The sequence below is a fragment of the Amborella trichopoda genome, chromosome 12 (genome assembly GCF_054954075.1).
Source record: "Amborella trichopoda isolate Santa Cruz 75 chromosome 12, AtrichopodaSantaCruz75HAP2 v2.0, whole genome shotgun sequence".
Lineage (NCBI taxonomy): Eukaryota > Viridiplantae > Streptophyta > Magnoliopsida > Amborellales > Amborellaceae > Amborella > Amborella trichopoda.
Window position 1 is genome coordinate 49,890,160 of NC_142347.1, and position 139,599 is coordinate 50,029,758.

The window sequence follows — 139,599 nt, forward strand, 5'->3', positions numbered from 1 at the left end:
CTTAAAGTACCGTAATATTATTTGAAGTTACTATGGTTTTTTAAATATCGTATAAAATGATATGTATTACAGTAGTAAGACTACCGTGAAAGTCATTTTGGTCCAAAAAAAAGTCTAAAATGAGGAAAAAATGTGTAGATGAGATAAACGGAAGTTTGAGTTTTTTTTTTCAATTAAGCTTAAATTAAGGTACATTTGCAATAATTTTCTTTTTTTTTTTTTTTTTTGGAAAATTATCAACCTTAGCTCCTTTTTAGGGAATAAAACTAAAACTCTAGCATATATGCATGTGTGTTATTTGCTATAACTCTACTTGGTGCATATATGCATATGTGTTATTTCTTTGTCCTGGAGAGAAAAACAGAGACAGAGAGCTTTGTACAATTTCCTCTTTCAACTTAGTTTCTATTTAAATATGGGAAAAGTTTATAGCGAGCCGAGATTCTAAACAATCACATTCGAGCCTACCTCAAAAATTTCACTAGAAGAGATTGTTTTGATGCTAAAAAATCTTCAAATTGATCATCTCAACATCAAGATTCATGGACATGAGAAAAAAATTGATTTCAAGTTTTGGAAATAATGACTTTATAATGCATTTTTTGACCGTTAATTTTCAAGATTTTCAAGTTTTTATGGATATGTCGATCTACACCATTTTTAAAACTTTAAATATATTTTAAATCAATGCTGAAACTACATTTCTCGATACTACTTAAAGGTAGGCCCTAATTTGATTGTTTAGAGCCTAGGCTCTATACAAACCGCACCCTTTAAATATATCACGGCAGCAGGGTGGAATGGAAGTGGCTCGTCTGGTGGTGGTACTGTGGGCATCTTTTTTACACTGAAGATGCTGTAATATAAAGTCAAACTAACACTCCCGCCCTCTCCTGCTTCACGATGAACTATGTGATATGTTTCCACTATTTTTTTTAAAGAAAAATGGCTTGATCGGGCTGCAGCGTTATCAAAATAAGTAAGTCGTCACCTCATAACTCATCAAAAATTACAAGTCGATCATTGGAAAATCTTTATGTTAATCATCTCGATTTGAACCTTATTGTTGTGGAAAAAAAAAAAAAGATTTAAAACCCTAAAAATCATATATATTGTAACACATTACTTTAAAAATAAGTGTTCAAAGATCAGCAAGATCTGTGCTATTTTTTGGGTCCTGAATATTGAGTTTTATAGCCTTTAAAGACTTAGAGAGCTTGTAAAAATAAGTAGGTGTGTATGTGTTGACTGACCAAGGGTTAGACAATTTATGACCCCTATCATGTCTAAAACCCTTGGCCCTAGGGTTTGAAGTGTGTCTTCCCTTGTTGAGGTCAAAGAGATGCCTAGGGACTATGTTTATCGGCCGGAAGAACTATGTGGTCTTCTGTGTATGATTGTATGCCTGTGAGAGCAAATGTCAAATCCTCAACAAACTTTCGTATGGTATGTACTCATAACAACCCCATGAGAAACATCCCTTTTAGAGGGACACGTGTACATAACAACCTAATGAGAAGCAACCCTTTTAGAGGGACACATGTACATTGCATTGAGAGAGTCCCTTTTGCACTATTAAGGGGGGTAACTAGGGGTGACAATGAGTTGGGTCCGGCTAGACCTGAACCCAGACCCGAATTTATTCAATCCAAAGCTTGGACCCAGACCCGACTTGTAGGGTTCAAAAGTTGGATCCATACCCGTACCCGTTGAGTCTCAGGTCTAGTCAGGTCCATTGCCCCCTTCAAATGAGCTTCATTTTTTGTAGCCTTCAATGGTGAACAACAAAGAACTTATTTTTGAGGGGTGGGTGATTAGAGAGACAGAGACATTCAAGATCTAGAGAGAGAGCTATGAATCCAAGAAACTGATAGTTGGAAAATTGCAGAGAGGTAGGATGGTAATGGGGTTTGGTCTTTTGAGAAACCAGAGGACAACAACTAGTATTGAAACGATTTTAGGGTTGGGGCTTTGGCATTTAGGTAAACTAAAAATTCGGGTCCGGGTACCCACTGGGTTGGGTATAGCAGGACCCATACATGGACTCGGGACTTCTCGAGTATCCTTTATTGGACTTGGACACTACCCATGGGTCCAAAACTTGGACCCATACTTGGACCCGTGTCGGACATACTCGACGGGTATGAGTCGGGTCCGGGGGCCATTGCCACGCCTAGGGTAACTGTAATCCACATTTTAGGATCATGATCCCATTGTTTTATTATCCAATTTTGACAAGACAATCACAAGCCCCTGTAAAGAGACTGTTGATCATGGGATTTTATGGGGTCGGATAAGGGAACAATTATGGATCTTGGTTTCTAGGGTGAGTGGAGTACCCTTAGTGTCGTTTATTTTGATCCATTGATACTAATCCACTCTTAGTATATTTTATGTGTCTTTAATTTTTAAATATATATTTATAAATTTTTATAATTAACTTTGAATCTCTTTAGAAAGTAGATCTTTTGTCTCATAGTAGCATGCTCTCATCCACTTTTGTTAATGGGTTAGCCATATACTTCACATGTTTCTAACAATTCACGTGGCATCATCAAATGATAGAAGGTCTTGGATAAAATTCTACAATGCACTAGAATGCCTTTGTTGACGATCCTTTATTTCGACAATATCTAGAGTTCCTTGAACAATGTGATATCTCACATTGGGTAACTCTTTATTTCTGGTGTAATCCTTATAAAAGGGTATTTTCAAAAATTTTAAAATTTTAAAATAACATATGCGGGACCAATGATCAAAACCCCATATGTAAGACCACGTGCACCTTAGGGACGACTCCCTACATTTTTTTCTAAACAAGAAATTAGGGGTACGCCACTTTTTTTATGTAAAAGATGGTACACACCTTTTGGGGAAGGAAAAAATTATCGTAAAAGTTTAGGGCATCACTGTTTATAAAATGCCATGACGCCTGAAAACATGAAACCGAAAATGCTCATCACGGTATTAAGTATATCGTATTTTTATTGGGAAAGCTATTTTGATTAAAAAAATAAAAAGTGAAAAAAATGAGTATGGTTGAGGTTTTGAAAATTATAGGGTCTATTTTCAATAATAAAAAAATTTAAGTATTTTATGAGTGAAAGGCATGGGATGTCCAATAAAATATTTCCCTTAGACAAAAAACGCGAGTGTTTGCTTCCGATATCCAAATTTTGATTTAGTAAAAACTTGATTAGAACTTTGGACGCCACGACGTGTCGTTAACTAAAGCCGAGAAATATTATACTCCGGGAGGAGTATGATGTTTATTACTCCCTTGGGCAAAATCTCGCTTAGAATTAATTTTAGGACCTTAAATTTAGGATCTGCAATTTATAGATTAACTTCAATATATATATATATATATATATATTCATTATAACCTCTATACATTTGAAAAAATAAAAATAAAAAATCTCAAGATTGCCTTTTAATTTTGAGATAGTGAGATTTTAAGTGTTAGAGAACACAAATTTCAATTTTTAAGATGGTAGGATCTAAGTGTTTGAAAATTTACTTTGTGCAAGATATTTGCTAAAAATAAATTAGTAAAATATCTAAAATTTAAATATTTAAAACACAAATTAGCATGATATCTAAAGTTATTGTAACCTCATAGGAAAAATAAATGATCAAAGGAAAAAATTTATATATGATTTACAATCTTAAAATATAGAATTAAAGGTGCACTTTAAAAATCCATAATAAAAGGTTGGTTGGATGTTGAATGAGCCTCTAATTGATCATCTCGAAATCTATAAGAATATGAAAAGAAAAAAAAAGATTCCGAATTCAAGAAATAATGTATCTTGTAATACATTAACTGGACTGATCATTTTCAAGATTTTCATATGTTTATAGATGTATTTGATTTAAATTATTTTTAAACTTTAAAATTTTATAATTAGATATGAAAATAGATTCCCAAAACATCCCGAAAATATTTTATATCAAAATTACGTGTACGAGATGTGGGTTAAGGCATGCAAACCACAGCATGATCAAATGCAGTCGGTAAAGTTTGAAGTAAAAGACGGAAGATATGCGTTCTTTCGCATGCGCAATTTAACAGCGGGTTTTTGAAAGGGGGGAGGGGGGAAGAGAAGCATATGGCGATGGCGATGATGGGAATGCCCCTCTTCAACCTCGCCCCTGCTGTGAAAGTCTCCCGACTTTGCTTAGGTATCTTTCAATTGCTTACTTCTTATTTCTCTGTTTTTGCTTTACTACTAAGTTCTTAGTGATGGGGAGAGATATCATGGATGATGCATCCACGAATACAGGAACCATGACATTTGGGGAACAAAACTCATTTCAAGAATCGTTTCGAATTCTGGACGAGGCTTTTGCCGGGGGCATCAATTTCTTTGATTCTGCGGAAATGTGAGCGCTCAGCCTTTGCATATTGTTGATTCTTCAATAAGCCCTGTACGTTGCTCTGAATCTGAGACCCAATTCCATACCTCTCTGTGTGCTTTAGGTTTTACGGCTGATGATGCAGGTACCCTGTGCCTCAAAGGCCTTCTTCTCAGGGGAAGAGTGAAGAGCACATCGGGCGATGGATTAGAAATCACAAGATTCCGCGGGATCAAATTGTCTTGGCTACAAAGGTAGGACTGCTATTCTACAACGGCCAGTGCTACTTAAGAAGTTCTATTTAAGGGACCGCCCGCCCCCGCCCGATTACATCCTTAACCCAGCGAACCAGCCAAAGCAAAGGGAAAATACCACTTTTTTTGAGACACCCGTCAAAACAAAAGATGCCTGCTTCCTCTTCAATCCTTCGTCTTCAATCCTTTTGGCTGTTATGTGTACTGGTTGTGGTTCCTTGAAGCAATCATGTTTTTGTGCTTCAACTGTGCAGGTGAGTGGACCATCGGGTCAGATGACTTGGATTCGTGGTGGACCTAACTTCTTGGATGCGCAAAACATTACAGAAGCCATTGATGATAGGTATTTTTCATGCTCTTTTCACATGATGTCTTGTCGTAATCAACCATCCAGGGAGGGGAGACGGAATTTCCAATTTCTTTTTATTGTATGTCAATCAGAGGTACTTCTCTCCCTTTTTTATGCTTATGGATTGACAATTAATTAGAAAACCACGACTCTTGTCCAATCTCAATTGCAAAGATGGTGGTCACCTTCTCAAGGTTGTTTGATCAACCAATGAGTCCAAGTCAGCAAGATTATTTGCTACCTGATAGTTCATCACTATGTCATTGAGAAATCATAATCACTTCCTCCACATAAAATACAGTAGTGCCTTCGAGGATTTCTGCTTTCCCTTGAAGATGCCAAGTCTGATTATCAAGAGTACTTAATCAATATAACATTATTAGAAAAAAGGGAGCCTTTGAGCAGCGGAGGTTGTTGAAACAACTAATATATAATAGAGGTTGATCCTTGCATAGTGCAGGGCCATTCTCATTCTCCAACTATTTACTCTTTCTAGTTTGGGCCTGGATTTGGGAACTAAACTTGTATGTATTGATTAAAAGGATGTCAGTATCAACTCGTGATTGTACCTTTATATTGATTTTATCACAGAGTTTGTTACTTGCTCGTATAAATCGCTGGGGATGTGATGTAGTTTGCATTGTCAAATTCTAAGAAAAAAAAAAGGAAAAGAAAAAGTATGTATATCTCTTTGTTTCCGTCGATTGATTACGGGTGTTAGGCATCTTTGTTTTCTATATCATTATGGCTAGAATGGATGCCAATTTAACGATTTGCTGCATCTTTACGCATATTCCATTTAGTGTCTTGAAAGTTGGTTAGTTTGAGTTTCAAATGATATCTGGCAGTGAATGCAAAACTATCCTTCTACTTTTTAGAAATTATTGGATATCCAACATATTTGGGATTTCTCGGAATGTCACTTTTCCAGGGTATTGGAAAAATGATGGATCAGCTGTCCTTTTACAGTTGAGGTCTGTTTATCAGGGCATAATGTGCACTGTAAATTTGGGATAGTTTTTAATTTATATTTGACTTAAGCATTTGGATTTTAAACAGGTAGAGCATTTGGATTCTGAACAGATAGTTTAATAATTTTTTAATAATTTGTAAATACTTGACAGAGAACCCGATCCAGTTGTCTCCAACACCCCATTGGACTTGAACAAGGTTTGTGTCAAATTGATTGTCCAACTCATGGTCGAACTAAATGAAATTTGAGTGCCGGATAAGGACAGTCATGAAAATTAGTTTGATATTTAGATGGGCTAAGTAGGCTATCATGTGCCAACATAAGGGAGCCACATATCCATGTGAGTCATCTATGTTGAACCACACATGAATGTAGTGCAGAAAAGTTGTTGACTTGTGACTATCAAAGTGTTCTTTCTATTAATTAGGATAACCGACATCTAGTTTTCTGCTCATGACGGTCCAGATTCTCTACATCTAATGATTCCTCTTCTGATTATCAAAGTGATAAACAACTGAAATATGTTTAGATATTTCCCTGTAATGCTTAGTGATGTCAGAAGTGTTCATGATCTGTTGAACTTTTGAATTGTATGTCTGTGGCGTAGATATATTTGATGTGCTTCTGACCGGATTCTTTTTATATGTATACAGTTTGCTGCGTATTGGTACTGATTATATCGATCTTTATCAAATTCATTGGCCTGATCGGTTGGTATTGTGCTCGTAGTTTTCATTTTTATTTGGTGCATTTCATATCTGGGGATATTTGATTTGGTGCAGTTCAAGACCTTTATGACAGTCTCATTGGACTACTTCTGCCGACTAGATCTCTTCTCATTCGCGGGTTTCTTGTTGTTGTTTCCTTCTCTTTCTTTTTTCCTTTCAAATGTTATGTGCATATAATTGCAGCTATGTTCCCATGTTTGGGGAGACGGATTATGATCCAAATAGAGCATTAACAACAGTGCCCATGGAGGAACAACTTAATGCACTTGGAAATGCCGTGTCTGCTGGAAAGGTATGCTGATGAACTTTAAACTTGGGAGTTCTACTCTTCAACTTCTGGTATTTGCTCATATACAACCAACTCTGATAGCATTGCCATACTACTTGTAGATCAGATTTGTTGGGCTCAGCAATGAAACTCCGTATGGCTTGATGAAGTTTCTTCAGATTGCTAAATGTGTTGGTTATCCAAAGATTGTCTCTATTCAGGTATCTTCATATTTGGCGTTCAGAATCGTAGCCATCTGCTGTGTTGATTCTTGTGTTTCCTTATTAGAATTAGGTTAACTTGTTATTCGTAATCATATCCATCCAATTGTGCTTGCTATTTTTTTTCCTGGTTTGTCATCTTCATTTGTCTCTAATATTCTTTGTTGTCGTGTTGTTCAACTGAAAGCGTATTGATAACAGAATTCTTACAATCTGCTTTGCCGCCATTTCGATTCGGGCTTAGCTGAATGTTGTCACCATGAGAGGTATGTGGAGGCACTCTTCTCATGATGCACGCTTTTCAGAATTGCAACAAACTCAATGTGTTATTACGTCTTCTTCCATTTTGTTTTATCTAGCTCAGAAATGTGTCGTGTTACTTTGCATGATTAGCTTTTGGAACTTCATGCAAGCAGACAGTTAGACCTCAACCAGAAGATCGGAAAATCTTTTCTCTAGATTAAAATGTATCTGTTACTTTTAAATAGCCAGCCATTACCCCTTGAATGTGTAATGGAATCTCATCTCTGTATTCATACATATGAGGCAATCTAAGTGCCTATATTTTATAGGGATTTTGTTTTGCTTTCCAAAATTTCTCTCTTGTGATATTTTGTGATTGATACCGGACCCCAAATAGTTGGGAAAAGGTTCTGATGATGATGATGATGATATATTGTGTCTGATATTTCCAAGGATACATTGAAACAAATCCATTTATGGATTATACTCTGACAGCAATAATAAATTAATAATCTCCCATATCTGCTTATATGAAAAAAAATTAAAATCCTCCTATGTTTGCATTCTAAACTTGTGAAATTTCATTTTAGTGTTTGGGAAATAATGAAAATATTCCCTGCTGGTCTAACTCTCTATTGTAGGCTTACGGACACCCTGACTTCCTTAATAAATTAAGTAATTTGGTTTCTTGTTTATTCAAAAAACTTTCAGGAATTAAGTAATTTGGTTTTTTGTTTATTCAAAAAACTTTCAGGGTTAGCTTACTGGCTTACAGCCCTATGGCAATGGGTCTGCTTTCAGGGAAGTACTTATCTCCTGGCGGTGGTCCTTTTGATGCTCGAATGAATTTCTTCAGAGGTTCATGCTGTTAAATTAGTTGAGTTTTTTAAAAAGTATATCGGTTGCCGGAGCATGCATTTTGACATCCATGCATCTCATGATTGTTTTTATTTCTTTAAGAGTCTTTCCATTCTGCAGGGAAGTATCCAGAAGGGGAATCTAGATACAACCTTTCGAAGGCTAACATAATTGCTGCCACCACAGTAAGCAAAATACAATGATCCCTTTCTTTTGGGCAATTTGAGTAAGGTTTATGTGAGACAACTTCTTGTCATTCAATTATGAAATGCAAAACATAAACCTGATGGAGTTTGTTAGAAGAATTAGCAATTGGCAGAATAAGTTTCCGTTTTCCTTGTACCTCACCGGTTATACCCTCATTTGTGACTTTTTTCTTGATACAAAAGAAAAACTTGATGCCAGTTTTGTGTTATTCTTGATTGATCAGAAGACAAACTTGTGCAGCGTTAGTTTCATTGGTTATCATTGTGGTGCATTGGAGTAGAAATCTAGAAAATCATATTGAATATTTAGGGCTGTTGTTTCATGATGGACTACTTATGAGGGTCATTACCTGTTCTCTATGATGGCGTGGACTTCTCTAATCCATTTGTAAATGCTATGTTTTAGGCTGCTGTCTGGTGGTAAAGTGGACAAATGGGAATATGAAATTGTCTATTCTATTTATCATGATTGAAATCAGAAATTAATGGTGTATTTGTCAAATTAATGCTAACAACGAACCAAGCAAACTGATTTTGAAACAAGATAGATAAGGCAGATGGGACTGTGCCTTAGCCTTACCATAGCGCTAAGAAGGGGATCTCGAGCCGCCTATTCGAGAGAGACGTGATGTCCAAGAGACCGAGCCACACTCGCCAAGTCTCTAATCAGGGATATCTAAGATAAGTAATTTTGGGACCCACGAACACTCACTGCCAAAGTGAGGTCGGGAATCAGCCGATTAATGGGCCACCAGGGAGAACAGGGCAGGTCTATTGACTGACGTGGCATGATGAAGGTTGTGGTGGTGATATACATGAATTGAAGGTGGACAACATTATGGTCCAGTGACTTTGGGAAACTTAAATACCCCCAAAATAGGGTTTCCATGATATCAGCCTCTTTAAACTTTCTGATCAATGTTATCAAATGCTAGATTCAGATTCAATGCACTAGGGGGAAGGGGGTTGGGGAGGGGAGGGGTTGGTCTGATGTGCCTCTATGGGTGCATCACTTCCAATGTGGTCAATAAATTTTTAAAAAATTACAAAAACATAATAATACAAAGAATGATAGGAAAAGTTGATTTATATGATCGTAGGCATTGTAATTTGGTATTTGTCTCATCCGAGCGACATGTGTTTATTATTTAGGTTCTAATTGACACTAGTTTGGTTACTAATTGGTAGAAAAGGTTGAGTTTTTATCAGAAGATAAAGGTCACCATTGAATCAAATAAGCATCATAGTTTGGTCATGAAATATCATGTATGGGTAAATTTCTTTAGTGGCAAAATATTTAAGCCATGGCTATTGATACCTTGTGGTACGTGATTGAATTTTGTTCAAGTCTCTCTGGTTTTTTATTTGACACGTGGCTTTCTGCAGGCATACAAAAAGATTGCTGAAAATCATGGCCTTTCTCCTGCATGTCTAGCAATAGGTGAGACACTAACACCTGTTTATTTTTTGGAATATCAAACAGTTGTACTGCTTCTAAGCTTTCCTTCTTCTTGTGATTTTTGTCCAATAAATGGTTTTCATGAGATTCATGTGTATATTCTGAAATAGCAACCAAATTTTGTTTCGGACCTTTGGGTCGCCCAGGTCTGGGCTAGAAATCATTCATCTATTGAAATCAGAGCTTTTTCTATTTCGATTAATTGTTCTCTCTTGTTTTGGTATGTGACATCCCAGCAACCTTGGGTTCTCAACTTCAGGACCTACAGTGATGGGTGGTGTATTTTATTGTTTTTCAAGTTCTGGTGTGTCCCTTTTTTTTTCTCTTATGATTATTGCCTCTAACCCCTATTAGTCACCTGCATTTGCTTTCTCCAATTTTCAGCTGTGATTATGTAGGCATGGTGATATCCATTAGTTCCTATTTACTTCTATAATTACTCTTTATTATTCCAAGTATCTGAAAAGGAAAAGAAGGATTGCATGCATTGATTTACATTGTCCCTATCACGGTTTATATTTAATTTAATATACCATGCCTGTTTGGCATAGTTTTATGCAATTTCCCTGGGATTTGTGAAATATTGCATGCTATTCTCATGTTCTGGGCAACATGAATTTAGCTTCAGAATGTGGCTGCTCCTTTGGGTGTTTAGCCAAGTGGAGGTTTTGGAACATTAACTAGGAATTCCATTGTTTATTATCTTTCATCTGATCTTTCTGTTTTCATGTTTCATGGACAAGTGCCTAAGTGCATGCATCATCCTTGTGATGCAAAACCCCTTGCTTATTCTTTGAGATTCGGATTAAGGTGTGCATAATTTTATTGTTTTCATGCTCCGGCCCTTGTTTGTCTCTTTTATAGTTCATGATGTTGTAATCTATGTATTGGATGAAAAGAGGCAAGGAATGGAAATACTTTGGAGTTCCGTATGTTTGTCTAGATGTTACGCTAGTTGATAATTTCATTCATCATGCCCACACTGTTTCATTTCATACCTGAAATTCTTAAGAGCTAAATGAGGAAACTGAAAAGTAGGTTGAAAGCATGCTACCTAATATAGATATTGTGATGAATTTATTCAGAAAAAAGTAGCATGGGATGAAATACATCAGAAATCCTGACATGGTGAATGAGTTTTTTCAGTATAGTAGATCCCTTATTTGAATGCCTACCATTGCAAGATTCTATAACAGGAAATACTGCATTATGTTCATCGTGTGACAGAAATTGAACTTAGCAGGCATGGTTTGAGCAGGTTGTGGGACAGTAGAACCATGTTCTGAAGGTATTCTTTTGCTTTAATCTGTTTTGAAAGGGCAGTCGGTGGTGTAACCTCACAGAACCGATGCTGTGAGGTGCTGGCCTTCTGGATCTTTTGCTTTCATATTTTACATGTTTAAATGAGTACGCCAAAGTTAAAGCACAAAATGCTATTGTTTCCTTTCAAATTGTTGGATATAAGCTTTCTTGCTGAACTTCCTTGCTATGTGGTGCAAATGTAAAGGCCATTATTACTTCCTGAGGTTTCCAACCAGCACCATACTCTACTATGCTCAATTCACCATCCATGCCTGTTCTTATTTTGGCTTTAATATGGTCTACGATGACTGCTGTGCTTCTAGAATTCATGGTATTCCAAAGCAATCTGTGACATACTTCACTATACACAATTGTATGCTTGGCCATTTGAGAGTTCCGATTTGGAATCGTATTTTATTTGTCCCATAATTTTGTCCTTTCTCAATTTGCAGCTTTCGTTCTGAGGCATCCACTTGTCGGTAGCATTGTTTTTGGAGCGACCAAATTATGGCAGTTAAGGGAGGTGATGGCAACATGCAAAGTCAGTCTTACAGTGGACATACTCCAGGAGATTGACAAGGTTCATGAACAGTACCCAAATCCTTGCCCCTGATCACCCATGTCATTCTGCCTATTTTGTGTGATGTGTCACATGTTAATTACTTGGACCTTTTGGGTTGCTGTTCAAATTTTGTAGAGTATTTTTTGTTGGTCAATCTCTTAAGAAAGTGGCAAATTTCTTGTGCTCCTTTTGGGTATGGGAGGCATTATTGTGATGTTTGGGGCTTTTTCTACGCATGCTCCACATGAGTATTTGGCTAAATCAGGCTTTTGCTAGTTTCTGTGTAGCTTCCCAGGAATGTTATCATGATTAGATGCGTCATTCTTCGCTGGAGAGACCGGTCATTTTTGTTGTTTGTACATTCTAGAACAAACTGAGTTACACTCGACCATGATTCCTTTTCATGATGTCCAGTGTCCTTGCACTTTTATCCTCCCTGATTTTTATGACAAGCTCATAAAGGGGCTTTGCTTATTTATATGTTAGTATAATTTGTATTGGATTGCACAGTGAGCAAACTTTAGGATTCAAACAGTTGTATTTAACATGTTGAAATTGTTGAAGGAATATTTTGAGTGTGGCAAATTGTCAGATACAACGAATCTTGTTTACTTCCGTGGGGATTTTGTTGGAGGAGCTTGCCATAGCCAATCACTCACTTTGAGATGACACACATAGCCTCTCCCTGTAAGAAAAAAGTTGCTTCGCTAGTACGAGGATAATTTTTTTGTTTGGCTGAGCATGTCTGTGATTTACTTGTTTTATGAGTTAAAGGTGAAAATAGGAAACAGAAATTGAAACGCGCTTGTAGGAGGATAATTTTTTGGTTTGGCTGAGCATGTCTGTTATTTACTTATTTACTTTATGCCTTAAAGGTGAAAATAGGAAACAGAAATTGAAACGAGTGCTGGATTTGATTTGTGTTTGAGTTGTACTTTAACAGTACACAAGGACCAAAATTGAAAATTACTTAATTATTGTCGGAGGGTGGTAGTTTGGGAGGATTATATTGATGATGATGATGCATGCCTGTGGAATTTTTTTTTCCTCAAACTCTCTTTCTGGATGAGTTTGACAACATCCATGAGTGATGCATGGGGCGCAAGGACCAAAATAACAAAGGATGATAACCATAAGAAGTTCTCTTTTCATTGCTATAATTTTTTTTGGTTCTCAGTTACCTTTTATTTTTAATTGAATAAGAAAAAAATTTGTAGCAATGAAAAGAGAACTTCTGTTGGCTACCATCATTTGTTAAGATGTTCGATGATGGTTGTTGTTTAATTACTCTGCCCTTTTCTTTCATAGCACAAAGTTAGTTGGATTTTCATTTTGCAATGGTTATTTTCCTACTTTGAAAGTCTCATTACACACACGGTCCATCTGTATAGAATACCATGATATAATTATAAATAAACAATGATATAATCTCGCAACTTGTTACAAATAAACAGTGCAAGTGGTTCAACCACAAGTGACGAACCTTTTGGAGTAAGATTGGATAAACTTGTTTGTAGGTGGGGTTAGATGTCCTTTCCCTACCTTGTAACAAAGTAAAGGAATATAATATGCTTATCATGGGATTGGATGTATAAGGTTTCTCTTTGGGGCTTTGACTACAGAGGGAGAGTCGGAGAGCTTTGTGGGGAGATAGATGAGTGGCGGTCTCCGCCCTAAAAAGGTTTTGTCTATTTATCTATATCTCTATCCTTGGAGAGAGAGAGAGAGTTTGTTTCTGTCCCAAGTATCATTGGGACAGGGTGGTGATGGTAGTGGCTTTGTGCCTGGTGGTGGTAGTGTGTATGTGCTTTCTACACCGCTGGAAGATGCTGTCGTATATTAAGTCGAACTGCATTCCTGCCCTCTCCCTGTTCACAATGAACAAAATGTGATCTGCTTCCACTATTTTGTAATACCTGCAAATCATTGAAGTTGTGCAAATGGATGTGAGTGTCTCATTGAATGAACTGCTACTTCCTTTCTTGCTTTCCATCGATAATTACCAAATCTTAAAAATAAATTCCAGGAAGAGAGAAAGAGACCAGTTGCCTGGTTGAAGAGGGTGGCATTTTGAGTCATCCTCAACGAATGTGCTGGGGTGTTCTAAAGGGATGCGAGGGTGAGTCATGGAGAATGTGTTGAGAGCCCCATCATTGTCATGCCAGTCCTCATCCCTTTGTTGGGTTTGTTTGCGAAGCAGAAAAAGGATGAGCAGTTAGTTTCATTTTAACGAGAGTGGGAGAAGCATAGGGGGGAGAGAGAGCAACTGGGTAGCCAGCCTACCTGTATCCTTTGTAGGGAGGAGGGAAGTGGGGAGGGTGGCGCCACTGGGTCATTTGGAGGACTCTGATGAAAAGGAGAGGATGGATGCCGAGGATGGAGGAGGGGAGGGTGAGGCCCATGAGGTTGGTCGTTTTCTTGGTGGCGTAGCTGAAGTAGAAGGTGTTCGGAAAGGTGTTGAGGGAGGCATTGAGTTGGAGGGTTCCCTGAATGGTGAGGTCAGGCAGAATCCAGTCTCCTGAAGCGAATGGGCCACTGTTTCCAGCTAAGCGGTCCAGCAGCCCCGTGACACCACAAGTCCTCCATCCCAAGTTGAAGTGGTCGAAGCCAAAGGAGTAATAGGACTTGAGCCACCCCATCTCCAACCATTCATACAATATTACCCCAACCCGACACAACTGTAACAAGCAAATTGGCCTCATCCATTTCCCATTATCGGCTCTGTGAATTATTATTGTTGTTGTTATTATTACTATTATCATAAGTTGTTATTATCATTTGAAGGAAAGACAGGCATTCAAAAGAAGAATGGATGTAGTTTAAAGCTGAGGCAATTACTGCATGCCGTCTAAGTAGGTGCGGGTGGTTCCATTGAGAGCACCGGACAAGGAGGTGACGCTCAAAACCCAATCAGCCGATGTGTTGGGGTATCCTTCAAAGGCCTGTCCAACCAATTCCATTTCTTATCACGGTTTATGGCAATCCACAATCATCATCTCATCGTTGTGCTAGAGAAAAAATACGTAAAGAGAAATATCAAATTACCTTGTCTGCAAGCATCTGCTGCAACACACGGGCCACTTGGGCTCCAGCTGAATGACCAACAAGGTGCACCGGATGGTTCTCATCCCACTTGGGGTAGTGCCCTGCAAACCGAATTTGCCCTCTTTCCCATTAGAGAGAGAGAGAGAGAGGGAGTGCCCAACTGTCAAAGTGATTCTTCTTTTTCTTTAGCTTACCTCCATCGTAAACCTTGCCAAACCGGGAGTGTCCAAAGCACTTGCTGTGATCTTCTCCATAATCTACCTTCCCTCCTTTCAGATAGTAGAACAGCTCCCGTGCCCTGAAACCAATTTCTTTGTCCACCAGTCAACGCAGAAATTGTAATACCGATCCTAGTACAAACAGGGAGGGCGAGAGAGAGAGAATTTAGCAACCGATCATATATGCTGGTCAGTGAGCCGAGATCTGGAACGAGAACGCATTGATCCTTTTTCTCAGCCCCTGCAAAATAGGAAAGGCCTCCAAGCCGCTGCAAATGCAACACACATCAAATTGAAGAATCTCGTATTGTTGGTGAGAGAGGGAGAATTGAGGGGTGTACCATACCCCCTGACCGAAGCCGAAAATGCCATGTATGAGGACGATTGGTGAGAGTTCCCCACCAGTATCAGCAGGCAAAACCACGGCATTGTTGTTGTTACCTAGGTTTTCTGCTGAGCTTCCCCATGATCCGGTGATCATCAAAGAGAGAGGGCGGGTTTTGTGGTTGAGAGATTGAGAGAGGTCACGGGCGAGGGCAGTGCTGAAGACATACATGGCATAGGTCATGTGAACGACGGAGGTCACCGCTAGCTCAGCCGCTCCCAGCGTTAGCCTCCACATTCCCATCGCTATCCGCATGTCTCTCTCTTTCCTTCCCTCCCTCCCTCTTTCAATAAATAATAAAGGATGATCTCTCCCTCTCAATAGAATAGGAAATGGCGGAGGAGGTAGAGCTCATCCACCTTCCTCCTCACTCACTCGCTCGCTCCGCCCCCGCCCCCGCCCAAGACCAAACAGAAGAGTTTTGTTGCCTCCCCCCAACCACAATAAAAACGGGGCCGGGCCCACCTCCATCTTGGAGCGCACGACGTCTGTTCCCATTCCCAACCACACCACACCACCCCTGGCCCCACCACCTCTCTCTCTCTCTCTCCTTCCTTTCTTTAGCACCCACCACCTCTCTCTCTCTCTCCTTCCTTTCTTTAGCACGCGATACTTACCGTCTATCGCACATTCCAGCACGTGATACTTACCGTCCATCGTTTCGTTTCTATGCGGCCATGTAATCTCTAACGGGCAAGCTTTCTTCCGCAACATTAAATTTATATATTTCGCCTTGTCCAACCCTAGAGGCCTCCACATTATTTTATTTTTAATTTATTCTATAAACTATTTTGATATCAAATTTTATACGTCCAATCATAAAATAAAATGATCAAAATAATTCTAAAAGTTTCAACAAGAATTTTGGTTGAAAAATTATTTTTAATATTTTTATAGATGCGCTCCAATGAAAAGCTAAATTTCATATTCATACGATTTGTATAAAAAAAAAATACTTTGAGACGTCAGATCTAAGATCAAACGGTGAGTGTCTCTCTTGACCAAATTGAACGGTTGGATGGTAGGAGAAGTATAGATCTATGCCGTAAAAGAAGTATAGAAATCTTTCCCATCTATAATATAGAGATAATGAATATTAAAAAATAAATAAAATTTAAAAACTAAATAATTCTAGTTTATATTGTTTTTTTTTTTTTTTGCAAATGGACGGGACCGAATATGCAAAAACAAAACACGGTCCAAGCGCCCACATGAAGCAATTTTCCATAAAATAAGGACGGAGGAAAGGATAGCGCATTCATCATCGTCCATCCCGCCCATGTGCCAATCAATCACTCACCCACTATGCTTTTGCTCGTTAATAACTAAACCCCAAGCCGACGACGACAAAATGCTAATCTGCACGCCACACCCCCTCCCACTATTTTACCACTTAATTATATCATCCATAACATTCGTACAAGTTCATCCACCCATAGATTTTCAAAAAGGTTCGCTCAATGAATTCTTTCTATGGGTTGGATACCGAGAAAACCAAAAAAACACGTTTTAATATGGAAATGGAACTTTGGAAAACTACTGCCAATTTCCAAGCTTTCAATTTTCTTGGATTTTCAATACCTAGGGCACAAAAACTGCCAACCGTTGGAAATCACGAATATTTTGGATATTAAATATTCAGGCCTTAAAGTCCCCCAAAAAAAAATAATGAAAGAATAATAGAAATAATTTTTTTTTAATCCTTATAAATTAAAAACGTGGTATCCAAACGACCCCCAAAACTTTTTAAGACCAAAATGCCCTTGCACACTAATTCTTTCTACCTCTAAAATCGTTAATCACTTCTCTTTTGAGTCAATGGCAGCTTTTTACAAGCACGAGATTTTAGTGAGATAAATGGCATTTTAGGAAAGAAGGGGGAAATAAATTTGGGGAGAAAACCAGGATTTGTTCGAGACACAAAGCGACCTTCTAAGATGAAATAGGAGAGCGAAAAATGAAGAAGCAGATAACAAGGATATTTTTTTTTTAAAGAGCATACTTCGTTGATATATCCACACTATTACAACAGTACAGAATAAAAAGAAAAAGGAAAAAAAGAAACGGAAAGGATCTTTTGAAATCAGCAATTCATCCATCAAAACTCCTAATTAAGCAAGACCATCCGCCATCATATTTGCTTCAATGTAGACATGCTGAAAAGATACTGACATTTGACTCGTAATATCCTTTACTTCCATCCATATACATCTTAAATTCCATGGTGTACGAGCACTACCACCATTTTGCTAGCAATGCCTGATTAACTAACGTCACTTTCCTAATCCCCAAACCCCCATCTTTTTTAGGAGTACACACTCTATCCCAATTTACCAAATAATAAACTTTCGCCCCTACACTCCATCACCTCAGCCAAACCCTCTACCAACTCCTATGAACAACCAATACCAACTAATGAAGTCTTTTGGAAACTAACTTTTAAACCCCGAGATATCTCACAACATTGAACTTTTCAAGGGAGAGTGAAAGAGAGAGAGGGCGATGAGGAATTATTAAGGACACAAAGTGAACTTTTCAAGGGAGTGCGAAAGAGAGAGAGAACCAAGGCTTTCTAGAGCGAGTTTTAGAGAACGAAAGAGAGGTCAAAGAGGTGCATTGCGTTTTTTTTTTCTGGCTTTAGTAATATATAAAAAAAAAGGATTACAAGAAATAGGATGTGTGGGGGTATAAAGATACATGAATCTTTATAGCCCATTTGATACTAAAGCAAAGCAAGCAAACAAACTTATATCTAAGAGTCAGATGAAAGACCAGGCTGGAACAAACGAGCAGAAATACATGCCAATCCATGCACCCATGCAATGAAACCTTCATCCTCATTCTTCTCTAAAAACATATATAACAAGATGCAATAACCAGCAAAAGAGGCAAGCACAAAGCCACTGGCTTGCTTCGAATGTCGAGAGAACGTGAAAATGCCTACTTATTTCTTTCAGTTTCAAATGAGAACCTCGGCAAATGGAACAAAACATGCACATAGGAGCAAGCTTTCCATGTTGCAGCAAGATATCCTTCCATAGCCTCACCGATAAATGTATCGATGCCTTCAATTATTGAATGCTTGAAAATAGGTGTAGGTGGGGCTGGCAAATCCCTTTATTCTGCATCTTCTATGCAAATGAACCATTTCGTTAATGGCATAAAAAATGGACATATCCTCAACTTCTTCCCATACATGCCAATCAACAATCAGGTCAGCCCAGATCACTAAGAGCTCATGAACTTTTAACTCTACAACTGCGTTTACATTTGTATCATACTTCAGGATGGACACGTAAAAGCGATATGTCCTCCATGCATGATGATGGGGGTGAAATACTAAAGCATGCTTGTTCTTGATGCAAAAAATTCAAGATTTGTTATTTTTCCAGGGGTACATGGAAAAAAAAGTCAAAATTAGGTAATATAATCATATCAACTATTCACAAAATCCGAGAATTTTTTTTTTAACTTGGACTTTATTGAAGGGAAAAGTTTATATGGATCTTAAACTCTAAACAATCAAGTTAGAGCCTACCTCAAAAATTTCACTAGAAGAGGTGGTTTTGATGCCCAAATATCCTCAAATTGTTCATCTCGACATCAAGATGCATGGACTTAAGAAAAAAGTGGATTTCAAGTTTTGGAAATAATGCATATTGTAACGTATTTTTGGACCGTCAATTTTTAAGTCATTCAAGTTTTCATAGATCTGCTTGATCTACACTATTTTTTAAGCTTTAAATTTTATAATTAAAGATGAAAATATATTTTAAGGCCAGTAAAATATTTTCAGTAATGAAACCACAATTCTCGACACTATTTGAATGTGGGCTCTAATTTGATTGTTTAGAGCCTGGACTCTATACAAACCGCACCTTTTATTTAATGACACTCCTACAACCACCCAATTTGAGATCTAAAGGACATGAGTGATTGTAACCTCCTTGTACAAAAAGTAAATAACCTTTTTGTATACTTTTGCAATGTTCTACATATACTTAAAAAAAAAAAAGGAGCAAATGTTCTACATGTAAATGTGCTTAACACTTCTTTCATGGGATAGAAACATTTATTTTTCATTTTGTTTGTGCACATGTGCACATGCATGTGTGTGTCAGTCGGTGTGTGCGTGTGTGAGAGAAAGAGGCTTGCACAATTACAAAGTAATATTAAGAATATGGATATGGTTTGCTCTAGCTACTGGGGATAAGGAGATGGAAATAATTTTCAGCGGTCTATGGACCCAAGCCTGATGCTGACAGACCACTTATGTGGGAAGAACTAAACCAGGTTGCTCATCTTCCCACCGTCTGGTGCATAGGTGGGGACTTCAATGTAACGAGGTGGTCACCTCCTCCACAATTACTCCAGGAATGTTTGCTTTCTCTGACTCCATTGCCCTGAACAACCTGGTAGACCTACCCAGAGTTCTTGTCACTGGAGCGGCACATAACTCTATTCCAAGGAAAACCACAGCCAAAAAATATTTGGGAGTTAAACTAAACACATTTATACTTTTATAGAGTTCCTGTCATTGAAGCGGCACATAACTCTATGCAAAGGAAAACCACAGCCAAATCTTAATAATTCACCATAATTTGGGGCACGAAAAACCTCAAGAAGATTCTTCTTCATCAATAATTAATAATATCTTGACTCTTGAATACTTGGATTTGGATGGTGGAACATGGCTGAATTGACAATGATCACTGGCCCTTTTGCTATTTTTAGGCATGGATGGTTTAGGCACTATCTCAAGATAGCAGTCACTCCAATACGGTAAATTACAATCCATACCATCAATTGGGTTGAACATTCTTTAAGGACACATGGGTTGAAACAAACCTATCATTCAGGTACAAATGGATTGAAACAAACCTATCATTAAGGTACATTGGGTTGAAACAACTGGGTTGAAACATTCTTTAAGGACAATTGGGTTGAACATTCTTTAAGGACAATTGGGTTGAAACAAACCTATCATTAAGGACAAATGGGTTGAAACAAACCTAGCATTCAGGTACAACATAGTTTCAGTGGGTTTAAATGGATGAAACTAGGAATTTCCAGCAAGTTTATGTGACTGAATCACGCATATCACAAGTACTCCATCAACATACAATAACCCTTTCCTCGAGTTGTTCTCATAACAGTACCTGCTTGTTGGCTAATTGCCAAGCCCCAATTTTGGTGCACTATCGTGCAAAACCAAAACCAAGAAAGGAGAGATCTGAGACCGATTCAGTAACAACCACCTGTCGATCATAGCAGTCAATCAACAAAAGGAAAACTCCATAGATCACCTAAAGAAAGGGAAAGGAAAAAGGGTCTTTCAAGTCTTAACCACGTCACTACTCCAAGTAGGGCTGCACCTCTATACAAAGTAGGGGTCCTCTTTACTACACCAAAGTAGGAGGGAATGTTTTTCAATTCTATAAATCAAAATAACAACAACTACTACTTCTGTACAACACATATAAATCCACTCGTGGACCCTAGACATTGACCAAAATAGCTCTAAGTCCTATAGAAATTGCTTTCAACTTAAGTCTCGCCTACTCTCTTCTATACTGTCTCTTAGACATTGATTCTGTCTCCCTTTTCCAAAAACTCACTCTAAAAGAAGAACCTCTCATCTCACAAATTTATCTATGCTATCACCAAGATTCTCTCTCTAAAGATAGCATTTTTTTTGTTTTTGTCCTATGAAAACAAAGTTCTAGATAAATTGTCTCCCATTTTCCTCCATAGAGCACCTCTCTCTCTCTCTTCCCTTTTCTCAACAACTGCCCTTACCAAGAACCTCTCTCTCTACACACACACTCCTGCATTGTCTTTACATCTTACTTGCCATCCAAATCACACCTAATCTCTCTCAATCTCTCCCTCTCTCTTGGACACTCTCTCATTCAATCCTTTCACAAATATTTCCTGAAGATATTTTTGATATCTTGAATCTTACACATCTCTCTACTAATCATTTCTTCTTAACGCTGCTAAATTTTCATATCATCCTGATCTATGGAGAACAAACAATTCCTTTGTTCGTTTTCTTCTCCTCCTCCTCCTCCTCTCTCTCTCTCCCTCCCTCTCTCTCTCTCTCTCTCTCTCTCTCTCTCTCTCTCTTTTGAATGAGGGAAGCAATTTTTTCACTTGCTGCATTGGTTTGGCCCAATGTTCAAAAAGGCATATGCACCCGCCTAGGCATTTTGGGGGCCTGGCCACCCGCACAGGAACAGGGACGGGTGGACTCTTAATTACGATGAAATTTATATTATTAATTGATATTAATTAATATCCATAAGATTTGGTTTTGGATATCAAATATTCACAAAATATTAATTTCATCCAAAGTTTTTTTGTTAAGATTACAAACTTTTTGTCTATTCATAAAAGCCCAATTTCATCATCCCAATGAGGAAAAATTCAATAAATCACAAAAAAATTCAATCTTTCAACTACAAACATGTAAATACATCGTGAAAGAAAAAAAAAGTAAAAAGAAAAACAAATGATTCATCACATAATATGTTATAGCAAAATCAAATCAAAACCCTTATTCAAATATGATAATATTTAAAAATATCATGTCAGTGCAAACCTCGTCTATTGGGTTGCCAAAAATTCTCAAAATCGAGTACTAGAAGCTCCAAAATCACCCATGAACTATTGCCTTTGTTTTGGGAAGAAATCAAAATAATAAAAAAATTTATCGATCCTTTGATAAATCACAAAAGAGAGGCTTTTGGGGAGTTTTTTTATCTCTAAAAGGAATGGTTTTGGATTTGGGGGTTTAGAAAATCCCCTAAAACCCTTTTCCCCCCATTTTTACGTGGGAAAATTACAAATTTTGACCCTAGCCGAGGGTTTTTTTGGCCATTTGACAAACTGTCATGAAGCGGTGCCTAGGCAGCCGCCTAGATGGTAGCGCCTAGGTAGCGTCTTGCCTGCCTAGGTGCTTTTAAAATTTTTCTGCCTAGGCGGCTGAGTGGGCGAATTTTCGAACATTGGTTGGGCCTATGAAATGCACAGGTAGTGCGCACTAGTATGATGATTAAACCTTATGAAACTACTTCTATATCTACACAAAAAGTAATTTTCAACCACATTCTCATTTGGGAGAGACCTCATCTCTTATTCTGAGTGAGGTTATTCACTCCATCCGACTAGTTCTGAAAGGTGTGGCTATGTGAAACTAAAGGTATTAAATTCAAAATTTTCTTTTTACTTTTATTCCAAATACTGAATTCTACTTACTTGTACCACAATACATTGTTGGAAAATAAAAACAATACCCTAAGTACAACCTAGGATCTTTATTTACTACCAAGAGAAATAGAAACTATCCAGGAATTTTAAACTAGCTTTTATAACAATTTTTAACACAATATAAGTTCTTGAAAAATTACAGAAAATTTGAAAATAAAACTGAAAATAAATAAATAAACTAATGGGAAGACTTACTGAAAGATGCCTAGGAGTTATCCAACCGGGACTAGGTACAACCCACACCTGATCCTCCGACCAATGGTGCACTTTTCCTCTTTAAGGTGTTGCTGGAAATTCTTAGATAGGGAAGCTTTATAGACTATTCTTCTTTCTCTAGGGTTTAAGACAGCTTAAAAATAACCTAGGGTTGGTACAAACCCTATGGGAACGAAATAGGGCTGATCTCGGGGTTGATATCTCTCTAAGTTGAGCTTCTCTCTTCTTCTTTTGAAAAATACAGCAAACCCTAATTTAGGGTTTTTCCAAGAAAATAGGCCACCTCTATTTTTCTTTCAAGACAAAAAAAATAGAGAGAGAGAGATGTGGCGTGCCTCTCTTTTGGTTGAAAGAGAGAGAGATAGAAGGTGGCGTGAGAGAGAGAAAGAGAGGTCCCCCCAATTTGGTTTAGAATTGTTTGTAACTTTCTTTGAAGCAATAAAATTATAGAACATTGTCCAAAAAAAAAAACACACAACTGGCTCATATGTTAATACGCAACTGAATGATCTAAAGAGGGATGAGCCATTAAATCAGATTTTGGAAGGACACAATAGATGTCTTAAAAAAATCCATGAATATAGTACAAGTTATGGATGATATTTCCTAGTCTTGGAATGACATGTAGTCATGCCATTCCTCTAGGATTATATGGAATGCGCATATGCACAACATTTACTCATGCGACTTTTTCTTTCTAAAAACTAGACTAAAAATGGATCAAGTAACATGGGAGAAAAGACGAATCAAATCACTCTCGATTTGGTGGGTAGTATGAGCATTGAGATTAGGGCATAGCTTCCCTCTCAAAACCTCACTAAATTAATCAATAAGAGAGTGAATTAATTGGTTAATTTGGATCAAAAAATTGCAGAGAAAATCAACCAATTAAATCTCAACAAAACACTATGAAAATATCTCCAAACTTAGATCAATCAATTAGGAATTAAATCATCAACCTCAAGAAGCAATCTAAACTCAAGATCACATGAATCAAGATAAAAATAGATCATCATACAGTTATCAAAAGGCTTCATGAAAGGGCCTGATGATGATATCTTCAAAGAATCATATATCCATGGAGCTAGGGTTTCATCTAAGCTTGAGATCAAGCTCCACAACTAAAAACCCCATTAAATAATAAATAATTATGATATAGTTCCCATAGAGGGGATAATGTAATCCCCATGTCACCTCCACGTGGGGCTAACGTGCATTGCCCAAGGGCTCACGTGGACACCCATTGGCCATTTGGGTTTCATGTGTGGGTTGCTCAGGTCTTTCCTTATTTGTCATTTCTTAAAAATAATTATTTAAAATTCATTTTTATGTTAAAAAAATTTCTAAAAAATCTACAAAACTCCTAAAAATTAACCAAAGCATTCTCCATCACAATAACACATTTTGTGAAAAATAATTAAAAGGAAAATTAGGATTCTATGGGGTTGAATTAGGTATCAGAGCACTCCACTCAGCTAGATCTGGAATTCAAGGTCACCTTATCAAAGTTAAACCAATGAGTGGCTTAGGACTCTCAAGTTGTTTGTGTGCAAAAAAGCATTCTTGAGGCTTTATGACTGCACCCACATACACTCGAGACAAGTAGAGAGCGTTCAAAGAGGATAGGGTTTCGATTGCTATTACGATAACCAAACAAAAATCAGAGAGAAAGAGAGAAGACGATCAAGTCAGTAGTTTTTTTGCGGTAGTTAGATGGAGTTTGCATTGCTCTTTTGAAGTGGAAAGAGAAACGTTTCTCTGATACTGCACAAGAAAAATCATAAAATGCTTGTTCAAACCCTTGAAAGTTTAAATCAATACGAAGTTAACCCCATAGAGTGGAGCAATTTACATGTTCCGATTATCAGACTAGAGAAGCAGTCTCAGCCTACACAAGGACATGGACAAATGGCGTCTAACATGGCCCCCACAAAATAGGGTATCAAACACGACATGTCTGTACACTACTAACCTTCAACATCTTCTATTTGTTGGGTACTAAGTTCGCTATACATAATTAAAGTAAAAATAAATAAGAAAAATTAACATAAAAAAGCAAATACATGCATCCCATATATGAATATGGTTGTATAATTAAAGTAAAAATAAATAAGAAAAATTAACATAAAAAAGCAAATACATGCATCCCATATATGAATATGGTTGTTCAACTTCTAGACACACGTTAAAACTTATGGGGGCAAACATGTCAAACCATAAGTGTCCATGTCTGAAATTTCTAGATGTGAACAGGAAAATGCCTCCATGTTTGACACCAAAAAATGACACATGCTTGGTGAGGCTCATCAGATTGTCTACTAGTATGTCAGAAGCAACAACACATTAATCGGATACAGTGGTAGAGCCACACACCACGAAATGTCTAAAAACTGTATCTTTGATTCATCTATCCATTTAGCTACTCACATGTTCTATGAGGTAATTAAATACTGCAAAACTCATGAGGTGCATAATTTCATCATGCATATGACAAATCAAAATAAAATGCCTCCAGATCCAATGATCGTATGGGCCGAATGAGAAATTCAATATTTATCAAGATAGATTTGGGAAGAGGAAATAAGAATTCCGACTAAAATAAAAGCTATTATGCATCTTACCAATTGCTCACCAGTTTATGAATAAATCTAACAAGCAGGTCATAAATGACCAAAACAAAATTCATGTCTACAAACAGCGTCATATGATGTTGGTTATTTCTTAATGTGCACCTAAAATGAAATAGAATGCACATAGCTACATACCATCTTAAACATACTTATGTACTCATTATTCACAACGTTCCCTCTGGAAATACAAGAGTAGATCGTTATCAAGGCCCTCAATATGTTCTTTCATTCCATGATAATAAAACTCACTAATCCAAGGTTGCCACCACACAATAAAGATACCATAAGAAGCTCCATCAAATAACAATATCCTTACTTCGTTACTACGATTTCATGACCCCTGGCTAGGGTTGATTGAGAAATCAATTTTTTTATGACTTGGATACAGACCAAGATTGGCTCTATAAAACTACTTGGCCTAGCTCAGAACTGAAGCTTGTCAAAGTGGTTTGTGGATTTAACATACAATTTGTGGGATGCCCATCAGATTGGGTATACATGGCCCTTGTTCAGCCACGCTATGCGGACTCCAAAAGAAAATGGTTGGACTTTGTTGTGATTGAACCATGAAATAAAATTTCACTAGGCTTTAGGCCAAATGCAATGCTCTTTAGTAATGCAAAAATCGATCCATCCTCCTGTGCTATAGACTTGCTAGCCTTTAGTAACCTGACATTGTGACTGCTAATAAGCAACATTATTTCTCTTGCTAATGCTCATTCTTTTGCTCCAATTTTCTATGTTTGGAGTGACTAAATATTATCATCTTCTCATTTTGAATGTTTTTGGTATGTAGTCCAAGCATTACAGCGCAGCAGGGAGGAATTGGAGGAATCCCTTTAAATGGGCACTGGTGGACAGGTTCGGCAGGCACATTGTGTAGTAGGAACAAGCAGTTTGTCTCGTTCAAGTGCATATTATAAGAGAGCCCTGGATAACTGACTAACAAATGACCAATACAAATAATTTTTTTCTTTGTTCATTAAAAAATTCCATTCTTTGTGAAACTTAAACAAGATTTGAAATAAACCATGCATAAGAAAGCACAAATCAATAAATAATGCAAAAAGAAATAAACATCAAATCAGTAAAACCCATAGCAAGAAAAATACCTCATCCTTCAACTTATGTAGAAGAGTTGTCTTTCTAGTGTTGCCAAGTACTAGACAACGGAACTTGACCACTTATCTGCGCAGGGAAGCAAGAACAACATAAAACCAGTCACGTAGAAACACAAATCAAGCCTAAGTAAAACCCTCAAAGGAAAAAAGAGGAAGAAGAATAAAATATGAGAAACAACTTGAAATATGAGAAAATGGACTACAACGACAAAAAACAAAAACCAAAATTAAGAAAAATAAAAGGACAAATCAAAACAAAAGTTGAGAAATAAAAGTGAAACATGGAGAAAACAACTGAATGTACATTTCAAGTCAAACCCTCATATATGTAGATTAGTGTAGAAGAAAGCCCAATACTAGTTTGAAGAGCAAGAGTGCAACAAGAGAATCGCAGTAAAGAGTTTCTCTCTCTAAAAAAAAAGCAAACGAGTATGTAAGAAAAATGAGGGTGGATGAGCTTTTCTAGTAATACAGCTTTTTATTTTACCAAGTGTCTAAAATGCTAACGCCAAAAAATCAAAATCACTCCCATCATTACCTTGTGTGTGATGGATGGCTTGAGAGAACAAGGGCCTAAATCCTCATCATTACCATCATACGGCATGTACACTAGATCGCCGTCAAGGAAGTGGTCTTTTTGGATAAGGGTATGTGACATATACATGTGTAGAAGAGATGATTCCCTGCAACACTAGACTGTGTTGGAAGGACCCATAGACGATATTGCTGAAATTGGGTATGGACTTGTCCTCACGGACGGACCTGTAATCTATAGGCTGGAATCGTATCTCATTCACTTTATTGGCTAAATTTGATAGTCCAATCATGAATCCTAGTGAGAGGTTGTGGGTCATGGCAACTATTGGGTCAGTTTGATAAGGTGTAGTGAGATACGGTCTCTAGAGAGGATGAGTCTTCAATACATTTGCCGTAATCCTAACTCTATGGATCGTTCACATCAAATCTTCTTAGATATGTTTAAATATGTTAATTATTTTTTAGATAATTAAAATAAATTTTTAAACCTCTTTAGGTATTTTATTTTATTGAGAAATGATTTTTACCTAAGAAAAAATCAAATTTCTGGATTTATTTTAATCAGAGAGAAAAATAAAAAATTTTGAGATTTTGTAAAATTATTTTATTATTTAAAATATGTTTAAAGTATTTGGGGCCTATTGGGGTACATTGGGCCTACCATATTATGGAACGTAGGGCCCACATGGCTACCCTATGGGTGGTGCGCCCCACCTCCTCCAAACTTTCCTAAATTGAAAGATGACAATTATGCCATATGTTGACTTGATGACATTTTAGGAAACCATTTGTGCAGAGATTTTGATTGATTTCAAAATAGGGAGGTGTAAGAAATTAATTGTGATTGATTTCAAAATAAGAATATATAAAAAATTAATTGTGATTGATTTATTACTTTCTCTACACAATATTTGATGGGAATGAAGTTATGGAAACTGAGGGATAATGGTTCTACGTCATTCTTTTAATCATAATGGCTAATCTAAGGGATGAATGGATGATATCTCTTCACCCCGCATATCTTCAAGATCAAAGGTCAAGATTAAGTCTCACAAAGATGGGAAAACCCTAACCCCAGGAACCCTAGCCTTTATTCTATATAAACTAGCTATGGGTGGGGCTCATTCTCTACACTTGATCTCTCTCTCTCTCTCTCTCTGTGCCTGAAGGAGTGACACGCCACTCTTTAAATATCTCTCTCTTCTTCTCTCTCCAAACTTTAGGGTTTAGGAAGGAAAACTAAGCCAAGGGGTGGTACGCCCAAGCCACATAGCCTAGCCTTAGGTCTTGGCCTTATGTTCATGTGTTGAGCCTTGGTCAAGCATATATTATATTATGCTCTCTACTGGCTTTTGCCTAGGGTTCCCAAATTTGTGAAAGTTCTTGGACTTAGATCCCGTGTGCTGTTGGTGGAGGAGACCCGGTGTGGGGTGTGCTAAGTCCTTGGGGGTAACCTGAGGCAAGGTATAAGATATTCTCTTAGTTTATGTTCATTTGATTGTATTGCATCTTTATTTCCATATCTGTATTTAAAATGTATTTTAATTTTAACGGCAAGCAAGTGAGAGTTCTTGGCAATTTTATTTGGCTCATAATGTATACGGACACTTGTGAGTGATTCGGGTGGCAATACAACATTTTAATTGGTAGTGACTTGCCCGGTAACATTGTCCACCTTTCAAGAGGGGTATACCAAAGTACCACTGCTCCATAAGGGCCTGGGCTGGTGACCCAGCTAAGTCCAAATAACTAATTAATGTGGTACACATTATTGAGAAGCATCCATGATTTGTTTGATCTGGAGAAAGAAGCATGTTTCTCATGTTTTAAGTATGTTTGTATACAAATTTCTTGACTTTGGTAAGCAAGAACCATATGGATGGATCATGTCCAACCTAAGGGTTTAGTCTTGGTAAACAAATGTAATATCGTAGAGGAAGAAGAGGTGGGAGTCTCATGTTGTAGTTAGCATGTACAGCTGCACAATATGATAAAAAAAAGTCAGTCTAGTTTTTTTTTTTTTTGAATTACAACTTGTACATGCATTTCCATTACGTCACATGGATGGAAATGAATGTGATAGAACAATTGAGGGCAAAAACAATTGTGCTGCACTTTCTTAGTGACAATATGGAGTTCTTTGGAAGAATCGAAATGGTGAAAAATCCAAGTTGGATCAAGACCTCGTGAAGAACTAGTCAAACCCTTGACCCAAAAAAAAAAAAAAGAGAAAGAATTAAAAATTAAAGGACCAAAGCTCGTGAAGAACTAATTAAACCCTTGAACTGAAAACAGTGGCAGATCTTCAAGGTTTGAGATCCAAGCCTCAAGAGAGATTGGATTCACCACTAACCACGGTGAAAATAATGAAATGATCAAGCTGAATTTTTGTTGGAACTGCAAAGAGAAGTACTAGACTTGCATGTTTTTGGGATATCAAATGAAACAAACAAGGAGACAATTAAAAGATCCATGCAATACTTTTGGTATTGAGGGCTCTTTGGCAGAAATAACAGTCTCGTATGGATTGAGAAGCCTAAATAGAACTTTGAGGAATGATATTATCTAAAGTGATTAACTAAATGTGATTTGTTGGCTTAGAAGGCAATCTCAAGATCATATGGAATACATGGGTTTATTTTGTAGAAGTAGAGACTCATTGTTCAATATGTATTTATTGAATACTTAGCACCATTCTGGAAAGGAAATATAATAACAAATCGCCTCGACACTTGGCTTCTCACAGCCACCTTCCTCCCACTCCTCACCTACCACCGTCCCGTCTGCGCCTGGTTCTCCGCCACCTGTCCCCTCTCTCCCTCCCTTGGGTGAGGCCTCCCTACCCCCCTTTCAAACCAACCCCTCTTTTCTCTCCTTTCCCCCACCTGGTTCCCCGGGGGTCTCTTCTTCCTCCTCCTCTTTTCCCGCCACTCCCCCCATCCTTCTGCCACTTCCCCCTAGCTGGTCCCCTCCCTTGCATTCTCATCTTGCTTCCCCTTCTCATTCTGTTAATCGAGAAGTTGGCCCATCTCTCACCCCTTGGCCCCTTCCGCTGCTTTTCTTATCCTTCCTGCCACTAGAACTTCTTTCCGAGGGTGGCTTTTCCCCGTCTTCCACAGTGCGAAACTCTTCTCTATTGTCAATGGAATTGGACACCTCCCTGCTCCCCTTTGGCATCCTATAGTGCAGTCACTTGACCCCTCTCCCCTTGACCCGGCCTACCTCTCCTCTCTCCTCGCCCCCTACTTTCCCTAATCCTCGCAACTTGTCCATATCGACAGGGTCACTATGGTGCACTTCCCCTACCCAGCCTCTTCTCCTTGCCCATACACAGCTGTCCCCCACCCCTACCCCCACCACTATCTGTCACTTTACAACCCACCCCGTAACCTTGGACCTCTTAGCGCTTACGGCGGAACAGCTCATTCTCCCTATTTTTCTACCCCTTTCTTTCATGCCTTCCCTCCCCCTTCCTACTTGGGTTACCAGCTGGCCCCCTCCCCTGAGGTTTCCGCTGGGTCCCTCCTCGCCTTTGACACGTCAGAGGTCCCAGTCCCACTTCTGTGGACTCACCACCTCTGCTCCCTGACCTTTACCCATCTCTCCCCCCTTGGCAACCGCAGAAGCCGAGAGGGTCGACAGGGATGGGGGCAACAGAGTCAAAAAAAAATGAATGAGATTTTCCGAGTTATGGGCTTCGAACACGACGGACCTGAAGGCCCGACGCACCGCTTCTGGCTTGTTGATGCCCACAGTTGAGCCAAGGTGAGCCTAAAAGGTCAAAGGGAGCTGCTTAATCTCTTTCCTCAATCAGCTATGACAAACACGCTGACAGTGCCCAAACTCCTTCCACCACCCTGCTGTTTCCCTCTTCAAGGCGGTCGGCTAGGATTGCCTCCCCCTTCGTTCCTCCCTCAATCAATGCAGATCCTTTCATGGAACATTAGAGGGTTGGCCAGAGGTCCAAAAGGGACTCTGTTAGCGACTTTTCTGTCAAATTTGGCCCCGCCATCTTAACCTTAACTAAGACCAACAGCCGGAGCCTAATCTCCGATTAATCCGCAGTGTGTGGGGTAGAAGACCTTGCCAATGGGTTACCCTACCGGCGGAAGGAGCTTCTGGCGAAATTTGGGTGCTCTGGAACCCAACTCAGCACCACGTCCAATCCTCTCACATAGGAACTTTGTGATTGATTTAAAAATAAGATGATATAAAGAAATTAATTGTGATTGATTTATCACTTTCTCTACACAATATTTGATGGGAATGGAGTTATAGAAATCGAGGGATAATTGTTCTACCTCATCCTTTTAATCATAATGGCTGATCTAAGGGATGAATGGATGAGTTCTCTTCACCCCACATATCTCCAAGATCAAAGGTCAAGATTAAGTCTCACAAAAATTGCAAAACCCTAACTTAAGGAACCCTAACCTTTATTCTATATAAATTGGCTATGGGTGGGACTCATTCTCTACACTTGATCTCTCTCTCTCTGTGCCTGAAGGAGTGACACGCCACTCTCTAAATATCTCTCTTCTTCTCTCTACAAACTTTAGGGTTTAGGAAAGAAAATTAAGCCAAGGGGTGGCAGGCCCAAACCACATAGCCTAGCCCTAGGTCTTGGCCTTATGTTCATGTCTTGAGCCTTAGTCAAGCATATATTATGCCATGCTCTCTACTGATTTTTGCCTAGGCTTCCCAGATTTGTGAGACAAGTTCTTGAACTTAGATCCCATGTGCCATTGGTGGAAGAGACCCGGTGTGGGGTATGCTAAGTCATTGGGGGTAACGTGAGGCAAGGTATAATGTATTATCTTAATTTATGTTCTTTTGATTCTATTACATCTTTATTTCCAGATCTGTATTTGAAATGTATTTTAATTTTAATGGCAAGCGAGCAAGAGTTCTTGGCAATTTTATTTGGTTCATATTATATACGGACACTTGTGAGTGATTCGAGTGGTAATACAACAAGAAAAAATAGAAAAAATTTAATTGGTAGCGACTTGCCTGGTCACATTGTCCACCTTTCAAGAGGGGTATGCCAAAGTGCCACTGCTCCATACGGGCTTGGGCTGGTGACCCAGCTAAGTCCCAATAACTAATCAATATGCTACACATTATTCAGAGACATCCATGATTTGTTTGATCTGGAGGAAGAAGCATGTTTTATGTTTCCAAACCAACCCAATTCTGAATGACAATTACATCTGATTTGGATAACAAATGAGGAAGAATAAAGGTTCCATCTCCCATCTTAGAAAACAACTTATCCTCTTAATACCAGTGAGCCCTATATTTGCACAAGTTCACATGTTGATGCACCATTTCTCATTGCATGCCCGAAAGAATTATAAAAAGAGAATATATTATAAGGTACATATGCATTACTGAGAAAAGCTTCTTGTTCTTCCAAAAGACTTGACTTTTCACTTTAGACTCCCTTGTTTAATATGATAAGCCTTCTAACACATATTGACGTCCAGCAGCAAGCCACACTCATCAGCATGCATATTATCCTACACATCTCATGGCAACAAATGTTCATAACTTCACATGGTTTGGTCCAGCAATACCATGGTTAGTGCATTAGAATATTGAAGCATACAAAGTATCCACTCAGTCTAAAAACTAAATATTAACGGCAGCTCATCTTCATTTCACAGGGAAAGCAAGGACACGAGAACTTACCCCAATCCTCCATATTCACCGTAAAACTTGATACATTATTTCATGAACAAAAAGTTTCAAAATCAATTGAGTTGCTGCGCAACAAGGTGAGGTCCTGTAGGCCCAGCGGGATATGAAAAGCCATTTGTTAACATTAATGAAAAAGTTCAAGTTATACTTGTGCCTATTTGAAGCAGTCATTCCAGGAGCATTAACAAGATATTTGGTCTTGATTTATAGTTCCGCCTTTTTTTTCTCCTTTCTGATCTGTTTTTTAAATGAGTAAAGTGGGTGTTTTCTTCATCTTTGCAGTATCAAAGAACCATGCACAAAAACTAACTGCACCAATTCTACGACATAACGCCCAAAACATGGACCAACATTCAGATACTAAAAGTGACCAATTGAAGGCTCCTTCCCCATTAGAAGCTCGCTTCAGTATTCCACTAATTGCATTTTCAACAGAAAGAAGGCATTTAGCAGTTTCCATTAAAATATAGGAAACGAACAGAAATCGAATATTCCAAATAGAAGAAGCACAAAAGAAACGAGATACAAAATATAAAGTATTACAGAAGCTCTATCAGGGAAAAGGTCAAACATGTACATGTAATATGAAGAACAGTGTAATTCGTATGGCATGAGTGCATCGGAAGCCGAATAAATCGCCTTTAAAAGCCTTGCCGCTTGGTTTTTTGATTTCTGCTATCATATATTCATATGCGTTTAGGTACTCATATATTTGCACTCCTAGGAGTGTGGCTCTAATTGAGTGAAAGCAACCAGTAGAGTAATGGGTGCCACATCCATGGGTGAAAGATGTTGTGTGAGGAAGGCTCTATGGATAAAACAGGCCATGTGATATGTGCTACTTTGGAAGAAAAAGATCATCACAGAAGGTGTACTCTAATTGGATAAAAAAGGCCATTAGAGTAGGGCTTTACTTGGATGAAACAAGCTACTAGAGCTGGTTGGAGCTGATTCTATCTAGGACATAGGGGCCTCCATCACTCTCGCCTTGGCATGCGAAAAGGCATTGACTTGGAGGATCCAGGGTGGTGGATGTGTATAGTCCTTGTAATACGCATAGCTGGTGGATGCTGAGCCAAGAGAAAACCAAGACTCTATTGAGCAAAGCGGGACAAGAGGAAACCAAGACCCTATTGTGCAATGAGATGGTGGCTTGTAAAGGCGAGTGCCTAAAAGCCTCTGCATGGCATCCTACGCAGCATGCAAGCATGACAATGACATTGGACCAAAATGGGTAAGAGAGGCGTACTTGGTTCTTCGTTTGCATGTAGTTGGACTCTCCTTGCACTGAAGAAAGAGATCAGGACACTCTTATGCAGTTCTTGATCTTTGTGACCACAAACTTGTCCTTGGAATAGTCATGTGGGATCTATGGCTATCCATGGTCCCTCTATGCCTTGGTTATCTTTGATAGGCTAACCACGAGCCCATTGCATGGGAGACATGTCGATCATGGATTTGTTGGTTTGGTTTGAAGTCCAAAGTGTGGTCATAGGGTGGTCATGGAGCTTTTAGTTGATGATCTGGTACTATTGCTAGAAAAAATTAATAGAACAATTTTTTGTGTGTTAAAAAAAATAAAACATAAAAAATAAAAAATAAAACATAAAAAATAAAAAATAAAAGATATGTATGCTTCCAAGATAGGGTGGTGATGTACTTGAATCTGATCATCCAATTATAAAACCTAATGCCAATGGCTATGCTAGAAGAATATTAGAAAATGGCTAGAAGATGACAAAGTAGATAGGACAATAATGTCAAGCTTCATGGAGGGCAATTTGATTTGAGTTGTAGCGGACTACATCGCTGAAAATATGATGGGTGCCTTGCCTTTAAAATATGAGATTAACTATAAGACCCAAGTTCAACTCCAACTAGGAAAGTACAATTCTTGAAGGCTGAAAGAAATAGACTTGGTCAACAAGCATGTTAATAAAAATGAATGTCCTCATAAAAGACACATTCGTAAAGGGCTGCAAGTTTGGCACAATTTTTATGCTCAATTAAAGGCTAGATAGCGCGAATTTCAAGGTTGAAGACAGCAAGATTTCCCGGTCGCCGAGATCCCATTTTCCGGAGACTTCCCGAATTCAGAAATTGTTCAAGCGGAAACCAAATTGGACGAAACTTGGTACAAAACGATTGTCACATTGTCCTCTTCAATTCAAGGGCAAAAAGAGGACTAGGAACATCATGGATTGTACGACATTGGTCGATGAGCTTGTCTCTCTCTAAAAAAAAAAGCATACGAGTATGTAAGAAAAATGAGGGTGGATGAGCTTTTCTAGTAATACAGCTTTTTATTTTACCAAGGGTCTAAAATGCTGACACCATAAAATCAAAATCACTCCCATCATTACCCTTGTGTGTCATGGATGGCTTGAGAGAACAATGGCCTAAATCCTCATCATTACCATCACAAGGCATGTACACTAGATAGACGTCCGGGAAGTGGCCCATTTGGATAAGGGTGTGTGACATGTACATGTGAAGAAGAGATGACTCCCCGCAACACTGGACTGTATTGAGAGGACCCATAGAACATATTGCTGACATGGGGCATGTACTTCTCCTCAAGGACGGACCTGTAATCTATGGTCTAGAATCATATCTCCTTCACTTTGTTGGCTGAATTTGATAGTCCAATCAAGAACCCATATGAGAGGTTGAGGGTCATGGCAACTATTGAGTTAGTTTGAGAAGGTGCAATAAGATACGGTCTCTGAAGAGGATGACTCCTCAATATATTTGTCGTAATCCTAACTCTAAGGATCCTTCACATCAAATCTTCTTAGATATGTTAATTATTTTTTAGATAATTAAAATAAATTTTTAGACCTATCTAGGTATTTTATTTTATTGAGAAATGATTTTTTACTAAGAAAAAATCAATTTTATGGATTTATTTTAATCAGAGAGAGAAATAAAATATTTTGAGATTTTATAAAATTATTTTATTATTTAAAATTATGCTTAAATTATTTGGGGCCTATTGGGGTACATTGGGCCCACCATATTATGGGACATAGGACCCACATGGCCACCCTATGAGTGGTGCGTCCTACCTCCTCCAAACTTTCCTAAATTGAAAGACAACAATTATGTCATATGTTGACTTGATATTTTAGGAAACCTTTTGTGCAGAGAGTTTGATTGATTTCAAAATAGAGAGGTGTAAGAAATTAATTGTGATTGATTTCAAAATAAGAAGATATAAATAAATTAATTGTGATTGATTTATTACTTTCTCTACACAATATTTGATGGGAATGGAGTTATGGAAACAGAGGGATAGGATGAGATCTCTTCACCCCACATATCTCCAAGATCAAAGGTCAAGATTAAGTCTCACAAAGATGGTAAAACCCTAACCCCAGGAACCCTAGCCTTTAATATCATAGAGGAAGAAGAGGTGAAAGTCTCCATTAAGTCGCATCGATGGAGATGAATGTGATAGAACAAGCGAGGGCAAAAATAGTTGTGCTGCACTTTCTTAGTGACAATATGGAGTCTTTGGAAGAATCGAAATGGTGAAAAAATCCAAGCTCGATCAAGACCTCGTGAAGAACTAGTCAAACCTTGACCCAAAAAAAAAAAAGAATGAATGAAAATCAAAGGACCAAAGCTCGTGAAGAACTAGTTAAACCCTTGAACCAAAAACAGACGCAGATCTTCAAGGTTTGAGACCCAAGCCTCAAGAGAGATTGAATTCAACACCAACCACGGTGAAAATAATGAAATGATCAAGCTGAATTTTTGTTGGAGTTGCAAAGAGAAGCACTAGAGTTGCATGTTTTTGGGATATCACATGAAACAAACAAGGAGACAATTAAAAGATCCATGCAATATTTTTGGTATTGAGGGCTCTTTGGTAGAACATAGTCTCGTATGGATTGAGACACCTAACTAGAACTTTGAGAATTGATATTATCTAAAGTGATTAACTAAATGTGATTTGTTGGCTTAGAAGGCAATCTCTAGATCATATGGAATACATGGGTTAATTTGTTTAAGTACAGACTCATTGTTCAATATGTATTTATTGAATATTTAGCACCATCTTGGAACAAAAATACAATAACAAATTGGCTAAATTGTGGGCATGTAGGGCTCTGGCAAAGGAATTATAGGTCACAACAGTTACCCATCCCTTTTAATGATGTGTCTATTAAAAAAAAAAAACACAAAAGAGAACATTTTTTAAGTAACCAAGAAAACAGTGGTAAGATAGGAGTAACTGCAGATGAGCCATCAGTTTTAAAAAGTTCGGTATCTAGAAATTTGGAAAGCCATCAATAGTTTTAAAAGAACTAAAAAGAACTAATAGAACCAAGACCAGTTCTCAATAACTTGTTAAATACATCTTTCAGACGGTAAATATAGTGGTAGATGAGTTAGCTAACTGGGAATCGGATGCATCTAGGAATTAGTCACAGCTATATGAAACCATAGTTCGTAGTCCTTTTTTCTCCATGAAGAAACATTCCTTATAGTCAAGTATCTTTATTAACAAAAAATAATAAAATAATAAAAAAAATAAAAAACCACTAAATGGCAGAGGCTTGTCAATTATAAAAGGTACAATCCCTAAAAGTTCACAAATATGTTGTCAGTCTAAAAACATAACAAATACTACTCTGAAATTGATAGACACCACCCTTACGTTTCCAAACCAACCCAATTCTGAATGACAATTACATCTGATTTGGATAGAAAACAAGGAAGAATAAAGGTTCCATTTCCCATCTCAAAAAATAACATATCCTCTTAATACCAGTGAGCCCTATATTTGCACAAGTTCACATGTTGATGCTCCATTTCTCATTGCAAGCCAGAAAAGAATTATAAAAAGAGAATATATCCTAAGGTAAATATGCATTACTGAAAAAAGCTTCACGCATCTCCTAGTTTTATGTTTCATCTTCTTCCAAAAGACTTCACTATTTTCACTTTAGACTCCCTTGTTTAAGATGATAAGCCTTCTAACACATATTGACGTCCAGCAACGAGCCACACTCATGAGCATGCATATAACCCTACACATCCCATGGCAACAAATGTTCATAACTTCACATGGTTTGGTTCAGCAATACCATGGTTAGTGCCAGCATATCAAAAAACGCTAGGCAGGTCCTAGGAGGCTTGGGGGTCCAGGCTGCCCAACGCCTAGGCGGCCACCCAAGGCGGGCGCTCAGAACCTAGGCGACTGCCCAGTTGAAAAAAAAAAAGATAGTTGTCGAGAAGAGAATTTTGATAATCCTTATTGTTAAAACAACAAAATGTAAAACCATACAAGTGTAGGATATAAAAGTCAACACTCAATACAACATAAATATACAGAAATTTAAAAAATATACAGTCTAACAAAAAAGTCAACACTCATGACTCAACACAACAGTCAACAGTCAACACTGAGAACCAAGAGGCAAGAGTCTTCAGTCGTCATCATCATCATCAGAAGGAATATTAATAGGGCGAGCCTCATCATATGCATTAGAGTCGAGGCCATCATCATCAGAGTCATCTCTCTCTTCAACGCTTGTCTTCCTCTGTTTCTTCTGAATCAGCCTTTTCCTCTTCATCTTCTTCTACCTTCCTCTTACTAGTGAGTCTTTAGTCGTCGTCATCATCATCATTAGAAGGAATATTAATAGGGCAAGCCTCATCATATGCATTAGAGTCGAGGCCATCATCATCAGAGTCATCGCCCTTTTCAACGCTCGTCTTCCTCTGTTTCTTCTGAATCTGCCTTTTCCTCCTCATCTTCTTCTACCTTCCTCTTACTAGTATATGCAGTCTGTGCAGATGAGGTCTTAGGAGTCTTGGCTGCTCTACCATTTTCTTTGTACTTCTCTGAACTCAAGTATTGTATACTTTCCTCCTTGGTAGCCTCAGGAACATTTTTACATGGGGTAACATCCCCCTTAATAACGGCAAGGTGTTTTTTAAACCGGTAAATTCCCCCATTAGTATCCTTTCCACAATAATTATATTTAACCATACTTCCAACCCGGATCACCAGTCCGACTAGAACCTAGAGAAGATACTTCAATAGAACAAGGCTTATTTTCAACCTTTTCTGGTCTTCTAAATTCAGAAGATGTCTAATCTCATCCCGAACTGCTTCAGAAACCTTTGTACAACAAGCAACATTACCTCTAACACCAACAAGGTGTTTTTTGAATAAGCTAATACCCCTATAGGTATCTTTTTCACAAAAATTACACCTTATATAATTTTTATCATTTGGTTTTGGGTTGTACCCATATTTCCAACCCGGATCACTTCTTCTAGAAGTAGCAGAAATAAATCGATGACAAGGATTTTGTTCCTGTTTTTGTTTTCCAGAACTCATATATTGCTTAATCTCCTCTCTGATAGCTTCAGAAATATTTTTACAAGGGCTAGCAACCCCCTTAATACTGGTAAAATGTTCCTTAAACCGATTTATGCCTCCTTTTGTATCTTTTTCACAACAATTGCATCTAACGCAATTTCTGTCATTTGGATTCGGATTGTATCCATATTTCCAACCCGGATCTTCACTTCGACTAACTCTTGAAGAAGACATCTCAAAATAAAACAATTAATCTAAAAAATAAAATTTTGCACTTACTTTGATTGCTCGAACTCTAAACTTTGAGACACTTCGATTCAATGAAATGTAGTTTTCTGGAGGTTGTTTTCTCTCTAAAAGGGGTTCTTGTGGGTTTAGGTTTCAAATGAACCTAAATCCCGTCCTTCTAACCTTTTATATCTTTTAAAAAAATCAAAACAAAAAACAAAAAAAAACATTTCCACCTCTAGGAGGGGCGCAGCCCCTGGGCGGCCACCCAAGGCTGGGCGGCTGCCTAGGTGGGTTCCGTACCACCTAGGCGGCCACCCAGGGACCACTGCCCAGTTTGGCCATCTAGGCCTGGGCGATGCGCACAGGCCTTCTAGCGATGAGCTCGGTGGTCCGTTTTTTTGAACAATGGTTAGTCTATTAGAATATTGAAGCATACAAAGTTTCCATTCAGTTTAAACACTTAACATTAACCGCAGCTCATCTTCATTTCATAGGGAAAGCAAGGAAACAAAAACTTATCTTCATCGTAAAATTTGATACATTATTTCATGAACCAAAAGTTTCAAAATCAATTGAGCTGCTGCGCTACAAGGTGAGGTCCTGCAAGCCCAGCGGGATATGAAAAGCCATTAGTTAACATTAATGAAAAAGTTCAAGTTATACTTGTGTCTATTTGAAGCAGTCATTCCAGGAGCCTTAATAAGATATTTGGTATTGATTTATAGTTCTACCTTTTTTTTTCCCCTTTCTGATCTATTTTTTAAATGAGTAATGTGGGTCTTTTCTTCATGTTTGAAGAATCAAAGAACCATGCACAAAAAATAACGCACCAAATCTATGACATAATGCCCAAAACACAGACCAACATTCTGATACTAAGGTGACCAGTTGAAGGCTCCCTCCCCATTAGAATCTCGCTTCAGTATTCCACTAATTGCATTTTCAACATAAAGAAGGCATTTAGCAGTTTCCATTAAAATATAGGAAATGAACATAAATCCAATATTCCAAGTGTATAAGAAGCACAAAAGAAAACGAGATACAAAATATAAAGTATTACAGAAGCTCTATCAGGGCAAAGGTCAAACATGTACATGTAATATGAAGAACAATGTAATTCGTATGGCATGAGTTCATCGGAAGCCGAATAAATCGCCTTTAAAAGCCTTGCCGCTTGGTTTATTGATTTCCGCTCTGATATATTCATATGTGTTTAGGTACTCAATTTTTGCACTCCTAGGAGTGTGGCTCTAATTGAGTGAAAGCAACCATTAGAGTGATGGGTGCTACATCCATGAGTGAAAGATGTTGTGTGAGAAAGGCTAAAACAAGCCATGTGATATGCACTATTTGGAAGAAAAAGATCATCACGGACGGTGTACTCATAAGGCATTGAGGCCCTAAGATTGTGCATTGTTCCATCGCTCTCAAATTGTGAAGGATTTAGCTTTAAGCTTTCCCATACTTAGTAGATCCAAGAAAGACCATTGATCCCATGCACGATTAGAGGAGGAGACATGGTGTGGGGTGTACTAAGCTTGGTTGAGGCAATCTCCGATATCTTTTACTTTGTGCTTTATAGTATTTCTTTCTTGTGCTATTCTTATTCCTATAAGAATTGTGTTGATTTTATTTATTGAATAAAGAAGTTGTAATTAATGGTAGCAAGTGAGTGAGAACCACTTTAATTTGTTTATTTCAAGAGACTTTTATTGTACTTGGACCCATTGTAAATGTTCTAGTCAGTGTAAAAAAAGAAAATTAAAAACTATATACACTGTGCTAGATCACCTTGTCCAACTTTCAACTTGAAGGGCAAGTTTAGCAGCTGGCACAGTAGTTCGTGAACCTCAATAATGGGCAAGACGATGATCTTTTAGCCCAAGAGGATTTCGAGTACAAGCCTTTTCACTTTTGCGCTCTGCATGGGGAGTCAAGTGATGAGGATAGTGACAGAAGACCTAGATGTGGAGAACATACTCTAGGGTTTTCGATTTGGAAAATGAAATTTTTTGTTTTGACACAGATTGCATGGAAAGTCAACAAATTGTAGATTGGGATTCACCACCAATCTTCGATATATACTCGGATGAACAATAAGATTTCCTAGGAGATCCGATCTATAATAAGGTTCAAGATGAAGATGAAGAGATTTTGGAAGAGGGTAAAGAATATGGAGAAAAGGCAATAGGAGGAATATTCAAAATCATGGACATTGAAGATCTCATTAATATCAAAGAGGTCGTGCATTCAAGAAATTTAGGGTATTGGAATCAAAGTAGTGCAGTGAAGGCATAGTCGACTTAGAATTTGCAAATTGTGTTCCCCAACATACATAATACGATCCGTTTCTTGAGGAATCATTTTTACCACGAATAATCTTTGATCCAACAAAGACGAACAAGTTTGAAGAAGGTAGTTTTGACACTGAATTCATCTTAGCATACTTCAAATCTCGAGGACGAGTTCTCTCCAATCAGGGGAGAATGATGGAGGGAAAAATTATACTTATTTTTAATTTTTATTCAATTTTAACTTTTAGGGTTTATTTATAGGATTTTTAGTTTTTAGGAATTCTAGGATTTTTATTGTTTTTTTATTGTTTCATGAGTATTATTCACAAGTACTATTCATGGGTACAAATGTTATTATGAAATTTAAGTTTAAATTAAGATATATAGGTTATTTTAATCACTGTATGGACATAAAATATCTTTAAACATTGAATTATAATATAAAAGAGGTGTGTGAGGCCTTCAAAGAATTAATTCCTCGTGATTTTTAGAAATTAAAAGAGAGAAAAGCTTAGGATTTTGAATCCCTAGCTTGGAGTATAGGGAAGAAACCCTGAGTTTCTTTTCGACTTGTGCTTGGAATTGGCATTGTTTCTTGCTGATTTTACTGTTCCATCAAATTTCTCTACATCACAGAGCCTTAGGCATCTGGAGGCCCCTCCTCTCTGTCCTCAAATTCTTGTGACGTAGTATTAGGTTCCACTCAAGGAGGGGATCAATAATTAGATTTTTGCTAGACCCCAGGCTCAATCAAATGCCCTTGAAAGACCTTTACCCAGGCCTTTATCTCCTCGCTTTCCATCAACAAGCCTCTAATGAAGACCATTTTCCCATGCAAAACGCTGCAAGAACTTGGAGTCCAAGCATTCGTAGACCACCCTCAGATATTGAGTTTCAGGAATTCCTAGACCTATCCACACTCCTTAGTTCAATTTTTCTCTCTTGCTCTGGAGAAGACAGTTTAATATGGTGCCCTGCCCTCTGGAAAATTTTCAGTTGCTTCCTTTTGTACCGAACTTACAGAACCGCCAACATTCCCCCTTGCCCCTCCCTCCATTGAGGCCAAAGCATGAATCTCCATTGCTACCCCCAAGATCGAAGTCTTCAACTAGATTGCTCTCTTTAAAAGAGCATTAACTGTTGACCAACTGCAAAAGAGACGCTTGGCTTTACCGAATTGATGTATCATGTGTCACGAAGCCGACGAAACTAACCCATACCTCTTTATACATTGTCAAGTGGCCCATTCCTTGTGGGGAGCTTTTCTTCAGCTCTTCAATGGCAATGGGTGTCCCCAAAAAATATTCCCAATCTCTTTTCCTCTCTCCGCCCCTACCCCTGGGCCTCTTCAAGTATCATATTGTGGAAGGCTTCAATGGCAGTCCTCATTTGGGAAATTCAGATAGAACGTAACAATCGTATCTTCCGAGGAATTTTCTCTATCACTGAAGCCTTGTTCGATAGAATCAAGGCAACAATTATCTTCTGGGCCACCAATCACAAGCGGTTCAAAGGCTTCCCCCCTTCAACCTTCTACTTACACTGGTACAGTCTCCTCTTCTTACCACAACAGAGTAACTCACGAGTCTCCTCTTCTTACCTGCTACTTCCTACAGAGCTGGGCCGCGTAAAGCTAAACTTTGATGGCTTTTCCTTAGGTCAGGTATAGGAGGTCTTATTAGAGACTAAAAAAGGGCCCTCGTGCCCCATTGCCGCGAGAGAAACACATAAGCAAACTGTCTCGCTAAAGAGGGCGATTCACAAGCCATAGGCTAAGCATTTTTTGCATTCTCAGTCAGTGTCTTTTCTAGGGTTTCCCCCTTCCTTCCCCTTTTCCTCCTTCCTTTCATTACCCTCTCTAGGGATTTTGTATAGAGTTCCCTCCCCAATGGCAGCCGTTTTTGTTGTACATAACCCCCTCACAAGTGGTCCTATTTTGTACTATCTTTTCATCTTTTCAATACAACAGTTAACTTACTTCAAAATTTTAAAAAATAAAAATACCAATGCACAATAAAATATTATTCTGTTTGCAGAATTTGTATCTCCTATAGGACCCACATATCCAAGTCCAGCTCCACTATAGTTTATTGGTTACACAAAACAATAAAGAAGTAAGTTATCCTAGAAGCCAAAGGCAAAACTAGAATCATAAAACACAAAAAACATTATTGAAAAACAAGCTCAGTTTGGAAAAGAGAACTAAATGACCTTAAGTTTTGCCAAAGCCGACAATCTCCAAGTATACATTCATACAAATTGGTGAATATTTGTTATCAATTTTATAACATATATGAATGTTGACAGCAGCTAGAAATAAAGATTGACCAACACTTTTGGTTCTGCAAAAATATGTATATGAGAGTTTTGATGAATAACACACAAATTAATAATTGGGTTTGTTTTTGTCATTCATTTTTTATCAGATGATTAATAAGGCCATTGCAAGCGCTTCAAAATCTCCCCAACCACAATCTAGCCTTTCGTCCCACCTAACCTGTAGCATTCCCCAACCTTACCATCCACAACCTAGCCTTTTGGTTTGCTACCATTGTGATGCAGATAAAAAACGGGTTGATTCAAAATCTAATTTTATTTTTTATATTTTTATTTTTTTGAGATGAGGGTAGACTTTTATTTTTTATTAGGGTTATTTTTTAAAAAAAAAGGATTAGTAGGGATTTTTTCAGTTTAGATTAATAAAGTCTATATTTTAGGAAGTATCTTTTTTTAGAAAAGATAAGACTTTAGTTGTATTTTAGTGTCCGTATTTTCTAGGTGGGCTTTTGTATAGAAAAGTTAGAGTATTTATTTTTATTTTTTATAGGGTTAATTTTTAAAAAATAGGATTAGTAGGGATTGTTTTAGTTTAGATTAATAAAGTTTTTATTTTAGGAAGTATCTTTTTTTTAGAAAAGATAAGACTTTAATCGTATTTTAGTGTTCGTATTTTCTAGGTGGGCTTTTATATAGGAAAGTTAGATTATTTCTTTTGAGTCTTCTTTTGAAATAAAAAGGTAAGTACGATGGAGCTAGCTTGGGAGGAAGGTTATCTTTTAGTTCGTTTAGGAAAGTTTATCTCTTGTATTAGTTGGGAGTACAAGGTGTTTATCTTTAGTTTTCAAAAAATATATTTTGGTTCCTATTTTAAAGGGAGTGTTATCTTTTTGCGTTGGGTTGAAACTAAAACAAATAATGAGTCACATAGGTGGAAAGGATGAAATAGGGCGTTGTAGTATCTTTTAGGAAGTTGGATGGAAGAATATGGCAAGAATCTAGAGATAGATTTATTTTTGTTAGTTATCATTTTCAGTTTTTAGTAAGGAGATATATTAAGGATTATCTTTTGAGAGTCACGTGCGAAGGTGATTTCAATGTATAAAAGGAGGCACGCATCATGTAAAGGGAGATTGAATTTTGATTAATAAAGAAAGTGCTTTCTTGGAGAGAGAGAGAGAGGTCCTTTTGTGTGTGTATTTTCTTCTCTTGTGCTTATGGGCCCATGTCGAAATACTTGTATCCATGCGTTTTGTTCTTTCTTCTTGTGATTTCCATCACGATTTTTACTTCTCTCTCTTAAGCGCGGTTAATTTTCGAGTGGTATTCGCCGTTAAATTTTATATTGCATCACGTGGTATCAAAGGGTAGTCGATTCTTGTAGATCATGGTGTTTGTCGATTGGTATTGTGGCTCGTGGATAAAGTCTATGGCCGGGCATTGGGACTCAACCCATCCAACGAGAACGAAACCTTCGAGCTCCCCGAGAGATGGAGAACAAAAGTTTGAGAAGGCAAGTAGAAGAGTTGACCTTGAGCTTGGCGTAAAAACTAACCTCAACACACTATGATGACGATAGTGAGTTGGAAGCTATTTGCGAGAACCCGTTCCATGCCAACGCTTTGTATCGAGAGCCTCATGGTCGGGAGAGTGATGTAGTTCCTCATGATCAAGAGTGTGATCTAGTGAAGTTTGATGAAGAACCAATTGGCTTGGATCATTAATTAGATTTATCATTCCAAAGGGATAACATCTTTGATGAAGGGCCTATATTTGCTGAAGTGCAAGATGAAAGTGATCTCATCTTTGATGAAGATCCTATATTTCATGAAGAAAAGATCAAAGGAGAGAAGTTATCCTTGAGGGAGCAAGGATATCTAATTTTCTTATTGATGGAGAAGTGGAAACTCAGGATGTTGACTTGATCTCAGAGGAAATCGAGCCATTGGAGATGTGTAACGAAGAAACATAAGCATACATGATGTGCCTAATGTGAAGTTTGAGCCATTTCAGGAAGTTGACGTGGCTGAAAAATCGACATACAACGACCATTTCCTCGAGGGTTTCACAATTTCAGTGCACCATCATTGTGTCTTGATCAATGCAGTAACCCACATGTCACAGGATCGTTTTTTCAATATTCAGGTTGCAGAAGGCGTGGGACTAATACAATTTTATCTTAGTGCACTTTAAAACTTGAGGACGAGTTTTCTCCAACCAGGGGAGAATGATGCTGATAAAAAACAGGTTGATTCAAAATCTAATTTTTTTTTTATATTTTTATTTTTTAGAGATGAGAGTAGATTTTTATTTTTTGTTAGGGTTCATTTTTTAAAAATAGGATTAGTAGGGATTTGTTTAGTTATAAATTAATAAAGTCAATATTTTCGGAAGCATCTTTTTTTAGAAAAGATAAGAGTAAGACTTTAGTTTGTTTTAGTGTCCGTATTTTCCAGGTGGGCTCTTATTTAGGAAAGTTAGAGTATTTCTTTTGAAACAAAAAGGTAAGTACAATGGAGTTAGCTTGGGAGGAAGGTTATCTTTTAGTTCGTTTAGGAAAGTTTATCTCTTGTATTAGTTGGGGGGTACAAGGTGTTTATCATTAGTTTTTAGAAAAGATATATTGTTTCCTAATTTAAAGGGAGTGTTATCTTTTACTGTTTGGTTGAAACTAGGGAAAATAATGAGTCCCGTAGGTGGAAAGGATGAAGTCGGAAGCTGTAGTAATCTTTTAGGAAGGTGGATGGAAGAATATGGAAAGAATCTAGAGATAGATTTATTTTGGTTAGTTATCATTTTCAGTTTTGTACGGAGATATATTAGGGGTTATCTTTTGAGAGTCACGTGAGAAGGTGATTTAAATGTATAAAAGGAAGCACGCATCATGTAAAAGGAGATTGAATTTTGATTACTAAAGAAAGAGTTTTCTTGGAGAGAGAGAGGGGCCCCTTTGTGGGTGTGTTTTCTTCTCTTGTGCTTATGGGCCCATGTTGGGATACTCGTATCCGCGTTTTGTTCTTTTTTCTTGTAATTTCCTTCACGGTTTTTATCTCTCTTAAACACTAGTGTGCAATAGTAATATGGAATGTTTTTTATCAAAAAACAAACCTTCCTCCAAAACAAACACGTCCTAAGGGTAACATATAGGTGGAAAGAGAGAGAGAGAGAGAGAGAGATAGAGAAAGTGAGAGAGAGAGAGAGAGAGAGATTTATCACTCTATTTGATTAATGGTGGATAGGGAAAAGGGAGTAGATGTACAACGTACTCTAGTGAGAATAAGAATCTTTTTGGCTTCGAGAATGGTGTTGGGGTCGTGGTGGTAGCACGACTTGTGCCCCAATTAAGGTCTAAGCTTACATTCTCACCTAACGCATTAAAAAACGGGTAAGGGCACGTCATCCCCACTGAATTACCCAAAAAAAGAAAAAAAAAAGAAGAATCCTTTTCACTTTAATATTTTACTTTTTAGATATTTAAATAGGTTTTTATTTGTGACAATTTTATATTAATAAATTTTGTCCTAATTTTTCTTGTGTTTTCTCTTTTCACTTTCTGACTCAGCTCAGCTTATATCGGCCAATTTCGTCTAAATTTGGCTCGGATTGGCTCGTCTAAGTTAAAATACTCTTTAACTGAACTAGTATTAGCCGAGCTGAACAGAGTTGAGCCATTAAAAGCCGAGCCGAGCCGAGCAGAAATCAGCCGAGCTAAGGAATAATTTCTAAAATATCAAAATTAAAAAAAGGGTCCATAAAAAAATCACAAACGCATTAAATTCAAAAATATATTTCGGACTTTTCTAATTGGGTTATAAAAAGGGAGAGAAGCTTGAATTTTACTGCAATTGCATGGGAAGAGCTAAGTTGCAGACATGCCTAAAGTAGTTCCATGGCTTTGTTCTGGTTTGCTGGGTTTTCAAGTTCAGCGGTCAACATATTGAAGCCTTGCCTCTCTCTAGAAATGCATGCCTCTAACTACAACAATAACAATGATAAGCAAGCCTTGAGAGAGAGAGAGGAGCATACCTCTCAAAGTAATGTATGACAGAGAGAGAGACGAGCGTACCTCTCAAAGTAATACATGTGATGAGATGAGATAGAAAGAGGAGCGAACCTCTTGAACCACGTAATGATAAGAGGACCTTCACCCTCTCCTTAACAAAACCCTAAAAAGGGTAGGGTTTAGGATTTACGGTATTACGGTTTAGGGTTTAGTATTTAAGGTATTAGAGTTTAGGATTTAAGGTATTAGGGTTTAGGGTTTAGGGTTTAGGGTTTAGGATTTAAGGTATTAGGGTTTAGGGACTAATGTGATCCCCACTAGAGGTAGAGTAAAAATCTTTGGCGGAATTATGTCCACTACTTCTTCAACATGAAGCTATGAACCCCTATAAAAGGACAGGAAAACAATCAGGTGTGAATTCTTATGATGTTTTGCTTGCCAACAAAATTATTCAGCTCCTTGAAATTGTTTTTGCGGAGGTAGAGGCAGAAGAAGAAATCAGAGAGGATGTTTTGGATGTGGTAGAGGTGGACTTTATGGAAATACTACTAGGTGCAGCATCCTACATCCACCTAACAATAATAGCATTAGGAGTTCCAATCAGGGGATTTTTGATATAGTGTGTCAGATCTGTGGAAGGTGTAATAATAGAAATCATGTAGTTACCCAAGACCATAATATGGGAGCAACCAGCATGTTGCTCTAAATATTTTTGTGGAGAATCTCGCCATTACATCTCCTTCTGAAGCTGCATCGATTGTTGATAGTGGTACAGCCAACCATTTGACAAGAAATCCAAGTATATTCTCCTCCCTTGTCCCTTACTCCGGTAGTGGGTCTATTTTAACTGGATATGGGTCCTCTCACCATATCACACATGTTGGGAATGTTTACTATTCAGTCATTTAAAGGGCCTATCAATTTCGAGAATGTTTTCCTCGTCCATAATTTCAAAGGCAATCTTATTTCGATGTCACAACTCACTAGAGAAAATCATGTCTTCTTTGTATTTACTCATGATTGTGTTTTATTGAACGACCAACTATCGTGGATCACATTTGCTAGCGGTGCACAATGTGGGGGGTTCAACATAGTTGATGATGAGTCAAAGAAATTCAAAACTCTGGTCGTGTCTTGTCAAGCAATAAAGATGCCAATGAATGGCATCATAGATTAGGTCATTGTAGTATGGAATCTCATAATAAGTCGTGTAAACAAGGGCTCATATCCTCTGATATTGATCTGTATGAGTTTATTTGTCATGGTTGTCTAGTGGTATTGTTTTTAATACTAAAAGAGCTTCTTTGCTGTTTGAGTTAGTGGATTCTGATATATGGGATCAAGCACAAACTGCATCTCCTTCTAAATTCCTATAATATGTGATAGTTTTTTATGACTTCTTCAGATTTACAAGGTTCTTTCATTTCAAGTTGTTTGTTGCAAAAGCACTTTTGTAGGCAACTTTTGTACTTTCATAGTGACAATGATAGAGCAACAAGTTTCCTATCCTTGGACAATGGGTAGAGCTACAAGTTTCCTATCCTCATACTGTATAACCAAATGAAATGGAGGAAAGGGAACATAGACATAAAAATGAACTTGGATTATCCCTTATGTTTTCCACTCAAGTTCTAAAGTTGTTATGGACTGAAGCTGTCCATACAGCCATATTCTTCATAAATAGACTTCTAATTGATGTACCGAACAGAAAAACTCCATATCACACACTGCTTGGAAGAACTCCTGACTATTCTATCTTGAGAGGTTTTGAATGTTGATGTTACGTCCATTGATAGTAGCCTAAGGTATAACTTGATCCTAAAGCAGTGTCATAGTCTTAACAATTTCATTAATGAAAGATACCTAAATTTAAGAATATACAATATGTCAGAGAGAGAGAGAGAGAGCAATAAGTTTGAGAGAGAGAGACGTTCAATGTATTTTCATATGTGAGAGAGAGACTAGCCCGTTATCTTTATACGTGAGAGAGCGACTAGCCCGTTATCTTTGTATGTGATATAGCGAGTGGCCCGTTATCTTTGTATGTGATATAGCGAGTGGCCCGTTATCTTTGTATATTGGCATGAGTGTGTACATTCGTGAGAGAGAGAGATGTCTAATGTTCTATTTGTGTGTAGAAGTGAGAGAGAGAGAGGCGCCTAATGTGTCTATGAGAAAAAAAATACATAAAAATGACAATTGGTATTACAAAATTAGTAGAAAAAATCACAAAAATCTCCCTCATTTCTTCATCAAAATCACAAAATGAGCATAGTTTTTTTGTAAAAGTACTGTATCAAAATTAGTATAAAAATTAGTATCCAAAAGAATATCAATAAACACTCGTCTAAGAAATGACGTCTCAATATTCACATCCTTTATTTTTATTTTATTTTATTTTTTTCAAGGGGTGGCACTAGGTGGCGCCCAGATCCACCTAGGAGCTTGCCTTAGGCCTGCTTGTCCAAACCTCACCGCTTAGGCTACCCGTGAGCACGATTAGCAAGTTCCAATGTAATCCAGGTATGGAGCACTAGAAGGCAATAAAAAACGTTCTGCAATAGTTGAATAGTAATCTTGCATTCACTTATGTAAGAGGCTTAAACATATAGATACAAGGATATTCAAATGTGGACTATCAAGGTGATCCAAATGAGATGAAGTCCACATCCAATTATATCTTCACACTTGCCAGTGCAACTGTTTCCTGGTGCATAAAGAACCGAACATCGTTGCAATATTGAGTACGAAGTCACAATATGGCTTGTTGTCTTGCAGCAAAAGAAGCGATCTCATTGTAGGTCTTGAATCAGCTTAGATTTGATGCAATGAAGTGCCCATGTGTAAGGATCTTTTGCGACAACTTGGCATGATTTGTGCGGCCAAAGAGCCGTATTTTCACAAGAAATCCAGGCAACTTAGGCAGATTATTACCACATTGGCAACGAGATCCGAAAACAAAGATTGAGGTTGCTTATATCCCTACAAAGGCTATGTTAGCATATACTTTGAGAAAAGGATTGGTACCAATGTTTTTGCCAAACATGTACATGGGATGGGCTTCAGAGAGTGAGAAGAAGTGATTGTAGTACCTTCAAAGGCCAAGTGGGAGATGTTCGGGTTTGTGGCCTTTAAAGCCCATGAAAGCATATAAATAAAGAATTATAGTGGATTGTAGTGAGAGTGTGTCTTGGTTGACTGACCTAGAGTTGGGCAGTCTATAGCCTGTGGTCATATCCAAAACCCTAACCCTTGGGTATATGGCACTACAGAAGAAGATTTTTGAAGGATCATCTCTTGTTAGAGCCGGAGAGATAGTCCAGGGATAATTAGTAGGCCAGGAGAGCATCATGGTCCCATGTGTCCAGATGTGGACTTATGAGAGTGATAGCTAAATCGTCAACAAACTTCCACATGGCATGTATACATGACAACTGCATACCCTATAAAGGGATATGTGTAAATGCGCATAGAGAGTTCCCCATGCACTATAGTAATATGTGTGTGTGACTTTCTCTTAAAGGAATCCACATTTAAGGATTGTGATTTCACTGTTGATTAGCCAGCTTTGATGAGTTAATCATGAGTCCTGGCATGAGACTGTAGCCTGTAGGTCATGGGTCTTGTTGAGTTGGTTTGAGAAGATAGTTGAGGATCACAGTACTGAGTCGGGTGGAGTGCCCTAACAATCCACTTCTAGAAATTTTGTTTTCAAGTTAAGAATTATTTTTGTGATTTTTAGAAATTTGATGAATTTTTATAATAATTTTCAGATGTAAAAAACCTTATAAAGGATAGTGTTCATATTTCTAAAACCTCTGGGGCCTTTTTTTTTTTTGAGGAGGGGGGGGGGGGGGGGGGGGGAGGGGGGCAATTAAGCGCCCAGGTCTCAAACATACGGGAAGCACAATGGTGGGACATGAGGCCCACATGGCCAATGCCCGATGCTAGGTTGGGATGCCTCACATGTAGGTGGAGGTCTCCCACTTCTTTGGGAAATCTCCCCCAAGATATTAGAGAATAATTTCTAGCTAGAGAACCTTGTGGAAATATTTGAAAAAGATTATATGACCTTATATTGTGGGAATAGAGAATATTTTGTGTTTGTAAAATATTCTTTCAATTGTTAAATTTGACCAAATCGTTTTGATATTGAATTCTTACAATCTTTTGTGAGAGAAATGGAAGTCCTAGTCAAACTAGAAGGATGCATTTTGATTGGTCTTATCCTAGGTTTGACTAGAAGTGGATGTGGTTCATAGAAATAGGGGATAATTGATTGTCTTTTTCACCTAACAGATTACCTAAAATTCTATTGGCCAAGATGATTTACAACCATATAAGGCATGCCTACACGCCCAACCCTAATTGACCAAGCGAAGTGCCAGTTGTGGCGTTGCCCTAGAAAGGCCTTAAAGGGTCTAGAGAAAACCCTATTCTTGTTTTGTGCTCTCAAGCCCTAGATTTGTAAAGGGTACTGCCTACAGAGTTTGCCGACTCAAAGAATTCAGTAAGGCCAAGACGATCAGAGGGCACAATCAGTCAGGTAATCAGATATGGGGTGTATCAATTGCTAAGGGGGTAAACCTTGGCAGAGTCAAGTAAGTTTTCCTGGCTATTCTTGGTTTATTTTATAGCCACTATTACTATTATTTTTCAGGAACATTATTTGTATTAGAATTCACAGTAAAAGTTTGTATTCAGCCCTTGGATTGAGTTGTATTTATTTAGCAGCAAAAAGAAACATCCTACGTTGTATTTAGGGTTTTTGTTTCTTATTTACAACATTGTTATATAGCACTTGTAAGTGGAATTTAGATATACTAATGAAAGAAAGACAATTTTGTATTTTACTCCCTAGAATTTCACATAGCTATTTCTTTTAATATATGTATATTTGTACTCGACCACCTGACATGTAGGCTGCCTTTTCCCATTACTTATGGGAGACTTTTTTATTAGTTACCTTTGTTATCAGAACCTTCCACTTGTAGGAACATCTTGATGTTTTGAGAATAAGTGTACAAAACGGACACCATATACTAATAGAAACCACGCTCAACATTTAGACAAACTCAACAGTTGCAGTGTGTACCAAATTATGATGGAGAGCATACCATCAGGAATTACCATTAGAAACCTGAATGAACAGATATATATCTTGCATCGTTGTCTCACTAGATGGTGAATCAAAACAAACCGAGAACATTTACAAAGAAAATTTATGGCATAGATATAAAGAATTAAGAATGAGGGTGTACTTGAATAATTCGGTGCCATTGTTGCTCCTTCTCAAGAATAGCCAGTGCTCTCTTCAGTGAAACTATGGGGAACTTGTTTTCCCATGCAACCCAAGCATCAAGAGCACCATAAACGGCTTCTTTAGATTCTTTCAAATGAAGAAGCTGCCAATTTCAATTTCTCAACTTTTATTACTCGTTATGTTAGAAAAGAGAAAAACTTGGTTTTCAAGTGGGCATTACGAACAAATCACTTTCTTTGATAAGTATTTGAGAAAAAAACACTACCAAATAAAGAACTTTGCAAAGTTATTTCAATAAGACTGTCCAGATACCAAATGTTTATATGCAATTGGACTTCGAAAGGAAAAATATTTCTTAAGCATGAATAACCAAGTATCAAGTAAATACGCAAACATTACAAAAGAAATGGGAAATCCATCACCTTTACTTTACCCACACCAGATAAATAAGAAGGGGAAAAGATCAAACTGAAAAGGGCATTCAAAACGCTATTTACCCACCCAAATTATCTACAGTTGCCTCTTCATAGACCAACTTATACTCTATCCTTTCAACCTCTTGAATAATGTGTTTCTTTATTATGTTCTTGTTTTCTTGTTCATTTTTAGAAACTTAACAGAGTTTTATTAGATTAAAAAATGGATGTACAATTACATCTCCTTCACAAAATTTAATAGATAAATACTGTAACAATGAAAATGAGATACCATTAGAGAATACTTGTCAACTCCATCCCTTGCAATAGTATCAGTGTTCTCATGGCTTCCACTTCACGAGGGTGGAAAGAGATCTTGACCTTGGCAACCTACTTACAAATTTCCTCAAATAGCTATGGAGCCACCACACTTTTCTTGCTGACGAAGTTTATGGATTTCTAACAATGTTTGTATAGGACTCTATCATAGTTTGCAGAGACACCAGGTCATTTAAAGCTGTGGTTTATACCTCATCGAGATGGCTTGGAAAGCTCGCGACTTGGAAGCCTGGGGACTCCCAACGAGTTTTAAAAAAATGGGCGACTCATCATTTCCACATAACTTTAGAGGAATGCCAAGCTCCGCCAGGTCAACTCGATAAGACCCGGTTCGGGACCAGGCCAAGTACAAGCCAATAGGTGAATCGAAGTTTATAATGATGATCATCATCATCCGAGCCTTCTCTCAACTATTTGGGGTTAGTTCAAATGAAGGTTTATATACCGTGCCGCAATTTTTAAAGAAAATAAGTTCATGAATACAGAGACACCCTAAAGCATTCTCCCTTTTTAGTAAATGCCAACTAATCAACTGAAGTTTACCTTTCATATTAAACACCTATAACCATCTAGTCTAATTTCTAATTTCGAATTTCTGTAGCTAATGTTTCCCACTAACGAAATAGCTCCACGAAAACAATTCAGATTACTATAATAAAAAAAGAAAAAAAGAAAAACAACACGAAAGATTTGAATACTTGAGCAAGCAAAGGAACAAAAAAAAAAAGGAAAAAAATAAAGAAAAAAAAGCAGGTTATGAAAAGCAAACACAAAATAAATACCAGACAGAAAAAACATATCACACGACCATAATGCCCATCTTCTTGCACAGTTGTCACAAAAGGGACCTCGTACTTACTGTATTGATAAGAAATTGTATCTTATCTTTCCTTCCGATGTTCTCTCCAATTTCACTCTTGTGCACATTTCCCATGTCACAATTTAAATCAGGTTGCATTGCCTGATTATAATGCCGAACCTGTGACAGCATTAGAGTTCATTATTTTATTTTTATCATATCAAGTCAAATTTGCATATAAATATGTTCAGGTGAGATAATATTGAAGAAAACATTGTGTCACATTTTCAGTAGCAAAGAATCAAATCCTCCTTGGCAAACCAAGAATAAAAAATAATTTAAAATGGGATCAGATACAATGAGCGTAGTTACTTTTTGGTTGGAGAATTAACTACACCCCAAACCTTCAGATGTGAAATCACATGGCTGGGGTGCATCATTCCTCCATTCAAAGTGTGTTGAAAATTTTAACAGCCTTTGAATTGTGGAATGCACACCCCAGATGTCAGCATTTGCATCTGAAACTTTGACATGTTATTGTTTTTCCATTTGTAGAGTAATTGTACCCATTAATGCTATACAATCAGTGATTTTGTATATGACTTTTTTTTATTGATTACTATATGTATTCTGAAGCAGAAAAGAAAGTGAATTCCAACCAATATCCAGTATATTAGCACTTAGGTCCCAAGAATATGTAATCAAAGTAACAGGAGCAACTGAACAAGTTTGTCTATTTGTTCTGTATTTTCCTCAAGTTGTCTACACTACTAAGCCAAAAAAGTGAGGTGTCGAATCACCAAGCAAAAAGTAGGTTGTCAACACTACACACAATCTGGCACGAGTGACAGCCACGAAGTTCTAAAAAAAAATTGAAGTTCATGAAAAAAACACATATGCACACATACACAGAAAGAAACTGGGAGTAATAACATTAGATTTTCCTCATCCATCCATATGCTAAAGTCAATTCCAAAAATGTTAAAACACCAAAAAAAATACAGTTTCTTTTAATTTATACAGCTACATAGTAGGCAGTGTTCAAAAATTCGGCCGCCCGACCGCCTACGCTGCTGACTAGGTGAAAAAATTCAAAAAACGCCTAGGTTGTTTGGACGGGATCATTATGCGCCCTATCTCTAGGCGCCCACCTAAGCGGCGAAGGTGCCGCCTAGGCACTACTGTTTGGGCGCCCGCCTAGGCGCCCGCCGTGACACTTTGCGGACGGACGGAAAAAAAACCTTGGGTAGGTCAAAAAATGTAATTCCCCCCCCCCTTAAAAAGGGGGGAAAACGGTTTTGGGAGGTATTCTAACCCCTAAAACAAAAACCGTGGCCTTTAGGGTGAGAAAAACCACTCTTTTGTGATTTATCGAAAAATCGATAAATTTCTTATTTTTTTGATTTCTTCCCAAAACAAAGGCAATAGTTCGTGGGTGGATTTGGAGCTTCTAATAGTTGATTTTGAGAATTTTTGGCAACATCAATTTGATTTTGATATTTTTAAAGTATTATGATATTTTAAAGAGGGTTTTGATTTTATTTGATTACAACATAGTATGTTATGGATCATGTGTTTTTTCCTTTACTTTTTTTATTTTTCTTTTACACTATATTTACATGTTTGTAGTTAAAAGATTGCTTTTTTGTGATTAATTGAATTTTTCTCATTTGGACAATGAAGTTGAGCATATATTGTATTCTTTTATGAATAATTGATTCATTTTTTGTACATTGTGTCATGTTTTGATATTATATTATTTTTGTTTTACTTTATTCGATAAATAAATGATTATGTGATATCTTAATGAGTTAAATCTTATGTGAAAGTGAAACTAAGGTCTTATATATTTAATGATTTATTTAAGTCTTAATGGTGAGGACACCCTGTCTCTGAGTGAGAGCATGGGCCCCTAGGCGGCCAAGCACCCAAACTGGCTAAATGACCGAATCTGCATTTTTGAACATTGATAGTAGGCAACTCGGCATATATTAAAAAAAAGCAACAAACCAAAAGGAACTCTCATGCAATCACATGTGCAAACACAAGGCCACGTGCAAAACATAAAACATCTTGCTCGCAATCCACTTACTCATAATATGTTGCAAGTAAGACTCCAAATGACTAAGTTTACATGCATGAATGAAGTTCTATTATTGAGAAACTACGAGAACAAAGCATAAAGAAACACAAAAAAGGGAATTTTTTTGTTTTAATAACACATAAATAGCAACAAGGGTAAAGATGCAATATAAAAATGAACCATGATCCAAACTCCGACACTAGGGCTATAAGAGTCAAGGGCAATGTTCCAAAAAATGCCCGCCCAGATTAAAGGGGCAAGGGGTATCCAGTAATCATGTTTTAAGTTCTAATTCGCAAGCATGAATATGCATTTTTTATTATCCAAACAAAAAATAAATACCCCACCTGATGGGTATTTTTGCACCTAAGAAGACGTAGTCCCCTGGGCACCCACCTAGGTACCCTGGCCATCTGCCTAGGCAAGGTACTAGGCGAGCTCCTAGGGACACCCACTTAATCGGTCCACTCAGGCTTGGACGATGCACTCAGGCCCCCTAGCCTAAGCAGGCACTAGGTGGACTACTTTCAACGGTCAATCGCCCAGGCCACACCGTAGCCTGCCTAGGCACGGGGCAGACAACTTTTTGAATCAATGGTCGAGGGGAAGCATAATGGAAAGCAGGTAGAGAGGATGCATTCAAACAAGTAGCTTAATAAAATCCAAAATAAAGAAAGAACAAGAAAAAAAAATAAAGATTTACAATTACTAATCATCATCATCAGAGCCTTTTCCCAACTATTTGGGGTCGGCTACACGAATCCTGATCTGCCATTTCACTTCATCAAGAGCCATACCCTCAGTGAGGCTATAAGTCACCATATCTTTTCTCACTAGTTCCAACCATGTCCTTTTGGGCCTACCACTTGCCATTCTTGAGCCTTCCACTTGAACTAACTCGCACCTACCCTAGCTTGCCTGAGTTACTTAGACAACAGAGTCCGAATGAAAACTATAGGAAACAACCGAGTCTCGCTAGTTCCCATTAGTTTTCACTCAATCGAGTCTCTGCCAAACTTGGCAGAGTCCAAGTTTCGAGACTCAAGCACGAGACTGACCCTAGTCCTTGTTTTAAACCATTCTTACTAAATCAAAGTGGGAGCTCAAACAAATCACCGCTATTATGGGGATCTCATTTCATAAAGTAAACAGGGAATGCTAACAAGGCATTGAGTTGTTTGAAAGAGAACATTAAGAATGTTTAGGATGGATCTCAATATGTATTTATAGACACCAGTGCACATTTTCTTTTGGGATACTCGAGGTTCATTGCTCAAGTGAAAAATGGCTGAAGCAATACATGACCTTGAGACAGGCAACTGATTCTACTGAGGAGCCAGAAGTTAGAAATCGATCCTCATCTTGTTTTAATGAATCTCATTAGTTGGAATATTTGAGGCTTGGGGGAGGTTAAGAAGAAGCACGTAGTTTTAATGTTGGTTAGGTCTCATAGACCAGATGTTTTGCTTTTTCAAGCGACAAAGCTACCTTCTCCCTCAATTTTTTTAGTTAGGGATGTTTGGGGTGGGGGACTAGTAGATTTTGTGGGTATCGATCTTGTAGGTTTTTCTGGTGGTTTGTGGTCTGTGTGGGACCTGACGAGCCTTAAGCTCTAAGGGTCTGTGGTGGGGGAAAGAGGTTAAATGATAGCTTTAAATGGGTTTGTTTCAATGTATATGGACCAAACTCTTATGCTTTGAAAGAGGATTTTCTGAATGAAATTTCTACTATCATTTTGGATTTTAATTTCCTTTTTGTATCGATGGAGACTTTAATATGATTAGATGGTAAGTGGAAATATAATGTAATTCATCTTTGAACCATTCCATGCGTATTTTGAATCATTTTATTATGCGGCACTATCTTGAAGATCTGCCTATTAATGGAGTGCATTACACATGGTCAAATAACAGTGTAGATAATCTGATTCAATGTAAGATTCATCGGTTATTGATTTTGGATGATTGAGAGTTGAAGTTCCCATTGGCAAAGGTTAATGCACTTACTAAGTTATCTTCTGATCACATTCCTATTTGTTTGTAAATTGATAATGTGATGACGGGTCCTAAGCCTTTTCGGTTGGACCTGGTATGGTTAGAAGAAGCAGACGTGATAGAGCTTATCTCGAATGCTTGGAAAAATTCAATCTGCCCAAGGTAGTATGGATTTCAAATTCATAAAAGGTTGGTGAACAATAAGCACAAACTTATTTAGTGGAAAAAAGAGACGAAATTCCATATAAAAAAAAAAAATTGGGGAAGTGCAGATGAGTTCAGATCTGATAGAGATGGTTGTTTACAATGGGGGAAGTTCATATGTTCAATTAAAAGAAGTGAAAATGAGTCTTATGAATTAGCTTCGTGAGATTTTAAGGTCAGAAGAGATATATTGGATGCGGAGATCAAGAGTTAAGTGGCTTAAAGAGGGGGATTTGAACATGAAAATTTTTCATGCTATTGCTAATGCGAGGAGAAGGTAGAACGATATATCATGAATTCAATTTGAAGGTGTGGATGTGCAGGATAGGTCGGCCTAGGCACTGAAATTCGTTAGCCATTTTCAGAGACTGTATTCTAAAGAATTGGCTTTTATCTCTAAATTGTCTGGCTTGCAATTTTAGAGTTTATCAGTTGAGGAAGCTACTTCTTTGGAAAATTGGGCTACAGAGGAAGAGGTTAGGAGGGTAGTCTTTGCACTTCCAGGAGATAAGGCTCCAGGTCCGGATGGGTTTCTTTTAACATTTTTCCAAAGATTTTGGGATTTGACTAAATTTGAATTGCTGATGATGGTTAATGAGTTTCTGGATAAGGCTCTTTGAGTAGGGCGATAAACTCTACTTACGTAGCTTTAATACCTAAGAAACATTCAATCTTTGGGATAACTGACATTCCGCCCATCGGCCTCTTAGCTTGAATACCTATGAAACATTCCTTTGGTTTAGAATTGTTGTAACTTTCTTTGAAGCAATAAAATTATAGAACATTGTAAAAAAAAAAAAAACACAACTGGCTAGGGTTTCATCAAAGCTTGAGATCAAGCTCCACAACTAAAGACCTCATTAAATAATAAATAATTATGATATAGTTCCCATAGAGGGGACACCCATTGGCCATTTGGGTGTGTGGGTTGCTCAGGTTTGTCCTTATTTGTCATTTCTTAAAAATAATTATTTAAAATTCATTTTTATGTTAAACAAAATTTCCGAAAAATCTACAAAAACTCCTAAAAATTAACCAAAGCATTCTCCATCACAATAACACATTTTGGAACAATTTGAAAAATAATTAAAAGAAAAATTAGGATTCTATGAGGTTGAATTAGGTATCGAAGCAATCCACTAAGCTAGATTTGGAATCCAAGGTCACCTTATCAACGTTTAACCAATGAGTGGCTTAGGACTCAAGTTGTTTGTGTGCAAGAGAGCATTCTTGAGGCTTTATGATTGCACGCACATGCACTCGAGACAAGTAGAGAGCGTTCAAAGGAGTCGTGGTCTGAGATCTTATGACCCTCACCAAAGAGGATAGGGTTTCGATTGCTATTAGGATAACCCAACAAAAATCAGAGAGAAAGAGAGAAGACGATCAAAGAGAGAAGACGATCAAGTTTGTAGTTTTTTTTTGGGTAGTTAGATGGAGTTTGCATTGCTCTTAGGGTTTTGAATTGGAAAGAGAAACGTTTCTCTGATACTGCACAAGAAAAATCATAAAATGCTTGTTCAAACCCTTGAAAGTTTAAATCAATACGAAGTTAACCCCATAGAGTGGAGCAATATACATGTTCCGATTATCAGACTAGAGAAAAAGAACCAAATGACCAATCAGTCCCAGCCTACACGAGGACATGGACAAATGGCGTCTAACATGGCCCCCAAAAAATAGGGTAACAAGCACGACATGTTTGTACACTACTAAGCTTCAACATCTTGTATTTGTTGGGTACTAAGTTCTCTATACATAATTAAAGTAAAAAATAAATAAGAAAAATTAACATAAAAAAGCAAATACATGCATCCTATATATGAATATGGTTGTTCAATGTCTAGACACATGTCAAAACTAATGGGGGCAAACATGTCAAACCATAGGTGTTCATGTCTGAAATTTCAAGATGTGAACTGGACAATGCCTCCATGTTTGACACCAAAAAATGACATGCTTGGTGAGGCTCATCAGATTGTCTACTAGTATGTCAGAAGCAACAACACATTAATCGCATACAGTGGTGAGCCACACACCACGACATATCTAAAAACTGCATCTTTCATTCATCTAATCCATTCAGCTACTCACATATTCTATGACCAAATTAAATACTGCCAAACTCATGAGACGCATAATTTCATCATGCATATGAAAAATCAAAATAAAATGGCTCCAGATCTAATGATCGAATGGGCTGAATGAGAAATTCAATATTTATCAAGATAGAATTGGGAAAAGGAAATAAGAATTCCAACTAAAATAAAAGCTATTATCCATCTTACCAATTGCTCATCAATTTATGAATAAATCTAACAAGCAAGTCATAAATGACCAAAACAAAATTCGTGTCTACAAACAGCGTCATATGATGTTGGTTATTTCTTAACGTGCACCTAAAATGAAATAGAAAGCATATAGCTACATATATAGCGACATACCAACTTAAACATACTTATTAGTCAATATTCACAAAGTTCCCTCTGGAAATACAAGAGTGGATCATTATCAAGGCCTTCAATATGTTCTTTCATTCCATGATAATAAAACTCACTAATCCAAGGTTGCCACAACACAATAAAGACACCATAAGAAGCTCCATCAAATAACAATATCCTCACTTCTTTACTACGATTTCATGACCCTTGGCTAGGGTTGATTGAACTTTTAGTGAGAAGTCAATTTTTTTATGACATGGGTACTGACCAAGATTGACTCTATAAAACTACTTGGCCTAGCTTAGAACTGAAGTTTGTCAAAGCGGTTTGTGGATTTAATATACAATTTGTGGGATGCCCATCAGATTGGGTATACATGGCCCATGTTCAGCCACGCTATGCGGACTCCAAAAGAAAAAGGTTGTACTTTGTTGTGATTGAACCATGAAAAAAATTTCACTAGGCTTTAGGCCAAATGCAATGCTCTCTAGTAATGCCAAAATCGATCCATCCTCCTGTGCTATAGACTTGCTAGCCTATAGTAACCTGACATTGTGACTGCTACTTAGCAACATTATATCTCTTGCTAATGCCCATTCTTTTGTTTCAATTTTCTATGTTTGGAGTGACTAAATATTGTCATCTTCTCATTTTGAATGTTTTTAGTATGTATTCCAAGCATTACGGCACAGCAGGGAGGAATTGGAGGAATCCCGGAAGATGGGCACAGGTAGACAGGTTCGGCAGGCACATTTTGTAGTAGGAACAAGCAATTTGTCTCTTTCAAGTGCTTATTATAAGAAAGCCCTGGATAACTGACTCACAAATGAATGACCAAAACAAATAATTCTTTTCTTTGTTCATCAAAAAGTTCCATTCTTTGTGCAACTTAAACAAGATTTAAAATAAATCATGCAAAAGAAAGCACAAATCAAAAAATAATGCAAAAAGACAAAAACATCAAATCATTAAAACCCATAGCAAGAATATTACCTCATTCTTCAATTTATGTAGAAGAGTTGTCTTTCCAGTGTTGCCAAGTACTAGACAAGGGATTTTGACCACTTATCTACACAGGGAACCAAGAAAACCATAAAACCAGTCAAGTAGAAACACAAATCCAGCCTAAATAAAACCCTCAAGGGAAAAAAGAGGAAGAAGAATAAAATATGGGAAACAACTTGAAATATGAGAAAATGGATTACAAAGACAACAGCATTTTAAAAAAAAAAAAACCAAAATTAAGAAAAATAAAAGGACAAAACAAAAACAAAAGTTGAGAAATGGAGAAAACAACTGAATGAAAATTACATTTCAAGATAAACCCTCATATATGTAGATTAGTGTAGAAGAAAGCCTAATCTAGTTTGAAGAGCAAGAGTGCAACAAGAGAATCGCAGTAAAGAGTTTCTCTCTCTAAAAAAAAAAAGCAAACAAGTATGTAAGAAGATTGAGTGTGGATGAGCTTTTCTAGTAATACGGCTTTTTATTTTACCAAGTGTCTAAAATGGTAACACCATACAATCAAAATCACTCCCATCAATACCCTTGCGTGTGATGGATGGCTTGAGAGAACAATAGCCTAAATCCTCATTATTACCATCATACGACATGTACACTAGATAGCCATCCAGGAAGTGGCCCTTTTGGATAAGGGTGTGTGACATGTACATGTATAGAAGAGATAACTCCCTGCAACACTGGACTGTGTTGGAAGGACCCATGGAGCATATTGCTAAAATGGGGCATGGACTTGCTTTCAAGGAAGGACCTGTAAGCTATGGCCTAGAATTGTATCTCCTTCACTTTATTGGTTGAATTTGATAGTCCACTAATGAACCCTTGTGAGAGGTTGTGAGTCATGGCAACTATTGGGTTAGTTTGAGAAGATGCAATGAGATACGTTCTCTAGAGAGGATGAATCCTTAGTATATTTGTCCTAATCCTAACTCTATGGATCCTTCACATCAAATCTTCCTAGATATATTTAAATATGTTACTTATTTTTTAGATAATCAAAATAAATTTTTATACCTTTCTAAGTATTTTATTTTATTGAGAAATGATTTTTAACTAAGAAAAATCAATTTTTTGGATATATTTTTATCAGAGAGAAAAATAAAATATTATGAGATTTTATAAAATTATTTTATTATTTAAAATTATGTTTAAAGTATTTGGTGGCCTATTGGGGTACATTGGGCCCACCATATTATGGGACGTAGGGCCCACATGGATACCCTATTGGTGGTACGCCCCACCTGCTCCAAACTTTTCTAAACTGAAAGATTGCAATTATGCCATATTTTGACTTGATATTTTAGGAAACCTTTTGTGCAGAGATTTTGATTGATTTCAAAATAGGGAGGAGTAAGAAATTAATTGTGATTGATTTCAAAATAAGAAGATATAAAAAAATTAATTGTGATTTCTTTATTACTTTTTCTACACAATATTTGATGGGAATGGAGTTATGGAAACTGAAGGATAATGGTTCTATCGCATCCTTTTAATCATAATGGCTGATCTAAGGTATGAATGGATGAGATCTCTTCAACCCACATATCTCCAAGATCAAAGGTCAAGATTTAGTCTCACAAAGATGACAAAACCCTAACCCCAGGAACCCTAGCCTTTATTCTATATAAACTAACTATGAGTGGGGCTCATTCTCTACACTTGATCTCTCTCTCTCTCTCTCTTTGTGCTTGAAGGAGAGACACGCTACTCTCTAAATATCTCTCGCTTCTTCTCTCTCCAAACTTTAGGGTTTAGGAAGGAAAACTAAGCCAAGGGGTAGCACGGCCAAGGCACATAACCTATAGCACTAGGTCTTGGCCTTATGCCCATGTGTTGAGCCTTGGTCTAGCATATATTATGTTATGCTCTCTACTGATTTTTGCCTAGGCTTCCCAAATTTGTGAGACAAGTTCTTGGACTTAGATCTCGTGTGTCATTGGTGAAGGAGACCCGGTGTGGGGTGTGCTAAGTCCTTGAGGTAACCTGAAGTAACGTATAAGGTATTCTCTTAGTTTATGTTCTTTCGATTCTATTGCATTTTTATTTCTAGATCTGTATTTCGAATGTATTTTAATATTAATGGCAAGCAAGTGAGGGTACTCGGCAATTTTATTTGGTTCATATTGTATTCAGAGACTTGTGAGTGATTCTGGTGGCAATACATAAAGAAAAAATAGAAAAATTTTAGTAGGTAGTGACTTTCCCGGTCACATTGTCCACCTTTCAAGAGGGGTGTACCAAAGTACCACTGCTCCATCAGGGCTTGGGCTGGTGACCAGCTAAGTCCAAATAACTATGGATCATGTCCAACATAGGGGTTTAGTCTTGGTAAACAAATGTAATATCGTAGAGGAAGAAGAGGTGGGTGTCTCATGTTGTTGTTAGCATGTACAACTGCACAATATGATAAAAAAATGACCGTCTAGTTTTTTTTTTTTCTTTTTTTTTGAATTACAACTTGTACATGCATTTCCATTACGTCACATGGATGGAGATGAATGTGATAGAGCAAGGTTGTGCTGCACTTTCTTAGTGACAATATGGTGTCTTTCGAAGAATCGAAATGGTGAAAAGAAATCCATGCTGGATCAAGACCTCGTCAAGAACTAGTCAAACCCTTGACCCAAAAAAAAAAGAAAAGAAAGAATGAAAAATCAAAGGACCAAAGCTCGTGAAGAACTAGTTAAACCCTTGACCCAAAAACAATCGCAATCTTCAACGTTTGAGACCCAAGCCTCAAGAGAGATTGGATTCACCACCAACCACGGAGAAATAATGAAATGATCAAGCTGAATATTTGTTGGAGCTACAAAGAGAAGCAGTAGACTTGCATGTTTTTGGCATATCACATGAAACAAACAAGGAGACAATTAAAAGATCCATGCAATACTTTTGGTATTGAGGGCTCTTTGGCAGAAATAATATAGCCTTGTAACACATATTGACGTCCAGCAGCAAGCCACACTCATGAGCATGCATATAACCCTACACATCCCATGGCAACAAATGTGCATAACTTCACATGGTTTGGTCCAGCAATACCATGGTTAGTGCCAGCATATCAAAAAACGCTGGGCGGGTCCTAGGCAGCCTGGGGGGTTCAGGCCGCTCAGTGTCTAGGCGGCCACCCAAGGCGGGCGCCTAGAACCTAGGTGGCTGCTCAGTTGAAAAAAAATACCAAATTACCAAATACCATATTCCAAGTTGAAAAAAAAAAAGATAGATGTCGAGATGAGAATTTTGATAATCCTTATTGTTAAACAGTAAACTGTAAAACCATACAAGTGTAAGATATAAAAGTCAACACTCAATACAACAGAAATTTAGAAAATATACAGTCTAATCATATGCATTAAAGTCGAGGCCATCATCATCAGAGTCATCTCCCTCTTCAACGCTCGTCTTTCTCTGTTTCTTCTGAATCTGCCTTTTCCTCCTCATCTTCTTCTACCTTCCTCTTACTAGTATATGCAGTCTGTGCAGATGAGGCCTTAGGAGTCTTGGCTGCTCTACCCTTTTCTTTGTACTTCTCTAAACTCAAATATTGTATAATTTCCTCCCTGGTAGCCTCAGGAACATTTTTACCCCCTTAATACCGGCAAGGTGTTTTTTAAACAGGTAAATGCCCCCATTGGTATCCTTTCCACAATAATTATATTTAATACGATTTTTATCACTTGGATTCGGGTTATAACCATACTTTCCCGGATCACCACTCCGACTAGAACCTAGAGAAGATACTTCAATAGAACAAGGCTTATTTTCAACCTTTTCTGGTCTTCTAAATTCAGAAGATGTCCAATCTCAACCCGAACTGCTTCAAGAACCTTTGTACAAGAAGCAACATTACCTCTAACACAAACAAGGTGTTTTTGGAATCGGCTAATACCCCTATTGGTATCTTTTTCACAAAAATTACATCTTATATAATTTTTATCATTTGGTTTTGGGTTGTACCTATACTTCCAACCCGGATCGCTTCTTCTAGAAGTAGCAGAAATAAATCGATGACAAGGATTTTGTTCCTGTTTTTTTTTTTCATAACTCATATATTGCTTAATCTCCTCTCTGATAGCTTCAGAAACATTTTTACAAGGGCTAGCAACCCCCTTAATACCGGCAAAATGTTCCTTAAACCGGTTTATGCCTCTTTTTATATCTTTTTCACAAAAATTACATCTAATGCAATTTTTGTCATTTGGATTCGAATTGTATCCATATTTCCAACCCGGATCTCCACTCCGACTAACTCTTGAAGAAGACATCTCAAAATAAAACAATCAATCTAAAAAATAAAATTTTGCACTTACTTTGATTGCTCGAACTCTAAACTTTGAGACACTTCAATCCAATGAAATGTAATTTTCTGGAGGTTTTTTTCTCTCTAAAAGGGGTTCTTGTGGGTTTAGGTTTCAAATGAACCTAAATCCCCCCCTTCTAACCTTTTATATCTTTTAAAAAAATCAAAACAAAAAACAAAAAAAAACATTTCCACCTCTAGGCGGGGCGCAGGCCCTGAGCGACCACCCAGGGCTGGGCGCTGGGCGGCCGTCTAGGCGGTTTCCATACCACCTAGGCGGCCACCCAGGGACCACCGGCCCAGTTTGGCCGCCTAGGCCTGGGCGATGCGCCCATGCCTTCTGGCGATGCGCTGGGCGGTCCGTTTTTTTGAACAATGGTTAGTCTATTAGAATATTGAAGCATACAAAGTATCCATTCAGTTTAAACACTAAATATTAACTGCAGCTCATCTTCAATTCATAGGGAAAGCAAGGAAAAAAAAAACCTACCCCAATCCTCCATCATCATCGTAAACTGTGATACATTATTTCATGAACCAAAAGTTTCAAAATCAATTGAGCTGCTACGCTACAAGGTGAGGTCCTGCAAGCCCAGAGGGACATGAAAAGCCATTAGTTAACATTAATGAAAAAGTTCAAGTTATACTTGTGTCTATTTGAAGCAGTCATTCCAGAAGCCTTAACAAGATATTTAGTCTTGATTTATAGTTCCGTCTTTTTTTTCCCCTTTCTGATCTATTTTTTAAATGAGTAAAGTGGGTGTTTTCTTCATGTTTGAAGTATGAAAGAACCATGCACAAAAAATAACTGCACCAAATCTATGACATAATGCCCAAAACATGGACCAACATGCTGATACTAAAAGTGACCAATTGAAGGCTCCCTCCCCATTAGAATCTCGCTTCAGTATTCCACTAATTTCAACAGAAAGAAGGCATTTAGCAGTTTCCATTAAAATATAGGAAATGAACATAAATCCAATATTCCGAGTGTATAAGAAGCACAAAAGAAAACGAGATACATTTAGTAAGAATATAATGGTTTCTCTCAGCTTCCATATTCAACTCATTTTGGAACAGTAGAAACTATAATATTCATCTTGAAAAGTTTAGGCAGTATTCTATGATACAACTTGTATCCATTCAAAGCACAAAAGAACTCATCAAAAGACAACATACCTGATTGTCTCTGTGAAATGATGGAATATCATTTAGAAAGAATTTCTTTTGCAATGAGCTCCAACGACTGAGGCATGGCTCCCTTTTAATATGTGGGTTCATGAAGTATTGCAATCATCCATAATTCATTAGCTATGGTCCCTTACCTTTCATAGCAATATGTTGAAAGGCTTCACCATCAAGTTAAGAGGATTGTCGAGTTTTATACTATAACTCGGTCAGTAATGGCAGAATGCTTTTTCCATGGGCTGCATTGGTCCACCTTCAAATTGCTCTTGCATGTTGAAAGTTCATGAAACAATTGTGTTGTAATAGTGCTAGAGGGCCCAGTGTTCAGGGGATCTTGCAGGGGCCTTGAGTTCCATACATAATCACTATTAAACTAATGAAGGCTATTTTCAATGGGAGCTCATTTGGTTTTCTAACACATTTAACATGATAAACAGACAATATTTAGCATTACATGTACAGATGTATTTATTGAATACTGACAGTTACATCCCCGTTGCACATCTAATGTCTAACTTAACTATTGCAGTTGATGATTTGGACTTGAATAATGTACAGACTTTTAGGGGGTGTTTCTTCCTGGCAATTGGGAAACATCAATGTGGTCCTGCCACAGGTTGGCAAATTCAGTTTGTCACCCAATAATTAACTAGGGAATGCATGTGAAGATAACTTTGTCAGCATTACTGGCTTCGGGAATTCACTGCATTCTTTATGTCATATTTAAATTGTGCTTGCAGACTTTACCTTAAGGTGCTGCCTCACTCAGCAACATAATGGACCAGGAGACAATTGCAGCCTGAGAGGTGTTGCCTTTGCAACATGCTGTCATCATCTTTGCCAATGGAAATCTTACACTAGTAATCCCCTATTCTTTAGTATACAAATACCTTTGATCCTTTACAATCTGGTTCTTGTATCTGTTGTATATATCCTGTGAAGATACACACATCGAGAATTAGCATTCTATGAAATCATACGATCATTGCTCACACAAGCACATGCATGAACATGTAATATGAAAATATCTGAATGTTCATTTAGAGCACTACTAAATTATACATAATTTATTGTGCACAGTTCACAGTTAACATGAAATATGCATAGTCCATAGTTCAAGTGAAATGATCCAGAATTTTAAGTTCCCTGTAGGAATGAATTGCTTCATTTCATGGCTCGTTTTTCCTTCTTCTTTTATTTTTTGATTTTTTATAGATTTATTTATTTCTTGCATTATTTTGTGAAGATAGTTCATTTAGGAACCCTGTTCTTTTGGGCAGTTGGCTGGAATATATAAGAAAAAGGATATGTGTTTTGGGAGTCAATCTTCGTCCAGCTGCTAGTTGTACCCATTTGCTTTCAAAGAAAATTAGTGACCATCAAATAAGAATCATGACCAGTTTTTGGAAGAAGCTTCTTCAAAGTGTTACTTTCTTCATTGTTCTAATGTAGATGTAGAACTTTTATACAATACGGGGATATCCAAAGAAGATTTCTATGCAATTACATGGTTCACCAGCTAGGCAGTAGATGCAGACCACCAATTTGATTTCTTAGAAGCAATTGATCTGAGCTTACTTGTAAAAGCATGGTAATTTATTACTCTTTCTTTATGAAAATAAGTTTGAATTTCCAATTTGCTGCTTTATATTATCGAAAAACTCTTGGTTCCCACTTGTAGTTTTAGAAAATGACTAGGTGCCCTTCTTTCTTAGGATGGGTTTGAAACAGCTAAATATCCTGTGAGAGCATAGTTCCTGCCAGTGTTTTAAAATGCGGGATGCAGCCTTGATGCGGTGGGGGGCCGATGCGGCGATGGGGCTCGATGCGGCCTGGATGCGGGTGCATCGCGATGATGCGGTCAATAAATAGAAAAAAATTCTAAAAAATCTAAAACAATAAGTTAATGCATAGAAAAAAATATGAAGGTGATATATGTGATAGTAGGTATTTTAGTCTAATGATTAACTTCAAAACTATTAGCTGTCGGAGATTCTGTATCCAGTTATCCACTATCCCCTGACAGAAACTAAAAACTTGAAACCAGCTTCATAAAGCATTCAACAATCAACAACCATCAACACAAATTTGCACCACAAGCACAACAATAATTAAACACAACCATCAACAACCATAAGTACAACCATAAGCACAAAATAATGATATTATAAAATACAAATCAAAAGTCAAGCTCAAGAAGAGTTAATAGTTAATAAATAATAACTTAATACAATAATCCATTTTGAGAGTCAATTTTGAAATTTGAACTTCATTTTTTCAAATATCATTCAGACAAGTTATCTTGAGAGTCGCTAAAAGGCGAGCCACCTCCAATGCAATAATTATTTGACTCTAAAAAGATGTATTCAGAATAACTTTTTCAGCCTTTCTCCCATCCTTATGCTTTGACCATTTGCTTTGACTCCATTGCTATGAAGCAAACATGGTCCTCAAAGCACTTTTTTGCTTGGCTAGGCTTCGAAGAGTGAGAAATGACGTGGCAAATCTAGTGATACCCGGTCTCACTAATTCTCTCTTCTTTGTAAAAGACCTCATCATGCTTAGGACTATGGTGTGATTGTAAATAAATCCAACAACAAACATAGCTCTTGAAATCACCCCACTAAATAAAGATGTTATACCCATTTCCTTAAGCATAAGATTAACACAGTGAGTTGCACAAAGAGTCCAAAACATATGCTTCCTTTTCAAAGTCAAGAAATGGCCAGCTGCAGCATAGCTAGCACCATTGTCAGTGATAATTTGTACCACATTTTGCTCCCCAACAAAATCGACAATCTCATCCATCAAGCCAAATAAGTATGTACCATCATGTGACTTGTCTGATGCATCAATAAACTTAAAAAAAAAAAGTACATGCTGGGCAGTTAACCAAACATTAATGAATGCCCTTGATTTCCCATCGAACCAACCATCACACATAATAGTGGCCCCATATTTCTCCCACCCTTTTCTCTGAGAAATCAAAATTTTATTCACATCAAATACATCCTTCAACAAGAGCTCCCTAACCTCATGTAGTGAAGGAGGAATAAGTCCTGTGCCATATTGCCCAATTGCTTGGACCATACACGCAAAACTATCCAAAGTTATAGTATTAAAAGGAATGTCGGCCATGTAAATCCACTTTGCAATCCACTTACATACCGACTTCCTTTGTTCTTTCTTATATTTATTGTCAATTGTGGTTTGTTTCGTTTTTTTCTCTCTTGAACCACAATTTCGAGGCTATGGGTGAAAAAAGAATCCATTGATCCCTTAGGGAGAGGTGTTCTCAGCACTACCACCAATATTTATAACCCTCTCTCTTGAGGTTGGAGTATGAGTACCCCTTTGCCTCATAGCAACTTCAGGCATATCATCATCAACATCATCAAATAATTGCATATCATCAAGTAATTCCTTTCTTTTCTGTTTTTTTTCTCTTTATCTTTTTTCAATCTATCCAAAATTCTCTAATCTCCTTTTCTATATCATTTGTAGCTTGTGGACATGCTCTTACATTCCCAGAAATTCCGGCTAAATGCTCTTTTTGTTGAAAAATACCACCCATATAAGTATTTCTACAGAGCCAGCATATCACACAATTTCTATCTTTCGGATTTTTTAGTTTAGCATATTTCTAAGCCGGATCCTTGTTACTAGAAGATTGGGAAGAAGACATTGCCCCAAAAATAAGTATAACAGTATTATTGTACAAGAAGAAATAAAAAGTTACCGACTCTGTGAAGTAGTGCTTAATTTCTTCACAGCTTTTGAAAGCCCCAATTTCTTATCACAAATTCACCTTAACATCCCCAAATCAACAGTCAAAGGCATCAAATGAACATCCAAGTATCAAACAACTGCCAAATCTAAGATTTGGAAGAAAAAAAAAGTTTCGCAAAACTTTTTTTTTCCTTCAATTTGATGCAAAAAAAGCCACAAAAGTGGCTGGAAATCTTTGTTTAGGGGCATAATAACCCCCCAAACAGTTTCCCAAAACTTTGGAACCACAAAAAAACCATTTTGCCTGTCCCCGAGGGGCAAAATCGAAAAACATTTCCGCAGTAACAGATGCGGCGCGATGCGATCTGATGCGGTGCGATGCAGGATGCAGCCATGATGCGGCCGCATCTGTCAAAAGCGCATATGCGCCAGTTCGTGATGCGGATGCAAGCGCATCCCGCATGATGCGGCCGCATATGCAACGATGCGGCTGCATTTTAAAACACTGGTTCTGGCTTTGAAAATTAGTTGTTGCATGTTTTTTGAAATACAACAGTCACAATTTCCTGTTAGAGCAGGATACCTATTACTAGCACTGCTACACTACTAGATTTTCTATCTTGGTTTGTATAATTCAAATAATGGCACTTGGCTAACATGTTAACTGTGGATTCTGAAGAACATCATTGCAAGAGTGTTGCTTCTCTCTGTTTCATGAAGCGCCTATAGTTCTTATTTTAAGCAATGAGATCTTCACAAAACCATTTGTAAGATGCCCAATAGTTTATACTTTCTTCCAAATAAATTACTTTCCTGCAACAAATATGTCTGTTTCTTGAAAAAAATCAAGGTTCTCTTCCATTTGTTTCAAGAAATAAGAAAGCTCCATCATCTATGTTACAAGAATATGGGTACGAGTGTCAGTGCCATACACCAATATACATGTCAGAAACGCAACTTAGTCCCTTCTAGTTACAACACATTCATACATATATTGGAGGGATCGGGCGGTGGGATTTTAAGCAATTAAAGTATCTTAGTTTCTATAGTGTTAGACATGTGTGTCACATTCTTGGTGTCTATACGAGCCCAGAACCTTAAACGTTCATTCAAGTCTTGTAGCCCATCATTTATTTAGAATGTTGGTGTTTACATTATTCTTGATAATGATTTATATATCTTTTCTCCTGTTCTTTGTTTAATTTGGCAGTGATGATGGCGGACAGCAAGGAGTTGAAAGATTGTGACAAATATGAAACCTGTAGAGAGAGAGCAAAGTTAGGGTTCATGTGTAAAGATATCATGGATATTGGGAGGCTTATGTGAAGTAAAATATTCCCCTTATAACATATTGCCTGAGAATCACTTACTTGTTGCAAAGCCTACTAAACAGTCTACATATTCAGACCTTCCTTAAATGTTTATTTAACTTCAATGGCATTTATAGTTAGTTAACAATTAAATTTTCATTTGGATGATGAAAGTGCAAAATATATCCATGGAAGATATTTTTTATTCGAATTATATCCACCTTTTAGGTTCCCCTGCAAGGGTGTCCTCTCTGTCTCTCTCTCTCTCCCTCACACACACACAGAGATTTGGCTTAGCAAAGTGGTTAGTTATTTCTGGGTACCAATGCGATATCCTAAGTCCTAGTTTCATTTATCTTTTATCTTATATCAAATATCCCAGGTTTCAATCATTTCTATTCACATTTTTGCCGTCATTATTACAAATCTCATGCTTTCAAAGCATTGTTTTTATATTTATATACATTTGGAATACTTTAAAAAAAAAAACAAACGTAGACTGTCCAACATTTTAGGAACAGATCAGAAGCGGACACTTGTTACAGTGTAGGTAGCCATGTTTTTCTTGTTATTCTTTCCTACATAATTTGGAATAGAAGCTGTCATGGAAATGTTGGATTCTGAGAGCCTACAGAAACAATTTTAAGCACCCTCTCCAAACCCGATGTTAAATTACCAAATCAATAGAAGGATTAAAAAACAAATCTAAAGACCACCTCAAATTCCGAAATGATAAAACAACAAAAAAAATAGAAGTGCTATATTTAAAAAAAAAAAAATGTAGAGCAAACAATAGAGCAAATAAGATTGTAAACAATGTCCAAGTCTAGCTTCACTACAGTTAATTGCTTACACCAAACAATAGAGCAAACAAGATTGTAAACAATGTATATTTTCTGATCAGTAAGTTATAACAGCATCCTAGAGGCCAAAGAAAAAACTAGAATCATAAAACACAAAAAGCATTATTGAAAAACAAGCTCAGGTTGGAAAAGAGAACAAAATAGCCTTAAGTTTTGCCAAAGCCGCCAAATCTCCAAGTATACATTAATACAAATTGATGAATATTTGTTACCAACATATATGCTTGTTGACAACAGCTAGATATAATGATTGACCAACTCATTTGGTTCTATCAAAATATGTATATGAGGATATTGATGAATAACAGAAAAATTAATAATTGGATTGGTTTTTGTCATTCATTTTTTATCAAATGATTAATAAGGCCATTGCAAGCGTTACAAAAGCTCCCCAACCACAACCTAACCTTTCCTCCCACCCAACCTGCAGCATTCCCTAACCTTACCATCCACAACCTAGCCTTTTGGTTCGCTACCCTTACAGCGTCATTGTCCGTTCCTCCTCCACCACCAAAAAGAAAAAAGCATCTTTCTATTCCCACAAACCGTCCGTCCATGCATTTTAGACTTCACCAAATGAATGTCAAATCATGGTGATCCAAGAAAGCAATACCTCGCTCCATGACCAGGCTTGAAATTTCTCATGCAACCATGCAGTCAACACCACTATCACTACCTACCCTCCTCTTTATCTTGACTACAGCCCCTTCCTCCCATTCCCTAATTCAGAAGACATTTTGCTCCCCACGTAAATTAGAGTTCGAGAGAGAAATACGATTAACATGCTATAAAACAATATTATGGAATGTGCATTGCCAAGGTTTAATTAACTTTGAATCAATCTGGTCATGTATGTCACAATCAGTATTGAGATTGCCCATTAGAAATATTAAGTCACATCATAGAACAGAAAAAGTGACATAACTGACCTGGAATGGTTTGATAGAAGCTTGAAGAATAGTGGTTTAGGGTCTTCCACTACATAGTTGCACCTCTCCCGAAAATATTGCTGGTTTGAATGTCAAACGTCAATTCAGATACAAGTTCAGAAAAATTGAGCTCCAAACATAAATGAATTTCACAAATGATGCAAGAGATAACTAAATTTGAACAAAAAGTACAATCCCTACAAAAGGGCATCTTAGACAAAAATGAGACACAATATCTTCCACAGTTCAATAATTACCTCTAGAATGAGAATTCAGGCACTCGTGCAACTTTTAGAGTCCAGCTAGAAGGAAATCCCACAAAAAATTTCACCAACTTTGTCAATGTGATTACTACAATAAAAAGTTTGTAAGTCTTAACAGTTACCCATAAGTATTAGAAAATCAATCCTTGTAGCTTTCAGTTTAGAAGTCATACACATCACTCTTCAAAAGAGATAAGAAAACCATTTTCAACACCCAAAATGTCAAGGTTTTAGTTGAAATAAAGAAAATATGCCAGAACCTTCACAATCAAATATATTTAATGAATGGGCATGTGTTTAAACCAAGACATAAGTACATTATTGCCTAAACCAGTTGCTAAACTTGAGGCTCTCAAGGGTTTTACATTCATTTCCTTATAAACGATGGAAAAAAATAAAATTCCCATCCTTTACGATCCACATTTTCCAATCTATTTAGTCACGAACAAAAGAAAGAACAACTTATCATCAACCAGGAAAAATGAAAAGGCAATAAATCTAAGCCAATTTTAAAAACAAGTACTATGTACTAAGCCTCTTTAATTTGTGCATTCGTCTGTTGCAAGGCCTTTTGCAGTTTGACTAGTGTTACAATTAGAGGAGTTTTGATAAAAAATAAATAGATAATATATTTTTCTTAGATACTAATTAACTTGGAAATGCGTGTGTATTCTGATTCAAATTAAATCTCCCAAAAGATGACAAATGTAAACTAAAATTTCTAACTTACCGCACTCGACTTTAGTTCCTAACCAACAAATGTATTGCACCCATCACTTCTCCCTTTCCCTAAAATCTCTCCATTTTACATCCCAATGGCTCGTCCTTTCAATTTGTCTCTTTCCTCCCTCTCCCTCTCTCTCTCTCTCTCTCTCTCTCATCTCTTAATATAATTAAAGTCCTTTAGAAATTGGCTTCAACCTAAGTCTCACCTACTCTCTTCTATATTCTATCTCTTAGACATTGATGCTATCTCCCCTTTCCTAAACCTCACTCCAAAAGAAGAACCTCTCATCTCACAAGTTTATCTATGCTATTGCCAAGATTCTCTCTCTAAAGATAGCATTTTTTGTGACACTCTCCTATGAAAACATAGTTATACATAAATTCTCTCCCATTTTACTTCATAGAGTACCTCTCTCTCTCTCTCTCTCTCTCTCTCTCTCTCTCCCCTTTTCTCAACAATTGCCCTTACCAAGATCCTCTCTCTCTCTCTCCCCTTTTCTCAACAATTGCCCTTACCAAGATCCTCGCTCTCTCTCTACACACGCACGCGCACACACACACACAAAACCCAACAAAAACAGTGGTAAATGGGGGTAACTACAGATGAGCCATCAGTTTTATAAAGTTCGATACTACCACTGTGATCTAGAAAATTTGGAAAGCCATCAGTAGTTTCTAAAGTACTAGCAGAACTAAGACCAGTTCTCAATAGCTTGTTAAATACATTTTTCAGAAGGTAAATACAGTGGCAGATGAGTTGGCTAACTCAGAACCAAACGCATCCAAGGATAGCTCATAGCTCTATGAAGCCATAGTCCTTTTTTCTCCATGGAGAAACATTCATTATAGTCTAGTATCTCTATTAAAAGAAAGACCAATAAATGGCAAAGGCTTGTGAATTTTAAAAGGTACAACCACTGAAAATTAACAGAGATGTTGTCAGTCCTAGAGACTTAAACAAATACTACTCTAAAATTGATAGATATCACCCTTATGAGGTCTGATTTGGATAAGCAACAAGGAAGAATAAAGGTTCCATCTCCCATATCAACAAATAACATATCCACATAGAACCAGTGAGCCCTATTTTTGCATAAGTTCATATGTTGATGCTCTGTTTCTCATTGCATGCCACAAAGACTTATAGAAAGGAATATTTTCGAAGGTAAATATGCATCATTGAGAAAAGTTTCATTCATCACCTAGTTTTATGTTTCATCTTCTTCCAAAGGACTGACTATTTTTACTCTAAACTCCCTATTTCAAGATGATAAGCCTTCGAACACAATATTGATGTCCATCAGCATGGAACACTCATGAGCACGCACGTAATCCTCCACATCCAATGGCAACAAACGTTCATAATTCACGCGGTTTGGTCCAACAATACCATGGTTAGTGCATTATAATATTGAAGCATGCAAACTATCAATTCAGTCCAAACATTAAATATTAACTGCAATTGCAGTTCATCTTCGTTCACAGGGAAAGCAAGGAGATGAAAACTGACCCCAATCATCCATCTTCGGTGTAGAATTTGAAGCTTGGGGAAGCTGTCTGCGCTGCATTTTGCTAGACGTTTACCAACATATGAGTACCCGAGCAAAACCAGAGCCATGAATTGGGGCAACGAGTGCAGGATGGCAAAAGGGTGTTGCGTGATAATGGAATGGGGTAAAACTAGGGTAGCAAGAGACTCGGGCATACTTTTCGAAAGAAAATGATGATCCGCAGTCGACGGACGCATGGCATCCCTCCCTTCTCCAATTCTTCCCCTCAATTTGAAAACCCAGACAACCAGAAGAAGCCCATGGAAGTGCACTTTTCTAGCTAAAATTTCCCCGTTTTCGTCGATCTTAGGTTTGCCCTGATCAAAGTTCGGCTCGGCTTACATTAGCTTGGCTCGGCTTAAAACGGCTCAGCTCAGCTTTTATCGGTTCAGCTCAGCTCGGCTCATCTAACATATCTAGAATAGAGTTTCACTGAACCTAGCCGAGCCGAGCCAATGTTAGCCGAGCCGAGACAATGTTAGCCGAGTCGAGCCAATCTCAGCTGAGCCAGCGAATTTAGCCAAGCCGAGCTGATAAAATAACCGAGCCAAGATAAATTCGAGCCGCGCCGAGCTCATTTTAGCGCGGATAATAGCCGACCCGAGTTCTAAAAAATCGATAAAATTGTGAAAAATTTAGTAATATAAAAGTTGTTAAAACTAAAAAATTTATTTAAATATATACAAAATGAGAAAAGTATTTTTTGTTAAATCAAGATTTTTAATTTAATTTACTCATTATTGCGTTACTTGTCTTTACACCAAATTTCAATAATATTAAATTAATAAATAAATAAAGTTACAGGGAATAAGTTTTTTTTAGAGAAGATACAATACAAATTTATATCCGCACTATTAAAAAAAAACAATTTTTTGAAGATCTTTTGAAAAACTCAAGAGTTTTTAACGGATTTAAAAAAATCGACGATTTATTTAAAAAAATCGGAGATTTATTTAAAAAAATCGTGTTTTAAATAGGAGACTTACCAACTAGAGAAAAAAACGTCTGTATTCAACTACAAAATTCATTTTGTACACCGCATGAGGTTCCATTTTTCTCTTAATAAGAGTTCTGGGTATGGGCCTATATAGTTCCAATCAACCTATGTTGAATTTTGAAACATCAGCCCATGTAAAATAGGATTGGAAATTCTATTCTATTTTGGCTTCCTTATTGCTTATGCTGCCAAACCACTGATTATACCCCTACATACATGGTTGCCGGATACTCATCGAGAGGCGCATTACAATAATCTTTGCATATCTTATTTTTTTCACTACATTTTTTTAACGAAATCCCAAATATTCACGATTCTATAAGTGACCTTTTTTTGTTGGTGATCCATATTTTTTAACCAATTTTTTCCTCTGACCTTTTGAAATAAAACCGATTTATTACCAAAATTTTGATATGCCGATATTTTATTATTCCTTGGGTCGCTAACTATGGCACGCACCCAATTATTTCATGCCAACAATGGACATTTTTTATGCTGATAATAATGCTCTTTTAGATCGTGTTTGTGGCTCATCGACACAAAAGAAAAAACAAAACATAAAAACAAGAACATCACATAAGCGAACCTTGAGAAATTCATGCTCTATAAGTCATGGCTTCCCTAAAGAAAATAAAACCACTTCTAACTTTCTATCAAGTTCAGGCATAGTTAAGATTCATCGATGATCTCAAAATGGATTCACTAATCAAATTCCCTTTAAACATCACTCCTACCTCAATAGTACAACTAGCTGCCCTGTCCATTCATTAATCGAACCAAGATGGCCCAAGATCGACCAAAGAACTTCACATTTTACATGTCAATAAGAACTTTCAATGTGTCAGATCCTTTGAATTTCATAGTTCACAATATATTCACGAAACAGAATATATCCAATGGGCTAGGGGGAGCATTCATGCTATGCGAATTTGATGTATAGCTTTGTGTTTAAAACTTGAAATCCTTCTTTGCCTTCCCTTCCTTTTTCCTACATCTTGCGCTTCCTCTTTTTCTTAGCCTGCACAGAGTTCAAAAAATTAAAAAAAAGAAAAGAAAAGTGAAAACCCACTCTAGAATGCACTCAAAACAAACCTTTGCCACCAGGTCACTGAAGTTCTTCACGTTGATTTTATGACTTCTCTTCTTCCCTTGCTTCCTCATACATGAACCATGTCACCCAATAATGAATAACTATGTATAAAACTTTGTATGCATGCATCAAACAACACATCAAGAATCTGGGCTCCTATTATAAAAGAAAATACCTTACTTTGCTGCGAAAGTAGCATCATCCAAAGCCTGTAATTCACTTTGTCCTAATCGTAGCTCAACCTGGGTAAAGATCATCTGGAATCAGTATGACAAAATGCAGAGGATAATTGAAAAGAGGTCGAAAGAATTTCATATATAAATCTAGCCAACAAATCATTAAGTGCTTCAGAGCAACACTAACATACAGAAGAATAAATCTGTTTACCCTTTTAGCACCAGTTTTATCCATTGCCCCAAGCACATACCTGTCCAAGGAAAAAAGTTCTCAAATGCTAATCAAGAGTTTCCCTATGATAAACCCTCTCTCAAAAAGGAAAAAAAAAAAAACTCACACAATGAGAAATAAGAAAATGTACAAAAGAAGTCCTAAAATTCATGAAAATGATAAGTCAGATAAACAACTAGTGAAGGTGTAGACGTACATGTGCGTTGTTTCGAGTAAGGTTCCTGGTGCAATCGTTTCTTCCTTCTCTTCGAGTACCTTATTTGGAATAAGAGAAATAGAGTGTTGGACTCCACAAGAATAAAATGATAATCAAAAGATGACTAATAATGTAGCTCACTGGAAGATGGTGCCCAAAATCTTTCGATGTACTCACTTGGTAAAGAGGCTTCCCTGGCTCTTTCCTTTATTGCTTTCGAAGATCAATGACGTCAGGTGCCTTCACACCAGTTGGTGTACTGTGGGGAACTTAAAAAACTAAATTCATTAATACAGCAGTGAGAAAGAGAAAGAGAGAGAGAGAGGCTGGCATCTGATTGAATACTGGCCTCCAATTCCTCTACTTCCATATGTTCCTCCTCTTCTTCCTCCTCTTCCTCCAAGTCATCCCAATGCTTACTGATATCAACAAGTTCCTCTTGCAATCAAAGGAAAATGCATAATGAGACAACAATGATATCGCCATCATTAAGAAAACTACGAAAACCATAGTAACATAGAAAGTCATTTTCCAACAAAGGAAGATTTAATTGCCCGCGCATGAAGTTTATTATAATAACACGAAGGATTTATTCTATTAATTCAACAAACCAAGTGAAAATGGATAGGGAAAGCTTTATGTGTGACCCAAACAACATAGAAGTTATACGTGGCCCCACTTCTTAGCTGTTTGATTCAAAATTGATGGCTACGATTGTTCATGCCACAATGACATGCCAAACGCTGTTTTATTTTCATTTTTTTATACAAAACATTTTTGGATGAAATTTTGAGCGTCCCATCATAAACTAGGGCGAACCTAAATAAAATAGAAAGCCATCAACTCATATCTGATGGCTGAGATCAGGGGACACATATATCATATATGTGGGTGGGGTTACGTAGAAAGCTTTTCCTAATGAATATCGCCATACCTCATAATTAGGTCGTTCTTGTTGTTGGACACCAAAAACGTCACCATATAGTGGGCGTCCGAACTACATAATAAAATTTCACAGAAGCGGTCACAAAAGAATAAACAATTGCACAGAAGAAGAATCCATACAAAATATTATAAACACTACGACAGCTTGAATGCAAGAATCATAGGAAGCTTACTTCATCAATAGGAGGCTTGCCCCAACCTCTAGGATGATAACCAAAGCTAGCACCAGGTGGAATAGGAGCATTCGGGTCAGGAAATCCAATTGAAAAACTATATCCCGCATTTCAGCTACATTGCCCAAGCAATCCATTTCACATGTCTACACATTACAACATGAGATCAGATTTTTTAGGACATGAACGTCCATTAATGAAAAGAAAATAGAAAAGTTTAGATACCATATACAGATTATATGTGTATTTCACAATACAAAAGACTTTCAAAATGAGTACCATACCAGATGGCCAAATGCCCAGAGGCCTGAACCATGAGAGAGAGAGAGAGAGAGAGAAAGAGAGTCTTCACCACAACATCCACAATTGTTTTTAACAAAAATAGAATAAAAAAAAAAAGAATATGCGGCTCTCCTAGTTTGACAATGCTTAATAACATAAAATATCACACCTACAATTACAAGGCAAAAAAAGAAAAGACATAACCAAAGGAAAAGCAAGTGCGGCGTAGGTGATTTTGTTTATCCTTCTTATTTTGGCGGATGTTTTCACTGCACCAGTGCATGTATTACTCTCCAACTAGTACATCTCTAAACAATTCTTCATTCATTTATCCTTTTGCCTTTTCTCTCCCCTGAAAAAAGCCAAGAAAGGGTACTGAATAGGACACTGCAGATACACCATAAAAGGACTTTGATTAAGGTTGCAGAAAAGAAAGAGGCAAAATACGAACATGACATGTTTCTAGCACACAATGCTCATGAAGAATATCATTTTCAAATAAAGATAATTTGAAAGACAACAAAACTACACAAATGTTGTGGTATATCAAAATGTAGCGAACGAAAATACTCTTCATAAGGAGGTATATGAAGTTGGACAGCTAACAAAGTAGCTACAAGAGCCTTGCTAGTATAGATACTTACAACAGAATCAAGGATAACTTGAGTGTCAAATATATCTAGGAAAAGCTGCTTAGAGAAAAAAAAAAAAAGCATCTTGGAAATTACTGGCCACGTAGATAATCACTGCATAGATTCTGGCCTCCATCCACCGATATATAAAATACACAAACTATTAATGCTTGTTTACTAGAAATGAGGGCCTCAAAATATTCAAGGAGTTCTAGCCATTTTGCTAACAGATAAAATGCACCTTTTTACTTCCAAACTATGTTAGAGGGCTTTGCTTTGCTTTTTTTTTTCCCGTGATTATTCCCAGAAGTAAAATCAATATTTCTTTACAAAACCTAAGATATACTTCCAGAAATTAATACTATTTCAAAATCCATTCCCATTTTCATGAACAACAGGTAAATGATAAAGTCAACTGTAGATATTATGCAAGTTCCACAAGGAAAGCAAAGACTTCTTTTTGTCTTTATTTACTCTTTTGGATTACTTATAACAAGTGTAAAACCAGAACTCTTATACAGTTAATTAATAAAGAACAGAGACAATTGTACAAAAAATAAACAAAAAGGGACTGCCCTAGACGAAGGTTACAAGATTTGTTTGGGAAGCCCCATCTTTGGTGAGCCTATACCCGATAGCATTGGCTTCATGACATGCGTGTTGGGAAGACACCTCAAGAGATTTAGTGGGCTCAAAATTATTCAACCACTAGTTTAGTCTGCAGGCGCAAATAGAAATCCTACTAGCCCAATTGATTCCTAGTTTTGTTTTGTACATGATACATTTGTATATGTCAGTGAAGTGTATTCCCCCACACTGGATGTGGTCCACCATGAGAGCCTTTTTGCTAATCAAAAACCAATCGAGAACCTAGGTTTTGGGTCGGGCTGGGGAGAGCCATACCTCGCTGGCAATGGCAGGGGAAGATCACTTGGCCAAAGCTGCTCATAGAAAGATGTTCTGCCAAAACGAACCCTGATTTAGCTAGCTCCTACAACATCTTGTCCCTGCCATAGTGAGGACATAAATTTGGATTTAGGGGTTAAAGCAGGACTATCAGGTCTCGGATTTCATCATTGGACAGTTCCATTCTAAACCTCGAATCAAACAACATGCCTCAAGAGAACTTTGTTTGCATCCCAGACATGACAACCTTCGTCAGCTGCCACTGGGAAGATGATAGAAAGCTTAAAGCAAAGCAAATACATTTAGTAAGAATATAATGGTTTCTCTCAACCTCTAGATTCAACTCATCTTGGAACAGTAGAAACTATAATATTCATCTTGAAAAGTTTAGGCAGTATGCTATGATACAACTTGTATCCATTCAAAGCACAAAAAGAACTCATCAAAAGACAACATACCTGATTGTCTCTGTGAAATGATGGAATATCATATACAAAGGTGAAAGAATTTCTTTTGCAATGAGCTCCAACTGCTGAGGCATGGCTCCCTTTTAAGATGTGGGTTCATGGAGTACTGCAATCATTCATAATCCATTAGCTATGGTCCCTTACCTTTCATAGCAATCTGTTGAAAGGCTTCACCATCAAGTTAAGAGGTTTGTCGAGTTTTTATACTATAACCAGGTCAGTAATGGCAGAATGCTTTTTCCATGGGTCCCATTGGTCCACCCTCAAATTCTCTTGCATGTTGAAAGTTCATTAAACAATTGTGTTGTAATAGTGCTAGAGAGCCCAGTGCTCAGGGGACCTTGCAAGGGCCTTGAGTTCCATACATAATCACTATTAAACTAATGAAGGCTATTTTCAATGGGAGCTCATTTGGTTTTCTAACACATTTAACATGATAAGCAGACAATATTTTAGCATTACATGTATAGATGTATTTATTGAATACTGTCAGTTTACATCCCCCTTGTGCATCTAATGTCTAACTTAACTATTGCAGTTGACGATTTGGACTTGAATAATGTGTAGACTTTTAGGGGGTGTTTCTTACCTGGCAATTGGGAAAAATTTATGTGGTCCTGCCACAGGTTGGCAAATTCAGTTCGTCACCCAATAATTAACTAGGGAATGCATGTGAAGATAACTTTGTCCGTATTACTGGCTTCGGAAATTCACTACATTCTTTATTTCATATTTAAATTGTGCTTGCAGACTTACCCTTAAGGTGCTGCCTCACTCAGCAACATAATGGATCATGAGACAATTGCAGCCTGAGAGGTGTTGCATTTGCAATATGCTGTCATCATCTTTGCCAATGGAAATATTACATGAGTAATCCCCTATTCTTTAGTATACAAATACCTTTGATCCTTTACAATGTGGTTCTTGTATCTGTTGTATATATCCTGTGAAAGATACACACATAGCGAATTAGCATTCTATGAAATCATACGATCATTGCTCACACAAGCACATGCATGGACATGTAATATGGAAATATCTGAATGTTCATTTAGAGAACTATTAAATTATACATAATTTATTGTGCACAGTTCACAGTTAACATGAAATATGCATAGTCCATAGTTCAAGTGAAATGATCCAGAATTTTAAGTTCCTTGTGGGAATGAATTGCTTCATTTCATGGCTCGTTTTTCCTTCTTTTATTTTTTGATTTTTTTATAGATTTATTTATTTCTTGCATTATTTTGTGAAGATAGTTCATTTAGGAACCCTGTTCTTTTGGACACTTGGCTGGAATATATAAGAAAAAGGATATGTGTTATGGGAGTCAATCTTCATCCAGCTGCTTGCTGTACCCATTTGCTTTCAGAGAAAATTAGTGACCATCAAATAAGAATCATGACCAGTTTTTGGAAGAAGCTTCTTCAAAGTGTTACTTTCTTCATTGTTCTGATATAGATGTAGTATTTCTATACAATATGGGGATATCCAAAGAAGGTTTCCATGCAATTACATGGTTCACCAGCTGGGCAGTAGATGCAGACTGCCAATTTGATTTCTCAAAAGCAATTGATCAGAGCTTACTTGTAAAAACATGGCTACTCTTTCTTCGTGAAAATGAGTTTAAATTTCCAATTTGCTTCCTTTTATTATCGAAAAACTCTTGGTTGCCACTTGTAGTTTTAGAAAATAACTAGGTGCCCTGCTTTCTTAGGATGGGTTTGAAACAGCTAAATATCCTGCGAGAGCATAGTTCCTGATTTCAAAACTACTTGTTGCATGGCTTTTGAAATACACCAGTCACAATTTCCTTTTAGAGCAGGATACTGAATGCTAGCAATGCTACACTGCGAGATTTTCTATCTTGTTTTGCATAATGCAAATAATGGCACTTGACTAACATGTAAACTGTGGATTCTAAAGAACATCACTGCAAGAGTGTTGCTTCTCTCTGTTTCATGAAGCGGCTATAGTTCTTATTTTAAGCAGTGAGATCTTCACAAAACCAATTGTAAGATGCCCAATATAGGTCTATGCTTTCTTCCAAATAAATTACTTTCCCTTAACAAATATTTCTGTTTCTTGAAAACTATCAAGGTGCTCATCCATTTGTTTTAAGAAATAAGAAAGCTCCATCATCAATGTTACAAGGATATGGGAACGAGTGTCAGTGCCATACACCAATATACATGTCAGAAAAGCAACTTAGCCCCTTCTAGATACAACACATTCATATATATATTGGAGGGGTCGGGAGGGGGAGGTGGGATTTTAAGCGATTAAAGTATCTTAGTTTCTAAAGTGTTAGACATGTGTGTCACATTCTTAGTGTCTCCACGAGCCCAGAACCTTGGACGCTCACCCAAGTCTTGTAGCCCATCATTTATTTAGAATGCTGGTGTTTACATTATTCTTGATAATGATTTATATATCTTTTCTCCTGTTCTTTGTTTGTTTTGGCAGTGATGATGGCGGACAGCAAAGAGTTGAAAGATTATGACAAATATGAAACCTGTAGAGAGAGAGCAAAGTTAGGGTTCATGTGTAAAGATATCATGGATATTGGGAGGCTTATGTGGACTCAAATATGCCCCTTATAAGATTGTAAACAATGTCCAAGTCTAGCTCCACTACAGTTAATTGCTTACACAAAACAATAGAGCAAACAAGATTGTAAACAATGTATATTTTCTTATAAGTCAGTAACACCATCCTAGAGGCCAAAGATAAAACTAGAATCACAAAAGGCAAAAAGCATTATTGAAAAACAAGCTTAGGTTGGAAAAGAGAACCAAATAGCCTTAAGTTTTGCCAAAGCTGCCAAATCTTCAAGTATACATTGATACATACTGGTGAATATTTGTTACCAACATATATGTTTGTTGACAGCAGCTAGATATCATGATTGACCAACTCATTTGGTTCTATCAAAATATGCATATGAGGATTTTGATGAATTACATACAATTTAATAATTGGATTGGTTTTTGTCATTCATTTTTTATCAAATGATTAATAAGGCCATTGCAAGCGTTTCAATAGCTCCCCAACCACAACCTAACCTTTCCTCCCACCCAACCTGCAGCATTCCCCAACCTTACCATCCACGACCTAACCTTTTGGTTCGCTACCCTTGCAGCATCACTGTCCCTTCCTTCTTCACCACCAAAAAGAAAAAAGTATCTTTCTATTCCCACAGACCATCCGTCCATGCATTTTAGACCTCACCGAATGAATATCAAATCATGGTGATCTAAGCAAGCAATACCTCGCTCCATGACCAGGCTTGAAATTTCTCAAGTAACTATGCGGTCAACTCCACTATCACTACCTACCCTCCTCTTTATTCTTGACCACAGCCACTTCCTCCCATTCCCTAATTCAGAAGACATTTTGTTTCCCACATAAATTAGAGTTCGAGAGAAAAATATGATTAACATGCTATAAAACAATATTATGGAATGTGCATTTCCAGGGTTTAATTAACTTGAAATTAATCTGGTCAATGTCACAATCAATATTGAGATTGCCCGTTATAAATATTAAGTCACATCACAGAACAGAAAAAGTGACATAATTGACCTGGAATGGTTTGATAGTAGCTTGAAGAATAGTGAGGCTGTCTAGGGTCTTCCACTACATAGTTGCACCTCTCCCGAAAAGATTGCTGGTTTGAATATCAAACCTCAATTCAGGAACAAGTTTAGTAAAATTGAGCTCCAAACAGAAATGAATTTCACAAATAATGCAAGAGATAATTAAATTTGAACATAAAGTACAATCCCTACAAAAGGACATCTTAGACAAAAATGAGGCACAATATTTTCTCCAGTTCAATAATTACCTCTAGAATGAAAATTCACACACTCGTGCAGCTTTTAGAGTCTAGCTAGATGCCAATCCCACAAAACTTTTCACCAACTTTGTCAATGTGATTGCTACAACAAAAAGTTCGTAAGTTCTAACAGTTACCCATAAGTATCAGGAAATCAATCCTTGTGGCTTTCAGTTTAGAAGTCATATACATCACTCTTCAAAAGAGATGGTAAAAACCATTGCCCAATTCAACACCCAAAATGTCAAGGTTTTAGTTGAAATAAAGAAAATATACGAGAACCTTTACAATCAAATATATCTAAAGAATGGGCATGTGTTTAAACCAAGACATAAGTACATTATTTCCTAAACCAATTGCTAAACTCGAGGCTCTCAAGGGGTTTACATTCATTTCCTTAGAAACCACGGAAAAAATTAAAATTCCCATCCTGTACGATCCACATTTTCCTATCTGAACTGATACAGTTGCAGCTAACATTTCCTATTTTCTCAAAGACTTGGTAGTGGCTTGTTCATTGCTTTTCATTGGCTTGCTAGTACCTCTTTCACAATTGTTTTCTCACAAGGCAATACATCCCTTGCTCAATCACTTGCTCAATAAAAGAATTGAAACCAATTGTCCATAAGTAACTACTCTTCTAATTGGTTTCTCTGGATCAAAATTTTTTAAAAAAATATAAGTTTCGACCTTTGTGAGTCAAAAGGATATAATGGCCAACAACATCAACCAACAATTAAATCCCTGTATTGCAGACAAAATTTAAATTTTGTTTTTGGTAATTGAAGTAAAAAACGTTACTTACAATTTCAACAGATTTCCATACATACTATACTGAGACCTCTGTTTTAGCCCAGATACTACAATGGTGAAGCTCCACAATTTTTAACCCAGGGTTCCCTGTTATGTCTCATTTCCAGCATGGATAAAGCACTTCTGAAGCACCTTCCTTTATACATATATACTAGAATGAATCATCCTATTAGTGATTTTAGAAATTACTCCAAAAGTTTTGACAATAGGTTGCCCTTATATTAGTTAAAACTACCCTGATGTCTCCCTTTTTATCAAATGAGGGACTTGAGGGTAATTATGAATGAATACAAACTCTCAAATTTCAAAGCTCCCTCATTGGATCATTGGGATCGTGTGAATTTTAATTTATTTTATTTTTTCCAGTTGAAATTAGAGGCATGTATCCATTTATTTATCACAGACCCAAAAAATTGAAATAATAAAAATTATCAAAAACCATTTCACCAAAATCCCCTGAAATATTTGTAGGACTATTTTGGTCATTTTCACTATTCGAATTATTTTTATAGTGTTCTTAGGGTGCATCTTTCTGACAGCACACATCCTCTAAATTTCAAGTAATTTGATCAGTAAAAGGAAATAAAATGTTTTGAAATTAGTAACTTTGGAGCATGCACAATTATATTAAGCACCGTCCATTTGTTTTATAGAAAGAAAAGACATGTATTTTAATTAATATAAGGGAAAAAGGTTCTTAAAAAAATTTATTAGAGATTTCTAAAATCACCATTCAGAATTAGGATGTGTATGTGCGTATAAAGATACATACAAGAATCTTCATTGCCCATTTGAGACTAAAGCAAAGCAGTCAAACTCACTAGCCAACTTTATCTCGGAGCCAGATGAAAGACCGGGCTGGAACAAATGAGCAAAAATATACACTAGTCCAGACTCCACACACCCACACAGTGAGACCTTCATCCTCATCCTTCTCCAAAACCTTTTTTATATAACCAGGGCAACATATATAACGAGATGCAATAACCAGCAAAAAGGGTTTCCTCAAAGCCACTGACTTGCTTCAAATGTCGAGAATGTGAAAATGGAGCTGTACAAAAAACAATTGCTAATGCCTGCTTAGTTCCTTCAGTTTCAAATGAGAACCTTGGCAAATGGAGCAAAACATGTGCACAGAAGCAAGCTCTCTATGTTACAGCATGGTATCCTTCCATGGCCTCGCTGATAAATGCATCGAAGCCTTCGATTATTGAACGCTTGGAAATAGGAGGTGCAGGTGGGGTTGGCAACTCCCTTGACTCCACAACCTCTATGTAAATGAACAACTTCTTTTATGGTATCGAAGATGGACATGTCCTCCATGCATCATGATGGGGGTGAAATACTAAACTATGCATGTTCATGATGCAGAAAATTCAAGATTAGAATACATGAAAAAAGAGAGAGTCAAAATTACATAATATAATCATATAAACTGTTCACTCGTTAAACCATGGGAGTAACAAGTATTCAAAATTTGAAAATTACTGTGCATATATAGGAGAAAAAGGAGAATGTATAATGAATGAGGTGCTTGAAACAAATCTATAAAAGGACAGTAAAAATAAGAGGAAATGGTGAGAAATCGTTACAAGATTACTTATAATTGCATATACCACCAAAGACTACAGCACACAGAGAATATCCCAATTTCACAAATCGAGCTTTAACCAGTTATTTGGATATTCCTCCAGCCTAAGGGGATAAAAAATATCCAATAACAATATAAAATAGTACCTGTACAGCAAGCAACCAAGCTTCCTGCGGCAGAGCTGAAAACATGCACGTAATGGTTGAACAGCAAGACCACCACTCTTGGCATAACATACTGGTCTTTTCATCCGGCATGGAATTGTCCCAAATATGAGCCAATACTACTAGCATAAATCCCATCTCTACCACCTGCAAAAAATTACATTGATTTAACCATAGAGGTAACTGAGAAACAATCTTGTTTTTTTTGAGAAAAGGTTAACTGCCTGAGAAACCATCTTGTTTAACAAAACGAACAACAAATATCTATAATGCAACCAGCAAAGGCAAACAAACAGTATACAAAGTTGCATTTTCCATATTCAATGGCTATTTATACTTTTGTGGTCCCTAATCCCAACGTTTCATACTACCAAATGTTCCATTGGCAGGTTGCCATCCAATTATGGGCATGAATCGAATCCCAGGTTAACAAAATTATTTGTGTCTTGTGATGCAATTCATATCATCTATGAATCTCTCTCTCTCTCTCTCTCTCTCTCTCACAAACACACACACAAGAAGAGGGAGAAATATGAACAACTAACCAAATTTGACCAAATTCAAGGTGAAATTAAACCAAATAGATGGATCTAGTAGTAAAAAGTTTTGAATCTTCTTGTGAATCCTCCAGGCATAAAACCCAAACGAAATAAATCCACATGCATCATAATTCTCCACTGTAGTCTGACAAAGCTTTTATTCATGTAATAAATCTATCAATCACAAGCTTTTTCAGAATGCTCCAGCCAAGATAGGGTCTACCCCATGATTTGGTGAGGTAAAGAATAAGGTAACAGGAGAGATCATCTAATGTCCTTAGATCTTTTTGGGATATCTCTTACTCATATCTTTTGCACTCTGTCAATAGTAGAGATTTCTAAAGAAAACTGATCAACAAGAAACAAATCTTACAGAGCCTGTTTCAAGTATATGTGAAATGGCATCAAAGGACATTATATATTAGTATAGCTAGTTTTAGTTGTTCTAGAATCAAGAAGTAGAAGTACTCAAGTAAACCTTCAATAGCGTGATACCCAGCATGAATTTATCATGATGGAGCACCCCTCGTCTGATTAGGAATTGTTTCTTGGATTTCATTACCATCTGAAGCATGGTGAGTCTGTGGGTGCGGATGTGATCAAATAATATAAATGTTTGTTTGTCCATGTGTATATGTGTGAAAGAGGGAATAAAAGAATTAGGATTTTTTATTGACATGGCAGGCCAGTCTCACACGCTTTAATGTGTCCATAGACCACAAAGCACTTCCAATGGAGGAAATCTGTGATCCTAGCTAGAATCACTGTGACAGAGAACTTGCCAATGTGAGAAGCAACTAAGGCATGTTGAGATGGGTACTAGAGGACCCAGATACCGCCAGAAGGTCTTATTGCATCCAGAGCTAACCACTGGTAGGGGAAAACCCCAAATATTTTGAATTTGGGAGAGAGAGAAGAAAGCTTGGTTTCCACCAAACCAAGAAGAGACGGAGAATATTGTGAAACAAATTGACGAATATTTTGCCGTTTTCCTAGGTGGCCCAAACCCGCTATATTCCAAATAAGGATCTTCATAGCACAACTACGGAGCGGATGACACTCTTGGTCGAGAGACGAGAATGCTGAGGAGCCGAGGGAATGGGGAGGACCTTAGCTGAGGGTTCTCTTTTCTTGTACCTTACTTTGAAATAGTTTGGATAGCTCCCAGGATGCTCTCGAATTGGTGGCAAGAGCCTTACCTTTGACATTCTTCAACTTACATTGGCATCTAGATTCACTATCAACATTGATGAAGGCTTCAAAGGCTTCATATGGGTTGTTGAACAGAAAGCCCATCACTAAAAGGATCTCGTGAGAATTGCCTTGGGCTTTGCGTCCATAGAGCTAAAGTCCACAGAGACCGGTGAACAAGATTTCGAGGAATAGGAGGAAGTGGGGTTATCAAAGGGGAGGGAAAGATGCGTGGGTGGGGGAGAAGGATGCTCTTCACTGAGATTGTACGGTAGCAGAGGGGCGAGGGGACCTTCAAAAGGGGGAACGTGGAAAAAATGATAGCCAAGGGGGAAAAGGAGGTTGAGGTGGAATTAAGGGTGAAGAGGTAGGACGAGGGGTGGAATATATGGCTAAGGATGGGTTTGATTGAGGGCTTGGGTATGAAGCCATTTGGTGAACAGGCTGGGTAGGCCTCAACATCAATGCTTGATTAAGCTAGTTAAGAGTTATTATGGAATTATTTATTTTATCAAGGGTAAAAATGTTATCAAAAATTTTGTTTTAATCAGGACTTCTTTTTTTTCAATTAGAATTAGGATTCCTTGGAATTTAAGTAAGATCTTTTATTATAAATAGTGGTCGTATTCAGGGTTTTGCTTTCAGACTTAGGTATCATTTTGTTCAAAACCCTGGTTTCACCAGAGAGCTAGAAGCTTGGATTGTAAGCTTCCTGTTATTTCAATCAATTCGATCTTTGATTTTTCTATTTCGCCATTACTGACCTAGGAGAAGTCCGCCATTACTGACCATTACTGACCTAGGACCAAAAGGAGAAGTCCGCCATTACTGACCTAGGACCAAAAGGAGAAGAGAAAAGCTTGGAAAATAGTCGACAGCCACTGCCTCAACGAGATTAGGATGGTCAGCAATCTGGCCCCCAACCTTGAAGTGGGCAATAGAGTTCTCCCTTCTTCAACAGTTAGCTATCTGGTAATCACGTTTGTGGATGGATCGAGAATCAGCTGAAGTGGAGGGAGGTCTAAGTTCTTCAATGGAGTCTCAGTTTTGAATAGACCTCAACAGGGAGTCTTTTTGGTTTCATAAGTTTCCATGGAGCTGTGAACTCCATGATTTAAGGAAAACTTTGAGCATTTGAAGCTTTTTCTACAAGATAAAACCGGCCCACCCATTCACGAGGGGAGAGAAGGACTCCCAATGGTTACGGACAGGAGAGGGGAAACTAGGCTCTTAGAGCCAAGACAGCTCAAAGCGAAAGGGCTTAGGCCCTCGAGGAAGGGACAGGGTATCTAGCAGGATAGGTCTATAATTTGAAGTGGGCTTGGGAAGCACCAAAGAGTGGGTGCTAGGGAACTCATGATCTCACTTGAGAGGGGTTAGAAATCTATCTAAATTTGAGAGGCTTGGATTAGCCAAATGACTAGACCAACTGAACTCCGCTCCTTCCAACAAGATGTCTAAAAGACTGCTATGAGACCATCGGGTGATATTAAAATCACCTCCTATGCATCACTTAGAAAAATGGAGGGTGGAATAGATAGCTAAGGATGGGCTTGAATGAGGGCTTGTGCATGAAGGCATCCGGTGAACAGGCTGGGTAGGCCTCGACATCAAAGCTTAATTAGGTGAGGCAAAGGTGGCAACAAGGTTAGGACATGGGGGGAGAGAAGAGGAGGAGATGAATTAGGAGGAAAATTGTGAGGACTAATGAGGTTAGGGGAGGGCATACAAAGAGGGGGTGTAGGAGGAAGGGGTTGCAAATCTAGGATTGCGTAGAGAAAGGGTGGAGAGAGAGGGGGGAAAGAGAGCAAGGGTATAGAGGGTACAAGAGCTTGGGCAGAACGAGATAAAGGAGCATTCTGCATGTGAACACGATTGGATGGGTGAAAAAGGGGGGGAAAGGGGCACGAAAGGAGAGGGCACATGTACACCTTCTATGTTAAGGAGGGGTTGAAAAAAGGTAACTGAGGAAACAACATAGTCAACAAGTGGAAAGAGGGAAATGGAGGTGGGAGGGAGAGTTGCGTCCTACTTCCTTAAGACCAAAGGGAGACGCGAAGGGAGGATACCTGGTATCACGGGAATGGAAGGGAAGCAGCGATCACATGCTCACCAAGAGGGGAGCAACGAAGGACAAGGGATAAGGAACCATGTGGCAGCTCCTGAAAATAGGAAACTGCGATCAAGAGATCGTTGAGATGCATCCAAGGGAGGATCAATGGGGGACGATCGAGAAAGAGCCACGTGACTGTTCTAGATGGGGAGGTAGAGCCGCCTGCTCTAAGGCCAGGGATGAATTGCCTAGGGAAATGGGGTTTGTGGAGCCACCTGTCGTCCCATCGGCCTTAATGATGGGAAGCTCAAGAGGTGGTGATACTCCTGGGGCAAAGTTTGCCGCATGTTCCAAACTTGGACGTTGATGGTGATTTCTTAACTGCCCTCTATGTGAGACCTTGGTCCATCCATCCTGGTGTACTGAGGAATATGATCCAAACAGAGGAGGATCGTGGTCTCTAAAATGGTGGGACGATGGGGGAGAAGCGAAGGACCCAGGCCAGGGGAATGTGGAAGAAGAGGCCATTAACTTCATCCAAATAAAGGGTGGGATGAGGGAAGGGGCCAACGACTCCACGAGAAGTTGGATTGATCCAAAAAGAAGGGTGCCTGAGGACCGCCAATGGATCGAGCTAAACACGCAGCAAGAGTACCCAATTTTTTTGAAAGTGTCAATGGTAAAGTATCGTAATGCTAATTGAAGTTATTACGGTATTTTAAATACCGTATAAAATGTTACCTATTCTTACTCTACGAGCCAATTTGGAAACAGCCAAATATCCCAGTTAAGGAGAGAAAAGATTTAGAGAGAAAAAGAAGAGAAAAAAAACTTAGAGAAAAAGAAGAGATAAATATTAAATAAGGAGAAAAGGTTGTCGTATAACATGGATTAGTTTTTACGGTGGTAAAATGGGTTTTAGTTGTTACGGTACTTAAAGTACCGTAATTGGCTTCCAAAGTTTTACAGTACTTAAAGTACCATAATGCTAATTGAAGTTATTGGTATTACGATACTATAAGTACCGTAATATATTTTTAAGGTATTACGGTACTCGAAGTACCGTAATTCTATCAATGCCTTTATGGTAGAAAGACTACCGTAAAGGGCATTTTCGTCCAAAAAATCGTAAAATTTGGGAAAAAGGGTATGGGCAAGGTTTTGGGAAGTATGGTTTTTTTTTTCCAATTTTGTTAAAATTAAGGTATATTAGCGATAATTTCGCTATATTTAGGGACCAGTCACTCTTTCAATATCAACAAATTAAATATCTATTCTACAAAACGAGAAAGGAATGAAAGCAAACTATAGATAGCTACAATAACATCAAGTAAATTTCAGAAAAATAAAATACAATAAATCTTCATTTTTACAAATCTATTTAAATTTTGTCATGGAGTAGTGGTTTTGTTTCCTCACTGAGAGCATTCTCTCTCACTTGGCTATGTTGGATGTTCAGATCAAATATAAGCAGTGATGTTAGAGAATGACCCACCTCACCTCAAGGATCATATCCTATCTTGGAGGGTGCATAGGACCATAACATACCCACACTCATTGAATTTTACTGAGGGGAATGATAGATCGTTTTGTCATATCTGCCTGGACTTATGTGATGTTGCATGAGAAAAAGACGAAAGAATCTCGATTTTGTATGGTTCAAAAGGGATTCCAGTCCTTATTTTGTTTGTTATTATCCTTCTAAAGATGTATATGCAACAAATGTCAAAACAAAAACTTGTGAACTGATCATTGTTGTCCAATGATATATTTTTTTAAGTAGAAATACACAATTACCAATATTTTCTTACTCAAATTTAGGAAAAATTGCCATGGTACAATAGCCAAGATTATACAAGTTCAGATTATACAAGTTCAGAAACAATGATGTTCTTAATTTTTTGCATTTTTTGAATGTCAAAAAAAACATGGACTTGTCATCAAAAAGATAAATTGTGTCGAAAGTCAAACGTTTATAAAATCCTTTACCCTATCAAAACTAAAAAATCAAAGATAGTCCCCCTCCATCTATGTTCATTCTCATGTCCCTAACAACCCATAGTGTAAGAATTCACTAAGTTGAGATTAAAGCTACATACCTGCTATTAACAAGAAAGTCAGTCTGCATCATCCTCCATGTAGCCCCTTATGATGGGCACACAAATGCCACACTCGTCAGCTTCAAAAGTGGGAAAAAAAATCTAAAAGAAAAAGAAAAACACACACTCACGCACACCTCATTTACATTTTCTTTTGCTTCGTAGGCCCCTCTATACAAATCTTTCAACCATAAAAAAAGAAGAAATAGAAAGTAAAAAGCCCATCCTTATTCCATGTTCCTCCATTTCCTCCATACATATAAAGAAAATCAGAACAAAAACAACACTCCTCAACATAATTGATGCAATCCTCTACCCTTCAATACAATATCAAAATATAAAAGCCTAAGAAATAAGAAACAAACAATAAGATGTCGCAAGGAAGCCTCGAAACTATCCCTTCACCCGTACAACACACACTGACAAACCTGCCACCATGAAATGCTTGACAAACTCAAAACATATTAACCTCCATTTTCTTTATTGATAAGTGTAAATAGACGATTCCAAGAGATTTTTTTTTAATATGGAAAGATTACACAACTCCAAATTTTCCTTTTATTAACGTGGAAAATTGTAGAGGGAAACTGCTACAACTAAAGAAGAACAAACCAATGTTTTAAAATGCAGCCACATTGCCACATATGCAGCTGCATCATGCGGTATGCGCCAAGAGGCGCATCGTAAAACAGTGCATGTGCACTTCAGTAGGATGCTCCAGAATATGCGGCCACACAGCGCATAGCACATGCAGTGCAACGTTGTGGGTGAAAACAACCTCCCAAAAAGAGGTATTTACGTAATTTTGCCCCCCAAAAAGGGGGAAAAAGGTTTGGGGGAATCTACCCAAACCGCAATAATGCCATGCATTAATCAACTACATACACCTTTGATAGTATTTTAATTTGGCAATTTTTAATTTATGTGGATATGTTTTTCTTCTTTTTTTTTTTGGCTAGATATTTCAGTGGTAGGAATCGAACTTGAGATGTGGCACTAACCACTCAAGCCCAAGCCCAACTCCAGACAAACCAACCAACCAAAGATAGTCCCACAACATCTAATGCTCATTACTAGTCCCCATGTAGAAGGAATAAAATAAGTTGAGTACCTGCAATCCACAACAAAGTTGATGGAGACCACGTCGTCCTCAATGTAGCCCAAGATTCCCTTCAGCTTACCCTCAGACTCCTCCTTACAAATACAAAACCACCACCACCAGTAGGTAATTATCCTCGTATATGAATCCACAAAGGAAGAAACCAAAGAAATGAGAAACTTAAGAAAATATGTTATCACAAACAAGAAATTTCAGTATCCCCAACTTAGTTTTACCACTTCAAAAGGACTCTTACCAGTAGATCTATTGCATAGGCTATTATAGGCAAACTCGGTCTGAGGCAGTGCTAGATCCCATTGTTTCTTCTTTTACCAATAGATCTATTGCACACGCTATTATAGTCTGCGGATGATAAGCACTACTAAATTGTAACCGAGTGCCCAATTTCTTCCACAAAGTTACCCAAAAATGGCGGAGAAACTTCGTATCCCAATTTGAAGTTATCATCTTTGGAACACCATGCAACCTCACCACCTCTTTGAAGTACAAGTTAGCAACATGTGTGGCATCCAGAGTCTTCTTGCGAGGTATAAAATGAGCCATCTTTGAGAATCTATCCACCAATATGGATATAGAATCCATACCACTTTGAGTCTGCAGAAGTCCCAGAAGAAAATCCATGCTAACAACCTCCCAAGGTGCATTAGGAATAGGAAGTGGAGAGTAAAGCTCTATATTTTTTCGTTGCCCCTTAGCCAGTAGAACATTTCTCTTCATTTTTGGCCAATAGTACTTAGACTCCACCAATACTATAGTTTTTTCTCGACCAAAATGTCCACCAAGACCTCCCCCATGGAGCTCTACTATTAGGGTTTCTCTAAGGAAACCTATAGAAATACAAAGATGGTTTCGTTTGAAGAAAAATCCATCTTGAATAAAAAAATCCCCAACAACTTCACTGTAACACTGGTCCCATATCCTCCCTAAAGTCGTCATCATATCCTCCCTAAAGTCGTCATCATCTGCATAAAGATCCTTCATAAACTCGAACCCAGTAATAGCAGTCACCATGGTAGTTAATAGAGTCGACCTTCTACTCAAAGCATCTGCTACTCTATTCTGACTGCAACAACCCATATGGTATGGAGCAGTCTTACTCCCAAAATCCCATAAATTTCTCTGTAGTAATTTATCTAGAAAGAAAAGATGGTGATGAGAGATTAGGATGCATCTAACCTTGCTATGTGTACATAAAAGAATCCATATGTGCATTGCATGTTCTTTCTTTCTAAGTTGTAATTCAGGTTAATTCTTATAAGTATGGAATGAATATCTTATCTTATAACTGATACTTGTCAGCTTAACCAAATTTGGTGAAAGTGAGGTAGAGTTAGAGGAAACAGAAACACCTTCATAAATTTATTGGAATTCCAAATATCTGAGAAACTATCTAATATGACTGGCAACAGCAAAACTCCAGGGGTCATTGAGAATATTTAGGAAAAGGGTTTGTTTGTTTCCATACCCGCACAACACAAATGGTCTTGAGGTGAATGGGGGAATTACGAGGCAGCCTAATGTGGTTGATCTCGTCGAAGCAATTCAGCGTTGTTCCCAGCACATACATTACCACCTCACGCTTAACACCCAAAACTGATAAATAAATAAAAAAAGAAAAAAGAACAAAAAAAAACCAAGGAAGAACATTTTCTCTCACAACAAATATAATGAAACACAAATCAGAAATTACCACATCACTCGCAGTTGGAATGTTCAGTTGACAGACGCATCATTGGACAAGGAGATTTGAGGATCTGGTGGATGAGGTGAAGCCAACTTGCTCTGAATGATGTTTGGTCGTTCATGACAAAGGCGGATCTGTATCCAATTGCAGTTATAATTCACCTCAGAACCAAAGGAGAGGTAACCTCGTTGTGTGAGAATAATTTTTTTTGTGGTCTTAAATAGACAGACCATAGAGAAACCCTTATCTCATCAAATTATCACTGCACTTAGCAACTTGCCGCTGAACTGAGGCATTTTTAACGAGTGTAAATGGATGAAATTAGGCAATTCTAGTATGTTTAAGTGGCTGAATCGAGCATATCACAATTACTCCATCAAACATACAACGACCATGTCCTTGAGTTGTTCTCATAACAGTTTACGTACTCGTCAGCATAGCAGTGCAAAACCAACACCCAAAAAGGAGAGATCCGAGACCGATTCAATAACGACAACCCGTCGATCATGCCGGTCGATCAACAAGAGGAAAACATCCTAGATCACCATTAAGTAAGAGACAGGAACAAGGGGCCTTTCCAGCCCTAACCACGTCAGTACTCGAAGTAGGGCAGCACCACTACACAAAGTAGGGGCCTTCTCTACTACACCAAAGTAGGAGGGAATGTTTTTTCAATTCCATAAATCAAAATAACATCAATAACAGCGTCTGTACAGTACATTTAAACCCAGTTGTGGACCCTTGATATTGACCAAAATATACCCTTATACCCTATTCCTCATACAATTAAATCAGCATGCGTGAAACCTAGTTCCCATTCATTTAACCAATTTCTCATGCAAAATAATAAATACCATAGATAACCCAAAAAAGATGATAATCATGGGCCACCCTTTCATTAAATTGAGATACAATGTCAGTTTTCCTTATGAAAATAGTATCCCCCATATAATTAAAGTTCATAGCAGAACCCTCTAAATCAATCCAATGTGATAAATATCCAATAATTTTAATAGTTGGTTGTACATTATGCCAAGGAAGAGCGGATTTTATTGTCGGCGCTGGTAGAAATGAAATTGAAATGAATGAAAATCATCTACTTAGTCACAAACAAAGGAAAGCAGAATTGATCTTCAACTAGGAAAAATGAAAAGGCATATATCCATGCCAGTTGAAATGCATGAAAATCATTTACTTAGTCACAATCAAAAGAAAGAACAACGGATCATCAACCAGGAAAAATGAAAAGGCAATAAATCCTAGCCAATTTTAAAAGCAAGTACTATGTACTAAGCCTCTTTAATTTGTGCATTCGTCTGTTGCAAGGCCTTTTTCATTTTGACAAGTGTTACTATTAGGGGAGTTTTGATAAAAAATAAATACGCAATATATTTTTCTTAGATACTAATTAACTTGGAAATGCGTGTGCACCTCTATCCTCATACCATCAATTCAAGACAATTAAATTCGATGTGTATAAAATCCAAAGGATAATTCTGATTCAAATTAAATCTCCCAAAAGATGACCAATGCAAACCAAAATTTTTAACTTACCGTACTCGACTTTAGTTCCTAACCAGCAAATGTATTGCACCCATCACTTCTCCCTTTCCCTAAAATCTCTCCATTTTACATCCCAAGGGCTCATCCTTTCAATTTCTCTCTCTCTCTCTCTCTCTCTCTCTCTCTCTCTCTCTCTCTCTCTCTCTCTAAACATAATTAAAGTCCTATAGAAATCGGCTGCAACCTAAGGCTCACCTATTCTCTTCTATATTTTGTCTCTTGCACATTGATTCTATCTCCCCTTTCCTAAACCTCACACCAAAAGAAGAACCTCTCTACACACGCGCACACACGCGCGCACACACACACACAAAACCCAACAAAAATAGTGGTAAGATAGGGGTAACTGCAGATGAGCCATCGGTTTTATAAAGTTTGATACTACCACTGTGATCTAGAAAATTTGGAAAGCCATCAGTAGTTTCCAAAGAACTAGCAGAACTAAGACCAGTTCTCAATAACTTGTTAAATACATTTTTCAGAAGGTAAATACAGTGGCAGATGAGTTGGCTAACTCGGAACCAGAGGCATCCAAGGACAGCTCATAGCTCTATGAAGCCATAGTTCGTAGTCCTTTTTTCTCCATGGAGAAACATTCATTATAGTCTAGTATCTCTATTAAAAGAAAGACCAATAAATGACAGAGGCTTGTGAATTTTCGAAAGTACAACACCCTGAATATTCACGGAGATGTTGTTAGTCCTAGAGACTTAAACAAATACTACTCTAAAATTGATAGATATCACCCTTATGAGGTCTGATTAGGATAAGCAAGAAGGAGGAATAAAGGTTTCATCTCCCATCTCAGCAAATAACATATCCACATAGAACCTGTGAGCCCTATATTTGCATAAGTTCATATGTGGATGCTCTGTTTCTCATTGCATGCCACAAAAGACTTATAGAAAGGAACATTTCCTAAGGTAAATATGCATTATTGAAAAAAGTTTCATTCATCACCTAGTTTTATGTTTCATCTTCTTCCAAAGGACTGACTATTTTTACGTTAAACCCCCTAGTTCAAGATGATAAGCCTTCTAACACAATATTGATGTCTATCAGCATGGAACACTCATGAGCACGCACATAATCCTACACATCCAATGGCAACAAACGTTCATAATTCACATGGTTTGGTCCAACCATACCATTGAACATTATAATATTGAAGCATGCAAACTATCAATTCAGTCCAAACATTAAATATTAACTGCAACTGCAGTTCATCTTCGCTCACAGGGAAAGCAATGAGACGAAAACTGACCCCAATCCAATGAGACGAAAACTGACCCCAATCCTCCATCTTCGGTGTAGAATTTGAAGATTGGAAAAGCTGTCTGCGCCGCATTTTGCTAGACGTTTACCAAATGAGTATCCGAGCAAAACCAGAGCCGTGAATTGGGGCAACGAGTGAAGGATGGCAAAGGGGTCTTGGGTGATAATGGAATGGGCTAAGACTAGGGTTGCAAGAGACTCGGGCACACCATCCGAAAGAAAATGAAGATTCGCAGTCGACGGAGGCATGGCATCGCTCCCTTCTCCAATACTTCCCCTCAATTTGAAAACCCAGAAAACCAGAAGCACTTTTCTAGCTTGGCTTTTACCGTGTAGCCTACACTAAACTTCAGGCTTCAGCTCCACCAAAACTAAACTTTTGAGATCCAAGGCACAATCGTCGACTACTTACGAACCACTCGAGCTAAACCCCAATTTTTTTATCGTTTTAAGGATAATCTAAACAGAAAGATTTGATTTTTCTAAAAAAAAACACGTGAAATTTTTCCCGTGTTCGTGGATATTACGCTGGCCCTCACAAAAGTTCGGCTTATATTAGCTTGGTTAGGCTTAAAATGGCTCAGCTCAGCTTAAATCGGTTCGGCTCAGCTTATATCGGCTTGGCTCAGCTCGGCTCAGCTTATATCGGCTCGGCTCAGCTCGGCTCAGCTAAAATATCTAATCTTAATTCAAATAAAATAGAGTTTCATTGGTCTGAGCCGAGCCGAGTCGACATCAGCCAACCTAAGCCGAGATTAGCCAAGCCGAGCCGAGACAAATTCGAGCCGCACCGAACTCATTTTAGCTGGGATAAAATTGTGAAAAAAATATTAATATAAAAGTTGTGAAAAATAAAAAATATATTTAAATATGTACAAAATGAAAAAAGTATTTTTTGTTAAATCAAGATATTTAATTTACTCTCATTGTTACTTTACTTATTTTTACACCAAATTTCAATAATATTAAATTAATAAATAAATAAAGTTATAGGGGATATATTTTTTTTAGTAAAGATAAAATACAAATTTATTTTGGTACTATTAAAAAAAGAGATTTTTTGAAGATCTTTTGAAAAAACTCAGAGTTTTTAACGGATTTAAAAAAATCAAAGATTATTGAAAAAATCTTGTTTTAAACGGAGACTTACCAACTATGATCTTTGCATATCGGATTTTTTTAATACATTTTTTTTAACCAAATCCAAAATATTCACGATTCTATAACGTAACTTTTTTTTTGGTGATCCATATTTTTTAACCGAGCTTTTTCCCCAACCTTTTGAAATAAAACTGATTTATTACTGAAATTTTGATATACCGATATTTTATTATTCCATGGCTCGCTAACTATGGTATGCACCCGGTTATTTCATGCCAACATTAGACATTTCTTATTCCTTTAGATGGTGTTTGTGGCTTGTTGACACTAAGGGGAAAACAAAAGAAGAAACAAAACATAAAAACAAGAGCATCACACAGGCAAACCTTGAAAAATTCATGCTTTATAGGTCATGGCATCCCTAAAGAAATTAAAGCCACTTCTAACTTTCCACCAAGTTCAGGCATAGTTAAGATTCATTGACGATCTCATAATGGATTCACTAATCAAATTCCCTTTAAACATCACTCCCACCTCAATAGTACAACTAACTACCCTGTCCATTCATTAATAGAACCAAGATGGCCCAAGATCGACAAAAGAACTTCACATTTTACATGTCAATAAGAACTTTCAATGTGTCAGATCCTTCACATTTCACAGTTCACAATATATTAACCAAACAGAATATATCCAATGGGGGAGGGGGAGCATTCATGCTAGGCGAATTTGATGTATAGCTTTGTGCCTAAACTTGAAATCCTTCTTCTTTGCCTTCCCTTCCTTTTTCTTGCACTTCGAGAGAGAGAGAGAGAGAGAGAGAGAGAGAGAGAGAGAGAGAGAGAGAGAGAGAGAGAGAGAGAGAGAGAGAGAGAGAGAGAGAGAGAGAGAGAGAGAGAGAGAGAGAGAGAGAGAGAGAGAGAGAGAGAGAGAGAGAGAGAGAGAGAGAGAGAGAGAGAGAGAGAGAGAGAGAGAGAGAGAGAGGAGGGGGGGCTGGCAACTGATTGAATACCGGCCTCCAATTCCGCTTCTTCCATCTGTTCCTCCTCTTCCTCCAAGTCATCCGAATGCTTACTGTTATCAACAAGTTCCTCTTGCAATCAAGGAAAATGCATAATGAGACAACAATGATATCGCCATCATTAAGAAAACTAAGAAAACCATAGTAACATGGAAAGTCATTTTCCAACAAAGGAAGTTTTAATTACCCGCGCATGAAGTTTATTATAATAAAACAAAGGATTTATTCTATTAATTCAACAAACCAAGTGAAAATGGATACAAAAAGCTTTTTGTGTGACCCAAACAACATAGAAGTTATACGTGACCCCACTTCTAAGCTGTTTGATTCAAAATTGATGGCTACAATTGTTCATGCCACAATGTCATGCCAAACGGCGTTTTATTTTTCATTTTTTATACAAAATATTTTTTGGATGAAATTTTGAGTGTCTCATCATAAACTAAGGCGAACCTAAATAAAATAGAAAGCCATCTACTTAGATCTAATGGCTGAGATCAGGGGTCACATATATTATATATGTGGGTGGGGTTACATAGAAAGCTTTCCCATATGCATATCTCCATTCGTCATAATTAGGTTGTTCTTGTTGTTGGACACCAAAAACGTCACCATATAGTGGGCGTCCGAACTACAGAATAAAAATTTCACAGAAGCGGTCACAAAAGAATAAACAATCGCACAGAAAAAGAATCCATACAAAATATTATAAAGACTACGATAGCTTGAATGCAAGAATCATAGGAAGCTTACTTCATCAACAGGAGGCTTGCCCCAACCTCTAGGATGATAACCAAAGCTAGCACCAGGTGGAATAGGAGCATTCGAGCTAGGAAATCCACTTGAAAAACTATATCACGCATTGCAACTACATTGCTCAAGCAATCCATTTCACATGTCTACACATTACAATATGAGATCAGATTTTTTAGGACATGAACGTCCATTAATGAAGAAAAAATAGAAAAGTTTAGATACCATATACAGATTGCATTTTTTTTGCAAGTAAGCAAATGTGTATTTCACAATATAAAAGACTTTTAAATTGAGTACTATAGCAGATGGCCAAATGCCCAGAGGCCTAAACCATGAGAGAGAGAGAGAGTCTTCACCATGACATCCACAATTATTTTTAACAAAAATAGAATAAAACAAAAAAGAATATGCAGCTCTCCTAATTTAACAATGCTTAATAACATAAAATATCACACCTACAATTACAAGGCAAAAAAAAAGAATAGACATAAACCATAGGAAACGCAAGTGCGGAGTATGTAATTTTGTTTATCCTTCCTATTTTGGCGGTTGCTTTCACTGGACCAGTGAATCTAATACTCTCCAAATAGTACATCTCGAAATAATTCTTCATTCATTTATCCTTTTGCCTCTTCTCTCCCTTAAAAATAGCCAAGAAAGGGTACTAAATAGGACACTGCAGATACACCAAAAACGAACTTTGATTAAGGTTGAAGAAAAAAAAGAGGCAAAATATGAACACGACATGTTTCTAGCATACAATGCTCATGAAGAATATCATTTTCAAATAAAGATAATTTGAAAGACAAGAAAACAACACAAATGTTGTGGTATATCAAAAATGTAGTGAACGAAAATACTCTTCATAAGGAGGTATATGAAGTTGGACAACTAGCAAAGTACTTACAAGAGTCTTGGTAGTATAGATACTTACAACGGAATCAAGGATAACTTGAGTGTCAAATATATCTAGGAAAAGCTGCTTAGAGAAAAAAAAAAAAGCATCTTGGAAATTACTGGCCACGTAGATAATCACTGCATAGATTCTGGCCTCCATCCACCAATAAAGAAAATACACAAACTAATTATTTTAATGCTTGTCTACTAGAAATGATGGTCTCAAAATATTCAAGGAGTTCTAGCCATTTTGCTAACAGATAAAATGCATCTTTTTACTTCCAAACTATGTTAGAGGCTTTGCTTTGCTTTTTTTTTTCTGTGATTATTCCCAGAAGTAAAATCAATATTTCTTTACAAAACCTAAGATTTACTTCCAGAAATTAATACTATTTCCAAATCCATTCCCATTTTCATGAACAACAGGCAAATGATAGAGTCAACTGTAGATATTATGCAAGTTCCACAAGGAAAGCAAATACTTCTTTTTTTCTTTATTTACTCTTTCGGATTACTTATAACAAGTGTAAAACTAGACCTCTTATACAGTTAATTAATAAAGAACAGAGACAAAATTTTACAAAAAAGAAACAAAAAGGGACTGCCCACTAGACCAAGGTAACAAGATTTGTTTGGGAAGACACCTCAAGAGATTTAGTGGGCTCAGATATTCAAACACTAGTTTAGTCTCCAGGCACAAATAGAAATCCTACTAGCCCAATTGATTCCTAGTTTTGTTTTGTACATGATACATTTGTATATGTCAGTGAAGTGTATTCCCCCACGCTGGATGTGGTCCACCATGAGAGCCTTTTTGCTAATCAATAACCAATCTAGAAGCTAGGTTTTGGGCCAGGCTGGGGAGAGCCATACCTCGCTGGCATTGGCAGGGGAAGATCACTTGGCCAAAGCTGCTCATAGAAAGATGTTCTGCAAAAAAGAACCCTGATTTAGCTGGCCCCTACACCATCTTGTCCTTGCCATGGTGAGGAAGGAAATTTGGATTAAGGGTTAAAGCAGGATTATCAGGTCTCGGATTTCATCATTGGACAGTTCCATTCTAAACCTCGGATCAAACAACATGCCTAAAGAGAACTTTGTTTGCATCTGAGACATGACAACCTTGGTCAGTTGCCATTGGGAAGATGATAGAAAGCTTAAGGCAAAGTAAATACATTTAGTAAGAATATAATGGTTTCCCTCAGCCTACATATTCAACTCATCTTGGAAAAGTAGAAACTATAATATTCATCTTGAAAAGTTTAGGCAGTATGCAATGATACAACTTGTATACATTCAAACCACAAAAGAACTCATCAAAAGACAACATACCTGATTGTCTTTGTGAAATGATGGAATATCATATACAACAGTGAAAGAATTTATTTTGCAGTGAGCTCCAACTGCTGAGGCATGGCTCCCTTTCAAGATGTGGGTTCATGAAGTACTGCAATCATCCATAATCCATTAGCTATGGACCCTTCCTTTGGTTGCCACAACACAATAAAGACACTATAATAAGCTCCATCAATTAACATTATCCTCAATTCTTTACTACAATTTCATGACACCTGGCTAGGTATGATTGAAGTGAGAAATCAATTTTTTTATGACTTGGGTACGGACCAAGATTGGCTATATAAAACTACTTGGCCTAGATCGCAACTGAAGTTTGTCAAAGTGGTTTGTAAATTTTATATACAATTGTGGGATGCTCATCAGTACATGGCCCATGTTCAGCCACGCTATGCGGACTCCAAAAGAAATGGTTGTACTTTTTTTTGATTGAACCATGAAAAAAATTTAGTTAACATTGTCATAAAAAAAAAAAACGAAATTTTTTTTCATAGGCTTTAGGCCAAATGAATGCTCTTTAGTAATGCCAAAATCGATCCATCCTACTGTACAATAGACTTGCTAGCCTTTAGTATCCTGACATTGCGGCTGCTAATGAGCAACATTATTTCTCTTGCTAATGCTCATTGTTTTGTTTCAATTTTCTATGTTTGGAGTGACTACTTCTCATTTTGAATTCTTTTTAGTACGTATTCCATGTATAAAGGCGCAGCAGGGAGGAATCAAAGGAATCCCGAAAGATGGGCACAGGTGGGGACAGTTTGGCATGCACATTGTGTAGTGGGAACAAGAGAAGCAGCAACAGATCTCCGAGTGGAAAAAGTGTTACAATTCTTGTTTAGGAAGGCTAGCTAGACATAAATGTGGGCTACCTTCGAGGAGCTATGTTGCGTCGTACACTCAATAGTGCAAACTGAGGTTTGGGATTCCAAAAACGAGCAGATGGATTTGTATACCCCACGAGATTATGGAGCATGGTTAGCATAAATTAGTTATTTTTATGTAGTTTCTCTATTTTCCTTAAATAATCGTTAACAGACAGTGCAGTTTAATGTCATTACAATTTCGATGAAATAGACAAGCTATGTGAATAGAAGCATAGATTTAGGACACCCTTATGATGGTACAAGAGCGAGGGCCACCAGGTAAGAGCTGCTGCTCTCTAGAGGAGACATGGTGGACAATGGAGGCAAGAGCAAAGAAAGGCCCAAGGTGAGGAGTCCCTAGAAGAACGACTGAACCAAATGCAGCTCAAGCCGAACCGCTACAGCTAAGGCCGAGCAAATCACATGAGGGAAAATTGAAAAATAAAATTGCTCGAATCTATCCTTAAATCACACGAGGGACTTGAGATTCCATACCAAATCCTATAGACCAAACCATGCGGTGACAGGTAACCTTGAGAGTCATCTTTGGTGAATCTCATTCACCTTCTATTTCTATTTTTCTATACTTTTCTCTATCTTTTCTAGAGGGGTCAATCTCCTTTTATAGAGAACACATTTATTTTGTAACTCTCACATTTATGGTCTATAGGAGTTGAGATCCAAGTGTAACTCCTGCCTTAATTCCCTTAAGTGCAGCCAATTAGAATTAACAAGTTGTCACCAAACTGTTAATCTTATGTAATGAGCTAAACCTGTCATTAGTCCACTAATGAGACACATAATAGGATGTCATCCAAGTATTCTCATAATTTGATAAAAGATATTATAAATTAAATAAACTTTGTATATCTATAATATAAAAATAAATTATTACAAAGAATCCAATTCCAAACACACCACTTTCCATCCAGTGACACTGGGTTTTCCCTCAAGTGCAACATCCTATTAAAGCTAAAAAATGGATCCAAGTATATGACATGGCCTCATGTTAACCACATGGGATTTCACATATACTTCAATATGGCTTTTGTACCATTATTGAAAAAAATAAATTTTCGAGAGAAAAGGGCCTGATAGGCCACATTTCCAATGACTCCTACTTGGCCTGAAGGCCCTTTGACTTCTTGTACATGACATTGCCTCATGCTTTTCATATGAGATTTTCATATACCCAGCCAGTGTAGTCAAACACCACACTTAGATTTCTTGGCCTCCATAGCCATATATATGGCATTGCCCCATGCAATTTGCTTGGGATTTCACATATATCCTACCAATGTGGTCATACACCACACTTAGATTTCCTAGCCTCAACAACCTTGTATATGATATTGCCTCAAGCTACTTGTATAGGATTTCACATATACCCTGCCAATCTGGTCATACGCCACATTTAGATTTTCTGGCCTCAACAACTTTGTAAATGCCATTGCCTCATGCTACTTGCATGAGATTTCACATATACCCTGCCAAAGTGGTCATACACCACACTTGGATTTCTTGGCCTCAACAACCTTGTTTATGGCATTGCCTCATGCTACTTGCATGAGATTTCACATATACCCTGCCAATGTGGTCATATACCACACTTAGATTTTCTCTCCTCAACAACCTTGTATATAGCATTGCCTCACCGTACTTGCATGGGATTTCACATATACCCTGCCAAAGTGGTCATACACCACACTTGGATTTCCTCGCCTCAACAACCTTGTTTATGGCATTGCCTCATGCTACTTGCATGAGATTTCATATATATCCCACCAAAGTAGTCATACACCACACTTGGATTTCATGACCTCAACAACCTTGTATATGGCACTGCCTCATGCTACTTGCATGGGATTTCATATATACCCTGCAAATATGGTCATACACCATATTTTGATTTTTTGGCCTCAATAGTTTTGTACATGGCATTGCCTCATGCTACCTGCATGGGATTTCTCATATACCTTACCAATTATTCACCAACACGTTGGATTTTATTTACATCTATCTTTTAGCCAAGAGAAAAAAAAAGGCCCATTGCTTCCGCATGTTTCTCAAACACATCTACCACTGGTCTTTAAGTCCAAAGTACAGATTCGAATCATAGGTCAAAATAATAAGAACAATAATAATTTGACAAAGCTTTGGGTGTGGAGGTTCGAGTCCTCTTCAAGGCATTGAGAATGCCCATTGAATGAGCAATTCAATGACTTTCTTAATGTGCATTGATCACCATCGAGATAACAAATTCAATTCTAATTTGGTAATGATGATTTACTCCCACTATCCAATGAATAGCTATCAACAATATGATAATTCAATCTAACATGATACATCATTAAAGATTTTTAATGTTATGTGGATATACATAGAGCACTATAAGGTGCCAATAATTACTACATGTCAATGAAAAATAATAGCTTAGCATTGCATCTTCATAGGTACAATTTTAGTTTTCTAAATATAAAGAAGAATAGTAAGCACAATAAATAAAAATAAGTCACAACTAGGTTAAAAATAACGAACAACATGATTAATTCAAACCAAATATCCTAATAGGCTTACACTTTCCAAGGATATTGTAATGCATAATCTTGTAAAAAAATAAAGGAGAAAAAATATATTATCACAAATATACATATATTGTTGAACTTGGAATATTCATAAGCATTGATCACCATGAAATATTTCAAATCAAGTATTTTTTTACATAAATAGTTGTCTTGTCATAATATGTATAATCGCTAGTGGACTATATTAGAAATAAAAAAGTAAATAGTGAACACCAAATTTCTCTTTAGAACATAGCAAATGACAGAGTATATCTCTCTTTATGGCAACGGCTCTCTCTCTCTCTCTCAGGCAACGGCTCTCTCTCTCTCTATACAACGACTCTTTCTCTCTCTAAGGCAACTCTCTCTAAGGCAACGGCTCTCTCTCTCAGGCAACGGCTCTCTCTGTCTATATATTGCAACGGCTCTTTCTCTCTCTAAGGCAACGACTCTGTCTCAACGGCTCTCTCCTTCTCTCTATCCATTCCCTTTGCTTTACACAAAAGGCCTGGCTGCAACTCTTTCTCTCTCTCACTCAGAGCTTACTCTCTCTCTAAGTAGACGTCCCCATTAACAATCTACTGATCTACTCTCTTCTCTCTATCTCTCTCCGTATCTTGATCAGAAACCGATCCATCTCTCTCTGCATTTCTTGATCACAGAGCCAGCCAACATGCATCTTGTCAAATTTCTTCCTCCAGTTTGGCCCATAAGGCTTCATTCATCATTGATCAGAAATCCATTAGTCTTTTTTTTCTTCCTCTTTTGCAATCAAGAAAATGGTGAAGGGTACTTCAAGCGAAGATGACGAGCTCAACAATGAGAGCCACCCAAAAAGGAGTGTACTCATCTGGATCTCTGTTGCATTAGATTTTGGTTTTTCTGACAGGTGAAATGTTCAAGCATACGGTCATTTAACTTCTGTGATTTATGAGTGGCTGATGAGCAACCTCTGATTATTCTTTTAATCATCTTCAGGTTATATTGGTGAAGATAGAAATTCTCCTCTGGTAAGTTCAATTCCTTAGTGGGATGTTTATTTCCTACTCGTATTATAATTGAAAGATAGAGGGTGATTTAGTGTGTGCTTTTGATCTGGTTGCATTTTCTGGATGGAATAGCACTTTGATTTGATGTGCAGTGGTGTTTCAGAATGCTAGATTCCCTGGATTGGATCCATCGGTCTCTGATCGAGTTAAGAACCAGACATGGGTATTGTCTTTTTTGTAATGTATTTGATGAATTGCAGAATTTTAGGTAGCTTGGGCATAGACTCAAAAGATTTGAAATGTTTAGGTTTTAGGTTATTCAATAAATTGCTTTCGTGCCTTTTCTTCTTTTTAGGCTGTGAAGTCCAATCACATAATTCATGTCGATCAGAAATTAAGTTCACCGCTCACTAAGGTACAACTTCATGTTGAAATCCATTGGCTTTTGAAAATCATATTCTTGTGCGTAGATGCAGAAGGGTTGGAAAGAAAAATTAATCTCCTGTTGCTACTTTGCTAGTATAACTGCCTTAGTTTTTCATCTCTACAATGTCAAATGATGCTGCAAATATGGTAAAAATCAGGGCATGATAACTGCCATCATGACAATTCTATGCTTTATAGTTTATTTCAGTAAATTTCTGCATACTATAATGACAATTCTATGCTTTATAGCTTATTTCACAAAATTTCTGCATATTATAATGGGAAGGTTTTTTGGAGAAGTCGTTTAGCTATTTTTTCGTTCTTTTTTGCTAATTGTGAGCCCTTGTTTAGGGGGTTCCATGCACCATTTTTTGAGGTAGCAGCCATCAAAACACTTGGACACCTAATCCAGCTTCGCCATCATGACAATTCTATGCTTTATAGCTTATTTCACAAAATTTCTGCATATTATAATGGGAAGGTTATTTGGAGAAGTTGTTTAGCTATTTTTTCATTCTTTTTTGCTAATTGAGCGCTTGTTTAGGGGGTTCCATGAACCATTTTTTGAGATAGCAGCCGTCAAAACACTTGGACACCTAATCCATCTTCCCCACTTTGATCGTTCATGGTCTTGGCATGCAAAATCCACTCGATGGCTGCACTCTCTGGGTCTAACTTGCAAAAGTTTTCGGGTACAACTTCATGTTGAAATCCATTGGCTTTTGAAAATCATATTCTTGTGAGTAGATGCGGGAGGGATGGAAAGAAAAATTAATCTCCTATTGCTACTTTGCTAGTATAACTGCCTTAGTTTTTCATCTCAACAATGCCAAATGATGCTGCAAATATGGTAAAAATCAGGGCATGGTATCTGCCATCATGACAATTCTATGCTTTATAGCTTATTTCACAAAATTTCTGCATATTATAATGGGAAGGTTTTTTGGAGAAGTCGTTTAGCTATTTTTTCGTTCTTTTTTGCTAATTGTGAGCCCTTGTTTAGGGGGTTCCATGCACCATTTTTTGAGATAGCAGCCATCAAAACACTTGGACACCTAATCCAGCTTCGCCATCATGACAATTCTATGCTTTATAGCTTATTTCACAAAATTTCTGCATATTATAATGGGAAGGTTATTTGGAGAAGTTGTTTAGCTATTTTTTCATTCTTTTTTGCTAATTGAGCGCTTGTTTAGGGGGTTCCATGAACCATTTTTTGAGATAGCAGCCGTCAAAACACTTGGACACCTAATCCATCTTCCCCACTTTGATCGTTCATGGTCTTGGCATGCAAAATCCACTCGATGGCTGCACTCTCTGGGTCTAACTTGCAAAAGTTTTCGGGTACAACTTCATGTTGAAATCCATTGGCTTTTGAAAATCATATTCTTGTGAGTAGATGCGGGAGGGATGGAAAGAAAAATTAATCTCCTATTGCTACTTTGCTAGTATAACTGCCTTAGTTTTTCATCTCAACAATGCCAAATGATGCTGCAAATATGGTAAAAATCAGGGCATGGTATCTGCCATCATGACAATTCTATGCTTTATAGCTTATTTCACAAAATTTCTGCATATTATAATGGGAAGGTTTTTTGGAGAAGTCGTTTAGCTATTTTTTCGTTCTTTTTTGCTAATTGTGAGCCCTTGTTTAGGGGGTTCCATGCACCATTTTTTGAGATAGCAGCCATCAAAACACTTGGACACCTAATCCAGCTTCGCCATCATGACAATTCTATGCTTTATAGCTTATTTCACAAAATTTCTGCATATTATAATGGGAAGGTTATTTGGAGAAGTTGTTTAGCTATTTTTTCATTCTTTTTTGCTAATTGAGCGCTTGTTTAGGGGGTTCCATGAACCATTTTTTGAGATAGCAGCCGTCAAAACACTTGGACACCTAATCCATCTTCCCCACTTTGATCGTTCATGGTCTTGGCATGCAAAATCCACTCGATGGCTGCACTCTCTGGGTCTAACTTGCAAAATTTTTCGGGTACAACTTCATGTTGAAATCCATTGGCTTTTGAAAATCATATTCTTGTGAGTAGATGCGGGAGGGATGGAAAGAAAAATTAATCTCCTATTGCTACTTTGCTAGTATAACTGCCTTAGTTTTTCATCTCAACAATGCCAAATGATGCTGCAAATATGGTAAAAATCAGGGCATGGTATCTGCCATCATGACAATTCTATGCTTTATAGCTTATTTCACAAAATTTCTGCATATTATAATGGGAAGGTTTTTTGGAGAAGTCGTTTAGCTATTTTTTCGTTCTTTTTTGCTAATTGTGAGCCCTTGTTTAGGGGGTTCCATGCACCATTTTTTGAGATAGCAGCCATCAAAACACTTGGACACCTAATCCAGCTTCGCCATCATGACAATTCTATGCTTTATAGCTTATTTCACAAAATTTCTGCATATTATAATGGGAAGGTTATTTGGAGAAGTTGTTTAGCTATTTTTTCATTCTTTTTTGCTAATTGAGCGCTTGTTTAGGGGGTTCCATGAACCATTTTTTGAGATAGCAGCCGTCAAAACACTTGGACACCTAATCCATCTTCCCCACTTTGATCCTTCATGGTCTTGGCATGCAAAATCCACTTGATGGCTGCACTCTCTGAGTCTAACTTGCAAAAGTGTTCGGTACAACTTCATGTTGAAATCCATTGGCTTTTGAAAATCATATTCTTGTGCGTAGATGCAGGAGGGATGGAAAGAAAAATTAATCTCCTATTGCTACTTTGCTAGTATAACTGCCTTAGTTTTTCATCTCTACAATGTCAAATGATGCTGCAAATATGGTAAAAATCAGGGCATGGTATCTGCCATCATGACAATTCTATGCTTTATAGCTTATTTCACAAAATTTCTGCATATTATAATAGGAAGGTTATTTGGAGAAGTTGTTTAGCTATTTTTTCATTCTTTTTTGCTAATTGAGCGCTTGTTAAGGGGCTCCATGCACCATTTTTTGAGATAGCAGCCATCAAAACACTTGGACACCTAATCCATCTTCGCCACTTTGATCCTTCATGGTCTTGGCATGCAAATTCGACTTGATGACTGCACTCTCTGGGTCTAACTTGCAAAAGGATTCGGGTACAACTTTATGTTGAAATCCATTGGCTTTTGAAAATCATATTCTTGTGCATAGATGCAGGAGGGATGGAAAAAAAAAAAATCTTCTGTGGCTACTTTGCTAGTATAACTGCCTTAGTTTTTCATCTCTACAACGTCAAATGATGCTGCAAATATGGTAAAAATTAGGGAATGGTATCTGCCGTGTTGACAATTCCTATGCTATAAAGCTTATTTCACAAAATTTGTGCATAATATAATGGGAAGGATATTTGGAGAAGTTGTTTAGCTATTTTTTCATTCTTTTTGATTAATTGAGCGCTTGTTTAGGGGGTTCCATGCACCAATTTTTTAGATAGCTGCCATCAAAACACTTGGACGCCTAATCCATCTTCGCCACTTTGATCCTTCGTGGTCTTGGCATGCAAAATCCACTTGATGGCTGCACTCTCTGGGTCTAACTTGCAAACGTTTTTGGGTACAACTTCATGTTGAAATCCATTGGCTTTTGAAAATCATATTCTTGTGCGTAGATGCTGGAGGGATGGAAAAAAAAATTAATCTCCTGTTGCTACTTTGCTAGTATAACTGCCATAGTTTTTCATCTCTACAATGTCAAATGAAGCTGCAAATATGGTAAAAATCAAGGCATGGTATCTGCCATCATGACAATTCTATGCTTTATAACTTATTTCACAAAATTTCTGCATATTATAATGGGAAGGTTATTTGGAGAAGTTGTTTAGATATTTTTTCGTTCTTTTTAGCTAATTGTGAGCCCTAATTTAGGCGGTGCCATGCATCATTTTTTAAGATAGCAGCCATCAAAACACTTGGACACCTAATCCATCTTCGTCATCATGACAATTCTATGCTTTATAGATTATTTCACAAAATTTCTGCATATTATAATGGGAAGGTTATTTGGCGATGTTGTTTAGCTAATTTTTCATTCTTTTTTGCTAATTGAGCGCTTGTTTAGGGCGTTCCATGCAGCATTTTTTTGATAGCAGCCATCAAAACACTTGGAGACCTAATCCATCTTCGCCACTTTGATCCTTCATGGTCTTGGCATGCAAAATCCACTTGATGGCTGCACTCTCTGGGTCAAACTTGCAAAAGTTTTCGAGTACAACTTCATGTTGAAATCCATTGGCTTTTGAAAATCAAATTCTTGTGCGTAGATGCAGGAGGGATGGAAAGAAAAATTAATCCCCTGTTGCTACTTTGCTAGTATAACTGCCTTAGTTTTTCATCTCTACAATGTCGAATGATGCTGCAAATGTGGTAAAAATCAGGGCATGGTATCTGCCATCATGACAATTCTATGCTTTATAGCTTATTTCACAAAATTTCTGCATATTATAGTATAGTAGGTAGGTTATTTGGAGAAGTTGTTTAGCTATTTTTTCGTTAATTTTTGCTAATTGAGCCCTTGTTTAGGGGGTTCCATGCACCATTTTTTGAGATAGCAGCCATCAAAACACTTGGACACTTAATCCATCTTCGCCACTTTGATCCTTCATGGTCTTGACATGCAAAATCCACTTGATGGCTGCACTCTCTGGGTCTTACTTGCAAAAGTTTTCGGGTACAATTTCATGTTGAAATCCATTGGCTTTTGAAAATCATATTCTTGTGCGTAGATGCTGAAGGGATGGAAAAAGAATTTAATCTTTTGTTGCTACTTTGCTAGCATAACTGCCTTAGTTTTTCATCTCTACAATGTCAAATGATGCTGCAAATGAGGTAAAAATCAGGGCATGGTATCTGCCATCATGACAATTCTATGTTTTATAGCTTATTTCACAAAATTTTTGCATATTATTATGGGAAGATTATTCTGAGAAGTACTTTAGCTATTTTTTCGTTTGTTTGTTCTGACTGTGCCCTTGTATAAAGGGTTCCATGCACCATTTTTTGAGATAGCAGCCATCAAAACACTTGGACAATTCTATGCTTTATAGCTTATTTCACAAAATTTCTCCATATTATAATGGGAAGGTTATTTGGAGAAGTTATTTAGCTATTTTTTCATTCTTTTTTGGTAATTGAGCACTTGTTTAGGGCGTTCCATGCTGCATTTTTTGAGATAACAGCCATCAAAACACTTGGACACCTAATCCATCTTCGCCACTTTGATCCTTCATGGTCTTGGCATGCAAAATCCACTTGATGGCTGCACTCTCTGGGTCTAACTTGCAAAAGTTTTCGGGTACAACTTCATGTTGAAATCCATTGGCTTTTGAAAATCATATTCTTGTGCATAGATGCAGGAGGGATGGAAAGAAAAATTAATCTCTTGTTGCTACTTTGCTAGTATAACTGCCATAGTTTTCATCTCTACAATGTCAAATGATGCTGCAAATATGGTAAAAATCAGGGCATGGTATCTGCCATCATGACAATTCTATGCTTTATTGCTTATTTCACAAAATTTCTGCATATTATAATGGGAAGGTTATTTGGAGTAGTTGTTTAGCTATTTTTTCGTTCTTTTTTGCTAACTGAGCCCTTGTTTAAGGGGTTCCATGCACCATTTTTTGAGATAGCAGCCATCAAAACACTTGGACACCCAATCCATCTTCGCCCTCATGACAATTCTATTCTTTATAGCTTATTTCACAAAATTTCTGCATATTATAATGGGAAGGTTATTTGGAGAAGTTGTTTAGCTATTTTTTCATTCTGTTTTGCTAATTGAGCGCTTGTTTAGGGGGTTCCGTGCAACATTTTTTGAGATAGCAGCCATCAAAACACTTGGACACCTAATCCATCTTCGCCACTTTGATCCTTCATGGTCTTGGCATGCAAAATCCACTTGATGGCTGCACTCTCTGGGTTTAACTTGCTAACGTTTTCGGGTAAAACTTCATGTTGAAATCCATTGGCTTTTAAAAATCGTATTCTTGTGCGTAGATGCAGGAGGGAAGGAAAGAAAAATTAATTTCCTGTTGCTACTTTGCTAGTATAACTGCCTTAGTTTTTATCTCTACAATGCCAAATGATGCTGCAAATACGGTAAAAATCAAGGCATGGTATCTGCCATCATGACAATTCTATGCTATATAGCTTATTTCACAAAATTTCTGCATAGTATAATGGAAAGGTTATTTGGAGTAGTTGTTTAGCTATTTTTTCGTTCCTTTTTGCTATTTGAGCCGTTGTTTAGGGGGTTCCATGCACCATTTTTTGAGATAGCAGCCATCAAAACACTTGGACACCTAATCCATCATCGCCATCATGACAATTCTATGCTTTATAGCTTATTTCACAAAATTTCTGCATATTATAATGGGAAGGTTATTTGGAGAAGTTGTTTAGCTATTTTTTTATTCTTTTTTGCTAATTGAGCGCTTGTTTAGGGGGTTCCATGCTCCATTTTTTGAGATAGCAGCCATCAAAACACTTGGAAACCTAATCCATCTTCGCCATCATGACAATTCTATGCTTTATAGCTTATTTCACAAAATTTCTGCATATTATAATGGGAAGGTTATTTGGAGAAGTTGTTTAGCTTTTTTTTCATTCTTTTTCGCTAATTGAGCGCTTGTTTAGGGGTTTCCATGCACCATTTTTTGAGATAGCAGCCATCAAAACACTTGGACACCTAATCCATCTTCGCTACTTTGATCCTTCATGGTCTTGGCATGCAAAATCCAATTTATAGCTGCACTCTTTGGGTCTAACTTGCAAAAGTTTTCGGGTACAACTTCATGTTGAAATCCATTGGCTTTTGAAAATCATATTCTTGTGCGTAGATGCAAGAGGGATAGAAAGAAAAATTAATCTTCTGTTGCTACTTTGCTAGTATAACTGCCTTAGTTTTTCATCTCTTCAATGTCAAATGATGCTGCAAATATGGTAAAAATCAGGGCATGGTATTTGCCATCATGATAATTCTATGCTTTATAGCTTATTTCACAAAATTTCTGCATCATATTATAATGGGATGGTTTTTTGGAAAAGTTGTTTAGCTATTTTTTCGATCTTTTTTGCTATTTGAGCCCTTGTTTAGGGGGTTCCATGCACCATTTTTTGAGATAGCAGCCATCAAAACACACCGACACCTAATCCATCTTCGCCATCATGACAATTCTGTGCTTTATAGCTTATTTCACAAAATTTCTGCATATTATAATGGGAAGGTTATTTAGAGAAGTTGTTTAGCTATTTTTTCATTCTTTTTTGCTAATTGAGCGCTTGTTTAGGGGTTTCCATGCACCATTTTTTGAGATAGCAGCCATCAAAACACACCGACACCTAATCCATCTTCGCCATCATGACAATTCTGTGCTTTATAGCTTATTTCACAAAATTTCTGCATATTATAATGGGAAGGTTATTTAGAGAAGTTGTTTAGCTATTTTTTCATTCTTTTTTGCTAATTGAGCGCTTGTTTAGGGGTTTCCATGCACCATTTTTTGAGATAGCAGCCATCAAAACCCTTGGATGGTCTTGGCATGCAAAATACACTCGATGGCTGCACTCTCTTGGTCTAACTTGCAAAAGTTTTCGGGTACTACTTTATGTTGAAATCCATTGGCTTTTGAAAATCATATTCTTGTGCGTAGATGCAGGAGAGATGGAAAGAAGAATTAATCTCCTGCTGCTACTTTGCTAGTATAACTGCCTTAGTTTTTATCTCTACAATGTCAAATGATGCTGCAAATATGGTAAAGATAAGGGCATGGTATCTGCCATCATGACAATTCTATGCTTTATAGCTTATTTCACAATATTTCTGCATCTTATAATGGGAAGGTTATTTGGAGAAGTTGTTTAACTATTTTTTCGTTAATTTTTGCTAATTGAGCCCTTGTTTAGTGAGTTCCATGCTCCATTTTTTGAGATAGCGGCCATCAAAACACTTGGGCACCTAATCCATCTTCGCCACTTTGATCCTTCATGGTCTTGGCATGCAAAATCCAGTTGATGGCTGCACTCTCTGGGTCTAACTTGCAAAAGTCTTCGGGTACAACTTCATGTTGAAATCCATTGGCTTTTGAAAATCATACTCTTGTTCGTAGATGCGGGAGGGATGGAAAGAAAAATAAATCTCCTTTTGCTACTTTGCTTGTATAACTGCCTTAGTTTTCCATCTCAACAATGTCAAATGATGCTGTAAATATGGTAAAAATCAGGGCATGGTAACTGCCATCTTGACAATTCTATGCTTTATTGCTTATTTCACAAAATTTCTTCATATTATAATGGTTATTTGGAGAAGTTGTTTAGCTATTTTTTCGTTCTTTTTATCTAATTGTGAGCCCTTGTTCAGGCGGTTCCACGCACCATTATTTGAGATAGCAGCCATCAAAACACTTGGACGCCTAATCCATCTTCGCCATCATGACAATTCTATGCTTTATAGCTTATTTCACAAAATTTCTGCGTATTATAATGGGAAGGTTATATGGAGAAGTTGTTTAGCTATTTTTTTATTCTTTTTTGCTAATTGAGCGCTAGTTTAGGGGGTTCCATGCTCCATTTTTTGAGATAGCAGCCATCAAAACACTTGGACACCTAATCCATCTTCGCCATCATGACAATTCTATGCTTTATAGCTTATTTCAAAAAATTTCTGCATATTATAATGGGAAGGTTATTTGGAGAAGTTGTTTTGCTATTTTTTCATTCTTTTTTGCTAATTGAGCGCTTGTTTAGGGGGTTCCATGCACCATTTTTTGAGATAGCAGCCATCAAAACACTTGGACACCTAATCCATCTTCGCCACTTTGATCTTTCATGGTCTTGGCATGCAAAATCCACTTGATGGCTGCACTGTTTGGGTCTAACTTGCAAAAGTTTTCGGGTACAACTTCATGTTGAAATCCATTGGCTTTTGAAAATCATATTCTTGTGCGTAGATGCAGGAGGGATGGAAAGAAAAATTAATCTCCTGTTGCTACTTTGCTAGTATAACTGCCTTAGTTTTTCATCTCTACAATGTCAAATGATGCTGCAAATATGGTAAAAATCAGGGCATGGTATCTGCCATCATGAGAATTCTATGCTTTTATAGCTTATTTCACAAAATTTCTGCATATTATAATGGGAAGGTTATTTGGAGAAGTCGTTTAGCTATTTTTTCGTTCTTTTTTGCTAATTGTGAGCCCTTCTTTAGGGGGTTCCATGCACCATTTTTTGAGATAGCAGCCATCAAAACACTTGGACACCTAATCCATCTTCGCCATCATGACAATTCTATGCTTTATAGCTTATTTCACAAAATTTCTGCATATTATAATGGGAAGGTTATTTGGAGAAGTTGTTTAGCTATTTTTTCATTCTTTTTTGCTACATGAGAGCTTGTTTAGGGGGTTCCATGCACCATTTTTTGAGATAGCAGCCATCAAAACCCTTAGACACCTAATCCATCTTCGCCACTTTGATCCTTCATGGTCTTGGCATGCAAAATCCAGTTGATGGCTGCACTCTCTGGGTCTAACTTGCAAAAGTCTTCGGGTACAACTTCATGTTGAAATCCATTGGCTTTTGAAAATCATATTCTTGTGCGTAGATGCGGGAGGGATGGAAAGAAAAATTAATCTTCTGTTGCTACTTTGCTAGTATAACTGCCTTAGTTTTCCATCTCAACAATGCCAAATGATGCTGCAAATTTGGTAAAAATCAGGGCATGGTATCTGCCATCATGACAATTCTATGCTTTATTGCTTATTTCACAAAATTTCTGCATATTATAATGGGAAGGTTATTTGGAGAATTTGTTTAGCTATTTTTTTGTTCTTTTTTGCTAATTGTGAGCCCTTGTTTAGGCGGTTCCATGCAGCATTTTTGAGATAGCAGCCATCAAAACACTTGGACACCTAATCCATCTTCGCCATCATGACAATTTTAGGCTTTATAGCTTATTTCACAAAATTTCTGCATATAATATTGGGAAGGTTATTTGGTGAAGTTGTTTAGCTATTTTTTCATTCTTTTTTGCTAATTGAGCGTTTGTTTAAGGGGTTCCATGCACCATTTTTTGAGATAGCAGCTCTCAAAACTCTTGGACACCTAATCCATGTTCGCCACTTTGATCCTTCATGGTCTTGGCATGCAAAATCCACTTGATGGCTGCACTCTTTGGGTTTAACTTGCAAAAGTTTTCGGGTACAACTTCATGTTGAAATCCTTTGGCTTTTGAAAATCATATTCTTGTGCGTAGATGCAAGAGGGATAGAAAGAAAAATTAATCTTCTGCTGCTACTTTTCTAGTATAACTGTTTTAGTTTTTCATCTTTACAATGTCAAATGATGCTGTAAATATGGTAAAAATCAGGGCATGGTATTTGCCATCATGACAATTCTATGCTTTATAGCTTATTTTACCAAATTACTGCATCATATTATAATGGGCTGGTTTTTTGGAGAAGTTGTTTAGCTATTTTTTTGTTCTTTTTTGCTATTTGAGCCCTTGTTTAGGGGGTTCCATGCACCATTTTTTGAGATAGCAGCCATCAAAACACTTGGACACCTAATCCATCTTCGCCATCATGACAATTCTATGCTTTATAGCTTATTTCACAAAATTTCTGCATATTATAATGGGAAGGTTATTTGGAGAAGTTGTTTAGCTATTTTTTCATTCCTTTTTGTCTAATTGAGCGCTTGTTTAGGGGGTTCCATGCACCATTTTTTGAGATAGCAGCCATCAAAACACTTGGACACCTAATCCATCTTTGCCACTTTGATCCTTCATGGTCTTGGCATGCAAAATCCCCTCGATGGCTGCACTCTCTGGGTCTAACTTGCAAAACTTTTCGGGTACAACTTTATGTTGAAATCCATTGGCTTTTGAAAATCATATTCTTGTGCGTAGATCAGGGCATGGTATCTGCCATCATGACAATTCTATGCTTTATAGCTGTCTTCACAATATTTCTGCATCTTATAATGGGAAGGTTATTTGGAGAAGTTGTTTAGCTATTTTTTCGTTAATTTTTGCTAATTGAGCCCTTGTTTAGTGGGTTCGATGCACCATTTTTTGAGATAGCAGCCATCAAAACGCTTGGACACCTAATCCATCTTCGCCACTTTGATCCTTCATGGTCTTGGCATGCTAAATCCAGTTGATGGCTGCACTCTCTGGGTCTAACTTTCAAAAGTCTTCGGGTACAACTTCCTGTTGAAATCCATTGGCTTTTGAAAATCATATTCTTGTTCGTAGATGCGGGAGGAATAGAATGAAAAATAAATCTCCTTTTGCAACTTTGCTAGTATAACTGCCTTTGTTTTCCATCTCAACAATGTCAAATGATGCTGCAAATATGGTAAAAATCAGGGCATGGTAACTGCCATCTTGACAATTCTATGCTTTATTGCTTATTTCACAAAATTTCTGCATATTATAATGGGAAAGTTATTTGGAGAAGTTGTTTAGCTATTTTTTCGTTCTTTTTTGCTAATTGTGAGCCCTTGTTTAGGCGGTTCGACGCACCATGTTTTGAGATAGCAGCCATCAAAACACTTGGACACCTAATCTATCTTCGCCATCATGACAATTCTATGCTTTATAGCTTATTTCAAAAAATTTCTGCGTATTATAATGGGAAGGTTATTTGGAAAAGTTGTTTAGCTATTTTTTTATTCTTTTTTGCTAATTGAGCGCTTGTTTACGGGGTTCCATGCTCCATTTTTTGAGATAGCAGCCATCAAAACACTTGGACACCTAATCCATCTTCGCCATCATGACAATTCTATGCTTTATAGCTTATTTCACAAAATTTCTGCATATTATAATGGGAAGGTTATTTGGAGAAGTTGTTTAGCTATTTTTTCATTCTTTTTTGCTAATTGAGCGCTTGTTTAGGGGGTTCCATGAACCATTTTTTAAGATAGCAGCCGTCAAAACACTTGGACACCTAATCCATCTTCCCCACTTTGATCCTTCATGGTCTTGGCATGCAAAATCCACTTGATGGCTGCACTCTCTGAGTCTAACTTGCAAAAGTGTTCGGGTACAACTTCATGTTGAAATCCATTGGCTTTTGAAAATCATATTCTTGTGCGTAGATGCAAGAGGGATAGAAAGAAAAATTAATCTTCTATTGCTACTTTGCTAGTATAACTGCCTTAGTTTTTTGTCTCTACAATGTCAAATGATGCTGCAAAAATATGGTAAAAATCAGGGCATGGTATCTGCCATCATGAGAATTCTATGCTTTATAGCTTATTTAACAAAATTACTGCATATTATAATGGGATGGTTATTTGGAGAAATTTTTTGGCTATTTTTTCGTTCTTTTTTGCTATTTTAGCCCTTGTTTAGGGGGTTCCATGCACCATTTTTAGAGATAGCAGCCATCAAAACCCTTGGACACCTAATCCATTTTTGCCAGCATAACAATTCTATGCTTTATAGCTTATTTCACAAAATTTCTGCATATTATAATGGGAAGGTTATTTGGAGAAGTTGTTTAGCTATTTTTTCATTCTTTTTTGCTAATTGAGCGCTGGTTTAGGGGGTTCCATGCACCATGTTTTGAGATAGCAGCCATCAAAACACTTAGACACCTAATGCATCTTCGCCACTTTGATCCTTCATGGTCTTGGCATGCAAAATCCAGTTGATGGCTGCACTCTCTAAGTCTAACTTGCAAAAGTCTTCGGGTACAACTTCATGTTGAAATCCATTGGCTTTTGAAAATCATATTTTTGTGCGTAGATGCGGGAGGGATGGAAAGAAAAATTAATCTTCTGTTGCTACTTTGCTAGTATTACTGCCTTAGTTTTCCATCTCAACAATGCCAAATGATGTTGCAAATTTGGTAAAAATCAGGGCATGGTATCTGCCATCATGACACTTCTATGCTTTATTGCTTATTTCAAAAAATTTCTGCATATTATAATGGGAAGGTTATTTGGAGAAGTTGTTTAGCTATTTTTTTGTTCTTTTTTGCTAATTGTAAGCCCTTGTTTAGGCGGTTCCATGCAGCATTTTTGAGATAGCAGCCATCAAAACACTTGGACACCTAATCCATCTTCGCCATCATGACAATTTTATGCTTTATAGCTTATTTCACAAAATTTCTTTATATTATAATGGGAAGGTTATTTGGTGAAGTTGTTTAGCAATTGTTTCATTCTTTTTTGCTAATTGAGCGCTTGTTTAGGGGGTTCCATGCACCATTTTTTGAGATAGCAGCCATCAAAACACTTGGAAACTTAATCCATCCTCGCCACTTTGATCCTTCATGGTCTTGGCATGCAAAATCCACTTGATGGCTGCACTCTTTGGGTCTAACTTGCAAAAGTTTTCGGGTACAACTTCATGTTGAAATCCATTGGCTTTTGAAAATCATATTCTTGTGCGTAGATGCAAGAGCGATAGATAGAAAAATTAATCTTCTGTTGCTACTTTTCTAGTATAACTTTTTTAGTTTTTCATCTCTACAATGTCAAATGAAGCTGCAAATATGGTAAAAATCAGGGCATGGTATTTGCCATCATGACAATTCTATGCTTTATAGCTTATTTCACAAAATTTCTGCATCATATTATAATGGGATGGTTTTTTGGAGAAGTTGTTTAGCTATTTTTTCGTTCTTTTTTGCTATTTGAGCCCTTGTTTAGGGGGTTCCATGCACCAATTTTTGAGATAGCAGCCATCAAAACACTTGGACACCTAATCCATCTTCGCCATCATGACAATTCTATGCTTTATAGCTTATTTCACAAAATTTCTGCATATTATAAGGGGAAGGTTATTTGGAGAAGTTGTTTAGCTATTTCTTCATTCTTTTTTGCTAATTGAGCGCTTGTTTAGGGGGTTCCATGCACCATTTTCTGAGATAGCAGCCATCAAAACACTTGGATACCTAATCCATCTTCGCCACTTTGATCCTTCATGGTCTTGGCATGCAAAATCCACTCGATGGCTGCACTCTCTGGGTCTAACTTGCAAATGTTTTCGGGTACTACTTTATGTTGAAATCCATTGGCTTTTGAAAATCATATTTATGTGCGTAGATGCAGGAGGGATGGAAAGAAAAATTAATCTCCTGTTGCTACTTTGCCTGTATAACTGCCTTAGTTTTTATCTCTACAATGTCAAATGATGCTGCAAATATGGTAAAAATCAGGGCATGGTAACTGCCATCTTGACAATTCTATGCTTTATTGCTTATTTCACAAAATTTCTGCATATTATAATGGGAAGGTTATTTGAAGAAGTTGTTTAGCTATTTTTTCGTTCTTTTTTGCTAATTGTGAGCCCTTGTTTAGGCGGTTCCACGCACCATTTTTTGAGATAGTAGCCATCAAAACACTTGGACACCTAATCCATCTTCGCCATCATGACAATTCTATGCTTTATAGCTTATTTCACAAAATTTCTGCTTATTATAATGGGAAGGTTATTTGGAGAAGTTGTTTAGCTATTTTTTTATTATTTTTTGCTAATTGAGCGCTTGTTTAGGAAGTTCCATGCTCCATTTTTTTGAGATAGCAGCCATCAAAACACTTGGGCACCTAATCCATCTTCGCCATCATGTCAATTCTATGCTTTATAGCTTATTTCACAAAATTTCTGCATATTATAATGGGAAGGTTATTTGGAGATGTTGTTTAGCTGTTTTTTCATTCTTTTTTGCTAATTGAGCGCTTGTTTAGGGGGTTCCATGCACCATTTTTGTAGATAGCAGCCATCAAAACACTTGGACACCTAATCCATCTTCGCCACTTTGATCTTTCATGGTCTTGGCATGGAAAATCCACTTGATAGCTGCACTCTTTGGGTCTAACTTGCAAAAGTTTTCGGGTACAACTTCATGTTTAAATCTATTGGCTTTTGAAAATCATATTCTTGTGCGTAGATGCAAGAGGGATAGAAAGAAAAATTAATCTTCTATTGCTACTTTGCTAGTATAACTGCCTTAGTTTTTCATCTCTACAATGTCAAATGATGCTGCAAATATGGTAAAAATCAGGGCATGGTATCTGCCATCATGAGAATTCTATGCTTTTATAGCTTATTTCACAAAATTTTTGCATATTATAATGGGATGGTTATTTGGAGAAATTTTTTGGCTATTTTTTCGTTCTTTTTTGCTATTTTAGCCCTTGTTTAGGGGGTTCCATGCACCATTTTTTGAGATAGCAGCCATGAAAACACTTGGATACCTAATCCATCTTCGCCATCATGACAATTCTATGCTTTTGAGTTTATTTCACAAAATTTTTGCAAATTATAATGGGAAGGTTATTTGGAGAAGTTGTTTAGCTATTTTTTTATTCTTTTTTGCTAATTGAGCGCTTGTTTAGGGGGTTCCATGCACCATTTTTTGAGTTAGCTGCCATCAAAACACTTAGACACCTAATCCATCTTCGCCACTTTGATCCTTCATGGTCTTGGCATGCAAAATCCAGTTGATGGCTGCACTCTCTGGGTCTAACTTGCAAAAGTCTTCGGGTACAACTTCATGTATAAATCCATTGGCTTTTGAAAATCATATTCTTGTGCGTAGATGCGGGAGGGATGGAAAGAAAAATTAATCTTCTGTTGCTACTTTGCTAGTATAACTGCCTTAGTTTTCTATCTCAACATTGTCAAATGATGCTGCAAATATGGTAAAAATCAGGACATGGTAACTGCCTTCTTGACAATTCTATGCTTTATTGCTTATTTCACAAAATTTTAGTATATTATAATGGGAAGGTTATTTGGAGAAGTTGTTTAGCTATTTTTTCGTTCTTTTTTGCTAATTGTGAGCTCTTGTTTAGGCGGTTCCACGCACCATTTTTTGAGATGGCAGCCATCAAAACACTTGGACACCTAATCCATCTTCGCCATCATGACAATTTTATGCTTTATAGCTTATTTCACAAAATTTCTGCGTATTATAATGTGAAGTTTTTTTGGTGAAGTCATTTAGCTATTTTTTCATTCTTTTTTGCTAATTGAGCGCTTGTTTAGGGGGTTCCATGCACCATTTTTTGAGATAGCAGCCATCAAAACACTTGGACACCTAATCCATCTTCGCCACTTGGATCCTTCATGGTCTTGGCATGCAAAATCCACTTGATGGCTGTACTCTTTGGGTCTAACTTTCAAAAGTTTTCGGGTACAACTTCATGTTGAAATCCGTTTGCTTTTGAAAATCATATTCTTGTGCGTAGATGCAATAGGGATAGAAAGAAAAATTAATCTTCTGTTGCTACTTTTCTAGTATAACTTCTTTAGTTTTTTATCTCTACAATGTCAAATGATGCTGCAAATATGGTAAAAATCAGGGCATGGTATTTGCCATCATGACAATTCTATGCTTTATAACTTATTTCACAAAATTTCTGCATCATATTATAATGGGATGGTTTTTTGGAGATGTTGTTTAGCTATTTTTTCGTTCTTTTTTGCTATTTGAGCCCTTGTTTAGGGGGTTCCATGCACCATTTTTTGAGATAGCAGCCATCAAAACACTTGGACACCTAATGCATCTTTGCCATCATGACAATTCTATGCTTTATAGCTTATTTCACAAAATTTCTGCATATTATAATGGGAAGGTTATTTGGAGAAGTTGTTTAGCTATTTCTTCTTTCTTTTTTGCTAATTGAGCGCTTGTTTAGGGTGTTCCATGCTCCATTTTTTGAGATAGCAGCCATCAAAACACTTGGACACCTAATCCATCTTCGCCATCATGACAATTCTATGCTTTATAGCTTATTTCACAAAATTTCTGCGTATTATAATGGGAAGGTTATTTGGAGAAGTTGTTTAGCTATTTTTTCGTTCTTTTTTGCTAATTGAGCGCTTGTTTAGGTGGTTCCATGCACCATTTTTTGAGATAGCTGGCATCAAAACACTTGGACACCTAATCCATCTTCGCCACTTTGACCCTTCATGGTATTTGCATGCAAAATCCACTTGATGGCTGCACTCTCTGGGTCTAACTTGCAAAATTTTTCGGGTCAACTATATGTCTGCCTTTAAATTAGATACTTGCGAGAAGTCAAATTTCAAAAATCTCCCTTGTGCTGACAGATGCACTTTGTTTAGGTGAAATAATGGACCTCATCACTTTCCTTGGTAAAAGTTCTACCCATAAGCTTTCCATAGCTTTAGAGTTGGTGCCCTCGTAATGGCATTGATTCCCCTTTTCTTGGCGGAACATATGGCAAGGGATTGACTTCTAGACTTTGACTGTAACATATGGCAAGGGATTGATGGAACATATGGCAAGGGAACACTAACATTTGGTGAGCCACTTAAGCATTAGATGACTTGTTTATTTTGAGGGAGATTAATTCATCTTATATTGGCTGCTAAATTCTATGGGAATATTGATCCTTGTATAAGATAGTAGATAATTGTGAAGAAAAGTGATATTTTCTTGGACTTCATATTGAGTATTTCTTCTTGCCATGGCATCATAAATCATTTTGTGTGGACTCCCGAAGTGGCATTCCAATTCATCCCATGATGGATTCTGCTTTATCTAAGTTAAAGCTTTTGTGGTCCTCTGATTGTCACAGTTGTATTTCTATATGCATATGGATGTTCCAACAGGTGCCATGGTTATGTGGCCACAACAGTCTGTATTTGCAGGCTGGTGGCCTTACGTAAGCTTCCAAAATAATCATCAATATTTATGTTTGGGATTCTTGGATTGATAAGATGGAGTAACTTCGCCTCTGATCCATATATATTTTGTCCAAATTCTGTGATTTGTTAATGATGGTTGCTGTTTCTGAGTTACATACATGGAAACAGTCCTTTTGTTGCTTGAGTTTTACTTATTTGATGTTGTCATTGATTCATTCTATAGAGAAAATTTTGATTTTGATTTTGATGTTGTCATTGATTCATTCTATAGGTGACTGGGTATCCATTGAATCCACAAATTATGGGAGTTGATCCATTGAATCCACAAATTATGGGAGTTGACCTCAAGTATGTAAAGTAGTTCATAAGTTTGGTTGCTGGTCTTTCCTTTTATATTGATTATGGTTTTCATTTAAATTCCCTCCCTTAAGGTCATAGTTACTTTTTAAATTCCCTCCCCTGAGGTCATAGTTACTTTTTAAAAAGATCAACTAGTATGTGATTTTTTGTTTTCTCCCTTTTGATCATGCCTCTAACAAATTGATAGTTCATAATCAAAAAATTCACAGTTGAATTTGTCATTCTTGTCCATGTTGGATACCATTATCTAACAGTTGTAGGTCAGTGTCCCAGGTTGGATACATTTTTTATTGGTTTTGTTTGCTGCTTAATGCGTTTACGGTAGTGTCTGAGCTTTTACCATTGATATGAGATTGTTCACAATTATCCCTTTTGTAATTATCATTGAGAGGAAGTTCCGGAGTTGAGTCTTGTTTTTTATGTTCTTTATTGCGAACTTATGCTCAAAGGTTTCCTTTAGGGAGTTTTGCAAGGTCACTAAAGTCTGGGAAAGGGACTCTGTCACCCACTTTGAGTTTTCCCATTTAACGAGAATTGTTTTAGATCCATATATGATGTTGACTATGAATTGTTAAAAGTCCAGTTCCTCTCTATCAATGCAGAATTGGATTCATATACTCTGTGAGCTTTCTTCTGATGTTCTTGTTTTGGATCTGCAACTTCCTATATACTTGAATCTTTTTTTGGATGGATCATGGTTTGATCATCAGTAGTGCACGACGAATATGTGATCAGTAAATGTCTGGATCAATTAAATTCTCATAATTCTTCATGAGTAGTGAATCTGAACTGTTAAGTTTTATATACATTTAGTTGGAGTGTAACTCAGTCTCCTTTTAAGATGGGTTGCCCATGTTCATAATGCACAACTGTGGACACACAGCAGTTAGAATATCTGTTTTCATGTAATTCCATTAAAATGTTTGTATGTTTTGACAGTTCCTTATGTTACAACCTTTGATATTATCTATTGTTTGATATGTCATTATACCTAATTATAATCATGAGTTAAATAGTCATTGAAAAAGGAATAATGATGAACTCATGTGTGTCTGTTTGGTTGTTCATTTCCCCTCAATGATTTATTATGTGTCACCTTTCATAGCTTTATGTGCATGATGAAATATTTAATCTGCCTATATTCTTTTGCAATAACATATCAGGTCTTGTTGAGCCTGTAAGTCGAGCCTGACAACAGAAGAATAAGATAGTTAGACATGTGAATATATTCTTCTGTTGTCATTCTATGTGAATATATTCACATAGAATATATTGTGAATACATTCTTCTATGTGAATATATTGTGAATATATGTCATTCTATGTGAATATATGTCATTCTATGTCATTATATGTGAATATATGTCATTCTATGTGAATATATTCTTCTGTTGTCATTCTATGTGAATATATTCTTCTGTTGTCATTTTATGTGAATATATTCTTCTGTTGTCATTCTTCTGTTGTCAGGCTCGACTTATTTTATTCTTCTGTTGAGCTTGTAAGTCGAGCCTGACAACAAAAGAATAAAATCTTGAAAGAATGAGTTGGATAGAGAGCCCTGCGTTGATCTTCAGGTACTACCTGAAATAGTTAGACACTTAGACACAATTTGACACATGCTAAATGAAAAACATATGGGGATTTGGAAAGTCTTCAGGTATCGAATGGCAACAGAAGAATGACCGATGTAAGTCGAGCCGAGCCGATACAAGCCGAGCCAAGCCTATATAAGCTGAGCCGAGGTATTGAGAAAAAATAAAATAGTGAAAATACGAAAAAAAAAAAAAAAAAAAAACTATTACAAATTTCACTGAAATTTGTAGAATTTCAGTGAAATTTTAACAAAATTCAGTGAAATTTTAATATAGCAAAATTGTGGAATTTTATTTCATGGGCAAATTTTAGACATCATTTTTAATTCCCAAATTAAACTATCTTTTTTCGTTTTGGCTGCAACTTGTTGTCTAAAAATTACAAACAAACAATCTTCAAATTTTTAGAAGTTAATTAGGGTTTCTATATCCCAATTCTTTGCTTTACAATGTGAACTGTGATACGAGTCATCTCTCTCCCCTTCATTTCACTCTCTCAAATAGATTGTTTCTCTTTCTTCATAGCTAAGGTGAGTACAACTCAGTGTTCTAGAATGGTTAATTGGACATGGCCCTGAAGCGGTTTGACCCCTGACCGGTAAATTGGCTGATTGGTTGTTTTTTTTATTTGATTTTTTATTTAATAGGAATTTGTATATTATTTTTTACAAATTGTTTTTTTTATTTGATTTTTTAAAATTTTTATGTTTTTCCTTGGGTTTTTTTGGTCGGTCTCGGTTTTGGCTAGAGTTGGCTACTCGGCTCGGCTTATTTTGGTTAGGCTCAACTTATATCGGCACAACTCAGCTCAAGAGAATTTATTATGAACCGATCGAATGGGAGCTGCTGAGCTGAGCCGACTAAGCTGAGCCGAGTTGATTATAGCCGAGTCAAACCAAAATAAACCGAGCTAAGCTCACAATCGGCTAGCTCCAAAGCTCAAAAATGAAAAAACCACTTAAAAATTGAGAGAAAAACAAAAACGTGACTAAGAAAAACAAAAACGTGACTAAATATTTAAATAGAAATAGATATTTTTTAGAAATAGATATTTTTGATTTGAAATAATCTAATTCATACATATTTATATATATGTAGCCATAGTGTTATAGATATACTGTAAGGGGTTCTCACTCCCAAATTTTACTCTAGATAGATCCCAAAACTACTCCTTACTCAAGTTCTCGGTGAGGGCCAATCCATATTTCATTGATTCACGTCCCCATTAACAATGTACTGATCTACTCTCTTTTCTCTGTCTACGTATCTTGATCAGAAACCGGTCTATCTCTCTCAATGCATTTCTTGATCACAGAGCCAGCCGGCATGCATCTTTTCAAATATCTTCCTCTAGTTTAAGCCATAAGGCTTCATTAGTCATTGATCAGAAATCCATTAATCTTTTTCTTCTACTTTTACAATCAAGAAAATGACGAAAGGTACTTCAAGCGAAGATGACAAGCTCAACAACGAGAGCCACCCAAAAAAGAGAAACTATTTTAGTGGCCTTTACAGGAGAAGAGCTCATCGAGAGCAAGATGGTCCCAATTCTCACTCTAACACATGCAGGGAAGCAATCTTCTCAACTTTCTTAGAAACTTGAAAACTTAAGTTAAACATAATCTTTAGTTGTCATTAGTCTCTGCTTGATCTTAGTCTGATAATTGTGTTTGCTTCTCTCTACGCTCCCCATTTTTTTAATAATGTATGAAGTGTGGTGTTGATTTTTTTCTTGTGATGATGTTGAAGGGTAATTCGTCCAATATATTTGAAATATAAATTAAAAACTATCGAGAATTTAATTCTTGTATTTTAGCATGTTCTTGTATCCTTCTAAATCAAATTGGAATGGCCTTTGCCTCTTTTACAGGGAATGGTTTCATCCTCTCAAAACCCTTAGTCCACAACAGGATCACAAGCTCATGTTTGGTCTCGTTTTCTCCGTCAAGTCCTTCACTACCAAGATGGATCCGTCACGTAAGATTGAAAAACTAACCTCTCTCTTCTCCTACTTTCTCTCTCCACATTTTTTACATCAAATTTAAATTCTAACATCCTTCTCATTTAAGCTTTTGCATGGATGGCTATGCATGGTAGATGGTTTCCTGGCGCAATCTGCCATATTTATTTCCTCTTATTGTAATATGGCTTATTTTTTTAGCTGTTATAGATGCCTCTATTTGGGTATAGACCACAGACATGACATGAGTTTTTTGTGAAGTGGCATAAATTTTCAAAGTAAGGGATAGGGGTATCTCTCAAATTTTAGTTTTGATGTGCCACTGTTCAGTTTGCTTCTATAGCAATGTACTTTGTAAAAGTTTTGTTTTCGCAATTTCTGAAGGGTATCAGATCCTTAATAGATGGTCAAATGTATTTCATGTCAAAAGGAATGGACCATCAAAGGTTATTGAATTGGACTTGGACCATATAAATTCTACAAAGCTGAGTCTTTACTCTGTTAGAGAGGCTGAATTTGTATGATTTTAGATGGGGCTCTACCTTGCGGTGGAAGGGGATTCAATGAAGAACACGATTACTACACTCCCTCAGGAGCATAGTTTACTTCTTCTCCCTCGGTCAGATGACCTACTAGGAGGATTTTTTCAATCTAAAATTTTGATAACCACCTTAGAATCACTAGATAATTATTTAAAAAAAAAAAATTTGAAATTTGAATTTTCTAACACTTAAATCTCATCCTCTAAAAATTGAAAGGTTTCTGTTCAAGCTTGAGACATTTTTTTTTCAAGTGCTTTGGTGGTCCAATTAGGAAATTTCTTCTATTGATGCTAATCTATGTGTTAAAGAGGGTATATGCCCTAAAATTAGTCTTAAGTGGGGTTTTTTCTAAGGGAGTAACTGGACAGTATACTCCTGCGGGAGTAGAATATCTTTTGGCTTCAATGAATGTTATTAGATTAGCCTCAATCAAGTACCCTGTCCCTAGCATCTCGAACCATTTTTTTGACCGAATCTTCAAGATTTGCAGCTCTATGGAAGTCTTCCTCTGAGGTTTTCAAGGATCGGATTATGGAAAAACATACATGCAATATTGTATTTGAACACATCACCATATTTTGTTAAATTTTTGACAGTCATGCAATATTATATTTCACTCTATGTTTATCCAGTTTATCAACTAGGTTCCACCAAGGTGTCTTTGCCTTTCTAAGTTTTCCTTTTTAGGGTGAAAAAATTCCATTATTTTTCTGTAGATGCAATGAACCTAGTTGTATGTAGCTGTCTTGGTCTCAATAAGCCCATAAAATTTATCTTTAATTGTTTATATAGGAGATAACATGGATGGTGAGAGATTGAGATACACTTAACCTTGCTATGTGCACATTAATATATGATTGGAGAGAGAGAGGTATACAAATTTACACATCTCCGTTTTGTAATTTTGTTCGTGTTAATGTTGTGACTGTTTGGGGCATAGCTATTTATTTCTCAATCATAGTAGATAGTGTGTGTCTCTTGCAATTTTTTATCATTATTGATTTTTATTTATATTTGTAAGATAGCTTTTGAGAATTGGGATTTGACAATCTCTGTCTTCTTCTTTCTTGCAATGCTGATGAAGGAAATTTTGGGTTCCCCCAATTATCAGGTCAAGGATGCTCTTTTCATAGCTTTCGAACAATCACATACAAACTGAGCTTTATGGAGAGTCCCTCTAGGATTAAGGTGGAGTTTCTTTCTATTATATGCATTCTTTATTTTTTTTTTGCATTATCATGGTTGCATTTTGTTGAGTGAAATTCATTCTCTTTCTCCTCTTCGTTTTCTCTTTCTCTTCCAATATAAACTTCCTCAAAAAAAGAAAAAAGATAAAAGAGCTGAATGTACCTAGGCAATTTCCATTTACACCAGGCAATATCTAAACAATTCTTAGACATGCTTAGCTGAAGTGTACCTAGGTAAATTCCATTTACACCAGGCAATATCTAAACAATTCTTAGACATGCTTAGCTGAAGTGCCCTCAGTCAACTATGAAGTAGCCATGTTAATGCTTTTCTAAATCAAATTTGAATTCTAACATCCTTCTCATTTAAGCATGGATTGGCTATGCATGGAAAATTGTTTGTGGCCCAATTTGCCATATTTATTTCCTCTTATTCCAATATGGCTTCTTTTTTTTTACCTGTTATGTGTATTGGTTTTAACGCCAAATGTTGTGACTGTTTGGGGGCATATCTTTTATTTATTTCTCAATTATAGTAGATAGTGTGTGTCTCTTGCAATTTTTTATCATTATTGATTTTTATTTATATTTGTAAGATAGATTTTGAGAATTGGGCTTTGACAATCTCTGTCTTCTTATTTCTTGTAGTGCTGAATGAAGAAATCTTGGGTTCCCCCCATTACCAAGTCAAGGATGCTCTTTTCATAGCTTTCGAATAAACACATACAAACTCAGCTTTATGGAGAGTCTCTCTAGGATTAAGGTGGAGTTTCTTTCTACTATATGCATTCTTCAGTTTTTATTTGCATTAACATGGTTGTATTTTGTTGAGTGAAATTCATTCTCTTTCTCCCCATTGTTTCTCTTTCTCTCCCAATATAAACTTCCTCTAAAAAAGAAAAAAGATAAAGAGCTGAAATGTACCTAGGCAATTTCCATTTACACCAGACAATATCTAAACAATTCTTATACATGCTTAGCTGAAGAGCTCTCAGTCAACCATGGAGTAGCCATGTGAATGCTTTTCTAAATCAAATTTGAATTCTAACATCCTTCTCATTTAAGCATGGATTGGCTATGCATGGAAAATGGTTTGTGGCCCAATCTGCCATATTTATTTCCTCTTATTCCAATGTGACTTCTTTTTTTTAGTTGTTATGTGTATTAGTTTTAACGCCAATTGTTGTTACTGTTTGGAGGCAAAGCTTTTATTTATTTCTCAATTATAGTAGATAGTGTGTGTCTCTTGCAATTTTTGATCATTATTGATTTTTATTTATATTTGTAAGATAGCTTTTGAGAATTGGGGTTTGACAATCTTTGTCTTCTTCTTTCTTACAGTGCTGATGGAGGAAATCTTGGGCTCCCCCAATTATCAGGTCAAGGATACTCTTTTCATAGCTTTCGAACAAATACATACAAACTGAGCTTTATGGAGAGTCCCTCTGGATTAAGGTGGAGTTTCTTTCTATTATATGCATTCTTCAGTTTTTATTTGCATTAACATGGTTGCATTTTGTTGAGTAAAATTCATTCTCTTTCTCCTCTTTGTTTTATCTTTCTCTTCTGATATAAACTTCCTCAAACAAAGAAAAAAGATAAAGAGCTGAATGTACCTAGGCAATTTCTATTTACACCAGGCAATCTAAACAATTCTTAGACATGCTTTGCTGAAATGCTCTCAGTCAACTATAGAGTAGCCATGCATGCTTTTCTAAATCAAATTTGAATTCTAACATCATTCTCATGTAAGCATGGATTGGCTAATGCATGGAAAATGGTTTGTGGCCCAATCTGCCATATTTATTTCCTCTTATTCCAATATGGCTTTTTGTTTTGAGCTGTTATGTGTATTGGTTTTAACGCCATATGTTTTTTATCATTATTGATTTTTATCTATATTTGTAAGATAGCTTTTGAGATTTGGGGTTTGACAATCTCTGTCTTCTTCTTTCTTGCAATGCTGATGAAGGAAATCTTGGGTTCCCCCCATTACCAGATCAAGGATGCTCTTTTCATAGCTTTCGAACAAACACATACAAACTGATCTTTATGGAGGGTCCCTCTGAGATTAAGGTAGAGTTTCTTTCTATTATATGCATTCTTTTTATTTGCATTAATTTGTTGAGTGAAATTCATTCTTTTTCTCCTCTTTGTTTTCTCTTTCTTTTTCGATATAAACTTCCTCAAAAAAAGAAAAAAGATATAGAGCTGAATGTCCCTAGGCAATTTCCATTTACACTAGGCAATATCTAAACAATTCTTAGACATGTTTAGCTAAAGTGCTCTCAGTCAACTATGAAATAGCCATGTGAATGCTTTTCTAAATCAAATTTGAATTCTAACATCTTTCTCATTTAAGCATGGATTGGCTATGCATGGAAAATGGTTTGTAGCCCAATCTGCCATATTTATTTCTTCTTATTCCAATATGGTTTCTTTTTTTTAGCTGTTATTGCCTCTATTTGGATATAAGATGGTGCCACAGACATGAGACAAGTTTTTGAAATTCATTTGAAATTCATTCTCTTTCTCTGTGTTTTCTCTTTCTATTCCGATATAAACTTCCTCAAAAAGAAAAGAAAAGATAAAGAGCTGATTGTACCTCGGCAATTTCCATTTACACCAGGCAATATCTAAACAATTCTTATGCATGCTTAGCTGAAGTGCTCGTAGTCAACTATGGAGTAGCCATGTTAATACTTTTCTAAATCAAATTTGAATTCTAACATCCTTCTAATTTAAGCATGGATTGGCTATGCATGGAAATGGTTTGTGGCTCAATCTACCATATTTATTTCCTCTTATTCCAATATGGTTTCTGTTTTTTTAGCTGTTATGGCCTCTATTTGGATATAAGATGGTGCCACAAACATGGGATGAGTTTTTTGTGAACGTAGCATAAATTTTAAAAGTAAGGGATATAAGATGTGCCACTTTTTTTTGTGATTGATGTGTGCATGAATGTCTCTTAAATTTTTAGTTGTTGATGTTCAGTTTGCTTCTATAGCCATGAACATTGTAAAAGTTTTGTTTTCGTCTGAAGGGCAAATGTATATTATTTCATGTAAAAAAGGTATGGACCATGAGAGGTTATTGGATTGGAACTGGACCATACAAATTCTACAAAGCTGAGTCTTTGCACTGTTGGAGGGGCTGAAATTGTATGATTATAGATGGGGCCCCTCCATTGCGGTGGAAGGAGATTCAATGAAGAGCACGTATACTATGCTCCATCGGGAGCATAGTTTACTTCTTCTACCTTGGTCAGATGACCTACTCAGGAGGATTTTTTCAATCTAAAATTTTGGATGATTATTTAAAAAAAAAACAAAATTTGAAATTTGAGTTTTCTAACACTTAAATTTCATCCTCTAAAAATTGGACGGTCGCAAGCTGCCAATGAACTGGTAATTTGTACGTTCTTGGGCATTAAATCAATACAGTCACAAGCTGCCAATGAATCGGTAATTTGTATGTTCTTGGGCATTAAATTAGTTGAAATGTTCATTGAAGTTACTAATTGTATCAAGTAGTCTTGTCTCACAACACTTGGTGGATGAATTAAGTTATGCTCTATTAATTTTTTTTCCTTAAACCGTATATTTATCCTTGTGATTGGGTTTATTAATATACTTTCTTAGAAAACATTTTTATGGAAAACACTTTCTAGAAAACATTTTTGACAATGATTTCTAGAAAATGTTTTCTCTAGAAAATATTTTTGACAATGATTTCTAGAAAATGTTTTCTCTAGAAAACATTTTATAGAGAAAACATTTTCATATGAAAATATTTTCATCTAAAAAATAATTTATCACATGAAACATTTTCTAGAAAATATTTTTTGGAAAAAGTTTTTAGTAAACATTTTTTGGAAAACGTTTTTTGAAAAAACATTTCCCGAGAAAACATTTTCCTAGAAAAGGTTCTCCTAGAAAGCATTTTCTTAGAAAATGTTTTCTTGTAAAACATTTTCCTAAACAACATTTTCTAGAAAACACTTTCTAGGAAAACGTTTTCCTAGAAAACACTTTCTTGGAAAAGGTTTACTTAGAAATCAATTTCATGGAAAACATTTTCTTAGAAAACACTTTCTTTGGAAAACATTTTCCTTTTTTTTAGAAAAGGTTCTCCTAGAAAGCACTTTCTTGGAAACACTTTCTTAGAAAATATTTTCTTGTAAAGCACTTTCTTAGAAAACATGTTTTCCTAGAAAGCAATTTCCTGGAAAATAATTTCCTGGAAAACGTTTTCCCAAAAAACAATTTATAGGAAAAGGTCTTCCTAGAAAAATGTTCTCCTAGAAAGGACTTTCATGGAAGAAGAAAATATTTTCCTGTAAAACGTTTTCTTAGAAAACATTTTCTAGTAAAACATTTTCTTAGAAATATTTTCTAAAAAACACTTTCAAGGAAAACGTTTTCCAAGACAATTTCCTGGAAAGGTTTTCCCAAAAAGCACTTTCTTGGAAAAGGTTTTCCTAGAAAACATTTTCTTGGAAAAGCAAGAAAACATTTTCTTGGAAAAGCAAGAAAACATTTTCTTGGAAAAGCAAGAAAACATTTTCTTGGAAAAGGTTTTCCTAGAAAGCACTTTCTTAGGAAAACATTTGCTAGAAAACACTTTCAAGGAAAACATTTTTCGAGACAATTTCCTGGAAAAGGTTTTCCCAGAAAATATTTTCATCTAAAAAAGAATTTATCACATGAAACATTTTCTAGAAAATATTTTTTGGAAAAAGTTTTTAGTAAACATTTTTTGGAAAACAATTTTTGAAAAAACATTTCCCGAGAAAACATTTTCCTAGAAAAGGTTCTCCTAGAAAGCATTTTCTTAGAAAATGTTTT

At 37.0% G+C, this 139,599-nt stretch overlaps 3 protein-coding genes and 1 long non-coding RNA gene across 60 annotated transcripts; 1 reads left to right on the forward strand and 3 right to left on the reverse strand.

Moving 5' to 3' along the window:
• The first annotated feature begins 4,059 nt into the window (after positions 1–4,059).
• Positions 4,060–12,367, forward strand: LOC18446836 (uncharacterized). Of its 31 annotated transcripts, none has more exons than XR_016045514.1 (13): positions 4,060–4,185; positions 4,287–4,386; positions 4,505–4,613; positions 4,868–4,956; positions 6,589–6,645; positions 6,847–6,955; positions 7,054–7,152; positions 7,340–7,418; positions 8,150–8,271; positions 8,374–8,438; positions 9,846–9,900; positions 11,146–11,206; positions 11,673–12,367. XR_016045514.1 is itself a non-coding variant. In XM_020675149.2 (13 exons), the coding sequence occupies exons 1-12, from the start codon at positions 4,113–4,115 to the stop codon at positions 11,202–11,204; spliced, it is 984 nt and encodes a 327-aa protein (XP_020530808.1). In that variant the 5' UTR covers positions 4,060–4,112; the 3' UTR covers positions 11,205–11,206; positions 11,673–12,367. The 31 variants fall into 31 exon arrangements, 9 of the variants coding, with proteins under 9 accessions (XP_020530808.1, XP_088709381.1, XP_088709386.1 ...); XR_016045511.1 differs by having other exon boundaries at positions 8,150–8,253; XR_016045505.1 differs by having other exon boundaries at positions 7,354–7,418.
• A 799-nt stretch (positions 12,368–13,166) lies between these two features.
• Positions 13,167–15,822, reverse strand: LOC18446856 (uncharacterized). 3 transcript variants are annotated; one of them, XR_016045503.1, is made up of 8 exons: positions 15,392–15,822; positions 15,220–15,314; positions 15,022–15,125; positions 14,828–14,928; positions 14,621–14,724; positions 14,066–14,460; positions 13,825–13,956; positions 13,167–13,698 (listed from the first exon to the last, which is right to left on the reverse strand). XR_016045503.1 is itself a non-coding variant. In XM_006856941.4 (8 exons), the coding sequence occupies exons 1-8, from the start codon at positions 15,683–15,685 to the stop codon at positions 13,530–13,532; spliced, it is 1,437 nt and encodes a 478-aa protein (XP_006857003.2). In that variant the 5' UTR covers positions 15,686–15,822; the 3' UTR covers positions 13,167–13,529. The 3 variants fall into 3 exon arrangements, 2 of the variants coding, with proteins under 2 accessions (XP_006857003.2, XP_088709380.1); XM_006856941.4 differs by having other exon boundaries at positions 14,066–14,503; XM_088853254.1 differs by lacking the exons at positions 13,167–13,698; positions 13,825–13,956 and having other exon boundaries at positions 14,021–14,503.
• Positions 15,823–16,650: 828 nt separating this feature from the next.
• On the reverse strand, positions 16,651–77,516 carry LOC148779651 (pentatricopeptide repeat-containing protein At4g18975, chloroplastic-like). 25 transcript variants are annotated; one of them, XM_088853267.1, is made up of 11 exons: positions 77,432–77,516; positions 75,190–75,234; positions 74,933–75,012; positions 68,849–69,035; positions 67,404–67,497; positions 62,587–62,662; positions 54,932–55,051; positions 53,316–53,459; positions 32,601–32,728; positions 26,661–26,736; positions 18,241–18,561 (listed from the first exon to the last, which is right to left on the reverse strand). In XM_088853267.1, exons 7-9 carry the CDS (start codon positions 55,028–55,030, stop codon positions 32,675–32,677), a joined length of 297 nt encoding a protein of 98 aa, XP_088709393.1. In that variant the 5' UTR covers positions 55,031–55,051; positions 62,587–62,662; positions 67,404–67,497; positions 68,849–69,035; positions 74,933–75,012; positions 75,190–75,234; positions 77,432–77,516; the 3' UTR covers positions 18,241–18,561; positions 26,661–26,736; positions 32,601–32,674. The 25 variants fall into 25 exon arrangements, 7 of the variants coding, with proteins under 7 accessions (XP_088709393.1, XP_088709391.1, XP_088709388.1 ...); XM_088853265.1 differs by having other exon boundaries at positions 18,241–18,558; positions 75,190–75,283; XM_088853262.1 differs by having other exon boundaries at positions 75,190–75,283.
• Positions 77,517–103,798: 26,282 nt separating this feature from the next.
• LOC148779652 (uncharacterized) lies at positions 103,799–105,676 on the reverse strand. The gene is made up of 3 exons (XR_016045544.1): positions 105,310–105,676; positions 104,373–104,418; positions 103,799–104,250 (listed from the first exon to the last, which is right to left on the reverse strand). It is a non-coding gene; the product is annotated as an uncharacterized LOC148779652 (long non-coding RNA).
• Between the last annotated feature and the right edge of the window lie 33,923 nt (positions 105,677–139,599).

Coding starts and splice junctions, on each gene's coding strand:
- LOC18446836 (XM_006856942.4), top strand. CDS start 4,113: ATGGCGATGGCGATGATGGGAATGCCCCTCTTCAACCTCGCCCCTGCT. Junction 4,614..4,867: donor AAATTGTCTTGGCTACAAAG/GTAGGACTGCTA, acceptor TCAACTGTGCAG/GTGAGTGGACCATCGGGTCA. Junction 9,901..11,672: donor TCCTGCATGTCTAGCAATAG/GTGAGACACTAA, acceptor CTCAATTTGCAG/CTTTCGTTCTGAGGCATCCA.
- LOC18446856 (XM_006856941.4), bottom strand. CDS start 15,685: ATGCGGATAGCGATGGGAATGTGGAGGCTAACGCTGGGAGCGGCTGAG. Junction 14,504..14,620: donor ACCTACTTAGACGGCATGCA/GTAATTGCCTCA, acceptor AATAATTCACAG/AGCCGATAATGGGAAATGGA. Junction 13,957..14,065: donor CCTCCCTACAAAGGATACAG/GTAGGCTGGCTA, acceptor AACCCAACAAAG/GGATGAGGACTGGCATGACA.
- LOC148779651 (XM_088853267.1), bottom strand. CDS start 55,030: ATGCAACCTGATTTAAATTGTGACATGGGAAATGTGCACAAGAGTGAA. Junction 53,460..54,931: donor TACAATTTCTTATCAATACA/GTAAGTACGAGG, acceptor TGAAATTGGCAG/CTTCTTCATTTGAAAGAATC. Junction 32,729..53,315: donor AATGGCACCGAATTATTCAA/GTACACCCTCAT, acceptor TGAGATGTGTAG/GATAATATGCATGCTGATGA.